The 134,083-nt window shown below is 68.3% G+C and overlaps 6 protein-coding genes and 1 long non-coding RNA gene across 15 annotated transcripts in view; 5 read left to right on the forward strand and 2 right to left on the reverse strand.

The window, feature by feature from the left end:
• The window catches only part of TLCD3B (TLC domain containing 3B), a 9,393-nt gene extending 590 nt beyond the window's left edge, over window positions 1–8,803 (reverse strand). Inside the window, exons 1-5 of the mRNA XM_068923343.1 lie at window positions 8,675–8,803; window positions 6,351–6,434; window positions 4,516–4,735; window positions 2,756–2,851; window positions 1–1,704 (exon numbers count right to left, since the gene is read on the reverse strand). The exon at window positions 1–1,704 is cut by the window's left edge and continues 590 nt beyond it. Coding sequence (XP_068779444.1) covers window positions 1,444–1,704; window positions 2,756–2,851; window positions 4,516–4,735; window positions 6,351–6,409 — 636 coding nt within the window. The 5' untranslated portion in view covers window positions 6,410–6,434; window positions 8,675–8,803 and the 3' untranslated portion in view covers window positions 1–1,443. The remainder of the gene's footprint in view (window positions 1,705–2,755; window positions 2,852–4,515; window positions 4,736–6,350; window positions 6,435–8,674) is intronic.
• A 4,747-nt stretch (window positions 8,804–13,550) lies between these two features.
• On the forward strand, window positions 13,551–26,592 carry ALDOA (aldolase, fructose-bisphosphate A). 2 transcript variants are annotated; one of them, XM_068923299.1, is made up of 9 exons: window positions 13,551–13,584; window positions 17,077–17,199; window positions 19,080–19,291; window positions 20,766–20,820; window positions 22,392–22,552; window positions 23,436–23,519; window positions 23,605–23,779; window positions 23,870–24,069; window positions 26,411–26,592. In XM_068923299.1, the coding sequence occupies exons 2-9, from the start codon at window positions 17,088–17,090 to the stop codon at window positions 26,504–26,506; spliced, it is 1,095 nt and encodes a 364-aa protein (XP_068779400.1). In that variant the 5' UTR covers window positions 13,551–13,584; window positions 17,077–17,087; the 3' UTR covers window positions 26,507–26,592. The 2 variants fall into 2 exon arrangements, with proteins under 2 accessions (XP_068779400.1, XP_068779399.1); XM_068923298.1 differs by lacking the exon at window positions 13,551–13,584 and adding an exon at window positions 14,193–14,566.
• Window positions 26,593–29,270: 2,678 nt separating this feature from the next.
• On the forward strand, window positions 29,271–43,442 carry PPP4C (protein phosphatase 4 catalytic subunit). Of its 8 annotated transcripts, none has more exons than XR_011137103.1 (10): window positions 29,271–29,323; window positions 32,160–32,261; window positions 32,384–32,435; window positions 32,553–32,603; window positions 33,900–34,001; window positions 34,398–34,571; window positions 37,097–37,223; window positions 38,469–38,658; window positions 42,177–42,767; window positions 43,095–43,442. XR_011137103.1 is itself a non-coding variant. In XM_068923322.1 (9 exons), the coding sequence occupies exons 2-9, from the start codon at window positions 32,164–32,166 to the stop codon at window positions 42,304–42,306; spliced, it is 924 nt and encodes a 307-aa protein (XP_068779423.1). In that variant the 5' UTR covers window positions 29,271–29,323; window positions 32,160–32,163; the 3' UTR covers window positions 42,307–42,887. The 8 variants fall into 8 exon arrangements, 2 of the variants coding, with proteins under 2 accessions (XP_068779423.1, XP_068779424.1); XR_011137107.1 differs by having other exon boundaries at window positions 42,177–42,600; window positions 43,095–43,441; XR_011137106.1 differs by having other exon boundaries at window positions 42,177–42,621; window positions 43,184–43,440.
• Window positions 43,443–48,084: 4,642 nt separating this feature from the next.
• On the forward strand, window positions 48,085–52,153 carry LOC138063610 (uncharacterized). Its single transcript, XR_011137110.1, has 3 exons — window positions 48,085–48,415; window positions 51,816–51,889; window positions 51,991–52,153. It is a non-coding gene; the product is annotated as an uncharacterized lncRNA (long non-coding RNA).
• Window positions 52,154–52,262: 109 nt separating this feature from the next.
• Window positions 52,263–97,983, forward strand: SRCAP (Snf2 related CREBBP activator protein; the record flags this gene model as incomplete). Its single annotated transcript, XM_068923143.1, has 32 exons — window positions 52,263–52,442; window positions 57,067–57,252; window positions 60,426–60,566; window positions 63,350–63,518; window positions 64,612–64,787; window positions 64,885–64,981; window positions 67,322–67,411; window positions 67,680–67,829; window positions 68,917–69,245; window positions 69,322–69,499; window positions 70,605–70,741; window positions 70,841–71,010; window positions 71,118–71,310; window positions 73,103–73,239; window positions 73,374–73,560; window positions 75,657–75,826; window positions 76,919–77,029; window positions 77,519–77,604; window positions 77,894–78,151; window positions 80,699–80,881; window positions 82,007–82,294; window positions 83,321–83,581; window positions 85,202–85,401; window positions 86,483–86,811; window positions 87,992–88,194; window positions 91,224–91,393; window positions 92,735–92,931; window positions 93,019–93,133; window positions 93,593–93,760; window positions 94,913–95,089; window positions 95,856–95,939; window positions 96,616–97,983. Coding segments are annotated over 32 exons (6,888 nt in total), but the record flags the coding sequence as incomplete, so codon positions are not given.
• Window positions 97,984–98,281: 298 nt separating this feature from the next.
• Window positions 98,282–100,349, reverse strand: LOC138063562 (uncharacterized). Its single transcript, XM_068923188.1, has 2 exons — window positions 99,790–100,349; window positions 98,282–99,754 (listed from the first exon to the last, which is right to left on the reverse strand). The coding sequence occupies exons 1-2, from the start codon at window positions 100,100–100,102 to the stop codon at window positions 99,063–99,065; spliced, it is 1,005 nt and encodes a 334-aa protein (XP_068779289.1). The 5' UTR covers window positions 100,103–100,349; the 3' UTR covers window positions 98,282–99,062.
• Window positions 100,350–110,616: 10,267 nt separating this feature from the next.
• Window positions 110,617–134,083, forward strand: part of RNF40 (ring finger protein 40) — a 29,302-nt gene continuing 5,835 nt past the window's right edge. The window contains exons 1-13 of the mRNA XM_068923144.1: window positions 110,617–110,790; window positions 111,792–111,959; window positions 116,569–116,740; window positions 118,714–118,959; window positions 121,644–121,756; window positions 121,829–121,975; window positions 122,794–122,868; window positions 123,822–123,941; window positions 124,024–124,203; window positions 125,568–125,703; window positions 127,606–127,727; window positions 128,546–129,093; window positions 131,546–131,663. Coding sequence (XP_068779245.1) covers window positions 110,659–110,790; window positions 111,792–111,959; window positions 116,569–116,740; window positions 118,714–118,959; window positions 121,644–121,756; window positions 121,829–121,975; window positions 122,794–122,868; window positions 123,822–123,941; window positions 124,024–124,203; window positions 125,568–125,703; window positions 127,606–127,727; window positions 128,546–129,093; window positions 131,546–131,663 — 2,277 coding nt within the window. The 5' untranslated portion in view covers window positions 110,617–110,658. The remainder of the gene's footprint in view (window positions 110,791–111,791; window positions 111,960–116,568; window positions 116,741–118,713; window positions 118,960–121,643; window positions 121,757–121,828; window positions 121,976–122,793; window positions 122,869–123,821; window positions 123,942–124,023; window positions 124,204–125,567; window positions 125,704–127,605; window positions 127,728–128,545; window positions 129,094–131,545; window positions 131,664–134,083) is intronic.

The following is a 134,083-nucleotide window of genomic DNA, read 5'->3' on the forward strand; positions in this document are numbered from 1 at the left end:
GGTCCCAGGCACCCTGGGGGCACCCGAGGGGGCTCCTGGGGGATGGTCACCACCTGCAGGACGCCCCAAGGTGGGTCCCGGGCACCCTGGGGGCACCCGAGGGGGCTCCTGGGGGATGGTCACCACCTGCAGGACACCCTAAGCTGGGTCCCAGGCACCCTGGGGGCACCCGAGGGGGCTCCTGGGGGATGGTCACCACCTGCAGGACGCCCCAAGGTGGGTCCCGGGCACCCTGGGGGCACCCGAGGGGGCTCCTGGGGGATGGTCACCACCTGCAGGACACCCTAAGCTGGGTCCCAGGCACCCTGGGGGCACCCAAGGGGGCTCCTGGGGGATGGTCACCACCTGCAGGACGCCCCAAGGTGGGTGCCGGGCACCCTGGGGGCACCCAAGGGTGGGTGCTGGGGGATGGTCACCACCTGCAGGACGCCCCAAGGTGGGTCCTGGGCACCTTGGGGGCACCCGAGGGGGCTCCTGGGGGATGGTCACCACCTGCAGGACGCCCCAAGGTGGGTGCCGGGCACCTTGGGGGCACCCGAGGGGGCTCCTGGGGGATGGTCACCACCTGCAGGACGCCCTAAGGTGGGTCCCGGGCACCTTGGGGGCACCCAAGGGTGGGTGCTGGGGGATGGTCACCACCTGCAGGACGCCCCAAGGTGGCTCCCGTGCACCCTGGGGGCACCCGAGGGGGCTCCTGGGGGATGGTCACCACCTGCAGGACGCCCCAAGGTGGGTCCCGGGCACCTTGGGGGCACCCAAGGGGGCTCCTGGGGGATGGTCACCACCTGCAGGACACCCTAAGGTGGGTCCCGGGCACCTTGGGGGCACCCAAGGGTGGTCCCGGCAGACCCTGGTGACCCCCAGGAGCATTTTTCGGGGATGCCCCTGACTCTGGGAACACCCAAGGATGCTCCCAGTAGATGGTCACCACCCTTGTGACAGCTATGGGTGCTCTTAGGGGACACTGGAGACACCCTTGGGTGCTCCTAGGAGATGGCCACCACCCTGGAGACACTCTACAGTGGTTCCTGGGCACCCTGGGGACACCCAAGAGTACTCTTAGGAGACAGCCACCACTCTGGTGACACCCATGGGTGCTCCGGATGGACCTTGAAGACACCCTTGGGTGCTTCTAGATGACCACCTCCCAGGTGACACCCATGGGTGCTCCGGAGGGACCCTGGAGACACCCAAAGGTGCTTCTAGATGAGCATCACCCAGGTGACACCCAAGGGTGCTCTTAGAAGCCAGTCACTGCCCTGAGGACATCCCATGGTGGGTCCTGGGCACCCTGGGGACACCCAAGGGTGCTCCTGAGGATCCCGCCACACCCCCCCCCCCCACCCCAGGAGCTCCTCGTACCTCCTTTTCTCCCTCCCAAGCGTCGAGCACCCCCGGGCGGCCCAGCGAGCGGGCGGCAGCACCCCGGGGTGCCGGGCGGCGTCAGGGGGGCGCCGGGGGCCGGAAGAGGCGCCAGGCGCCGCGGCAGATGAGGCCGAACCAGTAGAGCTGGGGGGCGAGGAGGGCGGCGGCGGCGGCGTTGTAGGCGGCCGGCAGCGCCGCCGGCACCCGCAGCAGCGGCAGCCCCGCGTGGCGCCCGTAGGCCCAGTACAGGTAGGGGAACAGCAGCACCCGGCACCCGAAGAAGGTCACCAGCATGGCCAGGCCGTTGAGCTTGTGCAGCGCCGTGTGCTGCCGCTTGTACTGCCGGGGCGACTGTTGTCAGCTCACCGGCGACCCAGGCGTCCGGGTGTCCGCGTGGGCCCCGATCTACCCCGAGGGGCCCAGGCGTCCGGGGACCCGGGTGTCTAGAGGACCCCGATCTACCCCGATGTCCTCCCGAGGGGCCCAGGCGTCCGGGGACCCAGGTGTCCGGGTGTCTGGGTGGGCCCCGATGTCCTCCCGAGGGGCCCAGGCGTCCGGGTGTCTAGAGGGCCCCGATCTACCCCGATGTCCTCCCGAGGGGCCCAGGCGTCCGGGTGTCTAGGGGCCCCGATCTACCCCGATGTCCTCCCGAGGGGCCCAGGCGTCCGGGGACCCGGGTGTCTAGAGGGCCCCGATCTACCCCGATGTCCTCCCGAGGGGCCCAGGCGTCCGGGGACCCAGGTGTCTAGGGGCCCCGATCTACCCCGAGGGGCCCAGGCGTCCGGGAACCCGGGTGTCTAGAGGGCCCCGATCTACCCCGATGTCCTCCCGAGGGGCCCAGGCGTCCGGGGACCCAGGTGTCCGGGTGTCTGGGTGGGCCCCGATGTCCTCCCGAGGGGCCCAGGCGTCCGGGTGTCTAGAGGGCCCCGATCTACCCCGATGTCCTCCCGAGGGGCCCAGGCGTCCGGGGACCCAGGTGTCCGGGTGTCTGGGTGGGCCCCGATCTACCCCGATGTCCTCCCGAGGGGCCCAGGCGTCCGGGTGTCTAGGGGCCCCGATCTACCCCGATGTCCTCCCGAGGGGCCCAGGCGTCCGGGTGTCTAGAGGGCCCCGATCTACCCCGATGTCCTCCCGAGGGGCCCAGGCGTCCGGGTGTCTAGAGGGCCCCGATCTACCCCGATGTCCTCCCGAGGGGCCCAGGCGTCCGGGGACCCGGGTGTCTAGAGGACCCCGATCTACCCCGATGTCCTCCCGAGGGGCCCAGGCGTCCGGGTGTCTAGAGGGCCCCGATCTACCCCGATGTCCTCCCAAGGGGCCCAGGCGTCCGGGTGTCTAGGGGCCCCAATCTACCCCGATGTCCTCCCGAGGGGCCCAGGCGTCCGGGGCTCACCAGGATGAGCACCTTGCCCAGGCAGACGAAGGGGGTGCTCAGCTCCGCCATGAGGAGGCAGCCCAGGAAGAAGTCACCCTTGCCCTGGCGCCACAGCTGGGGACGGGGACACGGGTCACATGGGGACACGGGTCACGCGGTGACATGGAGGACACGAGGACATGGGTGTCCTACCTGCGTTGCTCCCGACCCCCAAGGTGTCCCCAAGGTGTCCCCAAGCCCGTCCCAACTCACGGAGGCCATGGGGAAGCCGATGAGCGCCACGGTGGCCACCATGAGCACGTGCTTGCCACGGTGGTGGCCCTCCGCCGTCCCACATCCTCAAGATGTCCCCGTGTCCCCAAACCGTCTTGGTGTCCCCAAGATGTCCCCACCCACCCGCAGTCATGGTGGCCACAGGGAAGCGGACGAGCACCGTGGTGGCCACCGTGAGCACGTCCTTGCCGTGGTGGTGGCCCCCCATCCCCACGTCCCCAAGAGATTCTTCCATCCCTGAGCCATCGTTGGGTCCCCAAGATGTCCCCAACCCCTGTCCCCACTCATGGCAGCCAAAAGGACGCAGACAAGCACCATGGTGGCCACCGTGAGCACGTCCTTGCCATGGTGGTGGCCCCCCATCCCCAAGACCAGGGGTCCCCCAGGGGTTGGTGTCCCCAACCCCTGTCCACACTCATAGTGGCCACGGGGAAGCAGACGAGCACCATGGTGGCCACCATGAGAACATCCCTGCCAAGGTGGTGGCCCCCCATGCCACGTCCCCACGAGGTTCCTCCACCCCTGAGCCACCCCCCCCATCCCCATGCCTGTCCCCGCGCCCCGTCCCCACTCACGGCGGCCACGGGCAAGCAGACGAGCACCATGGTGGCCACCATGAGAACATCCCTGCCAAGGTGGTGGCCCCCCATGCCACGTCCCCACGAGGTTCCTCCACCCCTGAGCCACCTCCCCATCCCCATGCCTGTCCCCGCGCCCCGTCCCCACTCACGGCGGCCACAGGGAAGCAGACGAGCACCATGGTGGCCACCATGAGAACATCCCTGCCAAGGTGGTGGCCCCCCATGCCACGTCCCCACGAGGTTCCTCCACCCCTGAGCCACCCCCCCATCCCCATGCCTGTCCCCGCGCCCCGTCCTCACTCACGGCGGCCACGGGGAAGCAGACGAGCACCATGGTGGCCACCATGAGAACATCCCTGCCAAGGTGGTGGCCCCCCATGCCACGTCCCCACGAGGTTCCTCCACCCCTGAGCCACCCCCCCATCCCCATGCCTGTCCCCGCGCCCCGTCCCCACTCACGGCGGCCACGGGGAAGCAGACGAGCACCATGGTGGCCACCATGAGAACATCCCTGCCAAGGTGGTGGCCCCCCATGCCACGTCCCCATGAGGTTCCTCCACCCCTGAGCCACCTCCCCATCCCCATGTCTGTCCCCGCGCCCCGTCCCCACTCACGGCGGCCACGGGGAAGCAGACGAGCACCATGGTGGCCACCATGAGAACATCCCTGCCAAGGTGGTGGCCCCCCATGCCACGTCCCCACGAGGTTCCTCCACCCCTGAGCCACCCCCCCATCCCCATGCCTGTCCCCGCGCCCCGTCCCCACTCACGGCGGCCACGGGCAAGCAGACGAGCACCATGGTGGCCACCATGAGAACATCCCTGCCAAGGTGGTGGCCCCCCATGCCACGTCCCCACGAGGTTCCTCCACCCCTGAGCCACCCCCCCATCCCCATGCCTGTCCCCGCGCCCCGTCCTCACTCACGGCGGCCACGGGGAAGCAGACGAGCACCATGGCGGCGTGGTGGAGCACCATGAGCAGGTCCTTGCGGAGGTAGGCGGCGGTGGCGGCCCGCAGCGAGGGCGGTGGCCCGGCCTCGTGGCCCTTGACGCGACCCCGGTGCCAGTGGCAGAGGAACATGGCGTAGACGTCGTAGATGAAGTAGGGCACCGCGAACTCCGGGTAGGCGCCCGCCAGCCAGTGCCTGCGCCGGGAGAGGGACCCAGGTGTCCGGGGAGGGACCCAGGTGTCCGGGGAGGGACCCAGGCGTCCGGGAGGGACCCAGGCATCCGGGAAGGACCCAGGAGTCCGGGCAGGGACCCAGGTGTCCGGGCAGGACTGAGGCATCCGCATCCACTACCCTGGTTTTACTCAACCCATTGGAGCTCTCCAAAGGGGCCCAGGCATCCGGGCGCTGCCCCTTGCCCCCCACCCCCACCCCAAGGGGCCCAGATGTCCGGGCGCTGCCCCTTCCCCCCCACCCCCACCCCAAGGGGCCCAGGCGTCCAGGCGCGCCGGGCTAATCCCCCACCCCCACCCCGCCCGCCAAGGGCAAAGCCTAGAGAGAGGGCCCAGGCGTCCGGCTCTCCCCTCCCCCAGCCCCAAGGGACCCAGGCGTCCGGGCGCTGCCCTCCTCCGCCCCCCCCCCCCCCGCTTCGCTCGGAAGGGCCCAGGCGTCCAGGCGCTGCCCTCCTCCCTCCCCCCCCAACCTCGGGCTCAGAAGGGCCCAGGCGTCCGGGCGCGCCAGGCTAATCCCCATCTGCTCAGTGGCTAATCCCCGCCAAGGGCAGAGCCGAGAGGGCCCAGGCGTCCGGGCGCTGCCTCTCCCCCCCCCAACCTCGGGCTCAGAAGGGCCCAGGCATCCGGGTGCTGCCCCTCCCCCACCCTGCTCAGAAAAGGGCCCAGGCGTCCGGGCGCTGTCCAGTGCTGAAGGGCGGCCGGCGCCGGGAAGGGAGGGGACGGGGACCCTGTGGGTGCCCTTGGGGGTCCCCAGGGGCCATGTGGGTGCTGTGGGGTGGGTGTAGGGGCACCGTGGGGCAGGGTGGCACCCACGGGTCACGGTGGCACCCACAGTTTGGGGTAGCACCTATGGGTCATGGTGGCACCCACGAGTTGTGGTGACCCCCATGGGCCACGGTGGCACCCATGGGCCATGGTGACACCCACAGTTTGGGGTGACCCCCATGGGTCACGGTGGCACCCATGAGTCATGGTGGCACCTATGGGTCATGGTGGCACCCACGAGTTGTGGTGACCCCCATGGACCACGGTGGCACCCATGGGCCATGGTGACACCCACAGTTTGGGGTGACCCCCATGGGTCACGGTGGCACCCATGAGTCATGGTGGCACCTATGGGTCATGGTGGCACCCACGAGTTGTGGTGATCCCCATGGGTCACGGTGGCGCCCATGGGCCATGGTGGCACCTATGGGTCATGGTGGCACCCACGAGTTGTGGTGATCCCCATGGGTCACGGTGGCACCCATGGGCCATGGCGATACCCACAGTTTGGGGTGGCACCTATGGGTCACGGTGGCACCCATGGGCCATGGTGGCACCCACAGTTCGAGGTGACATCCATGCGTCATGGTGGCACCCATGGCTTGTGGTGGCATCCATGGGCCACGGTGGCACCCGTTGGTCATGATGCCACCCACGGGGCATGGTGGCACCCACAGGCTATGGTGACACCCACGGGTTGTGGTGGCACCTATGAGTCACAGTGGCACCTATGGGCCATGGTGACACCCACGGGTCGTGGTGGCACCCATGGGTCATGATGGCACCCACGGGTGCCCAGGCCAGGCCGTACTCACTGGTCATCGATGACATGGTGGCAGGAGCTGGAGATGATGTATCCGGCCGTGGTGGCCATGATGGCCTGCACCGAGGACACCAGCCTGGGGGGGGGGGGGACACGGGGACGTCAAGGGACATCGAGGGACGGGGACGTTGGGGACATGAGGGGACGGGGCCCTGAGCGGGTGGCAGCCACCCCTGCGGCCACCCCCCGCTGCCACTTGTCCCCAGCCCTGTCCCCAAGCTGCTGCCATCCCTGTCCCCACGGTCCTCGCGGTGTCCCCGTCCCCACGTTGTCTCCACAATGTCCCCGGCTGTCTCCATGTTGTCCCCATGCCATCCCTGTCCCTGTCCCCTCGCTGTCCCCATTCCCCCGTGTCCCCATCCCTGTCACTGTCCCCTCATTGTCCTTGTTCCCTCATTGTCCCCGTCCCCACAGTGTCCCCAGCCCTGTCCCCGTCCCCTCATTGTCCCCACACCGTCCCCCTCCCCAGTGTCCCCATCCCGGTCGCTGTCCCGTCACCGTCCCCACGACGTCCCCGTCCCCATAGTGTCCCCAACCCCTCATTGTCCCCATCCCCATCCCCTCATTGTCCTCTCGTTGTCTCCGTCCCCACGGTGCCCCTGTCCCTGTCCCCTTGTTGTCCCCACGCTGTCCCCGTCCCCTTGTTGTTTCTGTCCCCTCCTTGTCCCCTTGTTGTCCCCATGCCGTGTGTGTCCCTGTCCCCGTCCCCTCAGTGTCCCCTTGTTGTCCCCGTCCCCTCACTGTCCCCCCAGTGTCCTCTCCTTGTCCCCATCCCCTCCCCATCCCACTGTTGTCCCTGTCCCCTCAGTGTCCCTGCCCTCAGTGTCCCCCCACCCCCTCAGTGTCCCCTGTGTCCCCTCCCCATCTCCTCAGTGTCCCCACACCGTCCCCGTCTCCTCAGTGTCCCCTCAGTGTCCCCACCCTCTCCCCCTGCCCTCATTGTCCCCCCTGTCCCCTCAGTGTCCCCACACTGTCCCCATCCCCTCAGTCTCCCCTCACTGTCCCCATCCCCTCCCCGCCCTCCCCGTCCCCTCAGTGTCCCCTCAATGTCCTCACATTGTCCCCATCACCCTGTTGCCCCCTCAGTGTCCCCTCAGTGTCCGCCCGTGTCCCCATCCCTCCACCCCCCCGTTGTCCCCTCAGTGTCCCCACACTGTCCTCATCTCCCATCCCCTCCCCGTCCCCCCAGTGTCCCCATCCCTTCCCCCATCCCCACCCCGTCCCCTCAGGGTCCCCACACCGTCCCTGTCCCCTCAGTGTCCTCTCAGTGTCCCCATCCCCCTGTTGTCCCCTCAGCGTCCCCCCCATGCCCTCAGTGTCCCCACACTGTCCCCGTCCCCCCTCCCCTCCCCGCAGTGTCCCCTCAGTGTCCCCCTCCCCCGTCCCATCAGTGTCCCCTCAGTGTCCCCTCAGTGTCCCCTCAGTGTCCCCATCCCCTCCCCCATCCCCACACTGTTCCCATCCCCCCCCAGTGTCCCCACACTGTCCCCGTCCCCTCAGTGTCCCAATCGCCCCCTCAGTGTCCCAATCGCCCCGTTGTCCCCTCAGTGTCCCCATCCCCCCTCAGTGTCCCCTCAGTGTCCCCATCCCCTCCCCCATCCCCACACTGTCCCCATCCCCCCCCAGTGTCCCCACACTGTCCTCGTCCCCTCAGTGACCCAATCGCCCCGTTGTCCCCTCAGTGTCCCCCTCCCCCGTCCCCTCAGTGTCCCCTCAGTGTCCCCTCAGTCCCCCCATCCCCTCCCCCGTCCCCTCAGTCCCCCCCTCCCCCCGTTGTCCCCTCAGTGTCCCCATCCCCTCCCCCCTCCCCTCAGTGTCCCCTCAGTGTCCCCATCCCCTCCCCCCCTCAGTGTCCCCTCAGTGTCCCCCTCCCCCCTCCCCTCAGTGTCCCCTCAGTGTCCCCCATCCCCTCCCCCCTCCCCTCAGTGTCCCCTCAGTGTCCCCATCCCCTCCCCCGTCCCCTCAGTGTCCCCCCATCCCCTCAGTGTCCCCCTCCCCCATCCCCTCAGTGTCCCCTCAGTGTCCCCATCCCCTCCCCCCCTCAGTGTCCCCTCAGTGTCCCCATCCCCTCCCCCGTCCCCTCAGTGTCCCCTCAGTGTCCCCCTCCCCCTCCCCCCATCCCCTCAGTGTCCCCTCAGTGTCCCCCTCCCCCTCCCCCCATCCCCTCAGTGTCCCCTCAGTGTCCCCCTCCCCCCTCCCCTCAGTGTCCCCTCAGTGTCCCCTCAGTGTCCCCCTCCCCCATCCCCTCAGTGTCCCCCTCCCCCCCTCCCCTCAGTGCCCCCCCGTCCCCTCCTCGCCCCCCCCCCACCCCGGTACCGGGCGGCGACGATGACGGCGTCGGGCTCGGGCCAGCGCAGCCCCGGCAGCCGCCGCAGCCCGGCCCGGGCCGCCAGGAAGAGCCCGGGGAAGAAGACGAAGCCGCCGGCCAGCAGGGCACCCGGGGGGGCCGCCATGAGCGGGGGGGGGCGGGGGGCGGGGGGGGGCACAGGGACCTGCCCGGCCCGGCCCGGCCCGCCGGCCCCGCCGGGAGCGACGCTGGGGGCGGGGCCTGAGGGGGGCGGGGCAACAGAGGGGGCGGGGTCTGAGGGGGGCACAGGGACCTGCCCGGCCCGCCGGCCCCGCCGGGAGCGACGCTGGGGGCGGGGCCTGAGGGGGGCGGGGCTTGAGGGGGCGGGGTCTGAGGGGGGGCACAGGGACCTGCCCGGCCCGGCCCGGCCCGCCGGCCCCGCCGGGAGCGACGCTGGGGGCGGGGCCTGAGGGGGGCGGGGCTTGAGGGGGCGGGGTCTGAGGGGGGCACAGGGACCTGCCCGGCCCGGCCCGGCCCGCCGGCCCCGCCGGGAGCGACGCTGGGGGCGGGGCCTGAGGGGGGCGGGGTCTGAGGGGGCGGGGTCTGAGGAGGGGCACAGGGACCTGCCCGGCCCGCCGGCCCCGCCGGGAGCGATGGTGGGGGCGGGGCCTGAGGGGGGCGGGGCCTGAGGGGGGCGGGGTCTGAGGGGGGTGGGGTCTGAGGGGGGCACAGGGACCTGCCCGGCTCGGCCCGGCCCGCCGGCCCCGCCGGGAGCGACGCTGGGGGCGGGGCCTGAGGGGGGCGGGGTCTGAAGGGGGCGGGGTCTGAGGGGGGGCACAGGGACCTGCCCGGCCCGCCGGCCCCGCCGGGAGCGACGCTGGGGGCGGGGCCTGAGGGGGGCGGGGTCTGAGGGGGCGGGGTCTGAGGGGGGCACAGGGACCTGCCCGGCCCGCCGGCCCCGCCGGGAGCGACGCTGGGGGCGGGGCCTGAGGGGGGCGGGGCCTGAGGGGGCGGGGCCTGAGGGGGGGGGCACAGGGACCTGCCCGGCCCGCCGGCCCCGCCGGGAGCGATGGTGGGGGCGGGGCCTGAGGGGGGTGGGGCCTGAGGGGGGGGCACAGGGACCTGCCCGGCCCGCCGACCCCGCCGGGAGCGATGCTGGGGGCGGGGCCTGAGGGGGGCGGGGCCTGAGGGGGGGCACAGGGACCTGCCCGGCCCGGCCCGGCCCGCCGGGAGCGACGCTGGGGGCGGGGCCTGAGGGGGGCGGGGTCTGAAGGGGGCGGGGTCTGAAGGGGGGCACAGGGACCTGCCCGGCCCGGCTCCGCCCTGCCGGAAGCAATGCTGGGGGGGGTCTGAATGGGGGCGGGGCCTGAGGGGGGCGGAGTCACAGGGGGATGCAGGGACCTGCCTGGCCCTGCCGGGAGTGATGCTGGCGGCGGGGCCATGGGGCGGGGTCACAGGGGGTGGGGCCTAAGGGGGCGGGGGGCTACCTGGCCCGGCCCGGCCCTGCCTTGGGGGTGACCCTGGGGGCGGGGCCTAAAGGGGGCGGGGCCTAAAGGGGGCGGGGCGTGAGGGCAGCCCAGGGAGGGGGCACCATTCTGGTGGGGGGGGGGAGCTAGCCCCACTGGGAGGGATGTGGGGGTGGGGCTACGGTGGGAGGAGCGAAGTGGGGGCGGGCCTTGGGGGAAAGTGTTGAGGGGCGGGGCCTCCAGGGGGAGGGATGTGGGGCGGGGCTAAAGGGAAAGGAGGGGGGGTGCCCTGCTTCCCACTCCCCCCTTCCAAAATGGCAAGGAGAAGGGACCCGGGCGTCCTGCCACTCCCCCCCAACAGCGTTCCCAGGCCCCGCCCCCGCCCCTCCCCACGGGAAACCCTCATTTGCATATATTTGCATATCACTTGTAGGCCCCTCCCCACTGGGAGGGGGCAGGTTGGGGGGAGGAGCTGAGCCAGACCCTCTGCGTGCATGCAGCCAGCACGCCATCGCACCTAGACGTATTTGCACATATTTGCATAAATTTGCAAACATTTGCATACATTTGTGTACATTTGCCTACATTTGTGCGCGCCCCTCCCCCTCGAGGGCGCCGCGCGTTGTCCGAGCAACGGCCGCCGCCGAGCCGGGTGGCGCTCGGCGCATGCGCCGCCCGCCACCCGCCAGCGCCCCTCCCTATTGGCCGCGGCCGGCAGCCAATGGGAGGCGGCGGGACGCGGCGCGTTGCCAGGCAGAGTCTCGGCGCGCCGCGCTGAAAGGGCGGCTCCGATTGGCGCCGGGGCCAGCGCCTGAGGCGAAGGCGCCACCGCGCCGCGCGCCTCGCTGATTGGCCCCGCCGGGAGTGTCCCCACTCTGTGGGCAACGCCCCTCTCCACCCCCGGCCAATAGGAAGGCGCGAGGCGGCGTTTCCATGGCACCCGCACCGCCTCCCGCTTCCGGGTGGCTACCTCAGCACCGCCTCGCTGGAGCGCGCGCCGGGTGGGGGGGGGGAGGTGTTGCCGCAGCAACCGCGCATGCGCGTCAGAGGGTCATTAGTATTCATGAAGGGCACCGCGACTACATGAATATTTATGAGGAAGGCGGGGCCTTGCTGAGTGGCGGGGTGGGCGGGGCTCCCGGACAGGGTGATTTGCATACAACAGCCCTTCATGCGGAAGGGTGGGTGCAGGGCTCATGAATATTGATGAGGACATGTCATAAATTATTAATGAGGGAGATGCAGCTCTTCTCCCACGTGACTGTGGGAAATAGCCCCTCCCATTGCCATGGAAACTGAGGCCTATTCGGTTGCCATGGAGACTGTCAGCCCAGGGGGGGGAGGAGCTGTCCTGTCGCCATGGAGATTGTCAGTCAGCTCGGGGGGGGGGTTCTACCCTGTCACCATGGCGACTGTTACAGTGGTTGGGGGGGTGTCCTACTGCCATCACCATGGAAACCACAACCTTCCTGGTTGCCATGGAAACTGTCAGTCTGCTGGGGGGGCACTACCCTGTCGCCGTGGCGACTGTCACAGTGGTCTGAGGCCTACCCCCGTTGCCATGGAAACCGGGACCTACCCCCCCCCACCATCGCCACACACATTGGGGAGGGCTCCCCCCACCTACCTGGTTGCCATGGCAACCACCACCGTGCACCTACCCCCCCCAGGTCGCCACGGCGACCGCCTCCCCCCCCCCTCAAAACCAGGCCCTCGCGGCCTGGCCCGTTTCCACGGTTACCCGGAGCCTGCCGGCAGTTTGGGGGGGGCCAGGCCCCTCCCCGGCGCCCAGGCCAGGGGCCGGCGGGGGCGGGGGGGGCTATTTTTAGCCCCCGAAAAGGCCAGGGGTCGGCGGAAAGGTCGCCGGGGGGGGGGGAGGCCCTAGATAAGGGGCGGCGCTGGGGGGCCGGGGGGCAGCGGGACCCGGCGCTGCCCCACGGTGAGTCGGGGGGTCCCTGCGGCCCCCTGGGGTGGGGGGGATACCCCCCCGTGCCCTAAATAACCCCCCTGACACCCCAAATACCCCCCTGACACCCCCCTGGGCAGCTCTATAACCCCCCCCAGCACCCTAAATACCCCCCCGGCACCCCCATATCCCCCTCAACACCCCAAATACCCCCCTGACACCCCAAATACCCCCCTGACACCCCCCTGGGCAGCTCTATACCCCCCCAGCACCCTAAATACCCCCCCTGGCACCCCCATATCCCCCTCAACACCCCAAATACCCCCCTGGCACCCCAAATGCCCCCCTGGCACCCCCCCCGGCAGCCCTATACCCCCCCTGGCACCCCAAATGCCCCCCCGGCACCTCTCTCAGCACCCCCAAATACCCCCCCCGACACCCCCCTGGGCAGTCCTATACCCCCCTGGCACCCCAAATACCCCCCTGACACCCCCCCCGGCACCCCAAATACCCTCCAGGGCTCCCCCAAATGCCCACCCAGGATCACATATACCCCCCTAGACCCCCCGCAAATACTCCGTGGGACCCCCTAAATACCCACCCAGGACCCTATATGTCCTCCTAGACCCCCCAAATACTCCCTCAGCACCCCAAATACCCTCCCTGACCCCCCCAAATATCCCCTGAGACCCCCAAATTCCCCTCTGGAATGCCAACTACCACCCAGGACCCCATATACTCCCCTAGACCCCCTCAAATAACCCCCTGTGACCCCCCAAATACCCACCCAGGACCCCAAATACTCACCCAGGACCCCATACGCTCCTGTAGACCCCCCCCAAATAACCCCCAGGACCCCCCCAAATACCCACCCAGGACCCCAAATATCCCCAAATAACCCCCCTAGACCCCCCAAATTCCCCCCCAGGACCCCAAATACACCCCTAGACCCCCCCCAAATAACCCCAGGACCCCCAAATCCCCCCCAGGACCCCAAATACCCATCCAGGACCCCAAATACCCCCTTAGACCCCCCCAAATAACCCCCAGGACCCCCCAAATACCCACCGAGGACCCCAAATGCCCCCCAGACCTCCCAAATAACCCCTGGGACCCCCAAATACCCACCCAGGACCCCCTATTACCCCCAGACTCCCCCCAAATAACCCCCGAGACCCCCAAATCCCCCCCAGGACCCCAAATACCCACCTAGGACCCCCCTAAACCCCCAAATAACCCCTGGGGCCCCCAAATCCCCCCCAGGACCCCAAATACCCACCTAGGACCCCCCTTAAACCCCCCCAAATAACCCCTGGGACCCCCAAATCCCCCCCAGGACCCCAAATACCCACCTAGGACCCCCCTAAACCCCCAAATAACCCCCGGGACCCCCCCCAATTCCCCCCCGGGACCCCAATCCCCCCCGTCCCCCCCCCCCGCGCGGTGACTCAGCGCTCGGCGGCGCGGCCCCTTTAAGCGCCCCCCTCGCCCCTCCCGCCGCTTCCTCTGACGTCACAGCCCCCCCCCCGCACCGCACGCGCGCGCCGCAGCCTCGGCGCGAGACCAGGTGGGGCCCGGGGGGGGGGGCGGCAGGTTTTGGGGCGAAAAAGTCGGGTTTTGGGGCCAAACGTGTGGAGATTGGGGGAGGGGGTGGGTTTTGGGGCCAAACGTGTGGAGATTGGGGGCTGGGGGCGGGTTTTGGGGCTAAACGTGTGGAGATTGGGGGCTGGGGGGTGGATTTTGGGGCTAAACGTGTGGAGATTGGGGGCTGGGGGCGGGTTTTGGGGCTAAAAGTGTGGAGATTGGGGGAGGTGGGTGGGTTTTGGGGCAGAAAATGTAGATTTTGGGCTTGGGGGAAGACTTGAGGGCAGATTTGGGGGCTGGGGGCAGATTTGGGGCTGAAAAGGTAGCTTTAGGGGGCTGGGGGGCAAATAGGGGACTGTGGGGGCAGATTTTGGGGCTGGAAAGAGATTTTGGGGTGGAGGAGCAGATTTTTGGGGTGGGGGAGCAGATTTTGGGGCTGTGGGGGCACATTTTGGGATGAAGGAGCAGATTTTTGGGGCTGTGGGGGTAGATTTTGGGGTGCAGGAGCAGATTTTTGGGGCTAGCATGGCAGATTTTGGGGTGGGGGGGCAGATTTAGGGGGGGAAGAGCAGGTTTTGGGGCTGGAAAGGCAGATTTTGGGGCTGTGGGGAGCAGATTGAGGGAGGCCCCGCTCTGCCTCATGCAGGGGGAGGAGGAAGGGGGGCCCTGCCCGGACGCCTGGGCCCTTCCTGCTGCCCTTGAGACGCCCTTGGGGCTCCGTCCCGGACGCCTGGGTCCCTCCCCTCCCCCCAAATTCCCCCCCCCCAACCCGGATGCCTGGGACACCTTGGTCCCTTCCCCCCCCCCAATTCCCCCCCCCCAACTCGGACGCCTGGGTCCCGCCCCTGACTGCACCCAGAGCCCTACCCGGACGCCTGGGTCCCCTCCCCGCCCGCGGTGACTTCCCCAACCCGGACGCCTGGGTCCCATTTCCCCTTCGCAGCCGCTGCCGCCCGGACGCCTGGGTCCGTCTACCCCCCCCCCCCCAAATCCGGGCGCCTGGGTCCCTCTTCCCCCCCCCCCAAACCCGGACACCTGGGTCCCTCTTCCCCCCCCCCCCAAACCCGGACGCCTGGGTCCCTCTTCCCCCCCCCCCCCAAACCCGGACGCCTGGGTCCCTCTTCCCCCCCCCCCCAACCCCAGACGCCTGGGTCCCTCTTCCCCCCCCCCCCCCAAACCCGGACGCCTGGGTCCCTCTTCCCCCCCCCCCCCAACCCCGGACGCCTGGGTCCCTCTCCCCCCCCCCCAAACCCGGACGCCTGGGTCCCTCTCCCCGCCCCCCCCAAACCCGGACGCCTGGGTCCCTCTCCCCTTCCCCCCCAAATCCGGGCGCCTGGGTCCGTCTACCCCCCCCCCCCCCAAATCCGGGCGCCTGGGTCCCTCTTCCCCCCCCCCCAAACCCGGACGCCTGGGTCCCTCTTCCCCCCCCCCCAAACCCGGACGCCTGGGTCGCTCTTCCCCCCCCCCCCCCCAAACCCGGACGCCTGGGTCCCTCTTCCCCCCCCCCCCCAAACCCGGACGCCTGGGTCCCTCTTCCCCCCCCCCCCCAAACCCGGACGCCTGGGTCCCTCTTCCCCCCCCCCCCCCAAACCCGGACGCCTGGGTCCCTCTTCCCCCCCAACCCCAGACGCCTGGGTCCCTCTTCCCCCCCCCCCCAACCCCGGACGCCTGGGTCCCTCTTCCCCCCCCCCCCAACCCCGGACGCCTGGGTCCCTCTTCCCCCCCCCCCAACCCCAGACGCCTGGGTCCCTCTTTCCCCCCCCCCCCAACCCCAGACGCCTGGGTCCCTCTTTCCCCCCCCCCCCAACCCGGACGCCTGGGTCCCTCTTTCCCCCCCCCCCCAAACCCAGACGCCTGGGTCCCTCTTCCCCCCCCCCCCCCCAAACCCGGACGCCTGGGTCCCTCTCCCCTTCCCCCCCCAACCCGGACGCCTGGGTCCCTCTCCCCTTCCCCCCCCAACCCGGACGCCTGGGTCCCTCTCCCCTTCCCCCCCCAACCCGGACGCCTGGGTCCCTCTCCCCCCCCCCCCCAACCCGGACGCCTGGGTCCCTCTCCCCCCCCCCCCCCAACCCGGACGCCTGGGTCCCTCTCCCCCCCCCCCCAACCCGGACGCCTGGGTCCCTCTCCCCGCCCCCCCAAACCCGGACGCCTGGGTCCCTCTCCCCTTCCCCCCCAACCTGGACGCCTGGGTCCCTCTCCCCTTCCCCCCCCCCAAACCCAGACGCCTGGGTCCCTCTTCCCCCCCCCCCCAAACCCGGACGCCTGGGTCCCTCTTCCCCCCCCCCCCCAAACCCGGACGCCTGGGTCCCTCTTCCCCCCCCCCCCCAAACCCGGACGCCTGGGTCCCTCTTCCCCCCCCCCCCCCAAACCCGGACGCCTGGGTCCCTCTTCCCCCCCCCCCCCCAAACCCGGACGCCTGGGTCCCTCTCCCCTTCCCCCCCCCAAACCCGGACGCCTGGGTCCCTCTCCCCTTCCCCCCCAAACCCGGACGCCTGGGTCCCTCTCCCCTTCCCCCCCAACCCGGACGCCTGGGTCCCTCTCCCCTTCCCCCCCCAACCCGGACGCCTGGGTCCCTCTCCCCTTCCCCCCCCAACCCGGACGCCTGGGTCCCTCTCCCCTTCCCCCCCAACCCGGACGCCTGGGTCCCTCTCCCCTTCCCCCCCCAACCCGGACGCCTGGGTCCCTCTCCCCGCCCCCCCCCAAACCCGGACGCCTGGGTCCCTCTCCCCGCCCCCCCCCAAACCCGGACGCCTGGGTCCCTCTCCCCTTCCCCCCCAACCCGGACGCCTGGGTCCCTCTCCCCTTCCCCCCCCAACCCGGACGCCTGGGTCCCTCTCCCCTTCCCCCCCCAACCCGGACGCCTGGGTCCCTCTCCCCTTCCCCCCCAACCCGGACGCCTGGGTCCCTCTCCCCGCCCCCCCCCAAACCCGGACGCCTGGGTCCCTCTCCCCGCCCCCCCCCAAACCCGGACGCCTGGGTCCCTCTCCCCGCCCCCCCCCAAACCCGGACGCCTGGGTCCCTCTCCCCGCCCCCCCCCAAACCCGGACGCCTGGGTCCCTCTCCCCTTCCCCCCCCAAACCCGGACGCCTGGGTCCCTCTCCCCTTCCCCCCCCAAACCCGGACGCCTGGGTCCCTCTCCCCTTCCCCCCCCAAACCCGGACGCCTGGGTCCCTCTCCCCTTCCCCCCCCAAACCCGGACGCCTGGGTCCCTCTCCCCCCCCCCAAACCCGGACGCCTGGGTCCCTCTCCCCTTCCCCCCCCAACCCGGACGCCTGGGTCCCTCTTCCCTTCCCCCCCCTAACCCGGACGCCTGGGTCCCTTTAACCCCTCCCCGGACCCCATGGGCAGGGGAGTGTGGGGCGTTTCCCCGGACGCCTGGGCCCGTGGGGTGATGCGGGGTGTGATTCCCCGGACGCCTGGGCCCCGTGCCCGGACGCCGGGGTCCCCGCTGAGCCCCCCCCCCCTTTCCCCGCAGCCGCCGCCACCATGCCGCACCAGTACCCGGCGCTGACGCCCGAGCAGAAGAAGGAGCTCGCCGACATCGCCCTGCGCATCGTCGCCCCCGGCAAGGGCATCCTCGCCGCCGATGAGTCCACCGGTGCGGCGCTGGGAGCACTGGGAGGGGAGCGGGGGGCACTGGGAGGGGATTGGGGGGCACCAGGTGGCGCTGGGAGGCACTGGGAGGGGACTGGGGGGTTCCCAGGTGGCACTGGGGGGCACTAGGGTGAGATCAGGGGCACTGGGGAGCACTGGGAGAAGATTGGGGGGCACTAGGTGGTGCTGGGAGGGGACTGGGAGGTGCTGGGAGGGGACTGGGGGCTCTCAGGTGGCACTGGGGGGCACTAGGGTGAGATCAGGGGCACTAGGGAGCACTGGGAGAAGATTAGGGGGCACTAGGTGGTGCTGGGAGGGGACTGGGAGGCACTGGGAGGGGACTGGGGGCTCTCAGGTGGCACTGGGGGGCACTAGGGTGAGATCAGGGGCACTGGGGAGCACTGGGAAAAGAGCAGGGAGGCTGTGGGAGTGAATTGAGGGGCACTGGGTGACACTGGAAAGGGATTGGGGGGCACTAGGTGACACTGGGAGAGGAGTTGGGGCATTGGGAGGGGATCGGGAGGCAGTGGGTGACACTGGGGGAGGGACTGGGAGCACTGGGAGGAGATCGGGGCACTGGGAGGGATCGGGAGGCAGTGGGTGATGCTGGGAGGGAATGGGGTGACATTAGGTGATACTGGGGAGGACTGGGAGGTCTTGGGAGGGGATTGGGGGCACTGGGTGGGACTGGAAGTTGCTGGTGGAAGACTAGGAGGTTACTGGGGAGAACTACAAAAGCATTAGGAGGCACTGGGTGACGCTGGGAGGGCACTGGGTGACCCCAGGTGAGACCAGGAGGAGCCCAGGTGGCCCCAGGTGAGTCTGGGAGCACTGGGAGCCCCACAACCCCTGGCATCCCTGGTGCAACGGGAGCGTGGGTGCCACCAGGGTGCCCATGGGTGACCGCAGGTGACGCTGGGTGACCCCAGGGTGCCACTGGGGGTTACAGGGTGACCCCAGGTGAGACTGGGAGGCCCTGGGAGCACTGGGAGCCCCACAACCCCTGGCAACCCTGGTGCAACGGGAGCGTGGGTGCCACCAGGGTGCCCATGGGTGACTGCAGGTGACGCTGGGTGACCCCAGGGTGCCACTGGGGGTTACAGGGTGGCCCCAGGTGAAATCAGGAGGCCCTGGGAGCCCCACAACCCCTGGCAACCCTGGTGCAACAGGAGCGTGGGTGCCACCAGGGTGCCCATGGGTGACTACAGGCGACAGTGGGAGAGCCCAGGTGCCACTGGGGGTTTCTAGGTGGCCGCAGGTGGCCACCAGGTGGCCCCAGGTGAGACCGGGAGGCCCTGAGAGCGCTGGGAGCCCCACAACCCCTGGCAACCCTGGTGCAACGGGAGCGTGGGTGCCACCAGGGTGCCCATGGGTGACTGCAGGTGACGCTGGGTGACCCCAGGGTGCCACTGGGGGTTACAGGGTGGCCCCAGGTGAAATCAGGAGGCCCTGGGAGCCCCACAACCCCTGGCAACCCTGGTGCAACAGGAGCGTGGGTGCCACCAGGGTGCCCATGGGTGACTGCAGGCGACAGTGGGAGAGCCCAGGTGCCACTGGGGGTTTCTAGGTGGCCGCAGGTGGCCACCAGATGGCCCCAGGTGAGACCGGGAGGCCCTGAGAGCGCTGGGAGCCCCACAACCCCTGGCAACCCTGGTGCAACGGGAGCGTGGGTGCCACCAGGGTGCCCATGGGTGACTGCAGGTGACGCTGGGTGACCCCAGGGTGCTACTGGGGGTTTCTAGGTGGCCCCAGGTGGCCACCAGGTGGCCCCAGGTGAGACCGGGAGGCCTTGGGAGCACCGGGAGCCCCGCAAAGCCCAGCCGCCTGGGGTGGCGTGGGTGCCGCGGGCGGCCCCGGCGGGTGACGCGGGCGGCCCCGGCGCAGGCAGCATCGCCAAGCGGCTGAGCTCGGTGGGGGCGGAGAACACGGAGGAGAACCGCCGCTGGTACCGCCAGCTGCTCTTCACGGCCGACCAGCGCGTCGACCCCTGCATCGGCGGCGTCATCCTCTTCCACGAGACCCTCTACCAGAAGGCCGACGACGGGCGCCCCTTCCCCGCCGTCATCCGCGCCAAGGGCGGCCTCGTCGGCATCAAGGTGGGGACGTCGGGGGGAGGCGGAGGCGTTGGGGAGATGGGGGGAAGTTGAGGGAACGTTGAGGGACGGTGGTGGACACAGAGATGTTGAGGGGATGCAGGGACGTTGGGGAGGCGTGGAGATGTTGAGGGAACGTTGGGGCACGGTGGTGGGCGCAGAGAGGTTGAGGGGACGCAGGGGCGTTGGGGAGGCGTGGAGATGTTGAGGGAACGTTGGGGCACGGTGGTGGGCGCAGAGACGTTGAGGGGACGCAGGGACGTTGGGGAGATGTGGAGATGTTGAGGGAACGTTGGGGCACGGTGGTGGACGCAGAGAGGTTGAGGGGACGCAGGGACGTTGGGGAGATGTGGAGCCGTTGAGGGAACGTTGGGGGACGGTGGTGGACGCAGAGATGTTGAGGGGACATTGGGGAGGCGTGGAGACGTTGAGGGAACGTTGGGGCACGGTGGTGGGCACAGAAGTTGAGGGGACGCATGGACATTGGGGAGGTGTGGAGATGTTGAGGGAGCGTTGGGGGACGGTGGTGGACACACAGGTGTTGAGGGGACGCAGGGACGTTGGGGAGACACGGAGCCGTTGAGGGAACGTTGGGGGACGGTGGTGGATGCAGAGATGTTGAGGGGACGCAGGGATATTAGGGAGGCGTGGAGATGTTGAAGGAACGTTAGGGGACAGTGGTGGACACGGAGAGGTTGAGGGGGACGTAAGGACGTTGGGGAGACGTGGAGCCGTTGGGGGACGGTGGTGGACGCAGAGATGTTGAGGGAACATTGGGGAGGCGTGGAGACGTTGAGGGAACGTTGGGGCATGGTGGTGGGCACAGAGAGGTTGAGGGGACGCAGGGACGTTGGGGAGGCGTGGAGATGTTGAGGGAGCGTTGGCGGACGTTGGTGGACACAGAGGTTGAGGGGACGCAGGGACGTTGGGGGGACGTGGAGCCGTTGAGGGAGCGTTGGGGGACGGTGATGTTGATGGGATGCAAGGACGTTGGGGAGATGCGGAGACGTCGAGGGGACGTTGGGGGACATGGAGGTGACAGGATGTGCGGATGTTGGACACGGGGACACAAAGGGGACGCAAGGACGTCGGGGAGATGCAGAGCCGATTAGAGGACGTTGGGGGACACGGAGACGTGGATGCGACGTGGAGACGTTGGGGGGGGGACGTGGAGGGGACACTGGGGGACGTAGAGATGTGGAGGGGACGTGGGGATGTTGGGAGACAAGGAGACGTTGAGGGGACGTCGGGGGACGTGGAGACATGAAGGGGACGTAGGGACGATGGGGCACAAGGGGACATTGGGGACGTTGAGGGACACGGGGATGGTGGGGGAACGTAGTCTCAGAGTGGGGACATCGAGGGGACGTTGGGGGAGACAGGGACGTTGGGGGGATGTGGGGGACGTGGGGACGGGGTGGCCATGGAGCCAGGCCAGCTCCCAGTGACCGTGTCCCCGCGTCCCCCCCCCCCCCAGGTGGACAAGGGGGTTGTGCCCCTGGCTGGCACCAATGGCGAGACCACCACCCAGGGTGAGTGACCGTCCCCGAGGGTGGCCTCATGTCCCTGCAAGGTCTCCAAGGGTGGCCCCGAGGGTGTCCCCATGTCCCCAAGGGTATTCCTAGGTCCTTAGGAAGTCCCCAAAGATGTCCTCAAGGGCTTCTCGGGTCCCCAAGGGCGTCCCCAGGTCCCCAAGGGCGTCCCTGAGGGCTTCCCTGTGTCCCCAAAGGGGTCCTCGTGTCCCCAAGAGGTTCTCTAGGGTATTTCGGTGTCCCCAGGTCCCCAAGGGTGTCCCCAAGGGGGTCCCTGTGTCCCCAAGCGGTGCCCAACATTGTTCCTGTGTCCTCATCGGCATCCCAGTGTCCCTGGCTGTGTCTGCGTGTCCCCAAGGCTGTCCCCGTGTCCCCGAAGCTGTCCCCAAGTCCTCTCTGCCTTCTCCACCTTCCCAAGGCTGTCCCCGTGTTCCCTATGTCATCTCTGTCTCTCCAACGCTGTCCCCAAGGCCATCTGTGTCCCCGACGCCATCCCCGTGGCTCTCCCCACGCGTTCCCTGCCACCATCCCCACCTCCTCGCCGGTGTCCCCAAGGCCGTCCCAGTGTCCCCAAGGCCATTGCCATCACCATCTCCATGCCTCTCCCTGCGCGGTCCCTGCTGGTGTCCCCGAGGCCATCCCCCAATGCCACCCCATGTCCCCGAGGCCATCTCCACGTCCCTACGGCCATCTCTGCGTCCCCAAACCCATGACTGACCCCATCTCTGTGGTTCAGTCCCCGCTGGTGTCCCCGAGGCCGTCCCCAAATGCCACCCCATGTCCCCTACGGCCATCTCTGCGTCCCCAAGCCCATGACCAACCGCATCTCCGTGGTTCAGTCCCCACTGGTGTCCCCGAGGCCATCCCCCAATGCCACCCCATGTCCCCGAGGCCATCTCCACATCCCTACGGCCATCTCTGCGTCCCCAAGCCCATGACCAACCCCAACTCCGTGGTTCAGTCCCTGCTGGTGTCCCCGAGGCCATCCCCCAATGCCACCCCATGTCCCCGAGGCCATCTCCCACGTCCCTACGGCCATCTCTGCGTCCCCAAGCCCATGACCAACCGCATCTCCGTGGTTCAGTCCCCACTGGTGTCCCCGAGGCCGTCCCCAACTGCCACCCCATGTCCCCGAGGCCATCTCCACATCCCTACGGCCATCTCTGCGTCCCCAAGCCCATGACTGACCCCATCTCCGTGGTTCAGTCCCCACTGGTGTCCCCAAGGCCGTGCCCCAAGGCCATCCCCATGTCCCCTACGGCCATCTCTGCGTCCCCAAACCCATGACTGACCCCATCTCCGTGGTTCAGTCCCTGCTGGTGTCCCCAAGGCCGTCCCCAACTGCCACCCCATGTCCCCGAGGCCATCTCCACATCCCTACGGCCATCTCTGCGTCCCCAAGCCCATAACCAACCCCATCTCCACGGTTCTCCATGGTCCCCGAGGCCATCTCCACGTCCCTACGGCCATCTCTGCGTCCCCAATGCTGCCCCCCGCCGTCGTCCTCGTGGCCGTGTCCCCCTCCCCCCCCCATCCCCACCCGCGTCCCCACGGTGTCCCCGCGCGCCCAGGCCTGGACGGGCTGATGGAGCGCTGCGCCCAGTACAAGAAGGACGGGGCCGACTTCGCCAAGTGGCGCTGCGTGCTCAAGATCTCGGAGCACACGCCCTCGCGCCTCGCCATCATGGAGAACGCCAACGTCCTCGCCCGCTACGCCAGCATCTGCCAGCAGGTCTGTCACCCCCGCCCCAGACGTGGCGTGGGGTGCCGGCGGGTCCCCGCCTCCTTTTGTCACCTGGGAGGGGTTGGAGAGCTCCCGGCGTCGGTGTGTCACCCCCTCCCGGGGGTGGCTGGGGACCTCCCGGCTGGGCTGTCGCGCCGGGACGCGATGCGGTGGCGTGTCCCTGCGTTCCCTCTCGTCACCCCGGGGTGGCCGGGGGTCTCCTGGCCGCGGCGCGGCGCCGGGACGCGACGTCGGTGGTGTCCTTGCGTCGCCTCTTGGCGCTCTGGGATGGCCGGAGATGTCCCGGCGGTGTCGTAGCGCCGGGATGTGGCCTTGGCGGCCTTCCCGCGTCACCTGCTGCCACCCCGAGGTGGCTGGGGATCTCCTGGCTGCGCTGTGGCACTGGGACGTGGCTTCGGCCACGTCCCTGTGCCACCTGCTGCCACCTCGGGGTGGCTGGGGACATGCTGGTTCCACCGTGGTGCTGGGACGTGGTTTTGGTGGCGTTCCTGTGTCACCTCGGGATGGCTGGGGACTTCCTGGTTGTGTCGTGGTGCCAGGAGATGGCCTTGGCAGTGTCCCTGTGTCGCCTAGTGTCCCCTCCTGTCACCATGGGGTGGCTGGGGAGCTCCTGGCTGCGCTGTGACACCCAGACGTGGCTTTGGTAGCATCTCTGCGTCACTTGCTGTCACCCCCGGGGTGGCTGGGGGCCTCCTGGTTGTGCCGTGATGCCGGGACGCGGCCTTGGCGGGGCCCTTGTGTCACCTATTGTCACCCCGAGGGGGCTGGGCACCTCCTGGCTGTGGGTCCGTGTGCCCTTGTGTCGCCCCAGGGTGGCCGGCTGCCCCCAGGTGTCCTCGCACGTCCCCCAACTCGTGCCCTGTCCCCCCAGAACGGCATCGTCCCCATCGTGGAGCCCGAGATCCTCCCTGACGGCGACCACGACCTCAAGCGCTGCCAGTACGTCACGGAGAAGGTGGGTGTCCCCGCGTTCCCCGCCGCGTCCCCAACCGCCTCCCTGTCCCCGCCGCGTCCGCAACGTGTCCCCGCCGCGTCCCCAGGTGCTGGCGGCCGTCTACAAGGCGCTGAGCGACCACCACGTCTACCTGGAGGGGACCCTGCTCAAGCCCAACATGGTGACGGCGGGTCACGCCTGTCCCAAGAAGTACAGCCCCGAGGAGATCGCCATGGCCACCGTCACTGCCCTGCGGCGCACCGTGCCACCCGCCGTCCCCGGTGAGCCTCGGTGGCACCGGCGTGGCCCTGGGTTGGCCCCATCCCCTACGGCCGCGTCGCGCCGCGGCTGACGTCCCCGTCCCCGCGCAGGCATCACGTTCCTGTCCGGGGGCCAGAGCGAGGAGGAGGCGTCGCTGAACCTCAACGCCATCAACCGGTGCCCGCTGGCGCGGCCCTGGGCCCTGACCTTCTCCTACGGGCGGGCGCTGCAGGCCTCGGCCCTGCGCGCCTGGGCCGGCAAGCGCGACAACACCAAGGCCGCCCAGGAGGAGTACGTCAAGCGCGCCCTGGTAGGTGGGGGGACGCGGCGGGGACGTGGGGATGGGGGTCGTGGTGGGACGTGGGTTCTGGTGGGACGTGGTGACATGGATTGTGGTGGGACGTGGGGATGGGTGTCGTGGTGGGAGGTGGAGGCAGGAGGACGGGGTGCTGGTGGGACGTGGTTGACATGAGGATAGCGGCTGTGGTGGGGCATGGGGACAGGGCTCCTGGTGGGATGTGGTGACATGGGGACAGGGGTGCTGGTGGGACAGGGTGATATGGGGACGGGGGTCATGGTGGGGCGTGGAGACATGAGGACAGGGGTGCTGGTGGGACATGAGGACATGGAGATGAAGGTCCTGGTGGGATGTGGTGACATGGGGATGGGGGTGCTGGTGGGACGTGGTGATGTGGGGACGGGGATCCTGGTGGGACATGGGGACATGGAGGTCCTGGTGGGACGTGGGGACATGGGGACGGGGGTCGTGGTGGGACGTGGGGACATAGAGATGGAGGTCCTGGTGGAACGTGGTGACATGGGGATGGGGTGCTGGTGGGACGTGGGGACATGGAGATGGAGGTCCTGGTGGGATGTGGGGACATTGGGACGGGGGTCCTGGTGGGATGTGGTGACGTGGGACGTGGTGACGTGGGGATGGAGGTCCTGGTGGGACGTGGGGACGGGGGTCCTGGTGGGACGTGGTGACGTGGGGACGGGGGTCGTGGTGGGACGTGGGGACGGAGGTCCTGGTGGGAGGTGGGGACGGGGGTGCTGGTGGGACGTGGGGACATTGGGACAGGGGTCGTGGTGGGGCATGAGGACATGGGGACGGGGGTGCTGGTGGAACGTGAGGACGTGGGTGCTGGTGGGACATGGTGACATGGGGATGTGCGTCGTGGTGGGACGTGAGGACATGGGGATGTGGATTGTGGTGGGACGTGGGGACGGGGGTGCTGGTGGGACGTGGGGACGGGGGTGCTGGTGGGACGTGGGGACATGGAGATGGAGGTCCTGGTGGGACGTGGGGACGTGGGGATGGGGGTCGTGGTGGGACGTGGGGACATGGAGATGGAGGTCCTGGTGGGACGTGGTGACGTGGTGACGGGGGTCATGGTGGGACATGAGGACGTGGAGACGGAGGTCCTGGTGGGACGTGGGGACGGGGGTCGTGGTGGGACATGAGGACGTGGAGATGGAGGTCCTGGTGGGAGGTGGGGACGGGGGTCATGGTGGGACATGAGGACGTGGAGATGGAGGTCCTGGTGGGAGGTGGGGACGGGGGTCGTGGTGGGACATGAGGACGTGGAGATGGAGGTCCTGGTGGGAGGTGGGGACGTGGAGATGGAGGTCCTGGTGGGATGTGGGGACGTGGTGACGGGGGTCGTGGTGGGACATGAGGACGTGGAGATGAAGGTCCTGGTGGGACGTGGGGACGTGGAGATGGAGGTCCTGGTGGGACGTGGTGACGTGGTGATGGGGGTTGTGGTGGGACATGAGAACATGGAGATGGAGGTCCTGGTGGGAGGTGGTGACGGGGGTCGTGGTGGGACATGAGGACATGGAGATGGAGGTCCTGGTGGGACGTGGGGACGTGGAGATGGAGGTCCTGGTGGGACGTGGTGACGGGGGTCATGGTGGGACATGAGGACGTGGAGACGGAGGTCCTGGTGGGACGGGGGGACGGGGGTCGTGGTGGGACATGAGGACGTGGAGATGGAGGTCCTGGTGGGACGTGGGGACGGGGGTCGTGGTGGGACACGAGGACGTGGAGATGGAGGTCCTGGTGGGACGTGGGGACGGGGGTTGTGGTGGGACGTGGGGGCATGGAGATGAAGGTCCTGGTGGGACATAAGGACATGGGGACGTGGGTCGTGGTGGGACATGGGGACATGGGGACGTGGTGACGGGGGTCGTGGTGGGACATGAGGACGTGGAGATGAAGGTCCTGGTGGGACATGAGAACATGGGGACGTGGGTCGTGGTGGGACATGGGGATGTGGGTCCTGGTGGGACATGGGGACATGGGGACGGGGGTCGTGGTGGGACACGAGGACGTGGAGATGGAGGTCCTGGTGGGACGTGGTGATGTGGTGATGGGGGTTGTGGTGGGACATGAGAACGTGGAGATGGAGGTCCTGGTGGGACGTGGTGACGTGGTGATGGGGGTTGTGGTGGGACGTGAGGACGTGGAGATGGAGGTCCTGGTGGGACGTGGTGACGTGGTGATGGGGGTTGTGGTGGGACATGAGAACGTGGAGATGGAGGTCCTGGTGGGACGTGGTGACATGGGGACGGGGGTCCTGGTGGGACGGGGGGACGGGGGGAGCGCGGGCGTCCGCGGCGTGACGCGCGGCTCCCTGCGCCCGCAGGCCAACTCGCTGGCGTGCCAGGGCAAGTACGCGCCCAGCGGGCCGGCGGGGGCCGCCGCCAGCGAGTCCCTCTTCATCTCCAACCACGCCTACTGAGGGGCCCCGGCGTCCGGGGCCGCCCCGCCCCCCCCCCGCCGCCGCCGCCTCTCCCGCTCCGGCAATAAACGGCATCTGCCTCCGCACCCGCGTCTTGGGGGGCCCGGGCGGCCGGGGGAGGGGACCCAGGTGTCCGGGGAGGGGCCCAGGTGTCCGGGGAGGGGCCCAGGTGTCCGGGAGGGGCCCAGGTGTCCCGGAGGGAACCAAGCGTCTGTAATGGGCCCAGGTGTCCGGGGAGCGGCCCAGGCGTCCTGGAGGGACCCAGGTGTCCAGGAAGGGGCCCAGGCGTCCTGGAGGGACCCAGGTGTCCAGGGAGGGGGCCCAGGAGTCCAGGGAGGGGCCCAGGCATCCGGGGAGGGACCCAGGTGTCCAGGGAGGGGCCCTGGCGTCCGGGAGGGAACCAAGTGTCTGTAATGGGCCCAGCTGTCCGGGGAGGGACCCAGCTGTCCGGGGAGGGACCCAGGCGTCTGAGAGGGGCCCAGGCATCCGGGAAGGGCCCAGGTGTCCTGGAAGGACCCAGGCGTCTGGGGAGGGGGCCCAGGAGTCCAGGGAAGGGCAGAGATGTCCGGAGAGGGGCCCAGGCGTCCCGGAGGGAACCAAGCGTCTGTAATGGGCCCAGGCATCTGGGAGGGACCCAGGTGTCCGGGGGAGGGGCCCAGGCGTCTGGGAGGGGCCCAGGCGTCCTGGAGGGACCCAGGTGTCCAGGAAGGGGCCCAGGCGTCCTGGAGGGACCCAGGCGTCCTGGAGGGACCCAGGAGTCCAGGGAGGGGCCCAGGCATCCGGGGAGGGACCCAGGTGTCCAGGGAGGGGCCCTGGCGTCCCGGAGGGAACCAAGTGTCTGTAATGGGCCCAGGTGTCCGGGGGGACCCAGGTGTCCGGGGAGGGGCCCAGGTGTCCGGGGAGGGGCCCAGGCGTCTGAGAGGGGCCCAGGCGTCCGGGAAGGGCCCAGGTGTCCGGGGGAGGGGGCCCAGGCGTCCGGGGACGGGGGCCCAAGCGTCCGGGAAGGACCAGGGCATCCGGGGAGGGCCCAGGTGTCCGGGAGGGCCCAGGCGTCCGGGGAGGAGGCCCAGGAGTCTGGGAAGGACCAGGGCATCCGGGAAGGGGCCCAGGTGTCCCGGAGGGAAGCAAGCGTCTGTAATGGGCCCAGGTGTCCGGGGAAGGGGCCCAGGTGTCCGGGGAGGGGCCCAGGTGTCCGGGAGGGGCCCAGGTGTCCGGGAGGGAACCAAGCGTCTGTAATGGGCCCAGGTGTCCGGGGAGCGGCCCAGGCGTCCTGGAGGGACCCAGGTGTCCAGGAAGGGGCCCAGGCGTCCTGGAGGGACCCAGGTGTCCAGGGAGGGGGCCCAGGAGTCCAGGGAGGGGCCCAGGCATCCGGGGAGGGACCCAGGCATCCGGGGAGGGGCCCTGGCGTCCCGGAGGGAACCAAGTGTCTGTAATGGGCCCAGGTGTCCGGGGAGGGACCCAGCTGTCCGGGGAGGGGCCCAGGGGTCCGGGGAGGGGCCCAGGCATCCGGGGAGGGACCCAGGCGTCTGAGAGGGGCCCAGGCATCCGGGAAGGGCCCAGGTGTCCTGGAAGGACCCAGGCGTCTGGGGAGGGGGCCCAGGAGTCCGGGGAAGGGCAGAGATGTCCGGAGAGGGGCCCAGGCGTCCCAGAGGGAACCAAGCGTCTGTAATGGGCCCAGGTGTCCGGGGAGGGACCCAGGTGTCCGGGGAGGGGCCCAGGCGTCTGGGGAAGGGCCCAGGGAAGGGCCGAGGTGTCTGGGGAGGGACCTAGGTGTCTGGGAGGGGCCCTGGCATCCGGGAGGGACCCAGGCGGCTGGGAGGGCCCAGGCATCCGGGGAGGGGTCCAGGTGTCTGGGAGGGGCCCAGGCGTCCGGGAGGGGCCCAGGTGTCCGGGCAGGAAGGGGCCCAGGAGTCCAGGAGGGCCCAGGTGTTCGGGAGGGCCTAGGTGTCCAGGAAGGGGCCCAGGCGTCCGGGGAGGGACCGAGGTGTCTGGGGAGGGCCCAGGCATCCGGGGAGGGGCCCAGGCGTCCGGGAAGGACCCAGGTGTCCTGACAAGGACCCAGGAGTCCGGGGAGGGGCCCAGGTGTCCGGGAGGGGCCCAGGCGTCCGGGGGGACCCAGGTGTCCGGGGAGGGACCCAGGCATCTGGGGAGGGACCCAGGAGTTCGGGAGGGGCCCAGGCATCCGGGAGGGGCCCAGGAGTCCAGGGAAGGACCCAGGCATCTGGGAGGGACCCAGGTGTCTGGGAGGGGCCCAGGTGTCCAGGAGGGGCCCAGGCGTCCGGGAGGGGCCCAGGCATCCAGGGAGGGGCCCAGGCATCCAGGGAGGGGCCCAGGAGTCCAGGGAAGGACCCAGGTGTCCGGGAGGGGCCCAGGCATCTGGGAGGGACCCAGGTGTCCGGGAGGGGCCCAGGCATCTGGGAGGGACCCAGGCGTCCGGGGAGGGGCCCAGGCGTCCGGGGAGGGGCCCAGGAGTCCGGGAGGGGCCCAGGAGTCCGGGGAAGGACCCAGGTGTCCGGGAAGGACCCAGGAGTCCGGGAGGGACCCAGGAGTCCGGGGAAGGACCCAGGCGTCCGGGGAGGGGCCCAGGCGTCCGGGGAGGGGCCCAGGCGTCCGGGGAGGGGCCCAGGTGTCCTGGAGGGCCCAGGCGCCCTGGGGAAGGGCCCAGGCGTCCGGGGAGCCCCCGGCGAGCTCTCCCCGCCCACTGGCTCGCGCCCCGTGACGTCACGCCCTGCGGGGCGGCCCTCCCGCACGTCACTTCCGTCCCGCCGGTGGGCGGGGCCGGGGCCGGAAGTGACGCGCGGCGGCGGCGGCGGCCGGGTGCGACCCGCGGCGGGTTCGGGGGTCGCCGGGGGGGTTCGGGGGGGGCCGGTTGGGGGCCGGTTGGTTTTTGGGGGCGGCTGGGGGGTTCTAGGGGCGGTGTGGGGGGGTTGGGGGGGTAGTTGGGGTGTTGCGGGGGCGGTTTGGGGGGGGTTGGGGGCAGGTTGGGGGGTTTTGGGGGTGTTTTGGGGGTGTTTGGGGGCAGTTTGGGGGTTTTGGGGGTGTTTGGGGGCAGTTGGGGGGTAGTTGGGGTGTTGCGGGGGCGGTTTGGGGGGTTTTGGGTACAGGTGGAGGGGGTTGGGGGCGGTTTGGGGGTGTTTGGGGGCAGGTTGGGGGGTTTCGGGGGTGTTTGGGGGCAGTTGGGGGTTTGGGGGCAGTTTGGGGGGTAGTTGGGGGTAGTTGGGGTGTTGGGGCAGTTTGAGGGGGTTGGGGGCGGTTTCGGGGTGTTTGGGGACAGGTTGGGTGTTTTGGGGCAGTTCGGGGGTAGTTGGGGTGTTGGGGCGGTTAGGGGGGTTGTTTGGGGGCAGGTTGGGGGGTTTCGGGGGTGTTTGGGGGCAGTTTGGGGGTAGTTGGGGTGTTGCGGGGGCGGTTTGGGGGGTTTTGGGTACAGGTGGAGGGGGTTGGGGGCGGTTTGGGGGTGTTTGGGGGCAGGTTGGGGGGTTTTGGGGGTGTTTGGGGGCAGTTGGGGGGTTTTGGGGGTGTTTGGGTGCAGTTGGGGGTTTGGGGGCAGTTTGGGGGGCAGCTGGGGGTAGTTGGGGTGTTGTGGGGGCAGTTTGAGGGGGTTGGGGGTGGTTTCGGGGTGTTTGGGGACAGGTTGGGTGTTTTGGGGCAGTTCGGGGGTAGTTGGGGTGTTGGGGCGGTTTGGGGGGTTGTTTGGGGGCAGGTTGGGGGGTTTTGGGGGTCTTTGGGGGTAGTTGGGGTATTGGGGCAGTTTGAGGGGTTTTGGGGACAGTTTGAGGGGGTTGGGGGTGTTTGGGGGCAGGTTGGGGGTTTTGGGGGGCAGTTGGGGGTAGTTGGGGTGTTGTGGGGGTAGTTTGAGGGGGTTGGGAGCGGTTTGGGGACAGTTTGGAGGTTTTGGGGGTCTTTGGGGGCAGTTTGGGGGTAGTTGGGGTGTTGTGGGGGCAGTTTGAGGGGGTTAGGAGCAGTTTGGGGGTGTTTGGGGACAGGTTGGGGGTTTGGGGGTCTTTTGGGACAGTTTGGGGGCAGTTTGGGTTTTGGGGACAGTTTGAGGGGTTTGGGGGCAGGTTTGGGGTAGTTGGGGTGTTGTGGGGGCAGTTTGGGGGGTTTGGGGACAGTTTGGGGGGTGTTTGGGGGTGGTTTTGGGGGTCTTTGGGGGCAGTTGGGGTTTTGGGGCAGTTTGGGGGAGTTTGGGACATTTTGGAGGGTCTTTGGGGGCAGTTTGGGGGGCAGTTTGGGGGTAGATGGGGTGTTGGGACGGTTTGGGGGGGTTGGGGGTGGTTTTGGGGGTGTTGGAGGGTCTTTGGGGGTAGTTTGGAGGGTTTGGGGGCAGTTTGGGGGTAGTTGGGGTGTTGTGGGGGCAGTTTGGGGGCTTTGGTGACAGTTTGAGGGGGTGGGAGCAGTTTGGGGGGTGTTTGGGGGCGGTTTTGGGGGTCTTTGGAGGCGGTTGAGGTTTTGGGGCAGTTTGGGGGTTTTGGGACAGTTTGGGGGGGTTTGGAGGCTGTTGGCGTAGGTGACAGTTTGGGGGCAGTTTGGGGACAGCTGGGGGGATATTTGGGGGCAGTTTGAGGGATTTTGGGGGCCACTTGCGGTTTGGGGGCAGTTTGGGGCAGTTTGAGGGGTTTCGGGGGGCGGTTTGAGGGGTTTGGGGAGACTTGAAGGGATTCAGGGGCTGTTGGGGGAGTTTGGGGGAGCCGGAGGGATTTCGGGGGCAGTTGGGAGGGTTTTGGCTCCGTTGGCGAGGGGGGTGGGCAGGTTTGGGGGGGACGTTTTGGATTTGGGGGGCAATTGAGGGGATTTAGGGGACAGTTGGGGGGAGTTGGGGGGGCAATGGGGGCCCGTTGGGATGTTTTGCAGAGCGCTGGCGCGATTTGGGGTCAGGCTGGGGGTTTTTTTTGGGAGCGGTGGGGGGGGGTCACTTTGGGGGTCTTTAGGGGCACTTGGGGATTTTTGGGTCACTTTGGGGGTCGTCGGGGGGTCGGGGGGGCCGTTGGGGCCTTGGGGGGGGCATTTGGGGGTCGTCGGGGGGTTGGGGGGGCCGTTGGGGCCTTGGGGGGGCATTTGGGGGTCGTCGGGGGGTTGGGGGGGCCGTTGGGGCCTGGGGGGGCATTTGGGGGGTGCAAGCGGAGTTGGGGGGGTCTGGGGGCAATTGAAGGCAACGGAGGGGCAGTTCAGGGGGGGCTGGGGGGGGCTTTTGGGGGGGTGGAGGGCAACTGAGGGGTCCGGGGAGCGATTAGGGGCTCGGGGGGGGTAATTAGGGGCTGTTGGGGGCACTTGGGGGTGTCGGGGGCAGTTAGGGGCTTGAGGGGGGGCTGTTAGGGGCATTTGGGGGGCAATTGGGGGTGCTGGGGGGCAGTTAGGGCATTGGGGGGGCTATTGAGCAGGTAGGGAGTCGGGGGGCAATTAGGGGTGGGGGGCAACGAGGAGGGGGGCTGTGGTGTCCGGGGGGGGCAATTAGGGGTTGTGGGGGGGGTTAATTAGCCCTGATGGGGGGGGCAATTACCGTCCCCCCCCCAAGTGGCCATTTCACGTCACCTGGGATTGACGAGCCAGCACCGATGGGGGGGGGACGAGCCTAGCTGCCGTTGGGGAAAAGGGGGCAAAATTAAGTCATGGGGGTAATTAGGGGGGGCTAATTAACAGTTAATTAGGGGGGCAGGGCCATGGGGGAGCCGAGCGACCTGGACCGGCAGATCGAGCAGCTGCGGCGCTGCGAGCTCATCAAGGAGAGCGAGGTGAAGGCCCTCTGCGCCAAGGCCAGGTACCCCGGGGGGGGGGGCAATTAACCCCCGCACGGGGGTAATTAACCCCCACCGGGCTCGTTAGCCCCTCGGCGGGGCAATTAACCCGCCGGCGGGCCGCTGACGAAGGGCCGTCCCGCAGGGAGATCCTGGTGGAGGAGAGCAACGTGCAGCGGGTGGACTCGCCCGTGACGGTGAGCGGGGCGATTAGCGGGGCTAATTAGGCCTCGGAGGGGGTAATTAGGGCTTGGAGGGGGTAATTAGGGGGCGGATTTGCCCCCCTCACCCCCCCGTTTTGCCCCCCCGCCCAGGTGTGCGGCGACATCCATGGGCAGTTTTACGACCTCAAGGAGCTCTTCCGGGTGAGTCGCCCTGCTAATTGCCCCCCGCCCCGACTTAATTACCCCCCAGTAGACCCCCCCACGCTTAGTTAGTCCTATCGGTGTTTAATTACCCTTTTTCAGTAGCCGATTATCTCTGATTGTTTGTTATCTGCTTAATTAGTGCCTGATGTGCGATTATCACTCCGCTTTTTAACTCTTCTCGCTTAATTACCCCCTTAATTGACCTCCCTTTTTAATTGCACCCCCTTAATTGCCCCCAGTTCAGGCTTGACTGCCCCCCAACCGCTCATTGCCCCCCCTAATTGCTGCCCTGGTTGCTAATTATTCCCATGGTTGTTAATTGCCCCCCAGGCTATTTGTCCCTGTTGTTGTTTCTTATCTTTAGTTGTTCCTGTTAATTATCTTTTCTGGGCTTAATTGCCCCCCCCCACTGCTAATTGCTCTCTGATTATGAGTTATTTATGTGGTCCTCAATTAGCCCTGGCTCCTAATTGCTCCTTTGCCTCGTTAGTTTGCTAGTTTGAGGCCTAATTGCCCCTAATGGCTGCCTAATTGCCCCTGCTAATTGCCCCACAAGCCCTAGTTGCCTCTGTAGTTGCCCCTGATTACGTGTTAATTGCTCTTCTCAGTCCCTAATTGCTCCCCTGGGTTTCCCCCACCCACTCCTAATTGCTCTAGAGCCCCTAATTGCCCCCCCCCATGCCCAACAGCCCCCCCCCAAATTGCCCCCCCAGCCTTGAATTGCCCCTTCAGCACCTTTTTGGCTCCCCTGGAGCTAATTATCTCCCTAATTGCCCCATCACTAATTGCCCCTCCCAGCCGCAAATAGCTTCCCCGATTATCTCTCAGTTGCTAATTATCCTCTTAATTGCCTCCCCCAGCCCCTACTTGCCCCCGCTAGCCCTAATTGCCCCCCCCAACTCCTCCCAGGCCCTAATTACTCCCTTAATTGCCCCCCGGTCCCAAATATCCCCCCGAATTGCCCCCGAGCTCCTAGCTGCTCCTTTCAGCCTTTTTTGCCCCCGTAATTGCCCCGTAGCCCTTAATTACTGTCTTAATTACCCCCCCCGGCCCCTAACTGCTTCCCTTAGACCTATTTGCTGCTGTAATTGCCCCGTAGCTGCTAATCACCCCCTTAATTACCCCCCCCAGCCCCAGACAGCTTTCCCTAATTATTAATTAGGTGTTTTGTTTGCTTGGGGTGGGGGGGGGGGCTTGGTAGCTTCCTTAATTGCTCTGTGGGCCGTAATTACCTGCCTAATTGCTCTGCTCAGTCCCTAATTGCTTTCCTCCCTAATTACCCCCCCCCCGCAGGTGGGGGGTGACGTCCCCGAGACCAACTACCTGTTCATGGGCGACTTCGTGGACCGGGGCTTCTACAGCGTCGAGACCTTCCTGCTGCTCCTCGCCCTCAAGGTGGGGCCCAGGCGTCCGGGAGGGATGAGGAGGGACCCAGGTGTCCGGGCCGGGGGGGGGGACAGGAGGGTAGGAAAGAGGGGCCCAGGTGTCCGGGAGGAGCCAGGCCCCTTTGTGTGCAAACCAAATGTCTGGTGGGGGGGGGGGAGGGTGTCTGGAGCAAGAAGGGGCCCAGGCGTCCGGGGAGGGACCCAGGCGTCCTGGTGACATTCAAGCGTCTGGAGTGAGAAGGGATCCAGGCATCCGGGGAGGGGTCCCAGGTGTCCGGGGTTGGGGGACGGGGACCCAAGTGTCCAGGAGGCTTCCAGGTGCCTGGGACCAGAGGGGACCCAGGCGTCCGGGGCGGGGGGGAAGGACCCAGGCGTCCGGGAGGACCCAGACGTGCGGGCGCCGCAGGTGCGCTACCCCGACCGCATCACGCTGATCCGGGGCAACCACGAGAGCCGGCAGATCACGCAGGTCTACGGCTTCTACGACGAGTGCCTGCGCAAGTACGGCTCCGTCACCGTCTGGCGCTACTGCACCGAGATCTTCGACTACCTCAGCCTCTCCGCCATCATCGACGGCAAGGTGAGCGCCCCCCCGGGGCCTGCGGGTAGCCCCGCGGCGCTCCTGCGGGGTGGCTGTGCTGCACACGCTAAGCACACGCTAAGAACATGCATGTTGTGTCGCACGTTCTGCTCACCCGGGACCTCCCTGTGTCCATCCGTGCTGCCCCAGGGTGCTTGGGTAGCCCCGCGGCGCTCCTGCGGGGTGGCTATGCCGCACACGCTAAGCACACGCTAAGCACATGGGTGTCGCACGCTGTGCTGTGCTCACCCGGGACCTGCCCGTGTCCCTCCGTGCTGCCCCAGGGTGCTTGGGTAGCCCCGTGGCGCTCCTGCGGGGTGGCTATGCCGCACACGCTAAGCACACGCTAAGCACATGGGTGTCGCACGCTGTGCTGTGCTCACCTGGGACCTCCCTGTGTCCCTCCGTGCTGCCCCAGGGTGCTTGGGTAGCCCCGCGGCGCTCCTGCGGGGTGGCTGTGCCGCACACGCTAAGCACACGCTAAGCACATGGGTGTCGCACGCTGTGCTGTGCTCACCTGGGACCTGCCCGTGTCCATCCGTGCTGCCCCAGGGTGCTTGGGTAGCCCCGCAGCGCTCCTGCGGGGTGGCTGTGCTGCACATGCTAAGCACACACTAAAAACATGCATGTTGTGTCGCACGTTCTGCTCACCTGGGACCTGCCCATGTCCATCCGTGCTGCCCCAGGGTGCTTGGGTAGCCCCGCGGCGCTCCTGCGGGGTGGCTGTGCCGCACACGCTAAGCACACACTAAGCACATGGGTGTCGCACACTGTGCTGTGCTCACCCGGGACCTGCCCGTGTCCATCCGTGCTGCCCCAGGGTGCTTGGGTAGCCCCGCGGCGCTCCTGTGGGGGGGGCTGTGCCGCACACGCTAAGCACACGCTAAAAACATGCATGTTGTGTTGCACGTTCTGCTCACCCGGGACCTGCCCGTGTCCCTCCGTGCTGCCCCAGGGTGCTTGGGTAGCCCCGTGGCGCTCCTGCGGGGTGGCTATGCCGCACACGCTAAGCACACGCTAAGCACATGGGTGTCGCACGCTGTGCTGTGCTCACCCGGGACCTGCCCGTGTCCCTCCGTGCTGCCCCAGGGTGCTTGGGTAGCACCGCGGCGCTCCTGCGGGGTGGCTGTGCCGCACACGCTAAGCACACGCTAAAAACATGCATGTTGTGTCGCACGTTCTGCTCACCCGGGACCTGCCCGTGTCCCTCCGTGCTGCCCCAGGGTGCTTGGGTAGCCCCGTGGCGCTCCTGTGGGGGGGCTGTGCCGCACACGCTAAGCACACGCTAAAAACATGCATGTTGTGTCGCACGTTCTGCTCACCCGGGACCTGCCCGTGTCCCTCCGTGCTGCCCCAGGGTGCTTGGGTAGCCCCGCGGCGCTCCTGCGGGGTGGCTGTGCCGCACACGCTAAGCACACGCTAAGCACATGGGTGTCGCACGCTGTGCTGTGCTCACCCGGGACCTCCCTGTGTCCATCCGTGCTGCCCCAGGATGCTTGGGTAGCCCCGTGGCGCTCCTGCGGGGTGGCTATGCCGCACACGCTAAGCACACGCTAAGCACATGGGTGTCGCACGCTGTGCTGTGCTCACCTGGGACCTGCCTGTGTCCATCCGTGCTGCCCCAGGGTGCTTGGGTAGCCCCGCGGCGCTCCTGCGGGGTGGCTGTGCCGCACACGCTAAGCACACGCTAAGCACATGGGTGTCGCACGCTGTGCTGTGCTCACCTGGGACCTGCCCGTGTCCATCCGTGCTGCCCCAGGGTGCTTGGGTAGCCCCGCAGCGCTCCTGCGGGGTGGCTGTGCCGCACATGCTAAGCACACGCTAAAAACATGCATGTTGTGTTGCACGTTCTGCTCACCCGGGACCTGCCCGTGTCCCTCCGTGCTGCCCCAGGGTGCTTGGGTAGCCCCGTGGCGCTCCTGTGGGGTGGCTATGCCGCACACGCTAAGCACACGCTAAGCACATGGGTGTCGCACGCTGTGCTGTGCTCACCCGGGACCTGCCCGTGTCCATCCGTGCTGCCCCAGGGTGCTTGGGTAGCCCCGTGGCGCTCCTGTGGGGTGGCTATGCCGCACACGCTAAGCACACGCTAAGCACATGGGTGTCGCACGCTGTGCTGTGCTCACCCGGGACCTGCCCGTGTCCATCCGTGCTGCCCCAGGGTGCTTGGGTAGCCCCGCGGCGCTCCTGCGGGGGGGCTGTGCCGCACACGCTAAGCACACGCTAAGCACACGCATGTTAGGCACCTTACTGTGCACCTTGCGTGTCCCTACGCGTGGCCACGTCGTTCTGAGGTACAGCGTAGGCCCCTCTTCCTTCTTGCAGGCCGAGTGTGCAGCACATACTAAGCACATGCTAAGCACACGCGTGTTGCATGCCCAACTTACACTGCCGCAGAGCCTAAGGGCTGGGCAGCGGGCCGGGGGCGCCCTGCGGTGACACGGGAAAGCCCGGCGGGGTGGGGGGGAAGGCCGGCGGGGGGCCGGCGGCACGGCCCACGCTAAGCACACGCGTGTGCCGTGCAGATTTTCTGCGTGCACGGGGGCCTGTCGCCCTCCATCCAGACGCTGGACCAGATCCGCACCATCGACCGCAAGCAGGAGGTGCCCCACGACGGCCCCATGTGCGACCTGCTCTGGTCCGACCCCGAAGGTAGGCAGCCCACGCGAGGCGCACGCTAAGCCCACGCGAGGCGCACGCTAAGCCCACGCGAGGCGCACGCTAAGCCCACGCGAGGCCTGCTGCCGGCTGTGCAGGCGGGTGGTGTCTGTGCGGGGTGCTGACACGTAGCAAGCGTGTTGGAGGCGCAACGCACTGGGCGGCGTCCCCCCTGCGCGGGGCCGACACGCGTGTGCCACGCGTGTGGCCGACCCCACGGGCTGGCCCACGTCCCCGCACGGGGCCGACACGCGTGTGCCCGACCCCCCCGGGCCGGCCCGTGTCCCTACGCGGGGCCGACACGCGTGTGCCATGCGTGTGGCCGACCCCATGGGCTGGCCCACGTCCCCGCGCGGGGCCGACACGCGTGTGCCATGCGTGTGGCCGACCCCACGGGCTGGGCCACGTCCCCCCATGGGGCCGACACACGTGTGCCATGCGTGTGGCCGACCCCACGGGCTGGCCCACGTCCCCCCATTGGGCCGACACGCGTGTGCCATGCGTGTGGCCGACCCCGTAGGCTGGCCCACGTCCCCCCATGGGGCTGACACGCGTGTGCCATGCGTGTGGCCGACCCCGTAGGCTGGCCCACGTCCCCCCATGGGGCCGACACGCGTGTGCCATGCGTGTGGCCGACCCCGTAGGCTGGGCCACGTCCCCGTGCGGGGCCGACACGCGTGTGCCATGCGTGTGGCCGACCCCGTAGGCTGGGCCACGTCCCCGTGCGGGGCCGACACGCGTGTGCCATGCGTGTGGCCGACCCCGTAGGCTGGCCCACGTCCCCCCATGGGGCCGACACGCGTGTGCCATGCGTGTGGCCGACCCCGTAGGCTGGGCTACGTCCCCCCATGGGGCCGACACGCGTGTGCCATGCGTGTGGCCGACCCCGTAGGCTGGCCCACGTCCCCCCATGGGGCCGACACGCGTGTGCCATGCGTGTGGCCGACCCCGTAGGCTGGGCCACGTCCCCGTGCGGGGCCGACACGCGTGTGCCATGCGTGTGGCCGACCCCGTAGGCTGGCCCACGTCCCCCCATGGGGCCGACACGCGTGTGCCATGCGTGTGGCCGACCCCGTAGGCTGGCCCACGTCCCCCCATGGGGCCGACACGCGTGTGCCATGCGTGTGGCCGACCCCGTAGGCTGGGCTACGTCCCCCCATGGGGCCGACACGCGTGTGCCCCGTGCGTGGCTGACCCCCCGTGGCCGACACGCGTGTGTCCCCCCCCCACGCGCGGCAGACACCACGGGCTGGGGCGTGTCCCCGCGCGGCGCCGGCTACCTCTTCGGCAGCGACGTGGTGGCCCAGTTCAACGCGGCCAACGACATCGACATGATCTGCCGGGCCCACCAGCTCGTCATGGAGGGCTACAAGTGGCACTTCGGCGAGACCGTCCTCACCGTCTGGTCCGCCCCCAACTACTGCTACCGGTGAGGGGGACGCCCGCGGGGACACGGGGACAAGCGTGGTGCTCTAACACGTCCCCGACGACGGAGAACGTGACCGGGGATGGAGATGGGGGGACGTGACCGAGGACGGGATGGGGACGGGGGGGGACATGACCGAGGTTGGGATGGGGATGAGGGGACGTGACCAAGGACGGGATGGGGACATGGGGGGACATGACCGAGGACGGGATGGGGACATGGGGGGACATGACCGAGGACGGGATGGGGACATGGGGGGACATGACCAAGGACGGGATGGGGACATGGGGAGACTTGAGTGAGGATGGGGACAGGTGGTGACCGGGGACGGGACGGAGGAGACGTCACCGGGGATGGGGGGAACGTGACCGAGGACGAGGACAGAAGGACGCGACTGGGGGTGGGACGAGGGGACATGACCGAGGACGGGATGGGGATGAGGGGACGTGACCAAGGACGGGATGGGGACATGGGGGGACATGACCGAGGATGGGATGGGGACATGGGGGGACATGACCGAGGACGGGATGGGGACGGGGTGACATGACCGAGGACGGGATGGGGACATGGGGAGACTTGAGTGAGGATGGGGGCGGGTGGTGACCGGGGACAGGGACGCGGGGATGCGGGTGGTGACCGGGGACGGGACGGAGGGGACGTCACCGGGGATGGGGGGAACGTGACCGAGGACGAGGACAGAAGGACGCGACTGGGGGTGGGACGAGGGGACATGACCGAGGACGGGATGGGGATGAGGGGACGTGACCAAGGACGGGATGGGGACATGGGGGGACATGACCGAGGATGGGATGGGGACATGGGGGGACATGACCGAGGACGGGATGGGGACGGGGTGACATGACCGAGGACGGGATGGGGACATGGGGAGACTTGAGTGAGGATGGGGGCGGGTGGTGACCGGGGACAGGGACGCGGGGATGCGGGTGGTGACCGGGGACGGGACGGAGGGGACGTCACCGGGGATGGGGGGAACATGACCGAGGACGAGGACAGAAGGACACGACTGGGGATGGGACGAGGGAACATGACCGAGGACGGGATGGGGATGAGGGGACATGACCGAGGACGGGATGGGGACATGGGGGGACATGACCGAGGACGGGATGGGGACATGGGGAGACTTGAGTGAGGATGGGGGCGGGTGGTGACCGGGGACAGGGACGCGGGGATGCGGGTGGTGACCGGGGACGGGACGGAGGGGACGTCACCGGGGATGGGGGGAACATGACCGAGGACGAGGACAGAAGGACACGACTGGGGGTGGGACGAGGGGACATGACCGAGGACGGGATGGGGACGAGGGGACGTGACCAAGGACGGGATGGGGACATGGGGGGACATGACCGAGGACGGGATGGGGACATGGGGAGACTTGAGTGAGGATGGGGGCGGGTGGTGACCGGGGACGGGACGGAGGGGACGTCACCGGGGATGGGGGGAACGTGACCGAGGACGAGGACAGAAGGACGCGACTGGGGATGGGGACATGGGGGGACGTGACCGAGGACGGGATGGGGATGAGGGGACATGACCGAGGACGGGATGGGGACATGGGGGGACATGACCGAGGATGGGATGGGGACATGGGGGGACATGACCAAGGACGGGATGGGGACATGGGGGGACGTGACCGAGGACGGGATGGGGATGAGGGGACATGACCGAGGACGGGATGGGGATGAGGGGACGTGACCAAGGACGGGATGGGGACATGGGGGGACATGACCAAGGACGGGATGGGGACATGGGGGGACATGACCGAGGACGGGATGGGGACGGGGTGACATGACCGAGGATGGGATGGGGACATGGGGAGACTTGAGTGAGGATGGGGACAGGTGGTGACCGGGGACGGGACGGAGGAGACGTCACCGGGGATGGGGGGAACGTGACCGAGGACGAGGACAGAAGGACGCGACTGGGGGTGGGACGAGGGGACATGACCGAGGACGGGAAGGGGATGAGGGGACATGACCAAGGACGGGATGGGGACATGGGGGGACATGACCGAGGACGGGATGGGGATGAGGGGACATGACCGAGAACGGGATGGGGACGGGGGGGGAGTTGACTGAGGATGGGGGCGGGTGGTGACCGGGGACGGGACGGAGGAGACGTCACCGGGGATGGGGGGAACGTGACCGAGGACGAGGACAGAAGGACGCGACTGGGGGTGGGACGAGGTGACATGACCGAGGACGGGATGGGGATGAGGGGACGTGACCAAGGACGGGATGGGGACATGGGGGGACGTGACCAAGGACGGGATGGGGACATGGGGAGACTTGAGTGAGGATGGGGACAGGTGGTGACCGGGGACGGGACGGAGGAGACGTCACCGGGGATGGGGGGAACGTGACCGAGGACGAGGACAGAAGGACGCGACTGGGGATGGGACGAGGGGACATGACCAAGGACGGGATGGGGACATGGGGGGACATGACCGAGGACGGGATGGGGACGGGGTGACATGACCGAGGACGGGATGGGGACATGGGGAGACTTGAGTGAGGATGGGGGCGGGTGGTGACCGGGGACAGGGACGCGGGGATGCGGGTGGTGACCGGGGACGGGACGGAGGGGACGTCACCGGGGATGGGGGGAACATGACCGAGGACGAGGACAGAAGGACGCGACTGGGGGTGGGACGAGGGGGAACGTGACTAAGGATGGGGACGGGGGGACGTGACTGGGGACGGGAGGAGGTGACCGGGGACAGGACGGAGGGGACATGACTGGGGACGGGGAGAGGGGGAGGTGACCAGGGATGGGGACGGAGGACACATGACCGGGGATGGGGACAAGGGGGACATGACCAAGGGCGAGGATGAGGGAGCGTGACCGGGGACAGGAGGAGGCGACCAGGGATGGGACAGAGGGGACATGACCGAGGACGGGGACAGCGGGACGCGACTGGGGACAGGAGGACATGGCTAGGGACAGGTCGAGGGGGACATGACCGAGGACGGGGACAGCGGGACGCGACTGGGGACAGGGACGGAGGAGATGTGACCGAGGACGAGGAGAATGAGGACAAGGGGAACGTGACCGAGGACGGGAACAGGGGGAACGTGACCGGGGACGAGGTGACATGACCAGGGATGGGGTGAACATGAGCAGGGCCGAGGTGACATGACCGAGGACGGGGGGAACGTGACCGGGTATGGGTGAACATGATCAGGGCCGAGGTGACGTGACCGAGGACGGGGGGAACGTGACCGGGGATGGGTGAACATGTCCAGGGCCGAGGTGACATGATCAGGGCCGAGGTGACATGACCGAGGACGGGGGGAACGTGACCAGGGACGAGGTGACATGACCAGGGCCGAGGTGACGTGACCGAGGACGGGGGGAACGTGACCAGGGATGGGTGAACATGATGAGGGACGAGGTGACATGACCGAGGCCGGGCAGTCACGGCCGGTAACCGAGGTGAAGGGACACGCGTGTGGGGGCTCCGAGACGTCCGCAGGCGTCGGGTGACGTCCCCGTCCCCGCAGGTGTGGCAACGTGGCGGCCATCTTGGAGCTGGACGAGCACCTGCAGAAGGAGTTCATCATCTTCGAGGCGGCGCCGCAGGAGACCCGCGGCATCCCCTCCAAGAAGCCCGTGGCCGACTACTTCCTGTGAGCCCCCCGCCCGCACACGCGTGACCTGGCGGCGCCTCGGCCTGTGCCCTCCCGGGGACGCGGCTGAGCCCTCCCGGGGACACGGGGACGCGGCTGGGTTCTCCTGAGGGTACGGGGACGCCCGTGGCCCGTCCCGTGTCCTGTCCCGGCGCACGCGTGGCCCGTCCCGGGGGCCACGCGTCCCGTCCCGTGTCGTCCCGGGGGCCACGTGTGTCCTGTCCCAGGGGCCACGTCATTCCAGGGGACACGCGTGTTGCGTAGTGTATCATCCTGGGGCAGGCGGGTCCCATCCCGTGTCATTCCCGGGGACACGCGTGTCCCATCCTGTATCGTCCTGGCACACGCATGTCCTGTCCCGGGGGACACGTGTCCCGTCCCGTGTCGTCCTGCGGGACACACGTGTCATGTGTCGTCCTGGGGCACGTGTGTCTTGTCTCAGGGGACGTGCGTGTCCCGTCCCGTGTCATTCCGGGGGACACGCGTGTCCCGACCCGGGGGACACGCGTCCCGTCCCGGAGGACACGCGTGTCGCGTCGTGTGTCATCCTGGGGCACGTGTGTCCCATCGCGGGGGACATGTGTGTCCCATCTTGTGTCATTCCGGGGGACACGCGGCGTCCCAGGGGACATGCACGTCCTGTCCCAGGCAGGTCCTGTCCTGTGTCGTCCTAGGGGACACGCGTGTCCCATCCCGCGTCCCTGGGGTCAAGGGTTTCCCTTTCCCTGTGTCCCCTTGGGGCGCCCGTGACCCCTGGGGACGCCTGTGACCCCCACCCGTGTCCCCTCCCAGATCCCCGGCCCCTGGGGACCCCTGTGACCCCCCCCCAGGGACACGCGTGTCCCCTCCCCTGGCCCCTGGGGACACCTGTGACCCCCCAGGGACATGCGTGTCCCCTCCTATGAGCCCTGGGGACCCCTTTGACCCCCAGGGACACGCGTGTCCCCTCCCATGACGCCAGGGGACACCCGTGAGCCCCCCCTTCCCCCCCCGTGTGCGTTTTGGGGTGAAACCGGGGGTTTTGGGGTTATATATTTTTTTTTCTGGACGTTCTTTCTGCTCCTTTTAGATAAAAAAAAGAGAAAAAAAAGAGAAAAAAGGTAAAAATGCAAAATTGTAATAAAAACAGGAAAAAAAGCAAAAAAAAAAAAGGAGTTGGTGATCCCATCCCCCCCCCGCGGTGTTTGGGTGGCCGTGACCCCGCCCCCAGCCCTTCAGGCCCCGCCCCTGGCCCTTCAGGCCCCGCCCCTTTCCCCAAGCCCCGCCCCTGGGGCCTGCTCCCCCCCCCCTTAGGCCTGTCCTCCCCCTCGGGCCCCGCCCCCAGCTCCTTGGCCCCGCCCCGTGCTTCCCCCATTGGTGGGCGGCGGGAACCAATGGGAAGGCGAGGGGGCTGGTGGTGGCTGTGGCCCCGCCCACCGCCGTGGCCCTCGAGGGGCGGGGGGGGGCTGTAGAGGGGCTGGGGAGGGGGCGCCTATAGGGGGCGCCCAGGGGCTCTAGGGGGTTGGAGGAGGCGTGTGGGGGAGGGGCTATAGGGGATCTATAGGGGTTCCGGGGGGGGGGATGTATGGGGGGTCCCGGGGGTCACGGGGGGGGGAAACGGGGTGTGTAGGGGCTCTACGGGGGCTATAGGGAGATATAGGGGGCTATATAGGAAGTTATGGGGGGGCATAGGGGCCATAGATGGGTAAACGGAGGAAAAAAGTGTGCTTTATGGCCCTATAGGAGGCATAGAAGATATAGGAGAGGCTATATAGGAGCTATATAGCGTGGCCGTGGAGACTTGGGGCTCGTAAGAACTGTGTAGGGTCTATAAGAGATTATGGAAAGTCTATAGAAACTGCTGGGGGTTACGGGGCCTATAGAGGGTGGTAGAAGCCTATAGGGGGTCTGTAGGAGAGCAGACTGTATAGCGGGGGTAGGAGAGCGCTAGGGGGTTAGAGCCGATCTGTAGGGGCTGATGGAGGGGGGGCTGTAAAGGGATATATAGGGGCTGTAGGGTGGCCTGCAGGGCATGTAGGGGGGTTACGGGAACGCATATAGCATTGTCAGGAGCCTATAGGGAAGCGATTGAGGTCCTATAGGAGTTATTGAGCTCCTCTAGGAGTTATTGGGAGCCTATAGGGGGGTTATGGAATGGCGGGGGGGGGCTGCAGGGGGTTATAGAGCCCCTATGGGCGTTATAGGGGGTCCGTAGGGGGTCGCTATGGGGGTCCATAGGGGGTTGTATAGAGCCCCAGGACCACACGGGGGCAGCAGGAGGGATTGGGGGTTAATAGGGGCCACAGGATGTATGGTTGCTAGGGCTGGTTGCTAGGGCACAGTTGCTCTGGTGGCTGGTTGCTAGGGGGCTGGTTGCTAGGGGCCGTTGCTAGGGGCTGTTGCTAAGGCGCCGCGTGCTAGCCGGGCGGTCCCTTTAAGGGCACCCCCCCTCCCGCCCTCACCCAAGATGGCGGCGGCGGCTTCGGCGGCCCCGCCTCCTGCCCTTCGCCGCGGCGGCGCCCGCCTCCCCCTGCCCTTCCTCCGCCCCCCGCCCCCCCCCCAGCAAGCCGCGCGCCCATTGGCCCGCGCCGGCGGCGGCCGGCAGCAAGGCGCGCGCCCATTGGCGGGGCCGCAGCGGGAGGTGGGAGGCGGGGGCGGGGGGCCAGTTGTGGGCCTGGGGGGCGGTTGAGGGGGCTGGGGGCGGCCATGGGGGTAGTTGTGGGGCGGTGGGGGCAAATGTGAGGCAGTGGGGGCAATTTGGGGGCAGTTGTGGGGCTGGGGGGGCAGTTGAGGGGGCAGTTGAGGGGGCTGGGGGATGATTGGGGGCAGTTGGAGCAGTTGTGGGGCAGTGGGGGCAGTTGAGGGGGCAGTTGAGGGGGCAGTTGTGGGGCTGGGGGATGATTGGGGCAGTTGGGGCAGTGGGGGCAGTTGAGGGGGCAGTTGTGGGGCTGGGGGATGGTTGGGGCAGTTGTGGGGCAGTGGGGGCAGTTGAGGGGGCATTTGTGGGGCTGGGGGATGATTGGGGGCAGTTGTGGGGCAGTGGGGGCAGTTGAGGGGGCATTTGTGGGGCTGGGGGATGATTGGGGGCAGTTGTGGGGCAGTGGGGGCAGTTGAGGGGGCAGTTGTGGGGCTGGGGGATAATTAGGGGGAAGTTGAGGCAGTTGTGGGGCAGTGGAGGCAGTTGAGGGGGCAGTTGTGCTGGGGGATGATTAGGGGGCAGTTGCAGTTGTGGGGCTGGGGGGCAGTTGAGGGGACAGTTGTGGGGCTGGGGGATGATTGGGAGCAGTTGGGGCAGTTGTGGGGCTGGGGAGGCAGTTGAGGGGGCAGTTGGGCTGGAGAATGACTAAGGGGCCGTTGTGGGGCTGGGGGGCAGTTGAGGGGGTAGTTGTGGGGCTGAGGGATGATTGGAGGAATTGGGGCAGTTGTGGGGCTGGGGGGCAGTTGGGGTGGGGGGCAGAAGTGGGGGCAGCGATGGGGCTGGGGCGGTAGTTGGGAGGCAGGTGCGGGGCCGTTGTGGGGCTGGGGAGCAGGTGTGGGGCAGTTGGGCTGGGGGATGATTGGGGGCAGTTGTGGGGCTGGGGGGCAGTTGGTGTGGAGGGGCAGAGGTGGGGGCAGCGGTGGGCCTGGGGCGGCAGTTGGGGGGCAGGTATGGGGCAGTAGGAGCAATTGGGGGCAGTTAAAGGGGGCAGATGTGGGGGCAGTTGGGAGTGGGGGCAGTTGGGGGCGGGGGTGGGAGAGGGGAGCTGGGGGCAGTTGTTGGGGGGCAGTTGGGCTGCAGGTACATTGGGGGGGTATTTTGGGGTCGGGGGGCTGTAGGAGTCTAGGAGGGCCCATTAGGGGCTTGGGAGGTGGTGTCAGCTGGAGCCTCCCATGAGCCTCTTGGTCTTACAAGGCTGACGTCAACCAGAGCCTCCCATGAGCCTCTGGGGCTTGTGTCAGCCAGAGCCTCCCATGAGCCTCTAGGGCTGACAGGGCTGATGTCAACTGGAACCTCCCATGAGCCTCTCGGGTTGATGTCAACCAGAGCTTCCCACCAGCCTCTGGGGCCCGTGTCAAGCGGAGCCTCCCATGAGTCCCTGGGGCTGATGGGGCTGACATCAACCAGAGCCTGCCATGAGCGTCCGGGGCTAGTGTCAGCCAGAGCTTCCCATGAGTCTCTGGGGCTGGTGTCAACCAGAGCCTCCCATGAGCCTCTCGGGTTGATGTCAACCAGAGCCTCCCACCAGCCTCTGGGGCCCGTGTCAAGCGGAGCCTCCCATGAGTCCCTGGGGCTGATGGGGCTGACATCAACCAGAGCCTGCCATGAGCGTCCGGGGCTAGTGTCAGCCAGAGCTTCCCATGAGTCTCTGGGGCTGGTGTCAACCAGAGCCTCCCATGAGCCTCTGGGGCTGATGTCAACCAGACCCTCCCGTGAGCCTCTGGGGCTGGTGTCAATCGGAGCCTCCCTTGAACCTCTGGGGCTGGTGTCAATCGGAGCCTCCCATGGGCCTCTGGGGTCAGAGTCAACCAGAGCCTCCTATGAGCCTCTGGGGCTAGTGTCAACCGGAGCCTCCCATGAACCTCTGGGGCTGGTGTCAACCAGAGCCTCCCATGAGCCTCTGGGGCTGGTGTCAACCGGAACCTCCCATGAGCCTCTGGGGTCAGAGTCTCCCAAAACCTCCCGTGAGCCTCTGGGGCTGGTGGGGCTGACATCAACCTGTGCCTCCCATGAGCCTCTGGGGCTGGTGTCAACCGGAACCTCCCATGAGCCTCTGGGGCTGGTGTCAACTGGAACCTCCCATGAGCCTCTGGGGTCAGAGTCTCCCAAAACCCCCATGAGCCTCTGGGGCTGGTGGGGCTGACATCAACCTGTGCCTCCCATGAGCCTCTGGGGCTAGTGTCAACTGGAGCCTCCCATGAGCCTCCAGGGCTGGTGTCAACTGGAGCCTCCCATGAGCCTCTGAGGCTGGTGTCAACCGGAGCTTCCCATGAGCCTCTGGGGTCAGCCGGGGTCCCAGTAAAGCTTTACTGGATGACTTGCTGCCTGAGCCGTGATGTCACTGGGGGGGCGATGAGGTCACTGGCGGGGCTGTGATGACACGGGTTCCTGCGGCACCTATGGGAGCCATGGTGGGGGAGGGAGGGGCTTTAGGACCCGGGGCGGGGAGGCCGTTGGGGGCGGGACTACAACTCCCAGCGCGCTCCGCGCCCGGGCCTCCACTTCCCATGAGGGCTCTCCGCTCGGGAAGTCTCGCGAGACTACCGCGGCCCTTCCCCGCAGCTCTCGCGAGACCTGGGCGAGGGGGCGGGGCCCGGCGCCACGCGCCTCCCGCCGCCATCTTCCTTCCCTCCCCCTCTCCCCTCCCCACGCCGTTCCCGCGCGGGAGCGCCCGCTCCCGGCATACCCCGCGGCGCCCCCCCCGGCTCCTCTCTGCTCTCGCGAGACTTCCCCCCTCCTCCCCCAACACCACCCCGCAAACCTCGCGAGGCTTCGCGCTCACGCCGCCACCACACCCCCCCGCGCGTTTTCCTCCATCTTCTCGCGAGACTTCCCCCCCTTCGCCGCGCCTCCATTTCCCATCCCCCTCCGCGCCGCACTCTCGCGAGACTTCCGCCCCCCCACAGGCTACGAGGTCGCCACCCCCTCTCCTCTCGCGAGACTTCCTCTCCCCCCTCCCCTCGGGTGCTCCCCCCCCCCCCGCTTTCTTTTCTCGCGAGAGCCGCCGGGCCGCGCCGGGCCGCCGCCATTTTGTTGCTCGCCCTGGCGCCGCGGACTCCATTTCCCGTGAGCCCCTCTCGGCGGCGGGGCCTGGCGCGGGGGGGGGGGCGGCGGCGGCGGGAGCGGGAGGAGGAGGAGGAGGCGGCGGCGGCCGCTCGGAGGCGGCGGGAGGAAGGGGAAGGGGAGGAAGTGGTGGTGGTGGTGGTGGTGGGCGGCGGGGGAGTGAAGCGAGGTAGCGGCGTCCGCCATTTTGCCGCGGCGGTAGTTGGTGGTGGCGGGGGAGGGGGGGCGGGCGCGGATGGCGGCGGATCGGCCCGGGCTGAGGCGGCGGCGGCGGCGGCGGTAGGCGGGAGCGGGCAGGCGCCTCCCCTCTCCCCCGCCTCCCCCCCCCCCCCGTCTCCCGCCTTCGCCGCCCCCCCCCTCCCCTCCCGCCCAGGTAAGATGGCGGCGCGGACGCGGCCCCGCGCGCTCTTCCCCCCCCCCCCTCCTCCTCCTCCTCCTCCCGCCCGCGGGAAACGGCGGGAAACGGCCGCGCGCCGCCCCCTCCCCCCACCCCCCTGCCGGCGGCCGGTAACGGCAGCGGCCGCGCGCGTGAGGCGCCTCCTTCCCTTCCCCCCCCCCCCCCGTCCACACACACACTCCCGGGTTACGGGACCGGTGTGGGGCGGGGGGGGGGGGACCGGTGTGGGGAGCTCCGGTGTGGGGTGAGAGGGGGGGGGACCGGTGTGGGGTGAGGGGGGCCCCGGTGTGGGGAGCTCCGGTGTGGGTTGGGGGGGGGGGACCGGTGTGAGGTGAAGGGGGCCCCGGTGTGGGGAGCTCCGGTGTGGGGTGAGGGGGGGGGACCGGTGTGGGGTGAGGGAGGCCCCGGTGTGGGGAGCTCCAGTGTGGGGTGAAGGGGGCCCCGGTGTGGGGAGCTCTGGTGTGGGGCAGCTAGGAGCTCTGGTGTGGGGTGAGGGGAGCCTAGGTGTGGGGAGCCCCGGTGTGGGGCAGCTAGGAGCCCCGGTGTGGGGTGAGGGGGGCCCCGGTGTGGGGAGCTCTGGTGTGGGGCAGCTAGGAGCTCCGGTGTGGGGTGAGGGAGGCCCAGGTGTGGGGTGAGGGAGGCCCCGGTGTGGGGAGCCCCGGTGTGGGGCAGTTAGGAGCTCTGGTGTGGGGTGAGGGAGGCCCCGGTGTGGGGAGCCCCGGTGTGGGGCAGCTATGAGCCCCGGTGTGGGGTGAAGGGGGCCCAGGTGTGGGGGAGCTCCGGTGTGGGGTGAGGGAGGCCCCGGTGTGGGGAGCCCTGGTGTGGGGTGAAGGGGGCCCAGGTGTGGGGGAGCTCCGGTGTGGGGTGAGGGAGGCCCCGGTGTGGGGAGCCCTGGTGTGGGGTGAAGGGGGCCCAGGTGTGGGGGAGCTCCGGTGTGGGGCAGCTAGGAGCCCCGGTGTGGGGTGAGGGGGGCCCAGGTGTGGGGAGCTCTGGTGTGGGGCAGCTAGGAGCTCCGGTGTGGGGTGAGGGGGGCCTAGGTGTGGGGAGCTCTGGTGTGGGGCAGCTAGGAGCCCCGGTGTGGGGTGAGGGGGGCCCCGGTGTGGGGAGCTCTGGTGTGGGGCAGCTAGGAGCTCTGGTGTGGGGTGAGGGGGGCCCCGGTGTGGGGAGCTCTGGTGTGGGGCAGCTAGGAGCCCCGGTGTGGGGTGAGAGGGGGGCCCCGGTGTGGGGAGCCCCGGTGTGGGGCAGCTAGGAGCCCCGGTGTGGGGTGAGGGGGGCCCCGGTGTGGGGAGCTCTGGTGTGGGGCAGCTAGGAGCCCCGGTGTGGGGTGAGAGGGGGGCCCCGGTGTGGGGAGCCCCGGTGTGGGGTGAGGGGGGCTCCGGTGTGGGGTGAAGGGGGCCCCGGTGTGGGGAGCTCTGGTGTGGGGCAGCTAGGAGCTCCGGTGTGGGGTGAGGGGGGCCCCGGTGTGGGGAGCTCTGGTGTGGGGCAGCTAGGAGCCCCGGTGTGGGGTGAGAGGGGGGCCCCGGTGTGGGGAGCCCCGGTGTGGGGTGAGGGGGGCTCCGGTGTGGGGTGAAGGGGGCCCCGGTGTGGGGAGCTCTGGTGTGGGGCAGCTAGGAGCCCCGGTGTGGGGTGAGGGAGGCCTAGGTGTGGGGTGGGAGGGGGGCCTAGGTGTGGGGAGCTCCGGTGTGGGGTGGGGGGGGGGGGGCTGCGGTGTGGGGAGCCCCGGTATGGGGCAGCTAGGAGCTCCGGTGTGGGGCAAAGGGGGCCCCAGTGTGGGGTGAGGGGGGCCCCGGTGTGGGGGATCTCCGGTGTGGGGCAGCTAGGAGCCCCGGTGTGGGGCAAAGGGGGCCCCGGTGAGGGGAGGTCAGTGAGGGGAGCCCCGGTGTAGGGTGAGGGGAGCCTCAATGTGGGGAACCGCAATGTGGGGTAGCCAGGAGCCCCGGTGTGGGGCAAAGGGGGCTCTGGTGTGGGGTGAGGGGGTGCTCGGTGAGGGGAGCCCCAGTGTGCAGTGAGGGGGGTCCCAGTACGGGGCAGCCAGGTGCCCCAGTGAGGGGCCCTGGTGGGGGGCGAGGGGGTCCCCAGTGAGGGGGTCCCAGTATGGGGCAGCCAGGTGCCCCAGTGAGGGGTCCTGGTGTGGGGTGAGGGGGTCCCCGGTGAGGGGGTCCCAGTATGGGGCAGCCAGGAGCCCCAGTGAGGGGTCCTGGTGTGGGGTGAGGGGCTCCCTGGTGAGGGGGTCCCAGTATGGGGCAGCCAGGAGCCCCAGTGAGGGGTCCTAGTGGGGGGTGAGGGGGCCTGAGTGTGGGGTGAGGGGCTCCCTGGTGAGGGGGTCCCAGTATGGGGCAGCCAGGCGCCCCAGTGAGGGGCCCTGGTGTGGGGTGAGGGGGCCTGGGTGTGGGGTGAGGGGCTCCCCGGTGAGGGGGTCCCAGTATGGGGCAGCCAGGAGCCCCAGTGAGGGGCCCTGGTGTGGGGTGAGGGGGTCCCCGGTGAGGGGGTCCCAGTATGGGGCAGCCAGGCGCCCCAGTGAGGGGTCCTGGTGTGGGGTGAGGGGCTCCCTGGTGAGGGGGTCCCAGTATGGGGCAGCCAGGCGCCCCAGTGAGGGGTCCTGGTGTGGGGTGAGGGGCTCCCCGGTGAGGGGGTCCCAGTATGGGGCAGCCAGGAGCCCCAGTGAGGGGCCCTGGTGTGGGGTGAGGGGGTCCCAGTGTGGGGTGAGGGGCTCCCCGGTGAGGGGGTCCCAGTATGGGGCAGCCAGGCGCCCCAGTGAGGGGTCCTGGTGTGGGGTGAGGGGGTGCTCAATGAGAGGAGCCCCGATGTGGGGCGAGGGGCCCCAGTACCGGGGGCAGGGGAGCCTGGGGAGGACAGAGGGGGGTCAAGGTGCCCCCACGGAGGGGTCTGGGCCAGGGTCTCAGTGGGGCTTTGGGGTGTCCCCAGTGTGGGGGTCAGGGGGGCTCAGGGTGCTCCCAATGTGGCTGGGGGGGGGGGCTCAGTGTGGGGGCCGGGGGGACCCAGCATGTGGGTCAAGGAGGGCTCAGGGTGCCCCCAATGTGGCTGAGGGGGGGGTCCTAGGGTGGGGCTCAGGGTGCCCCCAGCGTGGGGGTCAAGGAGGGCTCAGGGTGCCCCCAGTGTAGGGGTCAGGGGGTCCCAGCGTGGAGCTCAGGGTGCCGCCAGCGTGGGGGTCAGGGGGGTCCTTGGGGGGGGCTGCGGGTGCCCTCAGCATGGGGGCAATTTGGGGTTGGGGGGGGCACCGGGTCAGAGGGCACCGCGAGGTCAAAGGTGGCACCTGGGAGCTGTTGTGGCAGTGTTTGGGGGGGGGGGGGGGGCGGGCGCCGGCAGCACCCACGGGTGCCCCCCACCCACCCCCCTCCCCCTCGTCTCCCCACAGCTGCGCCCCTCGCCGCCCCACCGGCACCGTGGAAGTGGAGTGCGAGGAAGACGAGGAGGGCCCAGCGCACGCAGGTGGGGCGGCGGGGAGGGTGCTGGGCGGCGGGAGGAGGGGGTGCCGAGCACCCAAGGGTGCTGAGCCCCCCCCCCATGTCCCCCCCCCCCTCCTTCTGCAGGCAGTTCGGCGACCGGCGGCCCAGAGCGCAGGCTGGGCCGCCAGGGCACCCAGGAGCTGGACGGCTCGTCCCGGCGGCCGCCTGAGCAGGATGAGGCCGCCTCGCAGCACGCCCTGGGGCAGCCCGCGGCGCCCCGCGCCCAGCCGGCGCCGCCGCCGGCCCCCCCCGCCGCCGCCCCCCCCCTGCCGCCGCGCCCCGAGGTGACGGCCGCCCCCCCGGGCGGCGGGGGCGGCGCGTTGCGCCCCTCGCCCTCTCCCCCGCCGCCCCCACCCCCCAGCGCCCCCGGCAGCGAGCCCGTGTCGCCCGCCTCGGCCGGCTCGCCCGCTTCCGGCGCCGCCGCCGGCGGCTCGCCCCCCGCCAACGCCCGCCTCGACGCCGCCGCCGCCGCCCCCCCGGACCCCCCCAGCCTCTGGGACAAGACCCACGCCGAGATCGCCGAGCAGGCCAAGCACGTGAGTGCAGGCGGGGAGGTGTTTTGGGGCAAATTGGGGTGGTTTTGGGGCCCGCTTGAGAATCAAACCCGTGCTGAGATCGCTGAGCACGTGTGTGTGGGGTCAGAGCAGTGTTTTGGGGTGGTTTTGGGTCCCTCTTGAGAATCAAACCCACGCTGAGGTCTCTCAGCACGTGTGTGTGGGGTCAGAGCAGTGTTTTGGGGCGAATCAGGGTGGTTTTGGGTCCCTCTCGACAATTGGAACCCACGCCAAGATCGCCGAGGAGGCCAAGGCCGTGAGTGCAGGCGGGGAGGCGTTTTGGGGTGAATCGGGGCGGTTTTGGGTCCCGTTTGAGAATCAAAACCCACGCCAAGATCGCTGAGGAGGCCAAGGATGTGAGTGTAGGTGGGGAGGTGTTTTGGGGCAATTTGAGGCGGTTTTGGGGCCCGCTTGAGAATCAAACCCGTGCTGAGATCGCTGAGCACGTGTGTGTGGGGTCAGAGCAGTGTTTTGGGGTGATTTGGGGTGGTTTTGGGGCCCGCTTGAGAATCAAATCCGTGCTGAGGTCTCTCAGCACGTGTGTGTGGGGTCAGAGAAGTGTTTTGGGGCGAATCAGGGTGGTTTTGGGTCCCTCTCGACAATTGTAACCCACGCCGAGATCGCCGAGCAGGCCAAGCACGTGAGTGCAGGTGGGGAGGTGTTTTGGGGCAAATTGGGGTGGTTTTGGGGCCCGCTTGAGAATCAAACCCGTGCTGAGATCGCTGAGCACGTGTGTGTGGGGTCAGAGCAGTGTTTTGGGGTGATTTGGGGTGGTTTTGGGTCCCTCTTGAGAATCAAACCCACGCTGAGGTCTCTCAGCACGTGTGTGTGGGGTCAGAGCAGTGTTTTGGGGCGAATCAGGGTGGTTTTGGGTCCCTCTCGACAATTGGAACCCACGCCAAGATCGCCGAGGAGGCCAAGGCCGTGAGTGCAGGCGGGGAGGCGTTTTGGGGTGAATCGGGGCGGTTTTGGGTCCCGTTTGAGAATCAAAACCCACGCCAAGATCGCTGAGGAGGCCAAGGATGTGAGTGTAGGTGGGGAGGTGTTTTGGGGCAATTTGAGGCGGTTTTGGGGCCCACTTGAGAATCAAACCCGTGCTGAGATCGCTGAGCACGTGTGTGTGGGGTCAGAGCAGTGTTTTGGGGTGATTTGGGGTGGTTTTGGGTCCCTCTCGATAAGTGGAACCCACGCCGAGATCGCCGAGGAGGCCAAGGACGTGAGTGCAGGTGGGGAGGCGTTTTGGGGCGATTCGGGGCGGTTTTGGGTCCCGCTTGAGAATCAAAACCCACGCCGAGATCGCCGAGGAGGCCAAGGATGTGAGTGTAGGCGGGGAGGTGTTTTGGGGCAATTTGAGGCGGTTTTGGGTCCCGCTTGAGAATCAAACCTATGCTGAGATCTCTGAGCCCGTGCGTGTGGGGACGCAGAAGTGTTTTGGGGCGATTTGGGGCGGTTTTGGGTCCCTCTCGATAGTTGGAACCCACGCCGAGATCGCCGAGGAGGCCAAGGACGTGAGTGCAGGTGGGGAGGCGTTTTGGGGCGATTCGGGGCGGTTTTGGGTCCTGCTTGAGAATCAAACCTATGCTGAGATCTCTGAGCCCGTGCGTGTGGGGTCAGAGCAGTGCTTTGGGGCGAATCGGGGCGGTTTTGGCTTTCTCTTGAGAATCAAAACCCACGCCAAGATCGCTGAGGAGGCCAAGGACGTGAGTGCAGGCAGGGAGGCGTTTTGGGGCAATTTGGGGCGGTTTTGGGTCCCACTGGAGGATTAAACCTGTGCTGGCATCACTGAGCCCATGTGTGTGGGGACGGAGAAGCGTTTTAGGGTGCTTTGGGGCGGTTTTGGGTCCCACTCGAGAATCAAACCCGTGCTGAGGTTGCTGAGCACGTGTGTGTGGGGTCAGAGCAGTGTTTTGGGGTGATTTGGGGTGGTTTTGGGTCCCTCTCAAGAACCAAAACCCGTGCTGAGATCGCCGAGGAGGCCAAGGACGTGAGTGCAGGCGGGGAGGAGTTTTGGGGCAATTTGAGGCGGTTTTGGGTCCCACTCGATGCTCAAACCCACGCTGAGATCCCTGAGCATATGCGTGTGGGGACGCAGAAGTGTTTTGGGGCGAATCGGGGCGGTTTCGGGTCCCTCTCGATAATTGGAACCCTCGCCGAGCAGGCCGAGGACGAGAGTGCGGGCAGGGAGGCGTTTTGGGGCGAATCGGGGCGGTTTCAGGTCCCTCTTGATAATTGAAGCCCGTGCTGAGATGGCCGAGCATGTGTGTGTGGGCTCAGAGCAGTGTTTTGGGGCGAATTGGGGCGGTTTTGGGTCCTTCTTGATGATCAGAACCCGCTCAGGTATCGCCGAGCAGGCCAAGCACATGAGCGCAGGCAGGGAGGTGTTTTGGGGTGAATCGGGGCGGTTTTGGGTCCCTCTCAATAATTGAATCACGTGCTGAGATCGCTGAGCACAAGCACGTGGGGTCGGAGAAGTGTTTTGGGGCGATTTGGGGTGGTTTTGGGTTCCTCTCCAGAATCAAAACCCATGCCGGGATCGCCGAGCAAGCCGAGCGCACGCGTCTGGGGTCAGAGCAGTGTTTTGGGGTGAATCAGGGTGATTTTGGGTCCCTCTCGATAATTGAAGCCCGTGCCGAGATTGGTGAGCCCCTGCGTGTGGGGTCAGAGCAGTGTTTTGGGGCGAATCGGGGTGGTTTTGGGTTTCTCTTGGGAATCAAAGCCTGCGCTGAGATCGCTGAGGAGGCCAAGGACGTGAGTGCAGGCGGGGAGGCGATTTGGGGTGAATCAGGACAGTTTTGGGTCCCTCTCGAGAACCCAAACTCACACCAAGATTGGTGAGCCCGTGCGTGTGGGCTCAGAGCAGTGTTTTGGGGCGAATCGGGGCAGTTTTGGGTCGCTCTCGAGAACCCAAACTCCTGCCAAGATCGCTGAGCCTGTGCGTGTGGGGTCAGAGCAGTGTTTTGGGGCGAATCGGGGTGGTTTTGGGTTTCTCTTGAGAATCAAAACGTGCGCCGAGATCGCTGAGGAGGCCAAGGACGTGAGTGCAGGCGGGGAGGTGTTTTGGGGTGATTTGAGGTGGTTTTGGGTCCCTCTCGATGATCCAAACCCGCGCCGAGGTCACTGAGCAGACCAAGCATGAGTGCTGATGGGGAGGTGATTTGGGGTGATTTGGGACGATTTTGGGTCCTTCTTAAGAATCAAAACCCACGCTGAGATCTCTGAGCCCGTGCGTGTGGGGTCAGAGCAGTGTTTTGGGGCGAATTGGGGTGGTTTTGGGTTTCTCTTGAGAATCAAAACGTGCGCGGAGATCCCTGAGGAGTCCAAGCATGTGAGCGCAGGTGGGGAGATGTTTTGGGGTGAATCGGGGTGGTTTTGGGTTTCTCTCAAGAACCAAAACCCACACCAAGATTGCTGAGGAGGCCAAGCGTGTGGATGCAGGCAGGGAGGCGTTTTGGGGCAAATTGAGGCAGTTTTTGGTCCCTCTCGAGAACCCAAACTCCCACCAAGGTCGCCGAGCCCGTGCGTGTGGGGTCAGAGCAGTGTTTTGGGGCGAATCGGGGCGGTTTTGGGTTTCTCTTGGGAATCAAAAACCCGCGTGGACATCGTTGAGGAGGCCAAGGATGTGAGTGCAGGCGGGGAGGCGATTTGGGGCGAATCAGGACAGTTTTGGGCCCCTCTCGAGAACCCAAACTCACACCAAGATCGCTGAGCCCGTGCGTGTGGGCTCAGAGCAGTGTTTTGGGGCGAATCGGGGTGGTTTTGGGTTTCTCTTGGGAATCAAAGCCTGCGCTGAGATCGCTGAGGAGGCCAAGGACGTGAGTGCAGGCAGGGAGGTGTTTTGGGGTGAATCGAGGTGGTTTTGGGTCCCTCTCGAGAACCCAAACTCCCGCCAAGGTCGCCGAGCCCGTGCGTGTGGGCTCAGGGCAGTGTTCTGGGGCGAATCGGGGCGGTTTCGGGTCTGCCGCGGAGCCCGGCGACCGCCGAGGGCAGCCCGAAGCGTGGCGACGCCGGGAGGCGTCTCGCGGCGCTTCGGCCCTTCTCCCCTTGCGGCCGGAGCCGAGCTCCCCGGCGGGGGGGGAGGGGGGGGGACGTGCAGCTTTTGGGGTGAATCGAGGTGGTTTTGGGTCCCTCTTGATAATCGGGCCGCGTTGAGATCGCTGAGCCCGTGCGTGTGGGGTCAGAGCAGTGTTTTGGGGTGATTCGAGGTGGTTTTGGGTCCCTCTCGAGAACCAAAACCTGTGCTGAGATCGCCGAGGAGGCCAAGGACGTGAGTGCAGGCGGGGAGGTGATTTGGGGCGAATCGAGGTGGTTTTGGGTCCCTCTCGAGAACTCAAACTCACACCAAGATTGGTGAGCCCGTGCGTGTGGGCTCAGGGCAGTGTTCTGGGGCGAATCGGGGCGGTTTCGGGTCCGCCGCGGAGCCCGGCGACCGCCGAGGGCAGCCCGAAGCGTGGCGACGCCGGGAGGCGTCTCGCGGCGCTTCGGCCCTTCTCCCCTTGCGGCCGGAGCCGAGCTCCCCGGGCGGGCGGGCGAGCGGGCGACGGGGCCGGTTTTGGGGGCGAAGCCGGGCGGTTTCGGGCCCGCCGCGACGCCTCGCCTGGCCGGGCAGGAGGCGCAGGTGGAGCACCGCGTGGCCGAGATGAAGAAGGAGGGCTTCTGGTCGCTCAAGCGGTTGGCCAAGGTGCCCGAGCCGGCGCGCCCCAAGGTGCACTGGGACTACCTGTGCGAGGAGATGCAGTGGCTGGCCGCCGACTTCGCCCAGGAGCGCCGCTGGAAGCGCGGCGTCGCCCGCAAGGTGTGTGTGGGGGGGCGCCTTTGGGTGCCGCCGGGGTGCTGGGGGACCGGGTGTGAGTGCTGGAGGGTGTCAGGAGGGAGATTGGGGGTGTTGGAGGGCGCGTTTGGGTGCTGGAGGGGCAGGTTTGGGTGCTGGGGGGTGTGAGGAGGGTGAATGGGGGTGTTGGAGGGGCAGGTTTGGGTGCTGGGGGGTGTCAGGAGGGAGATTGGGGGTGTTGGAGGGCGCGTTTGGGTGCTGGAGGGGCAGGTTTGGGTGCTGGGGGTTGTCAGGAGGGAGATTGGGGGTGTCAGGAGGGGGAGTTTGGGTGCTGGGGGACTGAGTCTGGGTGCTGAGAGGTGTCAGGAGGGAGATTGGGGGTGTTGGAGGGTGCGTTTGGGTGCTGGAGGGGCAGGTTTGGGTGCTGGGGGGTGTGAGGAGGGTGAATGGGGGTGTTGGAGGGCGCGTTTGGGTGCTGGAGGGGCAGGTTTGGGTGCTGGAGGGTGTCAGGAGGGGGAGTTTGGGTGCTGGGGGACTGAGTCTGGGTGCTGAGAGGTGTCAGGAGGGAGATTGGGGGTGTTGGAGGGCGCGTTTGGGTGCTGGAGGGGCAGGTTTGGGTGCTGGGGGGTTGTCAGGAGGGTGAATGGGGGTGTTGGAGGGGCAGGTTTGGGTGCTGGGGGGTGTGAGGAGGGTGAATGGGGGTGTTGGAGGGTGCATTTGGGTGCTGGGGAGGCCAGGTGTGGGTGCTGGGGGGTGTCAGGAGGGTGAGTTTGGGTGCCGGGGGGTGGGTTTGGGTGCTGGGGGGTGTCAGGAGGGGGAGTTTGGGGGGTGTGAGGAGGGTGAATGGGGGTGTTGGCGCGTTTGGGTGCTGGGGGGTGTCAGGAGGGTGAGTTTGGGTGCTGGAGGGGCAGGTTTGGGTGCTGGAGGGTGTGAGGAGGGTGAATGGGGGTGTTGGAGGGCACGTTTGGGTGCTGGAGGGGCAGGTTTGGGTGCTGGGGGGTGTCAGGAGGGGGAGTTTGGGTGCTGGGGGACTGAGTCTGGGTGCTGAGAGGTGTCAGGAGGGAGATTGGGGGTGTTGGAGGGCGCGTTTGGGTGCTGGGGGGGCAGGTTTGGGTGCTGGGGGGTGTGAGGAGGGTGAATGGGGGTGTTGGAGGGCACGTTTGGGTGCTGGGGGGCAGGTTTGGGTGCTGGAGGGTGTGAGGAGGGTGAATGGGGGTGTTGGAGGGCACGTTTGGGTGCTGGAGGGGCAGGTTTGGGTGCTGGGGGGTGTCAGGAGGGGGAGTTTGGGTGCTGGGGGACTGAGTCTGGGTGCTGAGAGGTGTCAGGAGGGAGATTGGGGGTGTTGGAGGGCGCGTTTGGGTGCTGGGGGGGCAGGTTTGGGTGCTGGGGGGTGTGAGGAGGGTGAATGGGGGTGTTGGAGGGCACGTTTGGGTGCTGGAGGGGCAGGTTTGGGTGCTGGAGGGTGTGAGGAGGGTGAATGGGGGTGTTGGAGGGCACGTTTGGGTGCTGGAGGGGCAGGTTTGGGTGCTGGGGGGTGTCAGGAGGGGGAGTTTGGGTGCTGGGGGACTGAGTCTGGGTGCTGAGAGGTGTCAGGAGGGAGATTGGGGGTGTTGGAGGGCGCGTTTGGGTGCTGGGGGGGCAGGTTTGGGTGCTGGGGGGTGTGAGGAGGGTGAATGGGGGTGTTGGAGGGCACGTTTGGGTGCTGGGGGGCAGGTTTGGGTGCTGGGGGGTGTCAGGAGGGGGAGTTTGGGTGCTGGGGGACTGAGTCTGGGTGCTGAGAGGTGTCAGGAGGGAGATTGGGGGTGTTGGAGGGTGCGTTTGGGTGCTGGAGGGGCAGGTTTGGGTGCTGGGGGGTGTCAGGAGGGCGAGTCTGGGTGCTGGGGGACTGAGTCTGGGTGCTGAGAGGTGTCAGGAGGGAGATTGGGGGTGTTGGAGGGTGTGTTTGGGTGCTGGAGGGGCAGGTTTGGGTGCTGGGGGGTGTGAGGAGGGTGAATGGGGGTGTTGGAGGGTGCATTTGGGTGCTGGGGAGGCCAGGTGTGGGTGCTGGGGGGTGTCAGGAGGGTGAGTTTGGGTGCCGGGGGGTGGGTTTGGGTGCTGGGGGGTGTCAGGAGGGGGAGTTTGGGGGGTGTGAGGAGGGTGAATGGGGGTGTTGGCGCGTTTGGGTGCTGGGGGGTGTCAGGAGGGTGAGTTTGGGTGCTGGAGGGGCAGGTTTGGGTGCTGGAGGGTGTGAGGAGGGTGAATGGGGGTGTTGGAGGGCACGTTTGGGTGCTGGAGGGGCAGGTTTGGGTGCTGGGGGGTGTCAGGAGGGGGAGTTTGGGTGCTGGGGGACTGAGTCTGGGTGCTGAGAGGTGTCAGGAGGGAGATTGGGGGTGTTGGAGGGCGCGTTTGGGTGCTGGGGGGGCAGGTTTGGGTGCTGGGGGGTGTGAGGAGGGTGAATGGGGGTGTTGGAGGGCACGTTTGGGTGCTGGGGGGCAGGTTTGGGTGCTGGGGGGTGTCAGGAGGGGGAGTTTGGGTGCTGGGGGACTGAGTCTGGGTGCTGAGAGGTGTCAGGAGGGAGATTGGGGGTGTTGGAGGGTGCGTTTGGGTGCTGGAGGGGCAGGTTTGGGTGCTGGGGGGTGTCAGGAGGGCGAGTCTGGGTGCTGGGGGACTGAGTCTGGGTGCTGAGAGGTGTCAGGAGGGAGATTGGGGGTGTTGGAGGGTGCGTTTGGGTGCTGGAGGGGCAGGTTTGGGTGCTGGGGGGTGTGAGGAGGGTGAATGGGGGTGTTGGAGGGCGCGTTTGGGTGCTGGGGAGGCCAGGTGTGGGTGCTGGGAGATGTCAGGAGGGTGAGTTTGGGTGCCGGGGGGTGGGTTTGGGTGCTGGGGGGTGTCAGAGGGCGCGTTTGGGTGCTGGGGAGGCCAGATTGGGGTGCCGGGGGGGCAGGTTTGGGTGCTGAGGGGTGTCAGGAGGGCGCGTGGGGGTGTCAGAGGGCAAGTTTGGATGCTGTGGGGGGGGGCTAGATTTGGGTGCTGGGGGGGGGGGGCAAACGTGGGTGCCAAGTGGGGGCACCAAACTGGGGTGCTAGGCGGTGCTGAGGGGCGCCGGCAGGGGGAGAGGGGCGGCAGCGGGTGCCGGGGAGCGGCAGCGGGCGCTTGGGGGGGGTGCCCCCCACCCATAGGTGCCCCCCACCCATGGGTGCCCCCCCCCCCCGGGCCGGCAGGTGGTGCGCATGGTGCTGCGGCACCACGAGGAGCAGCGGCAGCGCGAGGAGCGGGCCAAGCGGGAGGAGCAGGCCAAGCTGCGCCGCGTCGCCGCCTCCATCGCCCGCGAGGTCAAGCACTTCTGGAGCAACGTGGAGAAGGTGCCGGGGCTACCGCCCCCCCCCCGGGTGGCTACCGACACCCCTGGGTGGCTACCGACCCCCCCCCCGGTGGCTACCGACCCCCCCCCGGGCCCCCTGACACGCTGCCTCGCTCCGCTTGGCGTCTCTGTCCCGTCACCCCCCTTCATGGCTCTGCTGACCCCCCCTCGTGTGGCTACTGACCCCCCCTCATGTGGCTACTGACCCCCCCTCATGTGGCTACTGACTCCCGTGGGTGGCTACTGACTCCCGTGGGTGGCTACTGGCCCCCCCACGCGGCTACGGGCGCCCCTGACACGCTGCGTCGCTCCGCTTGGCGTCTCTGCTGCGTCGCCACCTTTCATGGCTCTGCTGACGCCCCCCCATGTGGCTACTGACTCCCATAGGTGGCTACTGACTCCCATAGGTGGCTACTGACTCCCATAGGTGGCTACCGACCCCCCCCCCGGCCCCCTGACACGCTGCCTCGCTCCGCTTGGCGTCTCTGTCCCGTCACCCCCCTTCATGGCTCTGCTGACCCCCCCTCATGTGGCTACTGACCCCCCCTCATGTGGCTACTGACCCCCCCCTCATGTGGCTACTGACCCCCCCCTCATGTGGCTACTGACTCCCGTGGGTGGCTACTGACTCCCGTGGGTGGCTACTGGCCCCCCCACGCGGCTACGGGCGCCCCCGACACGCTGCGTCGCTCCGCTTGGCGTCTCTGCTGCGTCGCCACCTTTCATGGCTCTGCTGACGCCCCCCCCAGGTGGCTACTGACTCCCCCAGGTGGCTACTGACTCCCCCAGGTGGCTACTGCCCCCCCCCCCGGCCCCCCCGACACGCTCCGTCGCTCTGCTTGGTGTCTCTGCCACGTCGCCACCCTTCATGGCTCTGCTGGCCCTGGGCGGCTACCAAACCCTCCCTGGGTGGCTACTGAACCCCCCCATGCGGCTACAGGCCCCCGGTTGTGCTCTGTTGCTCTGCATAGCCCTGGGCTACCAAATAACAACCCCCCCCCCCCCAGGTGGCCACTGGGTCGTGTCTGACAAGCCCTGGGCTACCAACCTCGCTAGGTGGCTAGCAAACGCCCCAGGTGGCTACCAACCTCCCTAGGTGGCCACCATCCCATGTCCTGCTAGTGCTGGGCTACCAGACCTTTTTCAGTGGCCATGTGGCATGTCTCACTAGCCCTGGGCTGGCTACCGACCCTTGTTGGTGGCCCCCCACCCCATGTCCCACTAGCCCTGGGCTACCAAACCACTTTGAGCAGCCACGTGGCATGTCCCACTAGCCCTGGGTGGCTACCAACCCCCCCCCCAGGTGGCCATCACCCTGTGTTGACCAGCCGTGGGCTACTAGACCTCTCAGCGGCCACATGGCGTGTCTTGCTAGCCCCAGGTGGCTACCAAACATCCCAGGCGGCTACCAGCCCCCCTTTAGGTGGCCCCCACCCCATGTCCCGCTAGCCCCCGGCTACCAAACCTCTCTCAGTGGCTGTGTCTCGCCAACCCTGGGTGTCCGTGACCCCTCCTGGGTGGCTAACACCCGACCGGGTGGCTACCAAACACCCCCTAGGTGGCCACCATCCCCTCCCAGTGGCTCCCAAGTCCCCCTAGGTGGCCACCATCCCCTCCCAGTGGCTCCCAAGTCCCCCTAGGTGGCCACCAACCTGCTCCAAGTGGCTCCCAGCCCCTCCCCGGTGGCCACCGACCCCCCTCCGTGGGCAACCAGCTCCCTCCAAGTGACAACTGACCTCCCCAAGTGGCCACCAACCCCCCTCCTAGGTGGCTCCCAATCCCCCCAAGTGGCCACGAACCCCCCCCAAGTGGCCACCATCCCCCCTCCAAGTGGCTCCAGCCCCTGCCAGGTGGCTACCCACCCCCCAAGTAGCCCCCAACCCCCCCCAAGTGGCCACCATCCCCCCCTCCAAGTGGCTCCAGCCCCTGCCAGGTGGCTACCAACTCCCCCGAGGTGGCTACCCCCCCCCCAAATGGCTCCCAACCCCCTCTAGGTGGCTACCAACTCCCCCCAGATGACTCCCAACCCCCTCTAGGTGGCTACCAACCCCCTCGAGATGGCTACCATGCCCCCTCTAAGTGGCTCCAGCCCCTGCCAGGTGGCTCCCAACCCCCTCTAGGTGGCTACCCCCCCCCAAATGGCTCCCAACCCCCTCTAGGTGGCTACCAACTCCCCCCAGATGACTCCCAACCCCCTCTGGTGGCTACCAACCCCCTCGAGATGGCTACCATGCCCCCTCTAAGTGGCTCCAGCCCCTGCCAGGTGGCTCCCAACCCCCTCTAGGTGGCTACCCCCCCCCCAAATGGCTCCCAACCCCCTCTAGGTGGCTACCAACTCCCCCCAGATGACTCCCAACCCCCTCTAGGTGGCTACCAACCCCCTCGAGATGGCTACCATGCCCCCTCTAAGTGGCTCCAGCCCCTGCCAGGTGGCTCCCAACCCCCTCTAGGTGGCTACCAACTCCCCCCAGATGGCTCCCAACCCCCCGTAGCGGCCACCAACCCCTCTGAGGTGGCTACCATGCCCCCTCCAAGTGGCTCCCAACCTCCACCAGGTGGCTACCATCCCCTCCAAGCGACAGCCAACCCCCCAAGTGGCTCCCAGCCCCTCCCCAAGTGGCTACCCACCCCCTAAATTGGCTCCCAAGCCCCTCCAAGTGGCCACCAATCCCCTCCAGGTGGCTCCCATCCCCACCCCGATGCCTCCGTCTGGGGGCCGGGGGAGGCTGGGGGCCGGCGGGGGGGGGGCCGGCACTAGCCCGTCACCCCCCCCCCCCCCGGCAGGTGGTGCAGTTCAAGCAGCAGTCGCGGCTGGAGGAGCAGCGGAAGAAGGCGCTCGACCTGCAGCTCGACTTCATCGTGGGCCAGACCGAGAAGTACTCGGACCTGCTGAGCCGCAGCCTCAACGCCCCCCGCGCCCCCCCCGGGCGGCCCCCCCGGCCCGACGACGAAGGTGGGGGCGCCCGAGGGGGCCGGCGGGGGGGGCGTATGGGGTCCTCTGGGGGTGATACGAGGTGCTCCGGGGGGGGTATAGGGGAGTTACGGGGGGTGAGGGAGCTTCTCTGGCCCTGGGGGTGGGGGGGGAGTGTCACGGGGGGGATATAGGGTGCTAGGGAGCTCTTATGTCCCCGGCAGGGGGGCACCAGGTTGGGGCCTCAGGGGCACCCATGGGTGCTGGAGGGGAGCTGGGGGGCACCACGGGGGTGATGCAGGGGTGCTATGGGGAGCTGGGACCACCCCCGTGTGCTGGGGGGGCCACCTAGGACCCTGCCACAGCCCCCCAAGAGGCCACCCAAGGGTGCTGGCCCCCCTCCCACCCCAAAAGGGCCACCCAAGGGTGTGGGGGGCCACCTAAGACCCTGCCACAGTCCCCCAAGAGGCCACCCAAGGGTGCTGGTCCTCCTCTCACCCCAAAGAGGCCACCCAAGGGTGTGGGGGGCCACCTAAGACCCTGCCACAGTCCCCCAAGAGACCATCCAAGGGTGCTGGCCCCCCTCCCACCCCGAAAGGGCCACCCAAGGTTGTGGGGGGCTACCTAGGACCCTGCCACAGCCCCCCAAGAGACCATCCAAGGGTGCTGGCCCCCCTCCCACCCCGAAAGGGCCACCCAAGGTTGTGGGGGGCCACCTAGGACCCTACCATAGCCCCCCAAGACATCACCCAAGGGTGCTGGTCCTCCTCTCACCCCAAAGAGGCCACCCAAGGGTGTGGGGGGCCACCTAAGACCCTGCCACCGTCCCCCAAGGGTGCTGGTCCTCCTCTCACCCCAAAGAGGCCACCCAAGGGTGTGGAGGCCACCTAGGACCCCCCCCCCCCAGGTAGCACTCCAGATTTCAGGTTCCCCCCACCCCAAAGGGGCCACCCAAGGGTGTGGAGGGGCCACCTAGGCCCCACTCCATCTAGGTGCCACCCATGGGTGCTGCCCCACCCCCTCCAAGAGGCCACCCAAGGGTGTTGGGCGCCCCCCCCCCCCCCGTCCTGGCCCCGCTCGCCCCTCCTTAGCCCGGGGGGCGGCAGGGGCACCCACGGGCGCCGCCACCCCGCAGACGGGGACTTCCAGCCGCACGAGGAGTCGGACGACGAGGCCACCATCGAGGCGGAGGAGCGGCAGGAGGGCAACGACCGCGAGAGCCGCCGCCGCGAGCTCGAGCTGCTCAAGCGCGAGGGGCAGCTGCCCCTCGAGGAGCTGCTGCCCCCCCAGCTGCTGGCCCGACCCCCCCAGGTAGGGCCCGTCGTGGTCCCCGCCGCCACCCGCGGGTGCCCCCCCTGCCCCCGACCCGCGGGCGCTCCCCCTCACCCGCCCCCGCGCTCGCCCGCAGCCGCCCGCCCGCTCGCCGCCGCCGCCCCCGCGCCGCCCCCGCCGGCCCTGGACGCCCCGGCAGCGCCGCCACGGCTTCGCCGCCCGCCGCCGCCACGGTGAGTGCCGCCCCGCGTCACCCGCCCGGGGTCACCCCCTCTGCCCGGTGTCACCCGCCTGCTCCGTGTCCTCCCGCTCCCGGTTTCACCCGGCTGCTCCGTGTCTTCCTTCTCCTGGTTTCACCCTCCTGCTCCGCGTTCTCCCCCCGGCGTTGCCGCCCAGCGCTGCGTCCCCCTGGCGTCACCCGTGTGGCGTCGCTCTGCTGCTCTGTGTCACCCTTTTGTGGTGTCACCCGCCTGCTCCGTGTCCTCCTGCTCCGCGTTCTCCCCCCGGCGTTGCCACCCAGCGCTGCGTCCCCCCGGCGTCACCTGTGTGGCGTCGCTCTGCTGCTCGGTGTCACCCTTGTGCGGTGTCACCCTTTTGTGGTGTCACCCGCCTGCTCCATGTCCTCCTCCTCCGTGTTCTCCCCCCGGCGTTGCCACCCAGCGCTGCGTCCCCCCGGCGTCACCCGTGTGGCATCACTCTGCTGCTCGGTGTCACCCTTGTGCGGTGTCACCCTTTTGTGGTGTCACCCGCCTGCTCCGTGTCCTCCTGCTCCGTGTTCTCCCCCCAGCGTTGCCACCCAGCGCTGCGTCCCCCTGGCGTCACCCGTGTGGCATCGCTCTGCTGCTCGGTGTCACCCTTTTGTGGTGTCACCCGCCTGCTCCATGTCCTCCTGCTCCCGGTTTCACCCTCCTGCTCCGTGTTCTCCCCCCGGCGTTGCCACCCAGCGCTGCCTACCCTGGTGTCACCCCTGTGGCGTTGCTCTGCTGTTCTGTGTCACCCTCTTGCGGTGTCACCCGCCCGGTGTCACCCATCCACTGTGTGTCCTCCTCCTCCTGGTTTCACCCTCCTGCTCCATGTTCTCCCCCCGGCGTCGCTACCCAGTGCTGCGTCCCCCTGGCGTCACCCTGCTGCTCTGTGCCACCCTTGTGCGATGTCACCTGCCCGGTGTCACCTGCCCACTCTGTGTTCTCCCCCTCACCTCAGTTTCACCCTCCTGCTCCCCCTAGTGTTGCTGCCCAGCTCTGTATCCCCTGCCCTGGTGTCACCACCTTGGTGTCACCCCACCGTTCCATGTCACCTGCCTGGTGTCACCCGCCCACTCTATGTTGTCCCCATTTAGCGTGACCTTCGTGCTCCGTGTCTTCCCGCCGCGTCACGTTTGTGCTGCGGGTTTTTATGGTGTCAGTCGCGTAGCGTTGGGCTACTGCTCCTTGTCACCGTTTTGTGGTGTTACTTGCCTGATGTCACCCACTCAGCTGGTGTCGCCCACCCACTTTGTGTGCTCCACCCCCCAGCGTCGCCCTCCTGCTCCGTGTTTCCTCCGGTGTCACTGTCCTGCTCTGTATCCCTGCGTTGTCACCCCTACAGCGCTGCTCCTTGTCACCCTTGGACGGTGTCACCTGCCTGGGGTCACCCGCTCACTCTGTGTCCTCCCCATGGTGTCACCCGCCCTCTCCACATTCCCCCCCCCCCCCCCGGTGTTGCTGCCAGGTTCTGTATCCCTCTACTGACATCGCCACCCTGCTGTCACCCCACTGCTCCTTGTCAGCTTTTCGCAGTGTAACTTGCCCAGCATCACCTGCCCACCTGGTGTCACCCGGCTGCATGGTGTCTTCTCCTCCCTGGTGTTATCCTCCTGCTCTGTGTGTCCTCCTGGTGTTGCTGCTCACCTCTGTATCTCCCTACCGACATCACCACCACCCTGGTGTCACCCAGCTGTTGCTTGTCACCCTTTCGTGGTGTCGGCTCCCTGCTTCGTGTCTCCCCTGGTGTCACCTATCTGCTCTGTTCTCTCTCTACCAGTGTCGCCCACCTGGTGTCACCCCCCTCCCCATCGGGTGTCACTTGCCCAGCTGTCTTTCCCCTGGTGTCACCTACTCGGCTCTGTGTTTTTTCCCCAGTGTCACCCACCTGGTCTCACACGTCCGCTCCGCGTCCTCCCCCCGGTGCCACCTCCCCTTTTGTGTCACCCCCTTACATGCTGTCACCCACCTGCTTTGTGTCCTGCCCCCACAGTGTCACCTCTCTGTCCTGTGTCCTCCCCCCACGGCATCACCCCCGTCAGCTCCGTATCCCACAGTTGGTGTCACCATCCTGATGTCACCCCCTCTGCAAGTGTCACCCGCCTCCTCCGTGTCACCCCAGCTCCGGGCTACACCCCCCCCCTCCAGCGTCACCCACCCACTCCACGTCCCCCACAGCCACCCAGCGTCACCACCCCGGTGTCACCCCCCCCCCGCCCTGCAACACCTCCCCAGCGTCACCCTAGCTCCGTGTCACCCCTCCCCGGTGTCACCTCGGCTCTGTGTCACTCCTTCCGGTCCGCGTGTCCCCCCTCCCCCCGCCCCCCGCAGCCGAGGACGAGGAGGAGACCATCGCCGCCCAGGAGCGCCTCGAGGGCGACGTGGACCACAAGAAGGAGCTCGACGACCTGGCCCGCGAAGGTAGGGGCGGCGTCCCCCACGGCCCCCCGCGCGGCCCCCTGCCGCCACGCGCGGCCCCGAGCACTCCAACAGGTCCCCGCCCCCCCACCCAGCCGTGGGCCGGGATTTGGTAGCTGGTGCTCAGAGCAGCGGCTCCGGCGCAACCCGCGGCCGGGCTGCCCCGTGCCCGCCGCGCCACATACCCGGAGCGACACGGGTGGGCGGGCGGCGCGGGCGGGTGGGCGGGCGCGGGGCGGCCCCCGTGACGGCCCATGTGGGCCCGGCGCAGGGGCGCTACCCATGGAGGAGCTGCTGGAGAAGTACGCGGGCGCCTTCGCCGACTCGGGCAGCTCCGAGGCCCCTTCCGAGCCCGGCTCCGGTTCCGGTTCCGGCTCCTCCGCCTACGACTCCCCCGAGGACGCCAGCAGCACCCGCTCGGGTATGTCGGGGGGGGCCACCGAGGGGTGTCGGGAGCACTCGTGGGTGTTCGAGCTGCCAGAGGGTGTTGGGGATACCCATGGGTGCTGGGGTTGATCGAGGGCGCTAGAGCCACCCACGGGTGCTGGGGCCACCCATGAGTGCTAGAGCTGCTGACGGCTGCTGGAGCCACCTCCAGGTGTCGGGGCCACCACTGGGTGCTAGAGCTGCCAAGGGGTGTTGGCAGCACCTGTGGGTGTTAGAGCCATCATTGGGTGCTGGGGCCACCCATGGGTGCTGGGGCCACCCTCAGGTGTTGGGGCCACCCATGGTTGCTAGAGCTGCCAAGGAGTGTCACGGGCACCCATGGGTGTTAGAGCCATCATTCATGCTAGAGCCACCGACGGGTGCTGGGGCCACCCATGAGTGCTAGAGCTACTGATGGGTGCTGGGGCCACCCCTGGGTGCTAGAGCTGCCAAGAGGTGTTGGGGGCACCCGTGGGTGTTAGAGGCATCATTGGGTGCTGGGGCCACCCATGGGTGCTGGGGTCAGTCAAGGGTGCTAGATCCACCAATGGGTGCTGGTGCCACCCTCAGGTGTCAGGGCCACCCCTGGGTGTTAGAGCTACCAAGGGGCGTCGGGGTCACTCACGGGTGTTAGAGCCACCCATGGGGGTTAGAGCCTTCCCTCGATGCTGGGGCCACCACCATGGGTGCTAGAGCCACCCGTTGATATCAGAACCACCTGTGGGTGCTAGCGGCACCACTACGGGGGCTACAGCCGCCCCCAAGCGTCAGGGCCGCCAATGGGTGTTGGCTTCACCCGTGGGTGCTGCAGCTCCCCTTAGATGCTGGGACCACCCACGGGTGCTAGTGCCACTGCTGTGGGTGCCAGAGTCACCCACTGGTGTCAGGGCTACCCACGAGCGCTAGAGCCGCCTGCGGGTGTCAGGGTCCTCCACAGATGGTAGAGCCACCCCTGGGTGTCAGGGTCACCCGTCGGTGCTGGTGTCACCCCCGGGGTGCTGGAGCCCCCTCCATGGGTGCCTGGGCCACCCTGGGGTGCCGGCCCCGCTCACGGCACCCCCCCACCCCGGACGACCCCGCAGACTCGCCGGCGGCCGAGAGCGAGGAGGACGAGGAGGAGGAGGAGGAGGACGATGACGAGGACGAGGAGGAGGAGGAGGAGGACGACGAGGAGGACGAGGAGGTCGAGGAAGACGAGGAGGAGGAGGACGAAGAAGGGGCGGCGGCGGCCGGCGCCGAGGAGGAGGACCGCGGGGAGGACTGCGGCGTGGCCTACCTGCTGCAGGGCGACGAGGAGCGGGCGGGCGCCCCGCCGGCCGCCCCGGCCCCGGCCCCCAAGGCCGAGATCACCGACATCGCCGCCGCCGCCGAGAGCCTCCAACCCAAGGGCTACACCCTGGCCACCACCCAGGTGGGCCCCGAACCCGCCCCCTCCCCCCTTCCCCGGCACCCGCCCCACCTCCGCGCTGACGCCCCCCCCCCCGCAGGTGAAGACGCCCATCCCGCACCTCCTGCGCGGCACCCTGCGCGAGTACCAGCACATCGGCCTCGACTGGCTCGTCACCATGTACGAGAAGAAGCTCAACGGCATCTTGGCCGACGAGATGGGCCTGGGCAAGACCATCCAGACCATCTCCCTGCTGGCCCACCTGGCCTGCGAGAAGGGTGAGGGGGCTGCCGGGGGCCGCCCGAGTGCCTCCCGGCCCCTTGGGGGGGGGGACTGGGGGGGGTTGGGTGTTGGTGACGGTGTGCAGGCACCTCGAGAGCTGCTCGTGGTGTTGGTGGGAGGTGCCGCGGGGTGTGGGGTGGTGTTGAGCGTGTGTGAGTGGCTCGGGGGCTGTTCGTGGTGGTGGTGGGAGGTGCCAGGGGGTTGTGGGTATTGGGGATGGTGTGCAGGCACCTTGGGGGCTGCTCAGGGTGTTGTTGGGAGGTGCTGGGGGGGTTGGGTGTTGTTGAGCATGTGCTGGCACCTTGGGGGCTGCTCAGGGTGTTGTTGGGAGGTGCTGGGGGGGTTGGGTGTTGTTGAGCATGTGCTGGCACCTTGGGGGCTGCTCAGGGTGTTGTTGGGAGGTGCTAGGGGGTTGTGAGTGTTGTTGGTTGTGCGTGGGCACCTCGGGGGCTGCTCGTGGTGTTGTTGGGAGGTGCTGGGAGGTTGTGGGTGTTGTTGGTTGTGTGTGGACACCTTGGGCTGCTTGTGGCATTGTTGGGAGGTGCCGGAGGGTTGTGGGTGTTGGTTGTGTGTGGACACCTCAGGGGCTGCTCGTGGCGTTGTTGGGAGGTGCCGGAGGGTTGTGGGTGTTGTTGGTTGTGTGTGGACACCACAGGGGCTGCTCGTGGCGTTGTTGGGAGGTGCTGGGAGGTTGTGGGTGTTGTTGGTTGTGTGTGGACACCTCAGGGGCTGCTCGTGGCGTTGTTGGGAGGTGCTGGGAGGTTGTGGGTGTTGTTGGTTGTGTGTGGACACCTCAGGGGCTGCTCGTGGCGTTGCTGGGAGGGGCCGGAGGGTTGTGGGTGTTGTTGGTTGTGTGTGGACACCACAGGGGCTGCTCGTGGCGTTGTTGGGAGGTGCTGGGAGGTTGTGGGTGTTGTTGGCTGTGTGCAGGCGGCTCGCGGTGTTGTTAGGAGGTGCCAGGAGGTTGTGAGCGTTGGCGGTTGCGCGCGGGCGCCTCGAGAGCTGCTCGGCCGTTTCACCCCGCGGCTCCTGGGTGCTCCGAGGGTACCCGGGACCCCCCCCGCCCCCGTCCCGGGGCTGACGCCCGCCGCCCCCCCGCAGGCAGCTGGGGCCCCCACCTCATCATCGTACCCACCAGCGTCATGCTCAACTGGGAGATGGAGCTCAAGCGCTGGTGCCCCAGCTTCAAGATCCTCACCTACTACGGGGCGCAGAAGGAGCGCAAGCTCAAGCGGCAGGTGAGGGCGGCGGCGGGCCGGGTCGGGAGGCGGCGGGGTGCAGCCCCGACCCCCCTCACCCCGACCCGGCTCTGTGCCCCCCTGCCCCCCCCCCCGCAGGGCTGGACCAAGCCCAACGCCTTCCACGTGTGCATCACCTCCTACAAGCTGGTGCTGCAGGACCACCAGGCCTTCCGGCGCAAGAACTGGAAGTACCTCATCCTCGACGAGGCCCAGAACATCAAGAACTTCAAGTCGCAGCGCTGGCAGTCGCTGCTCAACTTCAACAGGTGGCGGCGGCCGCCCGCGCCGGGCGCCCCCCCCCCCTCCCCGCCGTTGTCACCCGCGGGCCCTCACCGCCCTTTCTTTTGTCCTTCTTCCCGGCGGCGGGGGGCAGCCAGCGGCGCCTGTTGCTGACGGGGACGCCGCTGCAGAACAGCCTCATGGAGCTGTGGTCGCTCATGCACTTCCTGATGCCCCACGTCTTCCAGTCGCACCGCGAGTTCAAGGAGTGGTTCTCCAACCCCCTCACCGGCATGATCGAGGGTAGCCAGGAGTACAACGAGAGCCTCGTCAAGCGGCTCCACAAGGTGGGTGGGGTGGGGGGGAGCGACTGCCCCGGAATTGGGGTGTAGCTCTGTGGGGGTCGCCGCAAGATCGAGGTGTAGCTGCGTGGAGTCAGCCTGGTTCAGGGGTGTAGCTGCATGGGGGTCACCGTGAGATCAGGGTGTAGCTGCCTCGGGTCAGCCTGGCTGAGGGGCGTAGCTGCTTGGGGTCACCGTGAGATCAGGGTGTAGCTGCCTCGGGTCAGCCCGGCTGAGGGGTGTAGCTGCGTGGGGGCCACCATGAGATCAGGGTGTAGCTGCGTGAGGTCAGCCCGGCTGAGGGGTGTAGCTGCGTGGGGGCCACCATGAGATCGGGCTGTAGCTGCATGGAGTCAGCCCGGCTGAGGGTTGTAGCTGCTTGGGGTCACCGTGAGATCAGGGTGTAGCTGGCTCGGGTCAGCCCTGCTGAGGGGTGTAGCTGCGTGGGGGTCACCATGAGATCAGGGTGTAGCTGCGTGGAGTCAGCCCAGCTAAGGGTTGTAGCTGCCTGTGGTCACCGTGAGATCAGGGTGTAGCTGCCTGGGGTCAGCCCTGCTGAGGGGTGTAGCTGCGTGGGGGTCACCGTGAGATCAGGGTGTAGCTGCGTGGAGTCAGCCTGGCTGAGGGTTGTAGCTGCTTGGGGTCACCGTGAGATCAGGGTGTAGCTGCCTGGGGTTAGCCCGGCTGAGGGGTGTAGCTGTGTGGGGGTCACCATGAGATCAGGGTGTAGCTGCGTGGAGTCAGCCCGGCTGAGGGTTGTAGCTGCTTGGGGTCACCGTGAGATCAGGGTGTAGCTGCCTGGGGTTAGCCCGGCTGAGGGGTGTAGCTGTGTGGGGGTCACCATGAGATCAGGGTGTAGCTGCGTGGAGTCAGCCCGGCTGAGGGTTGTAGCTGCTCGGGGTCACTGCGAGATTGGGCTGTAGCTACATGGGGTGACTGAGATCAGGGTGTAGTTCCCTGGGGTCACCCTGACTCTGGGGTGTAGCTGCCTGAGGTCACCCCAGTTTTGGGGTGCAGCTGCCTGGGGGTACCCCAGATATCAGGGTACCACTGCGTAGGGGCACCCCAAATTTTTGGGTGTAGCTGCCTGGGGTGACCCCGTTGTTGGGGTGCAGCTCCCTTGGGAGATCCTAGTTTTGGGGTGCAGCTGTGAGGTCACCGTGGATTTCAGGGTGCCACTGCCTGAGGGTACCCCAAATTTTTGGGTGCCGCTGCCTGGAGGAACCCCAGATATCAGGGTGCCACTGCCTGAGGGTACCCCAAATTTTTGGGTGCTGCTGCCTGGAGGAACCCCAGATATCAGGGTGCCACTGCCTAGAGGTACCCCAAATTTTTGGGTGCCACTGCCTGGAGGAACCCCAGATATCAGGGTGCCACTGCCTGAGGGTACCCCAAATTTTTGGGTGCCGCTGCCTGGAGGAACCCCAGATATCAGGGTGCCACTGCCTGAGGGTACCCCAAATTTTTGGGTGCTGCTGCCTGGAGGAACCCCATATATCAGGGTGCCACTGCCTAGAGGTACCCCAAATTTTTGGGTGCCACTGCCTGGAAGTATCCTAAATTTCAGGGTGCAGCTCCCTGGGGGTTCCCCAAACTTTTGGGTGCCGCAGCCTGGGGGTATCCCAGACTTCAGGGTGCAGCTCCCTGGGGTTCTACCCCAAATATTTGGGTGCCGCTGCCTGGGGCTACCTCCCGTTTTTGGGTGCAGCTCCCTGGGGTTCTCCCCCCACCCCTTTACCTTCCGGGGTGCCGTTCCGTGGGGGGCACCTCCATATTTGACCCCCCCCCCCCCCCGCAGGTGCTGCGCCCCTTCCTGCTGCGCCGGGTGAAGGTGGACGTGGAGAAGCAGATGCCCAAGAAGTACGAGCACGTCATCAAGTGCCGCCTGTCCAAGCGGCAGCGCTACCTCTACGACGACTTCATGGGCCAGGCCAGGTGAGCGGGCCGGGGACGCCGGGGTCCCCTCCGCCGTCCCCCGTCACGCCCCCTCCCTCCCTCCCCCTTCCCCCCCCCGCCTCCTCCCCCCCAGTCTCCTCAGCCTGTCACCCGTCCCCCGCCACCCCCCGCAGCACCAAGGCCACCCTGGCCACGGGCCACTTCATGAGCGTCATCAACGTGCTGATGCAGCTGCGCAAGGTGTGCAACCACCCCAACCTCTTCGACCCGCGGCCCATCCACTCGCCCTTCATCACCGAGGGCATCTGCTTCGTCACCGCCTCGCTCGTCCTGCGCGCCCTCGACCCCGACCCCTTCAAGGTGACGCCCCGGCGGGCTGTTTTGGGGACGGAGGGGACGCGAGGGAGGCGAGGACGCGTCGGTCCTGGCCACCGGCGGGGCCCTGCAGGCCCAGCGGGTGGTTTTGGGGACGTCAGGGACAGTTTTGGGGACAGGAGACCCAAGGGACACGAGAATGCATCAGCCCTGGTCACTGACAGGAGCCTGCGGCCCCGAGGGGACAGTTTTGGGGACGTCAGGGACAGTTTTGGGGACAGGAGACCCAAGGGACACGAGAATGCATCAGCCCTGGTCACTGACAGGAGCCTGCGGCCCCATGGGGACAGTTTTGGGGACATCAGGGACAGTTTCGGGGACAGAGGGGACAGAGACACAAAGACGCGTCGGCCCCGGCCACCAGCAGGGCCCTGGGGGCGGTTTTGGGGACATCAGGGCTGATTTTGGGGACGGAGGGAACACGGGCACAAGGACATGTCAGTCCTGCCTGCGGGCAGGAGCCCTGCAGCCCCATGGAGACAGTTTTGGGGACGTCGGGGACAGTTTTGGGGACGGAAGGGACATGAGGGACGCAAGGGTGCATCAGCCCTGACTACCAGCAGGGCCCTGCGGGGACAGTTTTGGGGACATTGGGGGCAGTTCTGGGGACGTAGCTGATGTCTTGTCCCCTGGCAGAGCCCTGTGTCCCCTTGGTGACGATTTTGGGGACATAGAGAACGCATTGGGCACTGGTGGGGCTCCGTGTCCCTGTGGCCGCCATCATGGTGACACGGGATGACTACAGATGCCACCTCGTGCTCTGGTGGGGTGCCCCATCCCCATGGGGACAGTAATGGGGCCGTAGGTGACAAATGATCCAGCGGCAGAGCCCTGGACCCCCATGGTGACAATTGGGGGACCGTAGGTGACATGGCCACTGGTGGGACCCCGTGGCCACCATCGCGGTGACGCAGGGATGGCCGCAGGTGCCATCTTGTGCCCTGGTGGGGTCCCATGTCCCCATGGGGACAGTTTTGGGGCCATAGGTGACAAATCAGCCAGCGGCAGAGCCCTGCCCCCCGTGGTGACAATCGGGGGACCGTAGGTGACACGTCGTCCACTGGTGGGACCCCGTGGCCACCATCGCGGTGACGCAGGGGTGGCTGCAGGTGCCATCTTGTGCCCTGGTGGGGTCCCACAACCCCATGGGGACAGTAATGGGGCCGTAGGTGACAAATGATCCAGCGGCAGAGCCCTGGACCCCCATGGTGACAATCGGGGGACCGTAGGTGACACGTTGGCCACTGGTGGGACCCCGTGGCCACCATTGTGCAACCTCGTGCTCTGATGGGGTCCCATGTCGCCATGGGGACAGTAATAGGGCCGTAGGTGACAAATGATCCAGCGGCAGAGCCCTGGACCCCCATGGTGACAATTGGGGGACCGTAGGTGACATGGCCACTGGTGGGACCCCGTGGCCACCATCGCGGTGACGCAGGGATGGCCGCAGGTGCCATCTTGTGCCCTGGTGGGGTCCCATGTCCCCATGGGGACAGTTTTGGGGCCATAGGTGACAAATCAGCCAGCGGCAGAGCCCTGCCCCCCGTGGTGACAATCGGGGGACCGTAGGTGACACGTCGTCCACTGGTGGGACCCCGTGGCCACCATCGCGGTGACGCAGGGGTGGCTGCAGGTGCCATCTTGTGCCCTGGTGGGGTCCCACAACCCCATGGGGACAGTAATGGGGCCGTAGGTGACAAATGATCCAGCGGCAGAGCCCTGGACCCCCATGGTGACAATCGGGGGACCGTAGGTGACACGTTGGCCACTGGTGGGACCCTGTGGCCACCATTGTGCCACCTTGTGCTCTAATGGGGTCCCATGTCGCCATGGGGACAGTTTTGGGGCCGTAGGTGACAAATGATCCAGCGGCAGAGCCCTGGACCCCCATGGTGACAATTGGGGGACCGTAGGTGACATGGCCACTGGTGGGACCCCGTGGCCACCATCGCGGTGACGCAGGGGTGGCCGCAGGTGCCACCTCGTGCCCCGGCGGGGCGCCCCGTCCCCATGGGGACAGTTTTGGGGCGGGGTGGCGGCGGTGGCCGGTGGCGGTGACGCCGGCGTCCCCGTCCCCGCAGCAGGTGGACATGGGGCTCTTCGACCTGGTGGGGCTGGAGGGCCGGGCGTCGCGCTACGCCGCCGACACCTTCCTGCCCCGCTGGCGCGTCACCCGGCGCCTGCTCGAGGACGTGGCCGCCGCCCCCGACCCGCCGCCGCGCCCCAAGCCCGTCAAGATGAAAGTCAACCGGTACCGCGGGGACACCTGGGGCGGGGGGCACCAAGGGGCTTGGGGACACCAAGGGGGTTGAAGACACCGGGGGCTTGGGGACACCAAGGGGGCGGGGACCACGGGAGGACACTGGGGCAATGGGGGATGCCAGGGAGAGGGGGGACACCAAGGGGGTTGAAGACACCAGGGGCTTGGGGACACCAAGGGGGTCGGGGGCGCTGGGGAGAGGGGGGACACCGGAGGCTTGGGGACACCGGGGGCTTGGGGACACCAAGGGGGTGGAGGACTCTGGGGGGACACCGGGGGCTTGGGGACACCGAGGGGGCGGGGGACTCTGGGGGGACACCGGGGCAATGGGGGAGGCCAGGGAGAGGGGGGACACCAAGGGGCTTGGGGACACCAAGGGGAGCGGGGGTGCTGGGGAGAGGGGGGGACACCGGGGAGATGGACACCAGGGAGATGGGGGACACGGGGGGGGGGACACCGGGGAGATGGTGGACACCGAGGGGGTGGGGGACACGGGGGGGGGGACACCGGGGAGATGGGGGACACCGAGGGGGTGGGGGACACGGGGGGGGGACACCGGGGAGATGGGGGACACCGAGGGGGTGGGGGACACGGGGGGGGGGGACACAGGGGGGTGGGGGGACACCAGGGGGGTGTCAAGGAGTCACAGGGGGTGGTGGGTCCCCATGGGGGGGGTGCCAGGGTGTTTCAGGGGGGGTGGGGGCCGGGTGCTCACCCATGGGTGCTCCCCCCTCCCCCCAGGATGCTGCAGCCCCCGCCCCGGAGGGTATTTCGGGGGGGTGGGGGCTAGGTGCTCACCCATGGGTGCTCCCCCCCCCCAGAATGCTGCAGCCCCCCCCCGGAGGGTATTTCGGGGGGTGGGGGCCGGGTGCTCACCCATGGGTGCTTCCCCCCCCCCAGGATGCTGCAGCCCCCCCCCCCGGGGGGGGTGTTTCGGGGGGTTGGGGTGGGGGCTGGCTGCTCACCCATGGGTGCTCCCCCCTCCCCCACAGGATGCTGCAGCCCCCCCCCCCGGGGGGGTGTTTCGGGGGGTTGGGGTGGGGGCTGGCTGCTCACCCATGGGTGCTCCCCCCTCCCCCACAGGATGCTGCAGGCCCCCCCCAAGGCGGAGGGCCGGGTGCTGGTGCCGCCGGGGCCCCGGCCCCCCCCCGCGCCGCCCCCCGCCGCCACCGCCGCCCCCCCGCCGCCGCCGCTGCCCCCCGCCGGCCCCCCCGGCGCCCCCCTGGCCCTGGGGCTGGGGCTGGGCCTGGCCCTGGCCGCCCCCCCCCGGCCCCCGCCCCCACCGCCGCCACCGCCCACCCTCCTGCCCCCCCTCGGCCCCGCCGCCCCCGCCCACGGTGAGGGGGCGGGGCCGGGAGGGAGGGGGGCGGGGCCGGAGGGGGGCGGGCGTGGGGGTTTGAGAGGGGTGGGAGGGGGCGGGGCTTGGGTGCAGGGGGCGGGACCGGATGGAGGGGCGGGGCTGTGAGGGAGGGGGCGGGGCTGTACTATGGGGATTACTAGGAGGGGCGGGGCTTGTGCGCAGGGGGGGCGGGGCTGGGCTGTGAGAGGGATGGGTGGGGAGGGGGCGGGGCTTGGCTATAAGGATTACTAGGAGGGGGCGGGGCTTGTGCACAGGTGGCGGGGCTGGGGTGGAGGGGCGGGGCCGGGCTGTGGCCGGTAATAGGGGGCGGGGCTTGTGCGCAGGGGTGGGGTGGGGGCGGGGCTGGACTGGGAGGGGTGGAGGGAGGGGCTGGAGCTGAGGGTGGGGCTTGACTGGGAGATAAAAGGGGGTGGGGCTTGGCTGGGTGGCAGGGGGTAATGGAGGAGGTGGGGCTTGGCTGGGGGCGGGGCTTGCTGCGGGGGAGGGGCGGGGCTGGGGGCCTGGGTGGGTTTGGAGGGGGTGGGAGGGGGCGGGATTTGGCTGGGGGCGGGGCTGAGCAGCCGGGGTAAATAAGGGGGTGGTATTCGAGATGGGCGGGGCTTGGCTGGGCAATAGGGCTACTGGGGGTATTGGAGGGGCGTGGCTTGGGGCATCTGGGGGCGGGGCCTAACCCCCCCCCCCCAAAATCCTTCCCTCAGTGCTGCCGCCGCTGGCTGGAGCCGCCCTGGGAGCCGCCCGGCCGCCGGCGCCGCCCCCCGTCGCTGCCGCCGCCGCCGCCCCCCTGAAAGCGGGGCCGGGTCCCGTGGGGCTGGGCCGGCCCCCGGGCGCCCCCCAAGCATCCCCGGCGCCCCCCAAGCCCGGCCCGGGGGCCCCCGCGCCCCTGCCCGCCTACGCCTTCCCCGGCGCCGGCCCCCAGCGCCTGCTGCTCTCGCCCGACATGCAGGCCCGCCTGCCCTGTGAGTGTCACCCCGTCACCTGCTCGTGCTGTCACCCCCCGGCCCTGTCACCCCCCATCGCTGAGTGCGCCACCTGCTGGCAGCGTCCCCTCCCCACTAACGGTGTCCGCTGGGGGCCCTGTCGCACCCTAACGTTGTCACCCGCTCACGGTGTCACCCGCTGGCAGCGTCACCCCCCATCGGTGTCCCCCGCTGAGTGCGCCACCTGCTGGCAGCGTCCCCTCCCCACTAATGGTGTCCGCTGGGGGCCCTGTTGCACCCTAACGTTGTCACCCGCTCACGGTGTCACCCGCTGGCAGCGTCACCCCCCATCGGTGTCCCCCGCTGAGTGCGCCACCTGCTGGCAGCGTCCCCTCCCCACTAACGGTGTCCGCTAGGGGCCCTGTCGCACCCTAACGTTGTCACCCGCTCACGGTGTCACCCGCTGGCAGCGTCACCCCCCATCGGTGTTCCCCGCTGAGTGCGCCACCTGCTGGCAGCGTCCCCTCCCCACTAACGGTGTCCGCTGGGGGCCCTGTCGCACCCTAACGTTGTCACCCGCTCACGGTGTCACCCGCTGGCAGCGTCACCCCCCATCGGTGTTCCCCGCTGAGTGCGCCACCTGCTGGCAGCGTCCCCTCCCCACTAACGGTGTCCGCTGGGGGCCCTGTCGCACCCTAATGTTGTCACCCGCTCATGGTGTCACCCGCTGGCTGCGTCACCCCCCCATCGGTGTCCCCCGCTGAGTGCGCCACCTGCTGGCAGCGTCCCCTCCCCACTAACGGTGTCCGCTGGGGGCCCTGTCGCACCCTAACGTTGTCACCCGCTCACGGTGTCACCCGCTGGCAGCGTCACCCCCCCATCGGTGTCCCCCGCTGAGTGCGCCACCTGCTGGTGGCATCCTCTCCTCGCTAATGGTGACTGCTGGTGGTGCTGTCACACCCTAACGTTGTCACCTGCTCATGGTGTCACCTGCTCGCGGTGTCACCACCTATTGGCATCCCCCCTATTGGTGTTCCCCGCTGACTATGCCACCTGCTGACGGTCTTCTCCCTGCTAATGGTGTCAGCGGCTGACAGTGTCACACCCTAACGCTGTCACCCGCTGACAGTTTCCCCTGCTGACAGTTGCCCCCCCCATCAGTGACCCCCGCTGACCATACCACCTGCTAACAGTGTCAACTGGTGGCAGTGTTGCGCCCTAACATTGTCACCCGCTGGCAGTGTCCCCCTGCCATCGGTGACCCCCGCTGACGGTGTCCTCTCCCTGCTAACGGTGTCAGCTGGTGGTGGTGTCACCCGCTCATGGTGTCACCCGCTTGCGATGTCACCCCCTGTTGGTGTCCCCTGCTGACCGCATTCACCCACTGACGGTGTTCTCTCTCCCCTAACGGTGTCAGTGGGTTGCAGTGTTGCCCCCTAATGTTGTTGGCTGCTAGTGGTGTTGCTTGCTCGTGGTGTCACCGTCCCCTAATGGTGTCAGCGGGTGGCAGTGTCGTCCCCTAATGTTGTTGTCTGCTGGCAGTGTCACTTGCTCATGGTGTCACCCCGTAATAGCGTTCCTCCCTTACCAGCGTCCCCCGCTAACACCGTCACCCCCTAACAGCGTCCCCCGCTGACGGTGTCCCCTCCTAACGGCGTCCCCCCTTACCGGCATCCCCCGCTAACACCGTCACCCCCTAACAGCGTCCCCCGCTGACGGTGTCCCCTCCTAACGGCGTCCCCCCTTACCGGCATCCCCCGCTAACACCGTCACCCCCTAACAGCGTCCCCCGCTGACGGTGTCCCCTCCTAACGGCGTCCCCCCTTACCGGCATCCCCCGCTAACACCGTCACCCTCCAACAGCGTCCCCTGCCGACAGCACGCCCCACTGATGGTGTCCCCCCCTAACCATGTCCCCCGTTACCAGCGTCCTCCATTAACACCGTCACCTCCTAACAGCGTCCCCTGCTGATGGCGTCCCCCCTTACCAGCGTCCCCCACTAACACCGTCACCCCCCAACGGCGTCCCCGGCTGGCAGCGCGCCCCGCCGATGGTGTCCCCTGCTAACCACGTCCCCCGCTAACACCGTCACCCCCTAACAACGTCCCCTGCCGACGGCGTTCCCTCCTAACGCCGTCACCCCCCAACGGCGTCCCCGGCCGACAGCGCGCCCCGCCGACGGTGTCCCCCGCTAACCGCGTCCCCCGTTACCAGCGTCCTCCATTAACACCTTCGCTAACACCGTCACCCCCTAACAGCGTCCCCCGCTGACGGTGTCCCCCCCCAACGGCGTCCCCCCTTATCAGCGTCCCCCACTAACACAGTCACCCCCCAACGGCGTCCGCAGCTGACAGCGCGCTCTGCCAACGGTGTCCCCCGCTAACCACGTTCCCCGTTACCGGCGTCCTCCATCAACACCGTCACCCCCTAACAGCGTCCCCCGCCGACAGCGTCCCCCCCGCTAACGCCGTCACCCCCCAACGGCGCGCCCGGCCGGCAGCGCGCCCCGCCGACGGTGTCCCCCGCTAACCGCGTCCCCCGTTACCAGCGTCCCCCGCTAACGCCGCCGCCTGTGTCCCCCACAGCCGGCGAGGTGGTGAGCATCGCCCAGCTGGCCGCCCTGGCCAACCGGCCGCTGGCGGCGGCGGCGGCGACGACGGGGACCCCCGCCGGGAAGCCCCTCACCTTCCAGCTGGCCGGCAACAAGCTGACGCTGACGGGCACCCAGGTGCGCCAGGTGGCCCTGGCCCAACCCCGGCAGCTGCCAAGTAGGTGCTACCCCCCCGGCCCGACCCCCAGCACAGCCCCGGCGGGTGCCCCCGCCCCAGCGCGGGCGACCCACCCCCCCCCCAACGGGGTGGGGTAGCGGGGGAGACTCTCGGGTGCTGCGTCCTGATGTGGGGTGACCCCCAGGGGGCTGCACCCTGATGTGGGGTGACTCCCAGGGGGCTGCACCCGATGTGGGGGGACCCCAGGGTGCAGCACCCTGATATGGGGGGATCCCCACGGTGCGGCACCCAACGTGGGGGGGCACTAGGGTGAGGCACCCTGATGTGGGCTGACCCCCCCAGGGGGCTGCCCCCAATTTGGGGTGACCCCAGGGTGCAGCACCCTGATATGGGGGGACCCCAGGGGGCTGCACCCAATGTGGGGGGGACCCCAGGGCGTGGCACCCAAGGTGGGGGGCACTAGGGTGAGGCACCCTGATATGGGGTGACCCCCCCAGGGGGCTGCCCCCAATTTGGGGGGGCCCCAGGGTGCAGCACCCTGATATGGGGGGCCCCCGGGGGGGGGTGCACCTAATATGGGGTGACTCCCAGGGGGCTGCACCCGATGTGGGGGGACCCTAGGGTGCAGCACCCTGATATGGTGGGACCCCAGGGGGCTGCACCCAATGTGGGGAGACCCCAGGGTGCAGCACCCAATGTGGGGGGGACCCCAGGGTGCAGCACCCTGATATGGGGAGACCCCCAGGGTGCAGCACCCACTATGGGGTGACCCCAGGGTGCGGCACCCTGATGTGGGGTGACCCCCAGGGTGCAGCACCCAATGTGGGGGGAACCCCAGGGTGCTGCACCCAACATGGGGTGACCCCCAGGGTGCAGCCCCCTCATATCAGGCCCACCCCAGGAGAGGCTGCACCCCGATACGGGCTGACCCCAGGGTGCTGCACCCCAGACTGCCCCCCACCCCCTCCCCAAACCATAGGGTGTGGGTGGGGGGGGGGTCACGTACCACCCACCCACGCGTGGGGCAGGGTAGGGGGGGAAAGCAGGAGGCCTCACCGCACACCGGGCGCTCCGGGGTGCGTGTGTGTGGGGGGGCTGGGGCAGGCTTGGGGGCTGCGCCGGGGGGGGCACCCATGGGTGCTCACGGCCCCCCCCCCCCCGCAGGGAACGTGCTGCACCTGGTGGCGGCGGGGGGACAGCACCACATCATCAGCCAGCCGGCGCAGGTGGCCCTCATCCAGGCCGTGGCCCAGCCCCCCGGCCCCCCGCCGGCGCCCCCGCCGCCGCCGCCGCCCCCCCCGGCACCCGTGGGTGTCCCGGCCCTGACCGCCGGGGGTCAACCGGGACCCGGCCACCACCCGGCCGCCGCCACCCTGCTGCCCGCCCCCCCGGCGCCTCCCCCCGCCGCCGCCCCCCCCGCCGCCATCAGCGTCCCCATCGCCGCCGCCCAAGGTGAGCGCCGGGCACCCCGGGGTGCTGCCCTGGCTGCGGAGGGGGGAACGGGTGCGCCGGGACCCCCCTCCCCCCCCCGTGATCCTGTGGTGTTCTTGGGACCCCCTGGGTGCTCCTGGGACCCCCTCCTCCCCATCCAAGACCCCTGGGCCCCTCTGGGTGCCCCTGGGACCCCCTGAGTGCTTCTGGGACCTCCCCCAAGACTCCTGGGCCCCTCTGGGTGCTCCTGGGACCCTCCCCCAAAACCTCTGGGACCCCCTGAGTGCTTCTGGGACCCCCCCCCCCAAGACCCCTGGGCTCCTCTGGGTGGCCCAAGCTGCCTGGACCCCCCCCCGGGTGCCCCCAGACACCCCCCGCCCAGATCTCTGGGACTCCCCTGGGTGCTGCAACCCCCCCCCCCAAGACCCTTGGGACCCCCTGGGTGCCCCCAGACCCCTGCCCAAGACTTCTGGGATCCCCTGGTTGCTCCAAGACCCCCCCAGATCCCTAGGATCCCCCTGGGTGCCCCCAGACCCCCCCCAAGACCCCTGATAGCCCCCTGGGTGCCCCCAGATCCCTCTCCAAGGCCCCTGGGTGCCCCTGGTCCTCCCCCAAGACCCTGATAGCCCCCTGGGTGCCCTCAGGTCCCCCCAAGGCCCCTGGGTGCCCCTGGACCCCCCCCAAGACCCCTGGCAGCCCCCCCAAGGCCCCTGGGTGCCCCCAGACCCTCTCCAAGACCTCTGACAGTCCCTTGGGTGCCTCCAGTTCCCCCCCAAGACCCTTGGGTGCCCCCAGACCCCCCCCAAGACCCCGACAGCCCTCTGGGTGCCCTCAGGCCCCCTCCAAGGCCCCTGGGAGACCCCCTGGGTACCCCCAGACCTCCCCCAAGACCCCTGACAGCCCCCTGGGTGCCCCCAGACCCCTACCCAAGGCCCCTGGGACCCCCTGGGTGCCCCCAGACCCCCCCACCCAAGACCCCAGGACCCCCCGGGTGCCCCCAGCGCCCCCCGCCCCGGGGCGCAGCGCTGAGGCGCCCGTCGCCCGCAGTGCCCCCGTCGCTGGTGAACAGCTCCGGGGTGGTGAAGATCGTGGTGCGGCAGGCGCCCCGCGACGGGCTGGCGCCCGCCACCCTGGGGCCCCCGCGGGCGCCCCCGCTGCCCCCCGGCCCCCTGCCGCTGCCCCCCGGCCCCCCGCTGCTGCCCCTGCGGGCGCCCGCCCCGCTGCAGGCCCTGGTGCGGCCCCTCGTCCGGGTGCTGCCCGCCCCGGGGCCCCCCGCCGCCAACGCCGCCGCCAACGCCGAGCCGCCCGGTGAGTGTCCCCCCGCACCCGTGGGTGCCCCCCGCGCCGCCCCCCTCCTGCCCCCGCCTGGGTCTGAGCTGGGTCTGGGCACCTTAATCTGGGTTTGGGTACCTTAATCTGGCCCTGGGCACCCTGAGCTGGGTCTGGGCATCTTAATCTGGGTTTGGGTACCTTAATCTGGCTCTGGGCAGCTAGATCTAGCTCTGGGCACCTTAATTTGGGCACCCTGAGCTGGCTCTGGGCATCCTGAGCTGAGTCTGGGCACCTTAATCTGGGTTTGGGTACCTTAATCTGGCCCTGGGCACCCTGAGCTGGGTCTGGGCATCTTAATCTGGGTTTGGGTACCTTAATCTGGCTCTGGGCAGCTAGATCTAGCTCTGGGCACCTTAATTTGGGCACCCTGAGCTGGCTCTGGGCATCCTGAGCTGAGTCTGGGCACCTTAATCTGGGTTTGGGTACCTTAATCTGGCTCTGGGCACCCTGAGCTGGCTCCAGGCACCTAGATCGGGCTCTGGGCACCTTAATTTGGGCACCCTAATTTGGCCCTGGGCACCCTGAGCTGGGTCTGGGCACCCTAATTTGGCCCTGGGCACCCTGAGCTAGGTCTGGGCACCTTAATTTGGCCCTGGGCACCTTAATGTGGGCCTGGGCACCCTAATGTGGCTCTGGGCACCCTGAGCTGACTCTGGGCACCTTAATCTGTGTCTGGGTGCTCTGAGCTAGGTCTGGGCACCCTGAGCTGGCCCTGGGCACCTTAATCTGGCCCTGGGCACCCTGACTCGGTCCTGGGCACCTTAATCTGAGTCTGGGCACCCTGAGCTGGATCTGGGCACCTTTAATCTGCCTCTGGACACCCTGAGTTGGCCCTGGGCACCTTAATCTGGGTCTGGGCACCCTGACCCAGCTCTGGGCACCCTGAGCTGGCCGTTGGCACCTTAATCTGGCCCTGGGCACCCTAATTTTGGCACCTTAATTTGGCCCTGGGTCCCCTCGTCTGGCCCTGGGCACCCTGACCCAGCTCTGAGCACCCCCAATCTTGTCCTGAGCACCCCAGTTTGGCTCTGAGCACCCTGACTTGGCTCTGGACACCCCAATGTGGCTGTGAGCACCCCAATTTGGCTCTGAGCCCCCCAATGTGGCTGTGAGCACCCCCGATCTTGCTCCGAGCCCCCCAATCTTGCTCGGAGCACCCCAATCTGGCTCTGAACCCCCCAGTCTGACTCCGAGCACCCCCAATCTTGCTCGGAGCACCCTAATTTGGCTCTGAACCCCCTAATCTGGCTCCGAGCACCCCCAATCTTGCTCTGAGCACCCTAATTTGGCTCTGAACCACCCAATCTTGCTCTGAGCACCCCCAATCTTGCTCTGAGCACCCTAATTTGGCTCTGAGCCCCCCAATCTGGCTCTGAGCACCCCCAATCTTGCTCGGAGCACCCTAATTTGGCTCTGAACCCCCCAATCTGACTCCGAGCACCCCCAATCTGGCTCCGAGCACCCTAATTTGGCTCTGAACCCCCCAATCTGACTCCGAGCACCCCCAATCTTGCTCTGAGTACCCTAATTTGGCTCCGAGCCCCCCAATCTGGCTCTGAGCACCCCCAATCTCCCCCCCTCCCCGGTTTCCTCCAGCAGCCCCGGCGCCCGCCCCGGCACCCGCAGCCCCGGCGCCCCCGGCCCCCGCCCCGGCGCCCGCCCCGGCCCCGGCGGCACCCAAGGAGGAGCCCGAGGGGCTGACGCTGCGCGCCGGCACCCCGCCGGCCCCCACCCCGGCCCCCGCCCCCCGGCCCCGGCGCCAGCCCCCGCCGCCCCCCCGCTCCCCCTTCTACCTGGTAGGTGGCACCCGCCGGCGGAAGGAGGGGTGGGGAGGACGTGGGGGAAGTGGGTGCTCGCTCGGGGGGTGATGGGGGACATGGGTGCTCTCCGGGGGGGGCGTGGGTGCTCACTGGGGGTGATGGGGGGGATGTGGGTGCTCTCCGGGGGGTGATGGGGGACGTGGGTGCTTGCTCGGGGGTGATGGGGGACATGGGTGCTCTCCGGGGGGGGCGTGGGTGCTCATTGGGGGGTGATGGGGGGGATGTGGGTGCTCTCTGGGGGGCAGTGGGGGACGTGGGTGCTCGCTCGGGGGCTGATGGGGGACGTGGGTGCTCGCTCGGGGGGTGATGGGGGACATGGGTGCTCTCCGGGGGGGGCGTGGGTGCTCATTGGGGGATGATGGGGGGACATGGGTGCTCATGGGGGGTGATGGGACAGGGGTGCTCATGGGAGATGATGGGGGACGTGGGTGCTTATTGGGGGGTGATGGATAGGACATGGGTGCTCATTGAGGGGTGACAGGCAGGACACGGGTGCTTGTTGGGGGGTGACAGGCAGGACATGGGTGCTCATGGGGGGTGATGGGTAGGACATGGGTGCTCATTGAGTGATGGGGGACATGGGTGCTCATGGGGACGATGGGTAGGACATGGGTGCTCATTGGGGGGTGATGGGGAGGACATGGGTGCTCATGGGGGACGATGGGTAGGACATGGATGCTCATTGGGTGATGGGGGACATGGGTAGGATATGGGTGCTCATGGGGGTGGTGGGTAAGACATGGGTGCTCATGGGGGCTGATAGAGGACATGGGTGCTCATTGGGGGGGTGATGGGTAGGACATGGGTGCTCATTGGGGGCCGATGGGGGGACGTGGGTGCTCATGGGGGGTGATAGAGGACATGGGTGCTCATTGGAGGGTGATGGGGACACGGGTGCTCATTGGGGGGACGACGAGGGGACACGGGTGCCCGTTGGGGGCCGATGCGGGGCAGCGGGGCGGGGTGGGACGGAAGGAGGACACCCCAGGGTGACGGCGGCGGCGGCGGCGGCGACACCCCAGGGTGACGGCGCCGCCCCCGGCCCTGCCGCCGCCAGGAGCCGCTGGAGGAGAAGCGCAAGCGGCAGCGGGCCGAGCGCCTCGAGCGCCTGGCGCGCCTCAACGCCCAACACTGCGGCCTGGCGCCCGTCTACGGCGCCGAGGTGTTGCGGCTCTGCACCCTGCTGCCCGGCCCGGACGCCTGGGTCCCTCCGCCGGCTCCCGACGACGACGGCGGCGGCGGCGGCGGTTTGGCCCGTTGTCGAGCCGCCCAACTGCCTCCTCGACCCCGGCGCCTCGACGCCTTCTGGGAACGCGGCGGCGCCTTGGCTCGCGCCATCCTCACCCCTCAGCAGCGCCTCGACCAGCTTGCCGACCTCATCGAGAGGTGGGGCCCAGGAGTCCGGGCTGGGGGGGCTCAGGCGTCCAGGGAGGGCCCAGGAGTCCGGGGAGGGCCCAGGAGTCCAGGCAGGGCCCAGGAGTCCGGTCCGGGGTCCGGGGAGGGCCCAAGAGTCCGGGCTGGGGGGGCCCAGGAGTCTGGGGAGGGCCCAGGAGTCTGGACTTGGAGGGCAGGGGGGGGGCCAGGAGTCTGGGGAGGGCCCAGGAGTCCAGAGAGGGCCCAGGAGTCCGGGCTGGGGGGGGCCCAGGAGTCCGGGAAGGGCCCAGGAGTCCAGGCAGGGCCGAGGAGTCCGGGCTGGGGGGGGCCCAGGAGTCCGGGAAGGGCCCAGGAGTCTGGACTTGGGGGGCAGGGGGGGGGCCAGGAGTCTGGGGAGGGCCCAGGAGTCCAGAGAGGGCCCAGGAGTCCGGGCTGGGGGGGGCCCAGGAGTCCGGGGAGGGCCCAGGAGTCTGGACTTGGGGGGCGGGGGGGGGCCAGGAGTCCGGGGAGGGCCCAGGAGTCCAGAGAGGGCCCAGGAGTCCGGGCTGGGGGGGGCCCAGGAGTCCGGGAAGGGCCCAGGAGTGTGGGGAGGGCCCAGGAGTGCGGGGAGGGCCCAGGAGTCCAGGCTGGGGGGGGCTCAGGAGTCCGGGCAGGGCCCAGGAGTCCAGGGAGGGCCCAGGAGTCCAGGAGGGACCCAGGAGTCTGGGCTGGGGGGGGCCCAGGAGTCCGGCCCGAGGGGTGGGGGGGTGCTCAGGAGTCCAGGAGGGACCCAGGAATCCAGGAGGGGCCCAGGAGTCCGGTGGGGGCCCAGGAGTCCGAGGGGCCTAGGAGGCTGGGCTAGGGAGACCCAGGCGTCCGGGGGGGGCCCAGGAGTCCGGGAGGGACCCAGGTGTCCAGGGAAGGCCCAGGTGTCCCATGGGGGCTCAGGAGTCCAGGGGGCCCAGGCATCCAGGTAGCTGGATTGGGGAGGTCCCAGGAGTGCGGGGAGGGCCCAGGCGTCCGGGGAAGTCCTGGAGAACCCGGAGGCACCGAGACCTCCAGGAAAGGGACCCAGATATCCGAGCGGTGCCGGGCCCAGGCGTCCGGGCTGGATGGGATCGAGGTGGGACGAGGACGAGGAGGCTCAGGCCGGGGCCCCGGCGTCCGGGCGGGAGGGACGAGGGCGCTGACGCGGGTCCCCCGTGCCCGGCAGGTTCGTGTTCGTGCTGCCGCCGGTGGCGGCGCCGGCGGTGGCCCTGCACGCCTCGCACCCGGCGCCCTGGCGCCAGCGCCAGCGGGCGCTGCTGGAGGAGCGGCTGCGGCGCGAGCTGGCGCCCCGGGCCCGCGGGCTGCACCGCGTCGTGGCCAACATGCGCACCCACTTCCCCGACCTGCGCCTCATCCAGTACGACTGCGGTACGTGGGGACGCGTTGGGGACACTGGGGGGGCGTCGGGGACATGGGGGACGCGTTGGGGACGCGTTGGGGACATGGAGGACGCGGGCTGCACCGCGTCGTGGCCAACATGCGCACCCACTTCCCCGACCTGCGCCTCATCCAGTACGACTGCGGTACGTGGGGACGCGTTGGGGACACTGGGGGGGCGTCGGGGACATGGGGGACGCGTTGGGGACGCGTTGGGGACATGGGGGACGTGGGCTGCACCGCGTCGTGGCCAACATGCGCACCCACTTCCCCGACCTGCGCCTCATCCAGTACGACTGCGGTACGTGGGGACGCGTTGGGGACACTGGGGGGGCGTTGGGGACATGGGGGACGCGTTGGGGACGCGTTGGGGACATGGAGGACGTGGGCTGCACCGCGTCGTGGCCAACATGCGCACCCACTTCCCCGACCTGCGCCTCATCCAGTACGACTGCGGTACGTGGGGACGCGTTGGGGACACTGGGGGGGCGTCGGGGACATGGGGGAACGCGTTGGGGACGCGTTGGGGACATGGGGGACGTGGGCTGCACCGCGTCGTGGCCAACATGCGCACCCACTTCCCCGAGCTGCGCCTCATCCAGTATGACTGTGGTACGTGGGGACGCGTTGGGGACACTGTGGGGGGCGTTGGGGACATGGGGGACGCGTTGGGGACGCGTTGGGGACATGGGGGACGTGGGCTGCACCGCGTCGTGGCCAACATGCGCACCCACTTCCCCGACCTGCGCCTCATCCAGTACGACTGCGGTACGTGGGGACGCGTTGGGGACACTGGGGGGGCGTCGGGGACGTGGGGGACGCGTTGGGGACGCGTTGGGGACATGGGGGACGTGGGCTGCACCGCGTCGTGGCCAACATGCGCCCCCACTTCCCCGAGCTGCGCCTCATCCAGTATGACTGTGGTACGTGGGGACGCGTTGGGGACACTGTGGGGGGCGTTGGGGACATGGGGGACGCGTTGGGGACACGTCGGGGACATGGGGGACGCGTTGGGGACATGGGGGACGCGGGCGGCACCATGTGGCCAACGTGCGCCCCCACTTCCCCAAGCTGCGCCTCATCCAGTACGAGTGGGGTACGTGGGGACGTGTTGGGGACATGGGGGACGCGTTGGGGACATGGGGGACGCGTTGGGGACATGGGGGACGTGGGCTGCACCGCGTCATGGCCAACATGTGCACCCACTTCCCCGAGCTGCACCTCATCCAGTATGAGTGGGGTACGTGGGGACGTGTTGGGGACACTGGGGGGGCGTCGGGGACATGGGGGACGTGTCGGGGACATGGGGGACGCGGGCGGCACCATGTGGTGGCCAACATGCGCCCCTGCTTCCCCAAGCTGCGCCTCATCCAGTACGACTGCAGTACGTGGGGACGTGTTGGGGACACTGGGTACGCGTCGGGGACATGGGGGACGCGTTGGGGACATGTGGGACGCGTTGGGGACATGGGGGACGCGGGTGGCACCGCGTCGTGGCCAACATGCGCACCCACTTCCCCGAGCTGCGCCTCATCCAGTATGAGTGGGGTACGTGGGGACGCGTTGGGGACATGGGGGACGCGTTGGGGTCATGGGGGACACGTCGGGGACACGGGGGACGCGTTTGGGACGCATTGGGGACATGGGGGACACGTCGGGGACACTTTGAGGACGCACTGGGGACGCGTTGGGAACATTGGTGACCCGTTGGCACTGGGACGCGTTGGGGACAGTGGGGACGTGGAGGAACACAGGGGAACGTCGGGAACATGGAGGGATATGAGGTCCATGGTGACATGGAGGGACGTGAGGGACATTGGGGACACAGACGACATTGCAAACAACGGGGACATTGGGGACATCAGGGACACTGGGACAAGGGGGACCCAAGGGGGACCCATGGGACACACAAGGGACGTCAGAGACCCTGGGGACCTCTGGGGACTTGACAGGGGAGACAACCGAGACATGGAGAGACGTGGGACGTGGGGGACACCACAGGGACAGGGGACGTCAGGCACATGGAGGGGTCACCAGGGCAGCGTCTCTCCCCGCTCTGCCCCCGGGGAGGTGGCCGTCCTGCCCGTCCCCCCCCCGGCGATGTCCTCGTCCCCCTGCTGACGTCCCCGTGCCCTTAGGGACATCTACTTGTCCCCACGCCGCCCCAGCTGACATCCCCGCGTCCCCTCGGGTGATGTCCCCATGGGTGATGTCCCCTCGCCCTGGTGCCGTCCCTAGGGCTGATGTCCCCTCGCCCTGATGATGTCCCCATGTTCCCCATGGGTGATGTCCCCTTGCCCTGGTGCCGTCCTCATGGGTGACGTCCCCGTGTCCCCAATGCCTGATGTCCTCTCGCCCTGGTGCTGTCCCCACGTCCCTCGTGGATGATGTCCCCTCGCCCCAGTGATGTCCCCATGTGTGATGTCCCCTCACCCTGGTGCTGTCCCCACGTCTCCATGGGTGATGTCCCCTCACCCCAGCGCCGTCCCCGTGTCCCCATGTCCCCCATGCGTGATGTCCCCTTGCCCTGGTGCCGTCCCCTCCCCGTGTGCCCCGTGGGTGATATCTCCTCCCCCTGGTGACGATGTTTGTGTGTCCCCCATGGGTGATGTTCCCTCGCCCTGGTGACATCCCCATGTCCCCGTGTCCCCCATGCGTGATGTCTCCTCGCCCTGGTGTCGTCCTCACGTCCTCTTGGGTGATGTCCCCTCGCCCTGGTGCCGTCCCCTCCCCGTGTGCCCCATGGGTGATATCTTCTCCCCCTGGTGTCGTCCTCACGTCCCCTTGGGTGACGTCTCCTGCCCTGGTAACACCCCCGTGTCCCCGTGTCCCCCATGCGTGATGTCCCCCGGGCCCTGGCGCCGTCCCCGCGTCCCCATGGGTGACGTCTCCTCACCCCGGCGCCGTCCCCGTGTCCCCGCGTCCCCCGTGGCTGATGTCCCCCCAGCCCCGGCGCCGTCCCCGTGTGCCCCCCGGGTGACGTGCCCTCGCCCCGGTGACGCCCGCGTCCCCCCCCCCAGGGAAGCTGCAGACGCTGGACGTGCTGCTGCGGCGCCTCAAGGCCGGCGCCCACCGGGTGCTCATCTTCACCCAGATGACGCGCATGCTCGACGTCCTCGAGCAGTTCCTCACCTACCACGGCCACATCTACCTGCGCCTTGACGGCAGCACCCGGGTCGAGCAGCGCCAGGTGGGTGCCCCCCGCGCCCCCAGGGGCCCCGGCGTCCGGGCGCCCCCCGACACGGGACCCAGGTGTCCGGGTGACATCTTAGGTGGGATCCAGGCATCTGGGTGGCCTCTTAGGTGGGACCCAGGTGTCTGGGTGACATCTTAGGTGGGATCCAGGCATCCGGGTAGCCTCTTAGGTGTGGCCCAGGCATCTGGGTGACATCTTCGGTGGGATCCAGGCATCTGAGTGGCCTCTTAGGTGGGATCCAGGCGTCCATGTGACGTCTTAGTTGGGATCCAGGCATCTGGGTGGCCTCTTAGGTGGGACCCAGGTGTCCGGGTGACATCTTAGGTGGGATCCAGGCATCTGGGTGGCCTCTTAGGTGGGACCCAGGTGTCCGGGTGACATCTTAGGTGGGATCCAGGCATCCGGGTAGCCTCTTAGGTGTGGCCCAGGCATCTGCGTGACATCTTCGGTGGGATCCAGGCATCTGGGTGGCCTCTTAGGTGGGATCCAAGCGTCCATGTGACGTCTTAGTTGGGATCTAGGCATCTGGGTGGCCTCTTAGGTGGGACCCAGGTGTCCGGGTGACATCTTAGGTGGGATCCAGGCATCGGGTGGCCTCTTAGGTGGGACTCGGGCATCTGGGTGCCCCCTGACATGGGACCCAGGTGTCCCCGTGACGTTCTAGGTGGGATCCAGGCATCTGGGTGGCCTCTTAGGTGGGACCCAGGCATCCGGATGCCTCCCTACATGGGACCCAGGTGTCTGGGTGACATCTTAGGTGGGACCCAGGCATCTGGATGCGCCCTGACCCGGGACCCAGGTGTCCCGGTGATGTTCTAGGTGGGATCCAGGCATCCGGGTGCCCTCTTAGGTGGGACCCAGGTGCCTGGACACCCCCTAACACGGGACCCAGGCATCTGGGTGACATCTTAGGTGGGACCCAAGCATCTGGGTGCCCTCTTAGGTGGGACCAAGGCATCCACGTGACGTCTTAGGTGGGATCCAAGCATTGGGTGTCCTGTTAGGTGGGACCCAGGCGTCCAGATGCGCCCCGACACGGGACCCAGGTGTCCACGTGACATCTTAGTTGGGATCCAGGCATCTGGGTGGCCTCTTAGGTGGGACCCAGGCGTCCAGGCGCCCCCTGACCCAGGACCCAGGTGTCCGGGTGATATCTTAAGTGGGATCCAGGCATCTGGGTGGCCTCTTAGGTGGGACCCAGGCGTCCGGGCGCCCCCTGACCCGGGACTCAGGCGTCCAGACGTGCTCTCACCCGGGTCCCGGGCGCCCGGGCGCCCCCGCCGGCGGGGCCCAGGCATCCGGGCGCTGACGGCCCGCCCCCGCCCTGCCCCGCAGGCCCTCATGGAGCGCTTCAACGCCGACAAGCGCATCTTCTGCTTCATCCTGTCGACCCGCAGCGGCGGCGTCGGCGTCAACCTGGCCGGCGCCGACACCGTCGTCTTCTACGACAGCGACTGGAACCCCACCATGGACGCCCAGGCCCAGGACCGCTGCCACCGCATCGGCCAGACCCGCGACGTCCACATCTACCGGTGAGCCGCCGCCCTGCCCCCGGCCGCCTCCGCCCCGCCCCGGCCCGCCGCCCGGACGCCTGGGTCCCTCTCTCTTGTCGCCCGCAGGCTCATCAGCGAGCGCACGGTGGAGGAGAACATCCTCAAGAAGGCCAACCAGAAGCGCATGCTGGGCGACATGGCCATCGAGGGCGGCAACTTCACCACCGCCTACTTTAAGCAGGTGGGGTGGGGTGGGGGGAGGAAGGGGTGGGCCCAGGCGTCCGGGGCATGCGAGGAGGGACCCAGGTGGCCGGGTGGGGTGAGAGGGACCCAGGCATCTGGGGGAGACGGGAAGGACCCAGGCGTCCGGGGCGATGGGATCCGGGTGCCCGGGGTGATGAGACCCAGACGTCCAGGTGAGAAGGGACCCAGGTATCTGGGGTGATGGGACCCAGGTGTCTGGGGTGACGGGACCCAGACGTCTGGGTGAGAAGGGGCCCAGGCATCCGGGGCGATGGGACCCCGGTGTCCGGGCAGGAAGGGACTCAGGTATCCAGGTTGGATGGGACTCAGGTGTCCGGGGTGGCAGGACCCAGACATCTGGGTGGGAAAGGGCCTAGGCGTCCCGGGCGATGGGACCCAGGTGTCCGGGTGGGAAGGGGCCCAGGCGTCCGGGCTGACGCGGCCCGCGGCGCCGCAGCAAACCATCCGGGAGCTGTTCGACATGGCGCCCGAGGAGCCGGGGCGGCGCGAGCGGGACGGCGAGCGGGACCGCGACCGCGACAGGGACAAGGACAGGGACAGGGACGCCCCCGGGGACGAGGACGAGGACCCCGCCGCCACCCGGCGCACCCACATCCTCGAGCAGGTGGGCTCGGCCCCGCGGGGCCCCGGTGTCCCCGATGTCCCCGTGTCCCCGACGTCCCTGTGTCCCTGACGTCCCCGTGGCCCCAGGCGCTGAACCGAGCTGAGGACCCCAGGGACATCCCAGTGTCCCCGATGTCCCCATGACCCTGGGCACTGAGCCAGGCTGAGGACCCCAGGGACATCTCAGTGTCCCCAATGTCCCCGTGTCCCCCGTGTCCCTGGGCGCTGAGCCGAGCTGAGGACCCCAGGGACATCCCAGTGTCCCCGATGTCCTTGTGTCCCTGGCGTCCCCGTGTCCCTGGGCACTGAGCCAGGCTGGGACCCCAGGGACATCCCCGTGTCCCCGACATCCCCGTGTCCCCGATATCCCCATGTCCCCGGGTGCTGGGCTGGGCTGAGGACCCCAGGGACATCCCAGTGTCCCTGACGTCCTTGTGGCCCTGACGTTCCCCATGGCCCCGATGTCCCTGTGGTCCCGGGCACTGAGTTGGGCTGAGGACCCCAGGGACGTCCCAGTGTCCCTGATGTCCCCATGTCCCCGATGTCCCTGTGGTCCTGGGTAATGAACTGGGCTGAGGACTACAGGGACGTCCCAGTGTCCCCGATGTCCCTGTGGCCCCGAAGTCCCCATGTCCCTGACGTCCCCGTGGCCCTGGGCACTGAGCCGGGCCGAGGACCGCAGGGACGTCCCAGCGTCCCCGACGTCCCCGTGTCCCCGACGTCCCTGGGTCCCCTGACATCCCCTGACGCCGCCGCCGCGTCCCCGCAGGCGCTGTGCCGGGCTGAGGAAGTGTCCCTTGTCCCCCCCCGTGTCCCCATGTCCCCCCCGCGTCCCCTGACGTCCCCCCGTGTCCCCTGACGCCCCCGCGTGTCCCCTGATGCCGCTGCCGCCGCTGCCTCCCTGCAGGCGCTGTGCCGGGCTGAGGACGTGCCCCTTGTCCCCCCCGCCCCGTGTCCCCGTGTCCCCTGATGCCCCCGCGTGTCCCTTGACGCCGCCGCCGCATCCCTGCAGGCGCTGTGCCGGGTCGAGGACGTGCCCCCTGTCCCCTCCGTGTCCCCACATACCCCCGTGTCCCCTGACGCCCCCCGCGTCCCCTGACGTCCCCGTGTCCCCTGACGCCCCCGCGTGTCCCCTGACGCTGCGTCCCCGCAGGCGCTGTGCCGGGCCGAGGACCCCGAGGACATCCGGGCGGCGACGCAGGCCAAGGCGGAGCAGGTGGCCGAGCTGGCCGAGTTCAACGAGAGCATCCCGCTGGACGAGGAGCGCCCGCGCGACGACGACGACGAGCCCTCCAAGGCCGAGCAGGAGATCGCCTCCCTCGTCGAGCAGGTGGGCCCAGGCGTCCGGCGCGGGGGTGGGGGGGGGGACCCAGGTGTCCGGGGAGGGGACCCGGGAGTCCGGGGAGGGGACACAGGCAGCTGAGAGACCTAGGTGGCCGGAAGGGGGGACCCACATGGACCCAGGTGTCCGGGGGGACCCAGGTGTCCAGGGAAGGGACCCAGGCATGTGGGGAAGGGGCCCAGGCGTCCGGGAGGGACCCAGGAGTCCGGGGAGGGGACACAGGCAGCCGTAGGTGGCTGGAGGGGGACCCACATGGACCCAGGCGGCCAGGAGAGACCCAGGCTTCTGGGGAGGGACCCAGGAGTCTGAGGAGGGACCCAGGAGTCTGAGGAGGGACCCAGGCGTCCGGGGGGACCCAGGTGTCCAGGGAAGGGACCCAGGCGTCTGGGGGGACCCAGGTGTGCAGGGAGGGACCCAGGTGTCTGGGAGGGACCCAGGAGTCCGGGGAGGGACCCAGGAGTCCGGGGAGGGGACACAGGCAGCCGAGAAACCTAGGTGGCCAGAGGGGGCACCCACATGGACCCAGGCGTCTGGGGAGGGACCCAGGCGTCCGGGGGGACCCAGGTGTCCGGGGAGGGAAACAGGCAGCCCAGAGATCTAGGCAGCCAGGGGGGACCCAAATGGACCCAGGTGTCCGGGGAGGGACCCAGGCGTCCGGGAGGGTCCCAGGCGTCTGGTGGGGGGAGGGAAGATACACGGGGGCAGGGACGCCGGGGTCCCCGACCCGCGAGGGACCCAGGCGTCCGGGCCGCAGCTGACGCCCATCGAGCGCTACGCCATGAACTTCCTGGAGGCGTCGCTGGAGGACGTGAGCCGCGAGGAGCTCAAGCAGGCCGAGGTGGGCGCCATGGGGAGCACCCACGGGGGGTGGGGGGCACCCACGGGGGGTTGGGGGGCACCCATGGGGGGACGTCGGGGGGAAGGCGGCCATGGGGCACCCTTGTGGGGGCAGACGGTGGGTGGAGGGCACCCGTGGCACCTGGCCAGGGTCTCCTTATGGGGTGAGGGCATCTGAAGGGCCCCCACTGTGGGGCACCCATAGGGGTCCGGTTATGGGGCAGGAGCACCCATAGGTGTCTGGTTATGGGCTGGGAGCACCCATAGGTGTCTGGTTATGGGGCAGGAGCACCCATAGGGGTCTGATTATGGGAGAGGGGCACCTGTACGAGTCGGGTTATGGGACAGGAGCACCCATAGGTGTCTGGTTATGGGGCAGGAGCACCCATAGGTGTCTGGTTATGGGCTGGGAGCACCCATAGGTGTCTGGTTATGGGGCAGGAGCACCCATAGGGGTCTGATTATGGGAGAGGGGCACCTGTACGAGTCGGGTTATGGGGCAGGAGCACCCATAGGTGTCTGGTTATGGGGCAGGAGCACCCATAGGTGTCTGGTTATGGGCTGGGAGCACCCATACAGGTCTGGTTATGGGCTGGGAGCACCCATAGGTGTCCGGTTATGGGGCGGGAGCACCCATAGGGGCGAGGGCAGGCGCCCCACGGCCGCCCCGTCCCCAGGAGCAGGTGGAGGCGGCCCGCAAGGACATCGACCAGGCCAAGGACGAGGTGGTTTTCCGGCTGCCGGCCGAGGAGGAGGAGGAGGAGGAGGAGGAAGAGGAAGAGGAGGAGGAAGAGGAGGAAGAAGAGGAGGAGCAGGAGGAGGAAGAGGAGGAAGAAGAGGAGGAGGAAGAGGAAGAGGAGGAGGAGGAAGAGCAGCAGGAGGAAGAGGAGGAGCCGCCCGGCGCCCCCACCACCGCCGCCGCCGCCGCCGCCGAGGGTCCGGCACCCACCCGGCGCCCCCGCCAACCCCGGCCGCCGCCGGAGCGCCCCGGCACCCGGGCCAGCGAGCGGTTGCGCGGCGCCCGCCCCGCGTCACCGTCACCACCGCCGCCGCCGCCGCCTGACGCCGAGGTGCCGCCGCCCACCCCGCCGCCGCCCACCCCGCCGCCGCCGCCGCCGCCGCCGCCGCCGCCGGAGCCGCCCAAGGCCGCGCCGCGGCGGCGCACCAGCGCGGACGTGGCCATCGGGCAAGGCGCCGGGGGCGGCGGGTCGGGGCCGGCGGCCAAGGTGTTGCGCAAGCTGCCGGGCCGGCTGGTGACGGTGGTGGAGGAGAAAGCGCCGGCCCGCCGCCGTCACCGCCGCCAACACCCGCCGGCGCCCAGCCCCAGCCCCAGCGCCTCGGAGCCCGAGGCGGCGGCCCCCGGCGCCCCGCAACGCCGCCAGCAGCAGCAGCGCCGCCGCCGCCCGGCCCCGCCGCACCCCGAGGCGCCCAAACGCAAGCGGGGACGCCCGCCCAAGCGCCGCCCGGCCCCGCGGCGGCCCAAAGCCCGCCGGGCGGCCCGCCGGCGGGGCGCAGCGCGGCGCCGAGGCCGACCGGCGCGCGGAGGCGGCGTGGCGGCCTCGGCCTCGGCCTCGGCCACGGCCTCGGCGCCCAAACGTAAGCGGGGTCGACCGCCCAAGCGCGCCGCCCCGGCCCGGGGCTCCTCGCCCGAGAGCAGCGCTTCGGAGGCGCCGGCCCGCTGCACCCGCCGGCGTCCCGGCGGGCTGCTGCCGCCGTTGGAGCGCGAGCCGGGCCGGCGGCCCCGGCGGCCGCAGCCTCCGCCTCCGCCGGCTCCGCCGCGCCGCCGCCGCCGCTCGCCCGCCTCGGCCTCCTCCTCGGAGGCGTCGAGCGGCGACGAGGAGGGGCGGCGGCGGCCGGCCAAGCGCCGGCGGCGGCACCCGGCGGCGGCGGCGCCCGTCGCCCGCCGCCGCCTCCGCAGCGCGGCCGCCCCGCCGGCCGCCAACACCCGCTCCACCGCCGGCCCCCAGCCGCCGCCGCCGCCGCCGCCCGCCGCCCCCGAGCCCCCCGGCGGTGCTGCCGGCCGCGGCCGCAAGGCCAAGACGTGACACCCCCCTCCCCGCCGCCTCCTCCGCCCGTTCTTCCCCCTCTGCCCTTCCCTCCATCCCCCTCCCTCCCTTCCCGCCCCAAAAAACACACAAACGACGACAAAACCAAGGCGGCCCACCCCGGCCGGCGCCGAGACGGGCCAACGGCCGCCCCGGGGGGACGGCGGACGCTGAGCCGACGCCAAAACCGGCGTTTTCGGCGCCGGCAAACGTCCGAGCCGGGTGACGTCGACGGCGACGACGGGAAACGTCCAGCCAGCGGGCGTTGGAGCTGGCGGACACCAAAACCGCTAGATGCTGGAGGCAGCGAATACCAAAAGTGGCGGGTTTTAGGCCCGGGAGAACGTCCCACCTGGGAGTCGTAGAGTCCGGTGGGTGTCGGAGCCACGAAACGTCCGAGCTGCGGGTGCCGGAGCTGACGGGCACCGAAACGGGCGGTTTTCGGCAGCAGGAAACGTCTGCCCTGGGGGACGTTGAAGCCAGCAGACGTTGGAGATGGGGACTGTTTGAGCTGCGGGGCACGGAGAAGGCGAACGCCGAAAACGGCGGGTGTTGCGGATGGCAAGTACCAAAATGAGCAGGTTTCGGCACCGGGAAGTGTTGGACCTGGGGGACGTTGAAGCCAGTGGACGTCCAAGCTGCGGTACGTCCAACCTGTAGGAGATGGAGCCAGCAAACACCAAAAGCGGTGGTTTTCGGCACTGGAAAGTGCCTGACGTGGGGGACGTTGGAAGCCGGTGGGCAGCGGAGACGGGGAAACGTCCGACCTGCGGGTGTTGGAGCTGGTGGGCACCAAAACCAGCAGACGTTGGTGCTGTCAAACACCAAAATTGGCGATTTTCAGCACTGGAAAACGTCCGACCTGGAGAACGTTGAAGCCGGCGGGCGGTGGAGATGGGAAATGTCCGACCTGCGGGTGTTGGAGCTGGTGGACGCTGAAACTGGTAGATGTTGGAGCTGGTGGACCCCAAAACTGGTGGGTTTTGGCACTGGAAAATGTCTGACCTGGGGGAAGTTGAGAGCCACGAAATGTCCGACCTGTGGGGGCCGGAGCCAGCAGACACCAAAACCAGCAGGTATCAGAGCAAGCGAGCACCAAAACTGGCGATTTTCGGCACTGGGAAATGTCTAAGCTGGGAGACGTTGAAGTTGGCAGACAGAGATGGAAAACGGGACGGATGGACGGCAAATGGGGTGGTGGGGATGGGAAGTGTCCGACCTGCGGCTCCTGGAGCTGGTGGACACCAAACGTGGCAGATATTGGGGCTGGTGGACACCAAAAGCAGCCGATACTGGAACTGGCAAACACCAAAAGCGCCGGCGCCGGCAAACGTCCAACGTGGGGGACATAGGAGCTGACCAACACCGAAGCGGATGTCAGAGCCAACAACTGTCCGACCTGGGGGGACACCGGAGCCAATGAACAAGGACAGCAGCGGCGACAGCAAATGTCTGACCTGGGGGGACGTCGGAGGCAGGAAACATCTGATGTTGGGGGACATCAGAGCCGGGAAACATCCAACACGTGTTGAGGAACGTGGGAGCTGGGAAACGTCCGACTTCGGGGCAACGTCGAAACCAGGAAACGTCTGACCTTGGGGGTCTCCTGGAGCAGGGAAACATCTCATGTTGAGGCCATCCGGAGCTGGGAAACGTTCGTCCTGGGGGTCCCCAAAAGCTGGGAAACATCCGACCTGGGGTGACATCGGAGCTGAGAAAAGTCTGATGTTGGGGACATTGGAGCTGGAAAATGTCTGACCTGGCGTGACACCGGAGCTGGGAAACATCCGACCAGGGGAGGGATGTCGGAGCTGGGAATTGTCCAACTTTGGGAACATCGGAGCTGGGAATTGTCCAACCTGGGGTGACGCTGGTGCAGGGAATCATCCAACTTCGGGAACATCAGAGCTGGGAAACGTCCAACCTGAGGTGACACTAAGAGCTGGGGATTGTCCAACTTTGGGGACATCGGAGCCAGGAATCGTCTGATCTGGGATGACATCAGAGGTGGGAAACATCTGACCTGGGGGACTTCGGAGCCGGAAAATACCTGACCTGGGGTGTCTCGGAGCTGGGACATGTCCATCCGACCCGGGGTGACATCAGAGCTGGGAAACATCTGACCTCAAATGACGTTGGAGCTGGGAATCGTCTGACCTGGGGTGACACCAGAGCCGGGGAACATCCAACCTGGGGGGACACCAAGAGCTGGGGATTGTCCAACTCTGGGGACATCGGAGCTGGGAAACATCCAACCTGGGGTGACATCAGAGCTGGGGAATGTCCAACCCTGGGGTGACCGCAGCAAGAGCTGTGGATTGTCCAACTCTGGGGACATTGGAGCCGGGAATCGTCTGAACTGAGGTGACACCAGGAGCCGGGAATTGTCCAACATTGGGGACACCGGAGCCGGGAATCATCCAACGTGGGGTGACACCAAGAGCTGGGAATTGTCCAACACTGGGGACACCGGAGCCGGGAATCATCCAACATGGGGTGACACCAAGAGCTGGGAATTGTCCAACACTGGGGACACCGGAGCCGGGAATCATCCGACCTGGGGTGACACCAAGAGCTGGGAATTGTCCAACACTGGGGACACCGGAGCCGGGAATCGTCCAACGTGGGGTGACACCAAGAGCTGGGAATTGTCCAACATTGGGGACACCGGAGCCGGGAATCGTCCAACATGGGGTGACACCAAGAGCTGGGAATTGTCCAACACTGGGGACACCGGAGCCGGGAATCATCCAACGTGGGGTGACACCAAGAGCTGGGAATTGTCCAACACTGAGGACACCGGAGCCGGGAATCATCCAACGTGGGGTGACACCAAGAGCTGGGAATTGTCCAACACTGGGGACACCGGAGCCGGGAATCATCCAACGTGGGGTGACACCAAGAGCTGGGAATTGTCCAACACTGGGGACACCGGAGCCGGGAATCATCCAACGTGGGGTGACACCAAGAGCTGGGAATTGTCCAACACTGGGGACACCGGAGCCGGGAATCATCCAACATGGGGTGACACCAAGAGCTGGGAATTGTCCAACATTGGGGACACCGGAGCCGGGAATCATCCAACGTGGGGTGACACCAAGAGCTGGGAATTGTCCAACACTGGGGACACCGGAGCCGGGAATCATCCAACGTGGGGTGACACCAAGAGCTGGGAATTGTCCAACATTGGGGACACCGGAGCCGGGAATCATCCGACCTGGGGGCGACGTCGGAGCCGGACAACGTCCGACCTGGGCAGGGGGAGAGATCCCGGAGGCATAAAAACCCCAAACCCCATCCGACCTGGGGTGGGGTTGAGGAAGGGGGGGGGGGGGTCCCGGAGCCGCGGGGACACTGAGCCGCCCCCCCCCCCGCCGGTGGCGGCGGCGGCGGGGGGGGGTGGGGTGGGGGGGCCGGGGCGCCCGTTTTTTAACCGTGTACATTGGCGGGGGCCGGCGGCCCCCCTGTACAGCGCGACCACGATGTAAAATAGGTTCCTTTTGAACATAAGCCGTGCAAGCGGGTGCTTTGTGGGCCGGGGGGGGGGACGGGGACGGGGACATTTTTTGGGTGGTGGGGGGACACACGGGGGGGAGGTGTGATCCCCCCCCCCACCCACGCGGCCCTGGCGAAAAGCAGCCGTTTTTGGGGGTGGTGGATGCCCCCCCACCTTGCCCTGTAGAGGCCCCCCCCCCTTGTGGGGTTGGCGGGGGGGCCCAGGTGTCCGGGGTGGGGGTTCCCCCCCCTCTGTAATCTTTGTGGGTCCCCGTGTGGGGTTGGGGGAGGGTTCTGGGGGGGTCTTCTTGGGGTGGGGGGGTCCCCATGTGGGGTTGGGGGGGTTCTGGCGGGCCCCTTGGGGTGGGGGGGGTCCCCATGTGTGGTGGGGGGGGTCCTCGGGGGCCCCTTGGGGTGGGGGGGTCCCCATGTGGGTCTGGGGGTGTCCTGGGGAGGGTCTTCTTGGGGTGGGGGGGTCCCCGTGTGGGGTTGGGGGGTTCTGGGGGTCTTCTTGGGGTGGGGGGGTCCCCATGTGGGGTTGGGGGGGTTCTGGGGGGCCCCTTGGGGTGGGGGGTGTCCCCGTGTGGGGTTGGGGGGGTTCTGGGGGTCTTCTTGGGGTGGGGGGGTCCCCGTGTGGGGTTGGGGGGGGTCCTAGGGGGCCCCTTGGGGGTCCTGGGGGGTTCCCGTGGGGTGGGGGGTTCCCATGTGGGTCTGGGGGTGTCCTGGTGGGGTTCTTCTTGGGGTGGGGGGGTCCCCATGTGGGGTTGGGGGTGTTCTGGGGGGCCCTTTGGGTTGGGGGGGTCACCGTGTAGGGCTGGGGGGCTTCTAGGGGGGTCTTCTTGGGGTGGGGGGGTCCCCATGTGGGGTTGGGGGGGTCCTGGGGGGGCCCCTTGGGGTTGGGGGGTGTCCCGTGTGGGGTTGGTGGGGTCCTAGGGGACCCCTTGGGGGTCCTGGGGGTCCCCATGTGGGCCTGGGGGGGTCCTAGGGGGTCCCTTGGGGTGGGGGGGTCCCCGTGTGGGGTTGGGGGGCCCTCATGTGGGCCTGGGGGGGGTCTTGGGGATCTCCGTGGGGTGGGGTGGGGTCCCCATGTGGGGCTGGGGGTGTCCTGGGGGGTCTTCTTGGGGTAGGGGGGGTTCCTGGGGGTCCCCATGGGGTCGGGGGCTCCCTGTGTGGGGCTGAGGGGGGTCCCCTTGGGGTGGGGGGGGTCCCCATGTGGGGCTGGGGGGGGTCTAGAGGTTCCTTTCTGGCTCGGGGGGGGGGTCCTGGGTGTCTCCAGGGCCTGGGGGGGGGGGGTCAGGGGGGTCCCATGGGGCTGGGCGGGTCGAGGGGGTCGTATGGGGCTGGGGGGTCCTGGGGGGCTCCCATGGGGGAGCCCAGGGGGTCCTATGGGGCTGGGGGGAGTCCTGGGGCGCTCCCATTGGGCTGGGGGGGTCTCCACTGCGTTTGAGGGGGCCACTTGGGGGCCCTATGGGGCTGGGGAGGGGGGTCCCACTGGGGTCGCCGTGGGGCTGAGGGGGTCCCTAAGGGACTGCGGGGGGGGGGGTCCCAGGGCACTTGGGGGTCGCTGTGGGGCTGGGGGGGCCCATGAGAGAGGAGCGCGGCCGTTGCCCTTTTAAGAGCGCCCCGCCCCCCCGCTCGCCGCTCCCGATTGGCCCTCACGCCGCCGTCCTCGCGCTCGCCCATTGGCCGCCGGCGCCACGTGAGGGGCGCGGCCCAATCAGCGCGCGGCGCGGGGAGGGGGCGGGGGCGCCTTCGCGGCAGGCCCGCTGCCATGGCGACCGGCTCCTTTCCCCCCCACCCCGCCCGCCGCTCCCTTCCCGCCAGGCGCCAGGCCGCGTCGCCACGGCAACCGCGAGCCGCCCAATGGCAGGAGGCCTCGCTGCGAGGTGGCCAGCGGGGGAGGGGAGAGGAGCGCCGCGGCCAATGGGAGAGCCCCTCCCTGCGCCGCCGGCCAATGACCCGCGCCTCGCCGCTCCGCCAATCCGCGTCCGCCGCTCCGCCCCTTCGAGCCCTGCCGCGGCCAATGGGCTTTGGGGGGTAGGCGGGGCCGGCGCATGCGCAGCGGCGCGGGCCGGGCCGGGCCTGAGGCTGGCGGCGGCGGCGGACGGTGCGGAGGGGCCCGGGCGGGGGGGGCGGCACCCGGGACCCCCCCCCGTTACCCCGGAGACCCCCGTTACCCCCCGGGACCCCGTAACCCCCCCGTTACCCCCCATTACCACCCCGGAGACCCCCGTTACCCCCCGTTACCCCGGAGACCCCTCGTTACCCCCCCCCTTACCCCCCCGAGACCCCCCGTACCCCGTGACCCCCCCGTTACCCCCCGGGACCCCCGTAACCCCCCTTACCCCCCTTACCACCCCGGAGACCCCCGTTACCCCCCCGTTACCCCCGGAGACCCCCGTTACCCCCCCCGACCCCACCCCCTGTACCCCCCCCTACCCCGGAGACCCCCGTAACCCCCCCGTTACCCCGGAGACCCTCGTTACCCCCCCCCCGTTACCCCGGAGACCCCCGTAACCCCCCCGTTACCCCGGAGACCCCCGTTACCCCCCGGGACCCCGTAACGCCCCCGTTACCCCCCCATTACCACCTCGGAGACCCCCGTTACCCCCCCTGTTACCCCGGAGACCCCCGTTACCCCCCGGGACCCCCGTAACCCCCCCGTTACCCCGGAGACCCCCCGTAACCCCCCCGTTACCCCGGAGACCCCCGTTACCCCCCCGGGACCCCCGTAACCCCCCGTTACCCCCCCATTACCACCTCGGAGACCCCCGTTACCCCCCTGTTACCCCGGAGACCCTCGTTACCCCCCCGGACCCCCCCCCGTTACCCCGGAGACCCTCGTTACCCCCCTGGGGACCCCTGTAACCCCCCCGTTACCCCCCCATTACCACCCCGGAGACCCCCCGTTACCCCCCCGTTACCCCGGAGACCCTCGTTACCCCCCCGGGACCCCCCCCGTTACCCCGGAGACCCCCGTTACCCCCCCGGGACCCCCGGAACCCCCCCGTTACCCCCCCATTACCCCCCCGGGACCCCCGTAATCCCCCCGTTACCCCGGAGACCCTCGTTACCCCGGAGACCCTCGTTACCCCCCCCGGGACCCCCGTAACCCCCTGTTACTCCTGGGTATCTCCGTTACCCCATTACCCCTCCTGTTACCCCCCCATTAACCCCCGTTACCCCAGGTACATCCCTGTTCCCCCCCCCCGTTACCCCAGGGCGTCCCCATTCCCCCCCCCCCGTTACCCCAGGGCGTCCCCGTTCCCCCCCCCGTTACCCCAGGGCGTCCCCGTTCCCCCCCCCGTTACCCCAGGGCGTCCCCGTTACCCCCCCCCGTTACCCCAGGGCGTCCCCGTTACCCCCCCCCCGTTACCCCAGGGCGTCCCCGTTCCCCCCCCCCCCGTTACCCCAGGGCGTCCCCGTTCCCCCCCCCCGTTACCCCAGGGCGTCCCCGTTCCCCCCCCCCCGTTACCCCAGGGCGTCCCCGTTCCCCCCCCCCGTTACCCCAGGGCGTCCCCGTTCCCCCCCCCCCGTTACCCCAGGGCGTCCCCGTTCCCCCCCCCCCGTTACCCCAGGGCGTCCCCGTTCCCCCCCCCCGTTACCCCAGGGCGTCCCCGTTCCCCCCCCCCCGTTACCCCAGGGCGTCCCCGTTCCCCCCCCCCCGTTACCCCAGGGCGTCCCCGTTACCCCCCCCCTTTACCCCAGGGCGTCCCCGTTACCCCCCCCCGTTACCCCAGGGCGTCCCCGTTACCCCCCCCCGTTACCCCAGGGCGTCCCCGTTACCCCCCCCCGTTACCCCAGGGCGTCCCCGTTACCCCCCCCCTTTACCCCAGGGCGTCCCCGTTCCCCCCCCCCCCGTTACCCCAGGGCGTCCCCGTTCCCCCCCCCCCGTTACCCCAGGGCGTCCCCGTTCCCCCCCCCCGTTACCCCAGGGCGTCCCCGTTCCTCCCCCCCCGTTACCCCAGGGCGTCCCCGTTCCCCCCCCCCCGTTACCCCAGGGCGTCCCCGTTCCCCCCCCCCCGTTACCCCAGGGCGTCCCCGTTCCCCCCCCCCCCGTTACCCCAGGGCGTCCCCGTTCCCCCCCCCCCGTTACCCCAGGGCGTCCCCGTTCCCCCCCCCCCGTTACCCCAGGGCGTCCCCGTTCCCCCCCCCCCGTTACCCCAGGGCGTCCCCGTTACCCCCCCCCCCGTTCCCCCAGGGCGTCCCCGTTACCCCCCCCCCCGTTCCCCCAGGGCGTCCCCGTTCCCCCCCCCCCCGTTACCCCAGGGCGTCCCCGTTCCCCCCCCCCCGTTACCCCAGGGCGTCCCCGTTACCCCCCCCCGTTACCCCAGGGCGTCCCCGTTCCCCCCCCCCCGTTACCCCAGGGCGTCCCCGTTACCCCCCCCCCGTTACCCCAGGGCGTCCCCGTTCCCCCCCCCCCGTTACCCCAGGGCGTCCCCGTTCCCCCCCCCCGTTACCCCAGGGCGTCCCCGTTCCCCCCCCCCCGTTACCCCAGGGCGTCCCCGTTACCCCCCCCCCGTTACCCCAGGGCGTCCCCGTTACCCCCCCCCCGTTACCCCAGGGCGTCCCCGTTACCCCCCCCCCGTTACCCCAGGGCGTCCCCGTTACCCCCCCCCTTTACCCCAGGGCGTCCCCGTTACCCCCCCCCCCCCCGTTACCCCAGGGCGTCCCCGTTACCCCCCCCCCGTTCCCCCAGGGCGTCCCCATTCCCCCCCCCCGTTCCCCCAGGGCGTCCCCGTTCCCCCCCCCCGTTACCCCAGGGCGTCCCCGTTACCCCCCCCCCCGTTACCCCAGGGCGTCCCCGTTACCCCCCCCCCCGTTCCCCCAGGGCGTCCCCGTTACCCCCCCCGTTACCCCCCCCGTTACCCCAGGGACCCTCTTTACACCTCCCCATTACCCTCCCATTACTCCTCAATAACCCCCCCCCCCATTACCCCCGGGCATCCCTGTTACCCTCCCCATTACCCCGGGGACCCTCATTACACCCCCCCCATTACCCTTGGGTAGTGCTGTCCCCCCCCCCATTGTCCCCTCTGTTACCCCTGGGCCCCCCCATGTTAATCTCAGTTCCCCCCCCCACCCCAGGGACCCTCATTACTTCTCTATTACCCCCTGTTACCCCTGGGTATCCCCATTACCCCCTCATTATCCTGGGGACCCTCATTACCCCCCCCATTACCCTGGGGACCGCTGTTCCCCCCCCCCCATTACCTCCTGTTTCTTCCTCGTTACCCTGGGGATCCTCATTACCCCCCGTTACCCCCCATTTCCCCCCCCATTACCCCTGGGGACCCCCATTATACCCCCCATTTCCCCCCCCCATTACCCCTGGGGACCCCCATTATACCCCCCATTTCCCCCCCCATTACCCCTGGGGACCCCCATTATACCCCCCATTTCCCCCCCCATTACCCCTGGGGACCCCCATTATACCCCCCATTTCCCCCCCCATTACCCCTGGGGACCCCCATTATACCCCCCATTTCCCCCCCCATTACCCCTGGGGACCCCCATTATACCCCCCATTTCCCCCCCCATTACCCCTGGGGACCCCCGTTACCCCCCATTACTTCCGCATTACCCCTGGGGACCCCCGTTACCCCCCATTACCCCGGGGGAGTCCTGTTCCCCTCCATTACTCCCCTGTTACCCCTGGGGACCCCTGTTACCCCCATTACCCCTGGGCATCCCTGTTCACCCCATTCCCCCTCGTTACCCCTGGGGACACCCGTTACCGTCTGTTACCCTTGAACACCCCCCCTTACCCTCCTTTACCCCCTGTTACCCCAGGGACCCCCCATTACCCCCCGGTTACCCCTCTGTTACCCCATCCCGTTACCCCATCCCATTACTCCGTTACCCCTGGGCATCCCCGTTACCCCGGGGACCCCCATTACTGCCGTTACCCCCCATTACCCCCCTTCCCCCACTTACCCCTGGGGACCCCCATTACCCCCCCCACTACTCCGTGTTACCCCTGGGACCCCTGTTACCCCTGAGCATCCCCATTACCCCCCCCCATTACCCCTGGAGACCTCTGTTATCCCTCCCTTATTGCCCCCCCATCACCCTCTATCATCCCCCTGGTACCCTCCCTGTTACCCCTTGTTCTCCCCTGGTTCCCCCCCCCACTTTAGCTTTTGGGCCCCTGTTACCCTCCTGTTACCTCTCGGTACCCCCGTTACCCTCCCATTAACCCCTCAGGACCCGTGTTACTCTCTTGTCCCCCCCGTTATCCTCCTTGTTACCCCTTGTTACCACCTTGTTACCCCCGTTATTCCCGTGTTACCCCGTTGTTACCCCGTTACCCTTCCTTACCCTGCAGCAACCTCTGTATCACCCCCGTTACCCTCGTGCACCCCATTACCCCCATCATTTCCTCGTTTCCCCTTTTCTGCCCGCTTCTCCGCTGTTACCTCCCTTTTACCCCCTCGTTACCCTTCATTAGTCCCTCGTTACCCCTGTTTCCCCCTTTTCTGCCCCTTGCTCCCCTGTTATCCCCCTGTTGTTACCCCGTTATTCGTCGTGCCCCTTGTCCCCCCCGTAACCCCTTTGTTACTCTGTGTTAGTATTTCTTTCTCCTTTTTGTGCCCGTTACTGCCTTATTACTCTTTTCTTCGTTGTGCTGTTTCCCCATCCCTCCTTTACAACCCCTTCGTTACCCCTCGTTACTCTGTTACTCCCCCATTCCCCCATTTTCTGCTCGTTACTCCCCCGTTACTCTCTTCCCTTATTACTGTTTTTCTGACCCTGTCGTTACTCCTTGTTACTCTGTGTTACTTCCCCGTTTCCCCCTTTTTGCCTGTTGTCCCCTCCTACCCTCCTTGTTCGCTTGTTACCCTGCTTCTACCCTGTTCGTCTTCTGTAATCTTTTTGTTACTCCTCGTTACTCCGTGTTACTCCCCCGTTTGCCCACTTTCTGCCCGTCGGTCCGGCGTCGCCGTTCTTTCATCCTTCGTTTGCCCCTTTCCCTGGTTGTTACCTTGTTTTCGTCATTATTGTCTTATAACCTCCTTGTTACTCTGTGTTACTCTGTGTTACTGCCCCATTAGCCCCCTTTTGTCCCCCTGCAATCCCTGTTACTTCTCTATGACTGTCTTGTTACTTCATGTTACTCTTGTCCCCCCCCCCCCACCTTTTTTTCTTCCCTCGTCGCCACCTGTTTTCCTATTACTCTTTTGTGGCTGCACTGTTACTCTTTGTTACCCTGTGTTACTCCCCCCCCCCCCAATTTTTTGTTTTACTCCCCTGTTAGCTCTCTTTTCCCTTTCCTACCCACCATTACTCTAAGTCACATGTTACTCCATGTTACTCCACGTTACCTCCCCATTCCCCTTTCGTTATCCCCCGTATTCCAGTTGCTCTCGTATAACCCCCTTGTTACTGCTGGTTACTCTGCGTTACTCCACCATTACCCCCCTTTCCTCCCCCCCGTAGCGCCTGCTGCTTGTTACCCTATGTTACTTCCCGTCCCCCCTTTTCCGCTCGTTACTCCCTTCTCCCCTTTGTTACCCTGCTCTTTGTTGTTCTTTTACCGCCCCTTGTTACTCTGTGTTACTCCCACGGTCCCCCTCCTCTGCCTTTCTCCCCTGCTGGCTCCCTTTTTCCGCCTTGTAACCGCTGTTACTCTTTCTCGAGTAGCGTGACTGCGTTGTTACTCTGCATTACTCTCCCGTTCCCCTTTTCTCACCTTGTTACTGCTCCTTTTTATTTTATTATTCTGTATTTTTATGTTACTCTTGCTTTGCTGCTTTATTAGTTCACGTTACTCTGTTACTGCGTCATTAGCTCCTCCTGCTTTGTAACCAGCGTTACTCTCTTAATAACACCTTGTTACCCCCTATTACTTCCCCATTCCCCCCCTTTCCCCTCGTTACTCCCCCGCTGCCCCCTTCCCCCCGGCCTTTCCCAGTCCCATTACAGCCCGTTTCGCTGTTACCCTTTTATAACACCCCTAATTATTCCCCGTTACTCCTTGTTACTCCCTGTTACGCCATCATTTTCGTGTTTCCCCCTCATCTCGCATTACTCCTTGTTCCCCTGTTACTTCCTAATGCTCAGTGTTGCTTCCTCTTCCCCCATTCTGCCCTGATACCCACTGTTACTTGACGTTACTCCCTGTTACTCCCTCATTTTCCTGTCACCCCTCATCCCTGCATTACTCCCTGTTACCCCCCATTGCTCAGCGTTGCTCCCTGTTCCCCCCATTTCTCCCTGACAGCTGCTGTTACTCGATGTCACTCCTTGTTACTTCCTGTTACTATCTCATTTTCCTATTCAGCTCTCACCCCGCGTTACTCCCCATTTCCCCCTCATTACCCCCCCAATGCCCAGCGTTACTCCCCCTTTCCCCATCCCGCCCGGATACCCGTTGCTACTCAATGTTACTCCTTGTTACTCCCTGTTACTCCCTCATTTTCCTATCACCGCTCACCCCGCGTTACTCCGTTACCCCCCAATGCCCGGCTTTGCTCCGTCTTCCCCGTCCTGCCCTGATACCTGCTGTTACTTGACGTTGCTCCTTGTTACTTCCTGTTACTATCTCATTTTCCTATTTAGCTCTCACGCCTTGTTACTCCCCGTTTCCCCCTTGTTACCCCCCTAATGCCAGTGTTGTTCCCTCTCCCACCCGTCCCGCTGTCATACCTGCTGTTACTTGGCGTTACTCCTCGTTACTCCCTGTTACTCTCTCATGTTCCTGTTCACCCCTCACCCTGCATTACTCCCCGTTGCCACCCAATGCTCAGCATTGCTCCCTCTTCCCCCCACCCCGCCCTGATACCTGCTGTTACTTGGTGTTACTCCTTGTTACTTGCTGTTACTATCTCATTTTCCTATTCAGCTCTCACCCCGCGTTACTCCCCATTTCCCCCTCGTTACCCCCCAATGCCCAGCGTTACTCCCTCTTTCCCCGCCCCGCCCTGATACCCGCTGTTACTTGATGTTGCTCTTTGTTACTCCCTGTTACCCCCTCATTTTCCTGTTCACCCCTCGCCCCTTGTTACTCCCCGTTACTCCCCAATGCTCAGCGTTGCTCCCTCCCCCCCACCCCCTGGATACTCACTGTTACTCTACGTTACTCCTTGTTACTCCCTGTTACTCACCGCGACTCCCGGTCGCGCTCTGCTCCTCAGCGTCACCGGCCAGCGCTCCGGGCGGCCCCGTCCGGCCGGCGCCATGTCGGGGGCGGGGGGCAAGCGGGCGGCGGGCGAGGGGGGCGCCGGCCCCCCCGAGAAGAAGGCGCCGCGCGACGAGCAGCCCCCGACCACCCTCATCGAGCCCCTGCGCCTCGGCGGCATCTCCTCCACGGTGGGTACCCGCTGCGCGCCCCCGGACGCCTGGGTCCCCTCTCTCCCCCGGACACCTGGGTCCCCCCTCTTCCCCCCCCCTCCCCCCCGGGCGCCTGGGTCCCCCCCTCCCCCCCGGGCGCCTGGGTCCCCCCCCCGGACGCCTGGGTCCCCTCTCCCCCCCCCCCCCGGGCGCCTGGGTCCGTCCCCCCCACCCCGGACGCCTGGGTCCCCTCTTCCCCCCCCCCCCCCCACCCGGACGCCTGGGTCCATCCTGCCCCCGGACGCCTGGGTCCCCCCCCCCCCCCCCCCGGGCGCCTGGGTCCCCTCTTCCCCCCCCCCCCCCCCCCCCAACCCGGACGCCTGGGTCCTTCTCACACCCGGACGCCTGGGTCCCCTCTCCCCCCCTGCACACCCGGTCGCCTGGGTCCATCCTGCCCCCGGACGCCTGGGTCCCTTCTCCTCTCCCCCCTCCCCCCTGCCAGACACCTGGGTCCCCTGGGGTGGCCAGACCTTCCCAGGCCCGGACACCTGGGCCCCCCAGACACCTGGGTCCCCTGGGGTGGCCTGAACCTGGTGGGTGCCCGGACGCCTGGGCCCCGCGGATTGGCCGGGATGCCAGGACACCTGGGTCCCCCAGAGGCCTGGGTCCTCTGAGGTCACCTGAGCATGATGGGTGCTGGGACACCTGGGCCCCCCGGACACCTGGGCCCCCCAGAGTGGCCTGAGCTTGGCCGGGATGCCAGGACACCTGGGCCCCCCGGACACCTGGGCCCCCCAGAGTGGCCTGAGCCTGGTATGGATGTTGGGACGCCTGGGTGCCCCGGACACCTGGGCCCCCCAGAGCGGCCTGAGCTTGGCCGGGATGCCAGGACGCCTGGGTCCCCCGGACACCTGGGCCCCCCAGAGCGGCCTGAGCCTGGCAGAGGCGGAAGGTGGGGTGGGGGGGGGGACCCCGGGTTGCCGGGGGTGGGGGGGCGCCGCGGGAGGCTGACGGCGCGCCCGGACGCCTGGGCCCCGCAGGAGGAGATGGACCTGAAGGTGCTGCAGTTCAAGAACAAGAAGCTGGCGGAGCGGCTGGAGCAGCGGCAGGCGTGCGAGGACGAGCTGCGCGAGCGCATCGAGAAGCTCGAGAAGCGCCAGGCCACCGACGACGCCACCCTCCTCATCGTCAACCGCTACTGGGGCCAGGTGGCGTGTCCCCCCCCCCCCCCCAAAACCCCATCCCTGACCCCAAATTGCATCCTGGCACCCCAAAATCCCGTCCCCGAACCCCAAACCCCATCCTGACACCCCAAAATCCTGTCTTCCAGCCCCAAAATCCCATCCCGGGGCCCCAAAGTCCTGTCCCCGAACCCCAAACCCCATCCCGGCACCCCAAAATCCTGTCTTCCACCCCCCAAAATCCTGTCCTGACCCCCCAAAATCCCGTCCCCGAACCCCAAACCCCATCCTGACACCCCAAAATCCTGTCTTCCAGCCCCAAAATCCCATCCTGACGCCCCAAAGTCCTGTCCCCGAACCCCAAACCCCATCCCGGCACCCCAAAATCCTGTCTTCCACCCCCCAAAATCCTGTCCTGACCCCCCAAAATCACGTCCCCGAACCCCAAACCCCATCCTGACACCCCAAAATCCTGTCTTCCAGCCCCAAAATCCCATCCCGGGGCCCCAAAGTCCCGTCCCCGAACCCCAAACCCCGTCCCGGCACCCCAAAATCCTGTCTTCCACCCCCCAAAATCCTGTCCTGACCCCCCAAAATCCTGTTTTTGAACCCCCAAATCCCACCCTGACACCCCAAAATCCTGTCTTCCAGCCCCAAAATCCCATCCCGGGGCCCCAAAGTCCCATCCCCGAACCCCAAATCCCATCCCGGCACCCCAAAATCCTGTCTTCCACCCCCCAAAATCCTGTCCTGACCCCCCAAAATCCCGTCCCCAAACCCCAAACCCCATCCTGACACCCCAAAATCCTGTCTTCCAGCCCCAAAATCCCATCCTGGGGCCCCAAAGTCCTGTCCCCGAACCCCAAACCCCGTCCCGGCACCCCAAAATCCTGTCTTCCACCCCCCAAAATCCTGTCCTGACCCCCCAAAATCCTGTTTTTGAACCCCCAAATCCCACCCTGACACCCCAAAATCCTGTCTTCCAGCCCCAAAATCCCATCCCGGGGCCCCAAAGTCCCGTCCCCGAACCCCAAATCCCATCCCGGCACCCCAAAATCCTGTCTTCCACCCCCCAAAATCCCGTCCCCAAACCCCAAACCCCATCCTGACACCCCAAAATCCTGTCTTCCAGCCCCAAAATCCCATCCTGGGGCCCCAAAGTCCTGTCCCCGAACCCCAAACCCCATCCTGGCACCCCAAAATCCTGTCTTCCACCCCCCAAAGTCCTGTCCTGACCCCCCCAAATCCTGTTTTTGAACCCCCAAATCTCATCCTGGCACCCCAAAATCCTGTCTTCCAGCCCCAAAATCCCATCCCGGTGCCCCAAAGTCCCGTCCCCGAACCCCAAACCCCGTCCCCGAACCCCAAACCCCGTCCCGGCACCCCAAACCCCGTCCCGGCACCCCAAAATCCTGTCCTGACCCCCCAAAATCCTGTCCTGACCTCCTAAAATCCTGTTTTTGAACCCCCAAACCCCATCCTAACACCCCAAAATCCTCTCTTCCAGCCCCAAAATCCCATCCCGGGGCCCCAAAGTCCTGTCCCCGAACCCCAAACCCCGTCCCGGCACCCCAAAATCCTGTCTTCCACCCCCCAAAATCCTGTCCTGACCCCCCAAAATCCTGTTTTTGAACCCCCAAATCCCACCCTGACACCCCAAAATCCTGTCTTCCAGCCCCAAAATCCCATCCCGGGGCCCCAAAGTCCCGTCCCCGAACCCCAAATCCCATCCCGGCACCCCAAAATCCTGTCTTCCACCCCCCAAAATCCTGTCCTGACCCCCCAAAATCCCGTCCCCGAACCCCAAACCCCATCCTGACACCCCAAAATCCTGTCTTCCAGCCCCAAAATCCCATCCTGACGCCCCAAAGTCCCGTCCCCGAACCCCAAACCCCATCCTGGCACCCCAAAATCCTGTCTTCCACCCCCCAAAATCCTGTTTTTGAACCCCCAAATCCCATCCTGACACCCCAAAATCCTGTCTTCCAGCCCCAAAATCCCATCCCGGTGCCCCAAAGTCCCGTCTCCGAACCCCAAACCCCATCCTGACACCCCAAAATCCTGTCCTGACCCCCCAAAATCCTGTTTTTGAACCCCCAAATCTCATCCTGGCACCCCAGAATCCCATCCCGACGCCCCAAAGTCCCGTCCTCGAGCCCCAAATCCCATCTCCAAGCCCCGATTCCTGTCCTGGCACCCCAGCCCCCCGAAATCCCGTCCTTGAGCCCCCAAAACCCCATCCCTGAACCCTGAATCCTATCTTGGCACCCCCAAATCCTGTCTTCGAGCCCCAAAATCCCGTCCCGACACCCCAAAGTCCCGCCATCGACCCCCAAATCCCACCCCAAGCCCCGATTCCTGTCCTGGCACCCCAAAATCCTGTCTCTGAGCCCCAAAACCCCATCCCGGTGCCTCAAATCCCACCCCCAAGCCCCGATTCCTGTCCTGGCACCCCAAAACCCCATCCTGGCACCCCAAAATCCCATCCCCGAGCCTCGAATCCCCTCCCGGCACCCCAAAACCCATCCTTGAGCCCCAAAACCTGATCCCAGCACCCCAAAACCCCAAGTCCCAAAATCCCATCCCAGCACCCTAAAACCCTATCTTTGAGCGCTCAACCCCGTCCCGACACCCCAAAACCCCATCCCGGAGCCCCAAAACCTCGTCCTGGCACCCCAAAATCCATCCCCACACCCCAAAACAGCATCCTCAAGCCCCAAAACCTTGTCCTGGTCCCCCAAAATCCATCCCAGCACCCCAAAACCCCATCCTGGCACCCCAAAACCCCATCCCTGAGCCTCAGAACCTCGTCCTGGCACCCCAAAATCCATCCCCACACCCCAAAACCCCATCCCTGAGCCCCAAAACCTCATCCTGGCACCCCAAAATCCATCCCCACACCCCAAAACACCATCCTCAAGCCCCAAAACCTTGTCCTGGTCCCCCAAAATCCATCCCAGCACCCCAAAACCCCATGCTGGTGACCCCAAAACGCCGTCTCCGTGCCCTGAACCCTGTCTCTGAGCCCCAAAATCCCATCCCGGTGCCCCGAATCCTATCCTGGCACCCCAAAACCCCTTCCTGAGCCCCCAAAATCCCGTCCTGGTGTCCCTGCGACCCCCAGACCCCCTCCTGGCACCCCAAAACCCCTTCCTGAGCCCCCAAAATCCCGTCCTGGTGTCCCTGCGACCCCCAGACCCCATCCTGGCACCCCAAAACCCCTTCCTGAGCCCCCAAAATCCCGTCCTGGTGTCCCTGCGACCCCCAGACCCCCTCCTGGCACCCCAAAATCTGGTCCTGGCACCTCAAAATCCCTCCCCGCACCCCAAAATCCTGTCCTGACCCCCCAAAATCCTGTCCTGAGCCCCCAAATCCTGTCCTGAGCCCCCAAACCCTGTCCCAGTGCCCCCAAATCCCATCCCCTCACCCCAAAATCCGTCCCTGCGCCCCCAACCCCGTCCCTGTGTCCCCAAAACACCCCCGTCCCCCCCCCCCAACGACACCACGATGCCCCCCCCCCCCCCCAAAAACATCCTGGTGCCCCCAAACCCACCCTGGCACCCTCTAACCCCTACCAGCGCCCCCCGAATCCCCCCGTGGACCCCCCCCGGGGCCCCCCCAACCCCTGCTACGGACCCCCAGACCCTGCCGAGACCCTCCCGAATCCTTCCAGACCCCCCGACCCCCCTGAGACTCCCCCCCCCAAATCTTCCCTTGGGCCACCAGTCCCTGTTGGGACCCCCCTAAGCCCCCCAGACCCCCTCTGACCCCCTCAACCCCTGTTGGGACCCTCTTAACCCCCCCAATCTCCCCCCAGACCCTGTTGGGACCCCCCCAATCCTCCCCCAGACCCCTCTGGACCCCCCAACCCCCCTGGGACCCTCTCAGACCCCTCCGGACCCCCCCCCAGCCCCTGTTGGGACCCCCCCCCCCAAATCCCCTGCAGACCCTTCCGGACCTCCCCAGCCCCTGTTGGGACCCCCCCCAAATCTCCCCTCCCCAGATCCCCCCCCCCGACCCCTCTGGACACCCTCAGCCCCTGTTGGGACCCCCCCTAACAGCTCCCCCCCCCAAATCCCCCCTCCAGCCCCTGTTGGGACCCCCCTCAACCCCCTCAGACTCCTCCGGACCCCCCAACCCCCCCTGGGACCCCCTTAGACCCCTCTGGACCTCTCTGGAGCCCCCCCAGCCCCTGTTGGGACCCTCCTAATCCCCCCCCCACCCAAATCCCCCCCCAGCCCCTGTTGGGACCCCCAGAACCCCCACCATCCCCCCCCAACCCTCCCCAGATACCCCCCCCAGACCCCTCTGGACCCCCCAACCTCCCCCCGGGACCCCCCTAACCCCTCCCAGATCCCCTCCGCCCCCTCTGGACCCCCCCAGCCCCTGTTGGGACCCCCAGAACCCCCCCCAATCCCCCCTAACCCTCCCCAGATACCCTCCAGACCCCCCACCCCCCCCGAGACCCCCCCTGACCCCTCTGGACCCCCCCAGCCCCCTCCAGGCTCCCCCAGCCCCTGTTGGGACCCCCCTAAGCCCCCCCCCCCAAATTCCCCCCAGCCCCTACTCGGGACTCTCCCCCTGCCCCAATTTTGGGGGGGGGGTTCCTGATGCCCCCCCCGTCCCCCCCCCCCAGCTGGACGCGGAGGTGCAGGCGCTGCTGCGGCGCTGCGAGGGCGACGGCCCCCCGCGCCCCCCCCCGGCGACCCCCCCGAGCCCCGGCCCGAGGCGCCCGACCCCCCCGGCGCCCCCCCCGGCGAGGCCGAAGGCCCCGACAGGAGGGGTGAGACGGGGGGCAGTTGCGGGGGGTCCGGGGGGGGGCAATTGGGGGTCCAGGGGGGCAACTGGGATCTCGGGGGAATAATGGGGGTCTGGGGGGGGCAATTGGGGGTCCAGGGGGGCAATTGGGGGTCCAAAGGGGGTCTATGGGGGTCCAGAGGGGCTCAATAGGGGTCTGGGGGGGTAATGGGGGTCTGAAGGGGATAATGGGGGTCTAGGGAGGGTCAGTAGGGGTCCAGGGGGGCAGTTGGGGGTCTGGGGGAGTAATGGGGATGTGGGGGGGGGTAATGAGGGTCGGGGGGGTCAGTGGGGGTCTGAAGGGGATAATGGGGGTCTAGAGAGAACCAGTTGGGGGTCTGGGGGGCCAGTTGGGGGTCTGGGGGGGCAGTGGGAGATCTGAGGGGGCAATTGGGGTCTGGGGGGGGGTAATGGGGTTCTGGGGGGGCAATTGAGAGGCTGGGGGGATAGTGGGGGTCTAGGGGGGGCATTTGAGGAGCTGAAGGGATAGTGGGGGTCTGGGGGGGTAATGGGGGTCTTAGGGAGGGTAATGGGGCAAATAGGGATGTTGAGGGGCACATGGGGGTCCTGGGGGGGCACATAGGGGGCAAATGGGAGTCCTGGGGGGGGCAATAGGGAGTCTGGGTGGGCAAATGGGGGTCTGGGGGGGGTAATGGGTGGTCTGGAGGGGCAATTGGGTGGGCTAATGGGTTTTTGGAGGGCAAATGGGGGTCGTGGGGGGCAATTGGAGGTCTGGGGGGGCTCAGGGGGTCCCTTGGGTATCTGGGTAGGTCTTGGGGGTCCCTGGGGCATTTGGGGGGGCATTGGGGGTCCCTGTGGTTATGAGGGGGGCTCAGCGGATTCCTGGGGTGTCTTGGGGGGGGTCCCAGGGGGGTCCCTGGGGTGTCTGGATGGGTGTTGGGGGTCTTTGGGGTGTTTAGGGGGGTGTTTGGGGTCCCTTGGGTGTTGAGGGGGGTCTTGAGGGTCCTTGGGGTGTTTGGGGGGTCCCTGGAGTGTTTGGGGGGGTCTCAGAGGGATCCCTGGGGTGTTTAGGGGGGTCTTGGGGATCCCTGGGGTGTCTTGGGGGGGGTCCCTGGGGTCCCTGGGGTGGGTCTTGGGGGTCTCTGGGGTGTTTGGGAGGGCTCAAGGGGTCCCTGGGGTGTTTGGGGGGGGCTCAAGGGGTGCCTTGGGTGTCTGGGTGAGTCTTGGGGGTCCCTGGGGTGTTTGGGGGGGGGCTTGAGGGGTGCCTTGGGTGTCTGGGTGAGTCTTGGGGGTCCCTGGGGTGTTTGGGGGGGGCTCGAGGGGTGCCTTGGGTGTCTGGGTGGGTTTTGGGGGTCCATGGGGTGTTTGGGGGGGTCTCAGAGGGATCCCTGGGGTGTTTGGGGGGGGTCTCGGGGGTCCCTGGGGTGGGTCTTGGGGGTCTCTGGGGTGTTTGGGAGGGTTCAAGGGGTCTCTGGGGTGTTTGGGGGGGGCTCAAGGGGTCCCTGAGGTGTCTGGGTGAGTCTTGGGGGTCCCTGGGGTGTTTGGGAGGGCTCAAGGGGTCCCTGAGGTGTCTGGATGGGTCTTGGGGGTCCCTGGGTTGTTTGGGGGGTCTCAGGGGGGTCCCTGGGGTGTCTGGATGGGTCTTGGGGGTCCCTGGGTTGTTTGGGGGGTCTCAGGGGGGTCCCTGGGGTGTCTGGATGGGTATTGGGGGTCCCTGGGGTGTTTGGGGGGGGTCTCAGGGGGGTCCCTGGGGTGTCTGGATGGGTCTTGGGGGTCCCTGGGGTGTTTGGGGGGGTCTCAGAGGGATCCCTGGGGTGTTTGGGGGGGCTTTGGGGGTCCCTGGGGTGGGTCTTGGGGGTCTCTGGGGTGTTTGGGGGGGTCTCAGGGGGGTCCCTGGGGTGTCTGGATAGGTCTTGGGGGTCCCTGGGGTGTTTGGGGGGGTCTCAGGGGGGTCCCTGGGGTGTTTGGGAGGGCGGAAGCACCCTGACTCCCGCCGTTTCCCCCCCCCCCCCCGGTCCCGCAGATGCAGCAGCAGCCCCCTGGGGCGGCCCCGCGCCGCCGCCGGGTGCCCCCCACCCGCCCCCGCCGCCGCCGGGGGCCCCGCTGGGGGCGCTGCTGGCGGCGCTGGCCCGCAGCAGCGCCGAGGAGGGCGAGCTGCAGCTGCGCCCGCGCCTGGCCCGCGCCCGCGCCGGCCTCTGCCGCCTGGTCGAGGGGCTGGCGGGCGCCCACCGGCGCACCCAGGAGCTGGGCGCCCGCCTGGCCGCCCGCCGTGAGTGTCCCCTCCTCGTCCTTGCCGCCGGGGGCGGGGGGAGCCCCGGACGCCTGGGCCCCTTTCTGGGGGGGGGGTTATGGGGGGCTCTGGACACCTGGGCCCCTTTCTGGAGGAGCTGGGAGGGGGTTATGGGGAGCCCCGGACGCCTGGGCCCCTTTCTGGAGTAGCTGGGAGGGGGTTATGGGGAGCTCCGGACACCTGGGCCCCTATCTGGAGGAGCTGGGAGGGGGTTAGGGGGAGTCCCGGACGCCTGGGCCCCTTTCTGGGGGGGGTTAGGGGGGGCTCTGGACGCCTGGGCCCCTTTCTGGGGAGGGTTATGGGGAGCCCCGGATGCCTGGGCCCCTTCGTGGGGGGGCTGGGAGGGGGTTAGGGGGAGCCCCGGACGCCTGGGCCCCTTTCTGGGGGGGGTTATGGGGGGCTCCGGACGCCTGGGCCCCTTTCTGGAGGAGCTGGGAGGGTGTTAGGGGGAGCCCCGGACGCCTGGGCCCCTTTCTGGGGGGGGGTTAGGGGGAACCCCGGACGCCTGGGCCCCTTTCTGGGGGGGGTTATGGGGAGCCCTGGACATCTGGACCCCTTTCTGGGGGGGGTTAGGGGGAGCCCCGGACGCCTAGGCCCCTTTCTGGGGGGGGTTAGGGGGAGCCCTGGACGCCTGGGCCCCTTTCTGGGGGGGTTGCGGGAGCCCCGGACGCCTGGGCCCCTTTCTGGGGGGGGTTATGGGGAGCCCTGGACGCCTGGGCCCCTTTCTGGGGGGGGTTAGGGGGAGCCCCGGACGCCTGGGCCCCTTTCTGGGGGGGTTGCGGGAGCCCCGGACGCCTGGGCCCCTTTTTGGGGGGGGTTATGGGGAGCCCTGGACATCTGGACCCCTTTCTGGGGGGGGTTATGGGGAGCCCTGGACATCTGGACTCCTTTCTGAGGGGGTTAGGGGGAGTCCTGGATGCCTGGGCCCCTTCTTGGGGTGGCTTGGAGGGGGTTAGGGGGAGCCCCGGACGCCTGGGCCCCTTTCTGGGGGGGGTTAGGGGGAGCCCCGGACGCCTGGGCCCCTTTCTGGGGGGGTTGCGGGAGTCCCGGACGCCTGGGCCCCTTTCTGGGGGGGGGTTAGGGGGAACCCCGGACGCCTGGGCCCCTTTCTGGGGGGGGTTATGGGGAGCTCCGGACGCCTGGGCCCCTTTCTGGGGGGGGTTAGGGGGAGCCCCGGACGCCTGGGCCCCTTTCTGGGGGGGTTGTGGGAGCCCCGGACGCCTGGGCCCCTTTCTGGGGGGGGTTATGGGTAGCCCCGGACGCCTGGGCCCCTTTCTGGGGGGGTTGCGGGAGCCCCGGACGCCTGGGCCCCTTTCTGGGGGGGTTATGGGGAGCCCTGGACATCTGGAGCCCTTTTTGGGGGGGGTTATGGGGAGCTCCGGACACTTGGGCCCCTTTCTGAGGGGATTAGGGGGAGCCCCGGACGCCTGGGCCCCTTCTTGGGGTGGCTGGGAGGGGGCTAGGGGGAGCCTCGGACGTCTGGGCCCCTTTCTGGGGGGGTTATGGGGAGCCCTGGACATCTGGAGCCCTTTCTGGGGGGGGTTTTGGGGAGCTCCGGACACCTGGGCCCCTTTCTGAGGGGATTAGGGGGAGCCCCGGACGCCTGGGCCCCTTCTTGGGGTGGCTGGGAGGGGGCTAGGGGGAGCCTCGGATGCCTGGGCCCCTTTCTGGGGGGGTTATGGGGGGCTCCGGACGCCTGGGCCCCTTTCTGGAGGAGCTGGGAGGGGGTTATGGGGAGCCTCGGACGCCTGGTCCCCTTCCTGGGGGGGCTGGGAGGAGCTGGGAGGGGGTTAGGGGGAGTCCCGGACGCCTGGGCCCCTTTCTGGAGGAGCTGGGAGGGGGTTAGGGGGAGCCCCGGACGCCTGGGCTCCCTTCGTGGGGGGCTGGGAGGAGCTGGGAGGGGGTTAGGGGGAGTCCCGGATGCCTGGGCCCCTTTCTGAAGGAGCTGGGAGGGGGTTAGGGGGAGCCCTGGACGCCTGGGCCCCTTTCTGGAGTAGCTGGGAGGGGGTTAGGGGGAGCCCCGGACGCCTGGGCCCCTTCTTGGGGTGGCTGGGAGGGGGCTAGGGGGAGCCTCGGACGCCTGGGCCCCTTCCTGGGGGGGGTTAGGGGGGGCTCCGGACGCCTGGGCCCCTTTCTGGAGGAGCTGGGAGGGGGTTAGGGGGAGCCCCGGACACCTGGGCTCCCTTCGTGGGGGGCTGGGAGGAGCTGGGAGGGTGTTAGGGGGAGTCCCGGATGCCTGGGCCCCTTTCTGGAGGAGCTGGGAGGGGGTTATGGGGAGCCTCGGACGCCTGGTCCCCTTCCTGGGGGGGCTGGGAGGAGCTGGGAGGGGGTTAGGGGGAGTCCCGGATGCCTGGGCCCCTTTCTGGAGGAGCTGGGAGGGGGTTAGGGGGAGCCCCGGACGCCTGGGCCCCTTTCTGGGGAGGGTTAGGGGGAGCCCCGGACGCCTGGGTCCCCGTTGCCCTCGGGTGGTCGGCGGCGGCTTCCCGGACGCCTGGGTCCCCGTCGCCCTCGGGTGGTCGGCGGCTTCCCAGCCTCCCAAGCGCCGCGGCCCGGACGCCTGGGTCCTTGAGGTCCCTCTAGCCCTCCGCGGGTGGGATGAGGGGGGGGCGGCGGGGGCGCGAGCGGGTGGCCCGAGCCGGGTGCCAAGCGAGCGGGTGCCGCAGCGGAGCTGGACGAGGCGCCGCGAAGCCTCAACCGGGAGCTGCTGCGGGAGAACCGGCGCCTGCAGGACCTGGCCATGCAGCTGCAGGAGAAGCACCACCGCGTCTCCCTCGAGGTAGGACCTTTCCCCCGCCGTCCCCCCCGACAACCCCGAGCACCCTCGGGTGACCGTCGGCGTTGGCCGCAGCTGGCCGAGCTGCAGGACAAGGCCACCTCGGCCGAGACCAAGGTGCTGGAGATGGAGACCACGGTGGAGGACCTGCAGTGGGACAGCGCCAAGCTGCGCAAGCGCGAGCACAAGCTCAACCGCCACCTCGCCGAGGCCCTCGAGCAGGTAGCGGCGCCCCCCACCACCCCGGCGTGTCCCCCGTGCCCGGCGGCTCTCGGGGTGCCCTGGCTGCCCTCAACGCGGCGTTTTGGGCCGCCCGGGTGCCACCACGGCCACCGCTGCCACCACCGGTGCCGCCAGCCGGCTCTCGGGGCGGAGGGGGGGATGTCTGTGGCGCTAGAGGGTGCCCCTGGGGTCCTTCCGTGTCCCCTGGTGTCTTCCCTGTCCCCAAGGTGCTGCTATGTCCCTTGGGGTCCTTCTGTGTCCCCTGGGGTTGTTTGCTGTCTCCAAGGTGCCCCCGTGTCCCCTGGCGTCCTCCCATGTCCCCTGGTGCCCTTCCGTGTCCCCAAGGTGCCCCTATGTCTCCTGGGGTCCCTCCATGTCCCGTGAGGTCCCCTCATGTCCCCTGAGGTCCTTCTGTGTCCCCAAGGTGCCCCCATGTCCCCGAGGGTCCTTCATGTCCCCCTGGGGTATCTCCATGATCCCTGGATGCATCCATGTCCCTTGAGGTCCCCTCACGTCCACTGGGGTCCTTCCATGTCCCCTGGGTGCTCTCATGTCCCCTGGAGTCCCTCCATGTCCCTTGGTGTTCCTCCATGTCCCCCTGGGGTGTCCCTAAGTCCATTGGGTGCTCCCCTGTCCCCTTGGTGTCCTCTCATTTCCCCTGGGTCCCCCTATGTCCCCTGGGGTGCCCTCGCGTCCTTTTGTGTCCCCTCATGTCTCCTGGGGGCCCACCACGACCTTTGGGCTCCCCCCGCGTCCCCCTTGGTGTCCCCCTGGTGTCCCCGGCGGTCCCTGACGCCTCCCCCCGTTTCCGCCGCCAGCTGAACTCGGGTTACTACGCCTCGGGGAGCTCGGGGGGCTTCCAGGGGGGGCAGATCACCCTCAGCATGCAGAAGGTAACGGGGGTCCTTGGGTGGGGGTCCGGGGGGGGTTTAGGGCTCCCTAGGGTTGGTTTTGGGGGGGGGGGTCTTGGGTGGGCTGGGAGGTCCCTGGGGCTGGGTTGGGGAGGTTTTGGGGGGTCTTGGGTGGGCTGGGAGGTCCCTGAGACTGATTTGGGGAGGTTTTGGGGGGTCTTGGGTGGGGTTGGGGGTCCCTAGGGCTGGTTTGAGGAGGTTCTGGGGGTTCTGGATGGGGTTAGGGGTCCCTGGGCTGGTTTGGGGAGGTTTGGGGGGTTCTGGGAGGGGTTTGGGGGTCCCTGGGCTGCTCTGGGAGGGTGGGGAGCATTTGGAATTTAGAGGGGGGGGGTCTGAGGAGGTCCTAAGGGGTCAGGGGGGATTTGGGGGCCCCCAATTTCTCCCCCTACTTCTTTTTCCAATTTGAGATACTGAATATAGAGCTGGAGAAACTGGGGAGGTCTGGGGGGTTCCTGTAGGTTTTTGGGGGGGTTGTTGGGATTTGGGGGGGGTCTAGGGATGTCCTATGAGGTCTGGGGGTGTCGGAGAGGATTCAGGGCCCCCCATTACCCTCAGTTCCCCCTTTTCCCCCTCCCCACCCCGGTTTGAGATGCTGAATATAGAGCTGGAGAAACTGGGGAGGTTTGGGGGGTTTCTGCAGGGTTTGGGGGGGCTCGATGGGATTTGGGGGGTATCTAGTGGTGTCCTATGGGGTCTGGGGGTGTCGATGAGGATTTAGGGTCTCCCATAACCCCCAATTCTCCCCCTTTCCACCCCAGTTTGAGATGTTGAATATGGAGCTGGAGGAACTGGGGAGGTCTGGAGGGTTCCTGTGGGTTTTTGGGGGGGGTCGTTGGGATTTGGGGAGGCTCCAAGGATGTCCTATGAGGTCTGGGGGTGCCAGAGAGGATTCGGGGTCCCCCATAACCCCCCTACTTTGCCCCCCAACCGCCCAGTTTGAGATGCTGAACGCGGAGCTGGAGGGCAACCAAGACCTGGCCAACAGCCGCATGGCGGAGCTGGAGAAGCTGCAGCAGGAGCTGCAACAGGCCGTGCGGGGCCACGAGCGCCTCAAGGTGCCGCCGGGTTTGGGGGTGGCGGGGAGGTGGAGACCCTCCAACCCAACCCCGGGACCCCGCTGAGCCCCGGCCCCCGCAGGTGGCCCTGCGCTCGCTGCCCGAGGAGGCGGTGAAGGAGACGCTCGAGTACAAGGTGCTGCAGTCGCAGTTCTCGCTGCTCTACAACGAGAGCCTCCAGGTGAAGACGCAGCTGGACGAGGCCCGCGCCCTGCTCCTGGCCACCAAGAACAGCCACCTGCGCCACATCGAGCACATGGAGGTGGGCCCCGGCGTCCGGGGCGGGGGGGCCGGCGTTTGAGGATCTCCCGGGAGGTCTCGGCAGCTTGGGGATGGTCTAGCAGGTTGGATTTGGGCGACCTGGGAGGGTCCCCGCATCCCTGCAGGAGTCTCGGAGGCTCCTGGAGGTGCCGGGGGGGACGTAGGGTCCCGTTGGGGTCTTGGGGGGCTCCTGGAGATCCTGGGTGGGTTGTGGGGTCCCTTTGGGGTCCCAGCAGAGGTCCTAGAGGTCCTGGATGGATTGTGGGGGTCTCTTTGGGGTCCCTGGGAGGATGTGGGGTCCCTTTTGGGGGTCCCAGGGAGGCTCCTGGAGGTCCTGGCTGGGTTGTTGGGATCCTTCTGGGGCCCCGGGGGGGGGGGTCCCTTTGGGGTCCCAAGAGGGCTCCTGGAGGTCCTGGGGGGGGACCTGGAGTCCCTTTGGGATCCTATGAGGGACTTGGAATCCCCTTGGGGTCCTTTTGGGTTCCTGGAGGTCCCAGGGGAGTCCTGGGGTCCCAGGTAGCTCCTGGACATCCTGGCTGGGTTGTTGGGGTCCTTCTGGGGCCCCAGGGGGGCTTCTGGAGGTCCCAGGTGGGTTTGGGGTTCCTTTGGGATCCCTGGAGGGACGTGGGGTCTCTTTGGAGTTCCTTTGGGGCCCTAGAGGTCCTAGCTGGGTCCTGCTGTCCCTTTGGTGTCCCATTGGGGTCTCTTAGGGCTCCCAGGGAGCTCCTAGAGGTCTTAGGTGGCTGCTAGGATCCTTTTAGGGGTCCCAGGAGGGACTTGGGATGCCCTTGAGGTCCCTTTGGGGGCTCCTGGAGATCTCAGGGGGATCCTGGTGTCCCTTTGGGGTCCTGGGTGGCTTCAGAGGTCCCTCTGGGGTCCTGGAGGTCTCAGGGGGGTCCTGGTGTCCCTTCGGTGTCCCAGGGGGGGTCTCTTAGGGCTCCCAGGGGTCTCCTAGAGGTCCTGGGTGGCTGCTGGGGTCCTTTTAGGGGTCTTAGGGGGGAACTTGGGATGCCCTTAAGGTCCCTTTGGGGGCTCCTGGAGATCTCAGGGGGATCCTGGTGTCCCATTGGGGTCCTGGGTGGCTCCAGAGGTCTCTTTGGGGTCCTGGAGGTCTCAGGGGGGTCCTGGTGTCCCTTTGGGGTCTCCTGGAGGTCTCAGGGGGGGTCCTGGTGTCCCTTTGGTGTCCCAGTGGAGTCTCTTAGGGCTCCCAGGAGGCTCCTAGAGGTCCTGGGTGGCTGCTGGGGTCCTTTTAGGGGTCTTAGGGGGGGAACTTGGGATGCCCTTGAGGTCCCTTTGGGGCCTCCCGGAGGTGGTCCGACCCCCCGGGGCCGCGATGTCGCCCGCTAACCGCCCCGCCGGGCGCAGAGCGACGAGCTGAACCTGCAGAAGAAGCTGCGCACGGAGGTGATCCAGCTGGAGGACACCCTGGCCCAGGTGCGCAAGGAGTACGAGATGCTGCGCATCGAGTTCGAGCAGAACCTGGCCGCCAACGAACAGGCGGGTGAGCGCGCCCGGGGGCGCCGGGACACCCGCCGCCGCGGTACAACCCGCTGCTACCCCCTCCTGGGGTGTTACGACCCTCTAGTACCCCCCCCCCCCCGCCGGGGTTGGGGGAGGGGGGGGGACACAACCCGCTCTTACCCCGTCTTGGGGTGCTGTGACCTCATATTACCCACCCTGGTGCGGGGGTCCGACCCGGTGTTACCCTCTCTGGGGCTACAACCCTATATTACCCCCCTCCAAGGGGATACCACCTGCTATTGCCCCTTCCTGGGGTGCTACAACCTGATAATACCCCCGCTGGAGGGGGTACAACCTGCTCTTTCCCCCGTCCTGGGGTGCTACGACCTGATGTTACCCCCCACCAGGGGGGTACGACCCCATATTACCCCATCCTGGGGTGGTACAACCTGCTATCCCCCCCCCCCCCCCCGAGGAGGAGGTACAACCTGCTGTTACCCCCCCGCCCCGGGGCGGTAAGGGCCCAGCCTGACCATAGAGAGCAGGCTGGAGGACTGTGGCCAGCTCTTCCAGGTCTAGAGGGGCCAGGCAGGAAGCCTTTCGGCCAGGTCTCTATGGTCCTGGGGGGGGGGGGGACAGTCTGGAGGCCCCTCGCTGGGTGTCTGTGGTGCCCCACCTCCTCCCAGCGTATGGGATGCTCTAGGCTGCTCCTCCCCCCATCTCTATGGTGCCCCCCCCCGGCTGTCTGGGACAACCTAGGCTGTTCTCTCCCAGTCTCTATGGTATCCCTTCACACACTGACTGTCAGTGGGATTTTTTAGGTTGCTCTTTCTTCCCTCTCTATGGTGTTGCCCCATGGGATACCCGTAGGGCACTCTAGGCTGTCCCACCCATCTCTATGGTTGCCCCCCCCACCCAGCTACTTGTGGGGCGCTCTAGGTTGCTCCTGCCCCGGGGGGGGGGTGTCTGTGGGACGCTCTAGGCTGTTCTCTATAGTATTGGGGGGATGGGGGGGTCTATAGGATGTTCTGGTGTGATTTCCCCCCCCCCCCCAACATCTCTATGGTTCTCCCTCCCTGGTGCATTTCTGTGATCCCCTCTCCCCTGGTGCATCTCTATGGTGCCTTCCGAAGCGCATCTCTATGGTACCCCCCCCAGCTCATCTCTATGGTGCCCCCCCAAGTGCATCTCTATGGTCTGCCCCAGCTCATCTCTATGGTAACCCCCCAAGTGCATCTCTATGGTCTGCCCCAGTGCATCTCTATGGTGCCCCCCCAAGCTCATCTCTATGGTGCCCCCCCAAGTGCATCTCTATGGTCTGCCCCAGTGCATCTCTATGGTACCCCCTTATAGCTCATCTCTATGGTCTGCCCCAGTGCATCTCTATGGTACCCCCCCCCAAGCTCATCTCTATGGTCTGCCCTAGTGCATCTCTATGGTACCCCCCCAGCTCATCTCTATGGTACCTCCCCCAAGCTCATCTCTATGGTCTGCCCTAGTGCATCTCTATGGTACCCCCCAAGCTCATCTCTATGGTACCCCCTTATAGTTCATCTCTATGGTACCCCCCCAAGCTCATCTCTATGGTACCCCCTTATAGTTCATCTCTATGGTACCCCCCCAAGCACATCTCTATGGTGCCCCCCCAAGCACATCTCTATGGTACCCCCTCAAGCTCATCTCTATGGTGCCCCCCCTCAGCCCATCTCTATGGTACCCCCCTTCTCTCTGATCCCTTTCTCGGTGCATCTCTATGGTTCCCCCCCCCCAGCCCCTCTCTATGGTGCCCCCAGCGCTCCCCCACGGGCCGCTCTAGCCCGCCGCCCCCCACCGCCCGGGACGGGGTTGGAGGGGGTGGGCTGGGGGAGGGGAGCCGGGCCCGGACGCCGGGGCCCCGGGCCGCTGACCGGACTCCGTCCCCCCCCCCCCCCCCCCCGGCCAGGCCCCATCAACCGGGAGATGCGGCACCTCATCAGCAGCCTCCAGAACCACAACCACCAGCTCAAGGGCGACGTCCAGCGCTACAAGCGCAAACTGCGCGAGGTGCAGGCCGAGATCGGCAAGGTGGGGGCGGGGCCGAGGCGGCGGGGGGCGGGGTCAAGCGATGGGGGTGGGGCTGAGGCGGTGGGGGGCAGGGCCGAGGCGGATGGGGGGCGGGGTCAAGCGATGGGGGGGCGGGGCCGAGGCGGCAGACACAGGGCGGGGGCAAAGGCAGCAGGGGGCGGGGCCACAGCTGCAAGGGGGTGGGTGGGGCCAAGGTGGTGGGGGCAGGAAGAGGGGCGGGGTTATGACAGCGGGGGGGCGGGGTCAAAGCAGTGGGGGCGGGGCCGTAGCTGCGGGAGGCGGGGCCACGACGAGGGGTGGGGCTATGGTGGCAGGGGGCGGGGCCACATCTGCAAGGGGGCGGGGCCAAGCTGGTGAGGGCAGGAAGAGGGGCGGGGTTATGGCATCAGGGGCGGGGCCACAGCTGCGGGGGGCAGGATAAGGGGCGGGGCTATGGCAGTAGGGGGCGGTCTCAAAGATGATGGGCATGGGATGAGGGGCGGGGCTATGGCAGCAGGGGGCGGGGCCAAGTCAGTGGAGGTGGGACCGAGCTGGTGGGGGCGGGACGAGAGGCGGGGCTAAACTGGCAGGGGCGGGGCCAAGCTTATGGGGCAGAGCAAGGGGCGGGGCTAGGGCAACAGGGGGCGGGGCCGGGTTGGGGGTAGGAGGGGGCGTGGCCACGGTTGCGGGGGGTGGAGCCAAGCTGGGGGGGAGCAGAACAAGGGGCGGGGCCAGGGTGGAAGGGGCGGGGCCGGGGCAGAGGGTGGGGCCAAGGCGCCGGGGGAGGGGCAGTGGTCGCGGGGGCGGGGCCTCCCCTAACCCCGCCCCCTCTCCTCCAGCTCCGCCTGCAGGCCAGCGGCGCCGCCCCGCCCACCACCACCACCACCACCACCACCGGGGCCCCGCCCCCCGCCGGAGCCCCGCCCCCGCCGCTGCCGCCGGCCCCGCCCCCCTCCACCGCCGCCGCCGGCCCCGCCCCCAGCAGCGAGGAGGCGGGGCCCGCCGCCGCCCCGCCCAAGGAGGAGGAGGAAGGAGGGGGCGGCGGCCCCAACCCAGGCCCCGCCCCCGCCGCCGCCCCGCCCCCGCCCCCCCCGCCGCCCCCCCCGCCCCCGCTGCAGCCCCGCCCCCGCGAGGAGCCCGGCCGCCAGGAAGGGGGGGGCGGGGAGGAGGCGGGGGCGGGCGCCCCGCCCCCTCGCGAGGCCCCGCCCCCGCGGGCGGCGGCTCCTCCTCCCCCCGGCGGGGGCGGGGGCCGGGCCGGGGCCTGGCGGGAGCGGGAGCGGGAGCGGGAGCGGGGCCGGGAGCGCGAGAGGCCCAAGGGCCCCGGCGGCCCCGACGAGCCCAAGAAGAAGGAGTCGGAGCTGCTCAAGCAGCTGCGCGCCGAGCTCAAGTGAGCCGGGGGGGCGGGCCGGGGGGGCTGGGGGGCACCTACGGGGGGGCTGGGGGGATCTAGGGGGGTATTGGGGGTGACTACAGGGGGGTGGGGGGTGCCTAGGGGAGGCTGGGGGGATCTAGGGGGGTATTGGGGGCGCCTACGGGGGGTTGGGGGGATCTAGGGGGGTATTGGGGGCGCCTAGGGGGGGCTGGGGGGATCTAGGGGGGTATTGGGGGCGCCTACGGGGGGTTGGGGGGATCTAGGTGGGTATTGGGGGCGCCTAGGGGGGGCTGGGGGGATCTAGGGGGGTATTGGGGGCGCCTACGGGGGGGTGGGGGGTGCCTAGGGGAGGCTGGGGGGATCTAGGGGGGTATTGGGGGCGCCTACGGGGGGTTGGGGGGATCTAGGGGGGTATTGGGGGCGCCTAGGGGGGGCTGGGGGGATCTAGGGGGGTATTGGGGGCGCCTACGGGGGGTTGGGGGGATCTAGGTGGGTATTGGGGGCGCCTAGGGGGGGCTGGGGGGATCTAGGGGGGTATTGGGGGCGCCTACGGGGGGGTGGGGGGTGCCTAGGGGAGGCTGGGGGGATCTAGGGGGGTATTGGGGGCGCCTACGGGGGGTTGGGGGGATCTAGGGGGGTATTGGGGGCGCCTACGGGGGGCTGGGGGGTGCCTACGGGGGGGCTGGGGGGATCTAGGGGGGTATTGGGGGCGACTACGGGGGGGTGGGGGGTGCCTAGGGTAGGCTGGGGGGATCTAGGGGGGTATGGGGGGCGCCTACGGGGGGTTGGGGGGATCTAGGGGGGTATTGGGGGCGCCTAGGGGGGGCTGGGGGGATCTAGGGGGGTTTTGGGGGTGCCTACGGGGGGCTGGGGGGATCTATGGGGGCATTGGGGGTGCCTACGGGGGGTTGGGGGGATCTATGGGGGTATTGGGGGCGACTACGGGGGGGTGGGGGGTGCCTAGGGGAGGCTGGGGGGATCTAGGGGGGTATTGGGGGCGCCTACGGGGGGTTGGGGGGATCTAGGGGGGTATTGGGGGCGCCTAGGGGGGGCTGGGGGGATCTAGGGGGGTATGGGGGGCGCCTACGGGGGGTTGGGGGGATCTATGGGGGTATTGGGGGTGCCTACGGGGGGCTGGGGGGATCTAGGGGGGTATGGGGAGCGCCTACGGGGGGTTGGGGGGATCTATGGGGGTATTGGGGGCACCTACGGGGGGCTGGGGGCCCCTCTAGGGGTATTAGGGGCACCTATGGGGGGGCTGGGGTGATCTAGGGGGGTATTCGGGGGTCTGGGGGCACCTCTGGGGGTATTGGGGGCACCTACGGGGGGGCTGGGGGGATCTAGGAGGGTATTGGGGGCGCCTACGGGGGGTTGGGGGGATCTATGGGGGTATTGGGGGCACCTACGGGGGGGCTGGGGGGATCTAGGGGGGTATTCAGGGGGCTGGGGGCCCCTCTGGGGGTATGGGGGGCACCTACGGGGGGGCTGGGGGGATCTAGGGGGGTATTCGGGGTGCCTATGGGGGGCTGGGGTAAGCTCTGGGGGTATTGGGGGCACCCATGGGGGCGCTGGGGGAAGCTATGGGTGTATTGGGGGCACCTACGGGGGGGCTGGGGGCACCTATGGGGGGCTAGGGGCAGCTATGGGGGTATTGGGGGTGCCTACGGGGTATTGGGGGCACCTATGGGGGCCTGGGGGAAGCAATGGGGGTATTGGGGGCACTTATGGGGGGCTGGGGGGATCTGTGGGGGTATTGGGGGTGCCTACGGGGGGTCTGGGGGCACCTCTGGGGGTCAGGGGGCACCTACGGGGGGCTGGGGGCACCTCTGGGGGTATTGGGGGCACCTATAGGGGGCTGGGGGCACCTATGGGGGTATTGGGGGCACCTACGGGGGGTCTGGGGGCACCTCTGGGGGTCAGGGGGCACCTACGGGGGGGCTGGGGGCACCTACGGGGGTATTGGGGGCGCCTACGGGGGGTCTGGGGGCACCTCTGGGGGTCAGGGGGCACCTACGGGGGGCTGGGGGCACCTCTGGGGGTATTGGGGGCGCCTACGGGGGGTCTGGGGGCACCTCTGGGGGTATTTGGGGCGCCTACGGGGGGTCTGGGGGCACCTCTGGGGGTCAGGGGGCACCTACGGGGGGGCTGGGGGCACCTACGGGGGTATTGGGGGCACCTACGGGGGGCTGGGGGCACCTCTGGGGGTCAGGGGGCTGTTACGGGGGGAGGGGGGGGGGGGCCGTTCCGGGAGGTCTGGCAGGTCTCTAGCTCTGCCGCGGCTCAAACACGCCAACGACACGCGTGTGCGCCCGGCGGCGGCGTGCGTGCATGCATTGCGGGGCGGGAGCAGAAATGGGGGGGCGAGGGGCGGCGCGGGACCGCTCCCCCCCCACCCCCTCTCCACCGGGGGCCGGGGGGGGGAGCCGGCCGCCCCGCGTGCGCACACGCGTGTGCCCCGCGTGCGCAGGAAGGCGCAGGAGAGCCAGAAGGAGATGAAGCTGCTGCTGGACATGTACAAGTCGGCGCCCAAGGAGCAGCGCGACAAGGTGCAGCTCATGGCCGCCGAGCGCAAGAGCAAGGCCGAGGTGAGCGCGCGCCCGCACACGCCTGCGCACGCCCGCGCACGCCTGCACACGCCTGCGCACGCCTGCACACGCCTGCGCACGCCTGCGCGCGCCTCCCCGTCACACGCGCCTGGGGGAGCGCGTGGCGCTGCTGCTCTGGGGGCGTCCCGTCCTGTGGCGTGTCGTCCCGTGGCGTTGCGTGTCGTCCCGTGTCATTGCGTGTCGTGGCGTTGCGTGTCGTCCCGTGGCGTTGCGTGTCGTCCCGTGTCATTGCGTGTCGTCCCGTGGCGTTGCGTGTCGCGTCGTTGCGTGTCGTCCCGTGTCATTGCGTGTCGTCCCAGGGCGTGTCGTCCCGTGGCGTTGCGTGTCGCGTCGTTGCGTGTCGTCCCGTGTCATTGCGTGTCGTCCCAGGGCGTGTCGTCCCGTGGCGTTGCGTGTCGCGTCGTTGCGTGTCGTCCCGTGTCATTGCGTGTCGTCCCAGGGCGTGTCGTCCCGTGGCGTTGCGTGTCGTCCCGTGGCGTGTCGTCCCGTGGCGTGTCGTCCCGTGGCGTGTCGTCCCGTGGCGTCGCGTGTTCATGGCGCGTCGCGTTGGCCCGAGGAGGGGTGTGTGTGTGTGCGGGGGGGGTGACATGGGGGCTCCTCATCCAGCTCCCGGCGCCCTCCCGTATCGTGGCATGTTATTGCGTGTCAGGGATGTGTCACGACGTGTTGGGGCGCGTCACGGCATGTCGCGACATGTCACGGTGCGTTATGGCCTGTCGCGACGCGTGGGGCCGGGGGGCAGGTGGAGGAGCTGCGGGGGCGGGAGCTGGAGGAGGGTGAGCGGGGCCGGGGCCCCCCGTGTCGCGACATATCGCGATATATCGCGACGTGTCGTGACATATCGCGGCCCGTGGCGACGTGTGGGGCGGGGGGCAGGTGGAGGAGCTGCGGGGGCGGGAGCTGGAGGAGGGCGAGCGGGGCCGGGGCCCCCCCGTGTCACGATGTATCGCGACGTGTCGCAACGTGTCGTGACATATCGCAGCCCGTGGTGACGTGTGGGGCCGGGGGGCAGGTGGAGGAGCTGCGGGGGCGGGAGCTGGAGGAGGGCGAGCGGGGCCGGGCCCCCCCCGTGTCGTGACATATCGCGACGTATCGCGACGTGTCGCGACGTGTCGTGACATATCGCGGCCCGTGGCGACGTGTGGGGCCGGGGGGCAGGTGGAGGAGCTGCGGGGGCGGGAGCTGGAGGAGGGCGAGCGGGGCCGGGGCCCCCCGTGTCGCGACGTATCGTGACGTATCGCGACGTGTCGCGACGTGTCGCGACATATCGCGGCCCGTGGTGACGTGTGGGGCCGGGGGGCAGGTGGAGGAGCTGCGGGGGCGGGAGCTGGAGGAGGGCGAGCGGGGCCGGGGCCCCCCGTGTCGCGACATATCGTGACGTATCGCGACGTGTCGCGACGTGTCGTGACATATCGCGGCCCGTGGTGACGTGTGGGGCCGGGGGGCAGGTGGAGGAGCTGCGGGGGCGGGCGCGGGAGCTGGAGGAGGGCGAGCGGGGCCGGTGCCCCCCCATGTCGCGACATATCGCAACGTATCGCGGCCCGTGGTGACGTGTGGGGCCGGGGGGCAGGTGGAGGAGCTGCGGGGGCGGGGGCGGGAGCTGGAGGAGGGCGAGCGGGGCCGGGGCCCCCCCATGTCGCGACATATCGCGACGTATCGCGACGTGTCACGACATGTCGCGGCCCGTGGCGATGTGTGGGGCTGGGGGCAGGTGGAGGAGCTGTGGGGGCGGGAGCTGGAGGAGGGCGAGCGGGGCCGGGGCCCCCCCGTGTCGCGACATATCGTGACGTATCGTGACGTATCGCGACGTATCGCGACGTGTCGCGACATATCGCGGCCCGTGGTGACGTGTGGGGCCGGGGGGCAGGTGGAGGAGCTGCGGGGGCGGGAGCTGGAGGAGGGCGAGCGGGGCCGGGGCCCCCCCCGTGTCGCGACGTATCGTGACGTATCGTGACGTATTGCGACGTATCGCGACGTGTCGCGACATATCGCGGCCCGTGGTGACGTGTGGGGCCGGGGGGCAGGTGGAGGAGCTACGGGGGCGGGAGCTGGAGGAGGGCGAGCGGGGCCGGGGCCCCCCCCGTGTCGCGACGTATCGTGACGTATCGTGACGTATCGCGACGTATCGCGACGTGTCGTGACATATCGCGGCCCGTGGTGACGTGTGGGGCCGGGGGGCAGGTGGAGGAGCTGCGGGGGCGGGAGCTGGAGGAGGGCGAGCGGGGCCGGGGCCCCCCCCGTGTCGCGACGTATCGCGACGTATCGCGACGTGTCGCGACGTGTCGCGACATATCGCGGCCCGTGGTGACGTGTGGGGCCGGGGGGCAGGTGGAGGAGCTGCGGGGGCGGGAGCTGGAGGAGGGCGAGCGGGGCCGGGGCCCCCCGTGTCGCGACATATC

Source organism: Struthio camelus, chromosome 32, assembly GCF_040807025.1.
Source record: "Struthio camelus isolate bStrCam1 chromosome 32, bStrCam1.hap1, whole genome shotgun sequence".
NCBI lineage: Eukaryota > Metazoa > Chordata > Aves > Struthioniformes > Struthionidae > Struthio > Struthio camelus.

Bases quoted from the DNA above. Each gene is read 5' to 3' on its own strand.
- ALDOA (XM_068923299.1), top strand. From the start codon at position 17,088: ATGCCGCACCAGTACCCGGCGCTGACGCCCGAGCAGAAGAAGGAGCTC. The intron at 19,292-20,765 runs GTGGGGACGTCG...CCCCCCCCCCAG, and splicing joins GCGGCCTCGTCGGCATCAAG to GTGGACAAGGGGGTTGTGCC. The intron at 23,780-23,869 runs GTGAGCCTCGGT...GTCCCCGCGCAG, and splicing joins CGTGCCACCCGCCGTCCCCG to GCATCACGTTCCTGTCCGGG.
- PPP4C (XM_068923322.1), top strand. From the start codon at position 32,164: ATGGGGGAGCCGAGCGACCTGGACCGGCAGATCGAGCAGCTGCGGCGC. The intron at 32,604-33,899 runs GTGAGTCGCCCT...CCCCCCCCGCAG, and splicing joins ACCTCAAGGAGCTCTTCCGG to GTGGGGGGTGACGTCCCCGA. The intron at 37,224-38,468 runs GTAGGCAGCCCA...CACGCGCGGCAG, and splicing joins GCTCTGGTCCGACCCCGAAG to ACACCACGGGCTGGGGCGTG.
- LOC138063562 (XM_068923188.1), bottom strand. From the start codon at position 100,102: ATGTTTCCCAGCTCTGATGTCACCCCGGGTCGGATGGACATGTCCCAG. The intron at 99,755-99,789 runs ACATCCCTCCCC...TTCCCAGCTCCG, and splicing joins TTGGACAATTCCCAGCTCCG to GTGTCACGCCAGGTCAGACA.